We start from the raw sequence: 118,667 nt of genomic DNA on the forward strand, positions 1-118,667 counted from the left end.
GCAAGGCCAAAGCTCTCATTCTTCCTCTTCATAGCGTTGACTTATCGGTCATTTGCGCCACTGATGCAGCTATGTCACTTGTAACGATGTCATGCCACTAAGCATATTTAAAATGTACGTAAGATGCCTTTCAGGAGCAGTCTCGACCCAGCCTGGGACGTCATCTACAGCTTTTGCCAAGCCTGCCTATGTGCAAACTCATATTCCAAGGTGGGTAAGACTAACAAGGGAACTCAAGAACAGCCTCACACGGTGGCATTACTGCATTGCAGATTTTAAGGTGTTAGCTTTTATATTGCTAATTTCCCCTCTGGAAATCTACGAGTCTTTAGTTTTCGTGAACAATCCAATAGAAATGTAATGCATTTGGTTGCCACCCATCTTGGTTTTACCTCGACAAATAATTTTTTAAGTCCTTCCATATTAATAAGATTTACCAGGATATTCAAAGTTACGTTTTTGTTGTCAGTTGTGTAATGATATACCACTCGAGATGATGCATAGACATGCAGTTCTCCCCTCTTCCGCTATTATGAAATATTCCCATGATATATCCCATTTTGTGTACCTTTGAGGTGGCAACCCTAGGCCCAAAGCCTGTTTCCATGAAGATTGCTGATGCACCCATTACCATTATTACGTATTGAATCATGCCACAGCTTCCCACACCTTCGATAAGCGCGGTTGGCTACATACGGTGTGAAAGAAGTTAAACGTACATGCACACTTACATCTGCCAGATCCTGCAAACTGTAGCACAGTGGACACCTAGATGCTTTGGGCTACAGGTCATTCCTCTGGTCGCCGATCTATGGGTGTTTGCTAAACTAATAAATGAGGGGAAGTTTGGTGCAGTCATTGACTATTTGTTAATCTGGCCATGGCTTTAACGAGCAAGGCAGCTTCCTCCTATAGCCACAGATGTTGCTGATGATTAAGACTGCGCTTGTAACTAGGAATGAAATGTGGCAAGGCGGTAACGTTTTCAAGAAGCAGCAGCTAAGGCAATGAAAGGGTGAATACCATGGACATGCTGCTCAAAGCTTTAGACTTTAATCGGTCAGTGCCTTTACAATGCATCACATTCATTCTAGCAGGTAGCAACTAATCCGAGACGGTATAATAGTCTACCTTTTCATCAATCGCAGCTGCCGAGCCAAAGAAATGTGGCAATTTGCCTCTTCTGTTTCATGTTAAGCCTTTAATTTGAGTCCAGATGAAGCCTTTAATTTGACGAACGAGTCGATGGGCTCCTCCTTTGTTCCATGGTATCTTTACCAAAAGTTCATTACAAGTCCACTCAGCTCAGAAATGAATACTGTACATGGTGTGCCTAAAGAGGTACCTGCATTTGCTCAACTAGATTTTTGAGACTCAATGTTGGAATGTCAAATGAGAGGGTTGTTTCTTTTATTCTTTCACATCGCTCTATACAGAGAATTAAACAAATACGTTCCTCCGGCTGCCCAGATTGCATTTAAGGGCAATGCCCAACTATCTGATCGGCGCCACATGATAGAGAAACGTAGCAGCACAATGCAGATTGGGAGACATTGTCAGTGAAGCCTATAGCAAGCGCGTCACGTCGTTTAGGTTTCCATTAAAACCACATGCGCTCCACTCGTGTTGTCTGGTGCCAGAGAATAATGTAAAACACGATTGTATCCTCTCTCAAAAGCCACACGTTCTATGTGCAAATATGTAATAAAGCACCCGTGTAAGGCCTTCTGAAATAAACGCAATGGAGAGATAATATGCTGTGTATATGGAAAGGTGATTTCAACATCAAAAGACCCGTAATCTCACAAGCAGTTTATATAGGGCTGTGCGGCATGTTTTTGTACCTTTATATATACACACACACATGAAATGTTAAATATATGGTCGAACAAGTTTTGACCAGCAGGCTATAAAAAATATAACCTACCATTACTTTATGCACTTACCCATCGTTGTAAGGATTTATCAATTTATTATTACATGTATAGCACGTACAACAGATGGATCCTCAGATTTTAACCCTTTGGGTTTTTGGGCCTTTTTGGTTTATTGTTTTGTTTTTCAAAACATTTTAATCTTAATTTTTTTCTCCTATATGCACATGTGCTCAACGTATATATTGTCTCAATGCGTGCCATTTTTTTCTGCTGCTGCTGCTGGAATAGTCAGGGTGACTTTGCAAAACCACGTTGAACACACGTGTAGCGAGCTGCCTAAAAAGCGGCTCGTTTTTTTCTGGTTGCTAATGCCCGTTTTTCCTCAAAGGGGGAACACAATCTGGTTAGTATTATCTTGAACACATTGCATAATTAGATTTCCCGCAAGGGGTAATGCATATTCCCAAGACAATTTATGTCAGTTTCACCGACGTGGCATGAGTTTACCTTTAAACAAGTTCCATGGGTTTGTAAAATATGAGTGCACGTCATTTTTAAGCTCTCTCACCCACCCCCCTCCCCCATGCCGTTACATGGTATTTGTTGTTGCGAAGGTTTACGGCTGCGATCTAATAAACGCCTGTTACTGAAACGAGAACATTTAACACCGTCATCAAAAACCTGACGCCCGCATCATTTATCTGCACCGCTTTGCGCCCTCGGCTAATTTGTGCATTCGTGGGCCTTGCTTCGTTCTCGGTGAGGTCACTTTGTGATAGCGCCGTGGTAATTTTCTCTGGTTCCTTGGGGTTAAGTGCGATCGTATGTGACTGTGGTCTCTCGTGGCCAGAGCCCAGATGACCAGCCACAGGCAAGGCCAGATGAAGAAAGTCTTTACCAAAGTCGCGGAGAGGTGGGGGAGTTTCACTCAAATGATGGTATTTGGCCTCTTGACAAAAGGCGGAATTCCAGATCGTCGAATGTCTAAAAGGGGAACCGATGGTAGTTCAATGACCACACACACATCAATGACCACACACACACATCAATGACCACACGCACACATCAATGACCACACACACACATCAATGACCACACACATCAATGACCACACACACACATCAATGACCACACACACACATCAATAACCACACACACACATCAATGACCACACACACATCAATGACCACACACACATCAATGACCACACACACACATCAATGACCACACACACACATCAATGACCACACACACATCAATGACCACACACACACATCAATGACCACACACACATCAATGACCACACACACACATCAATGACCACACACACACATCAATGACCACACACACATCAATGACCACACACACACATCAATGACCACACACACACACAATCAATGACCACACACACACACATCAATGACCACACACACACATAAATGACCACACACACATCAATGACCACACACACATCAATGACCACACACACACACACCAATGACCACACACACACATCAATGACCACACACACACATCAATGACCACACACACACACATCAATGACCACACACACACATCAATGACCACACACACACATCAATGACCACACACACACATCAATGACCACACACACACATCAATGACCACACAAACACATCAATGACCACACACACATCAATGACCACACACACACATCAATGACCACACACACACATCAATGACCACACACACATCAATGACCACACACATCAATGACCACACACACACATCAATGACCACACACACACCAATGATCACACACACACATCAATGACCACACACACACACATCAATGACCACACACACACACATCAATGACCACACACACACATCAATGACCACACACACACATCAATGACCACACACACACATCAATGACCACACACACATCAATGACCACACACACACATCAATGACCAAACACACACATCAATGACCACACACACACATCAATGACCACACACACACATCAATGACCACACACACACACATCAATGACCACACACACATCAATGACTACACACACACACATCAATGACCACACACATCTGCCTCTGAACACAGTTACTTCATGCGAACTGCATTATGGGCGTTGTCAAACTGTGTGCCAGTATTTTCCTGTATAACAGCGCCATGGCTCGTGTTGTTACTATAGGTCACCATGACTTTTCATTTTAATGAGTGTGTCCGTTGTTGGCTGAATTTTTTTTTAAGGATTAAATTTTATTCAGGTATCCTTTTGCACCATTATAATATTGTCATTAATTTGTTAAAATATATTTGTCTTTCTGCCTTTATAGCTTGAGAACCAAGAGTGGTACAAGGTGGAGCAGTTGATCAAACATATGCAAACATTTGCCTTTTTCAAAATGCAAGTCTGTTTTTTTTTAAGAGGACATGACCTGACCTGGTCGAATGGACAAAAAACATTTAATGAGGCGATTGGTTGTCTGTGATTGGTTGCAAGAGAAACATTATTCAAATCATCATCATCATCAAATCATCATTGATGATGATTTTCCAATTAGTTAATTACAAAATGATTGTTTCCATCATTATCATTATGACACTTCTATTCATGAAATGAAAATGTTTGTCCTATTCACGAAATTTATAATTGTTTTCACCTCCAATTAGCACGGTTGGCAACGTACCGGTGAAGTTCAACATACAGCACATACGTGTAATCCACACTTACCGTTACAATCAAAATTAATCCGGTACGAGTACCCTGTGTACACGATCGCCTTCCTGTATTGCTCAGATTGCAGCGAAAACTAGTCACATTTATTTTATAAAGTTCATTCATCGACATGTATTTAAGAAGACAATATCTCACTGAGGTACACACACCGCTCTTATACACGTTTAAAAAAATAATATTTTCGTATCATTGTGTAAGCATGTCTTTTTTTATTGTTTGTCAAGAACCCAGAATACAGCTGGAACATTAAATAGATGGAGGGGAAATATGTAACGGACAACAGGCCAGATAATAATGCACCTTCATAATTAGGGAACGAACAAGGGCATTTGGGCTCCCGTCTAATTTTATAAAGGGAGTCGATTTTGTTGCAATAACATGAGCATTAATATAATGGCAAGATTTCATAGTAAACCTTCAACACTGTATTCTTTGGGTCTTTCGGTAAAGTCACGTGACCCAAAGAATATGAATTCCTGCAGTCACGAAAGCTTTAAGTCAAGCTTCAATACTGTACTTGCGAATTGCTAACAAATAATAAGTGTTAATAATTTGAAACTGGCCAGGTTTGCTCCGTGTAGGGTGCTTGTTAAAACAATCTTGTCGTGCAATTGAACACTAATGCCACACTGATTATCCACACGTAAACCTTGGTACAAACGCACATGCAAACTGACGACATTTGTCTTCGGGGAGCAGCACCGCAGTGGTTAGTTGTGTAGCAGGCTTTGAAGCCCGCAGTGGTTAGTTGTGTAGCAGGCTTTGAAGCCCGCAGTGGTTAGTTGTGTAGCAGGCTTTGAAGCAGGCACCTCAATTTCAATTTATGGCTCTCACATCGTGGCAAGTGAGATCTGAACTGGTCAACCTGGCCCCCTCTTCACCAACCCTGCACGGACCAGCGTGGTGAAGTATGGTAAAACGACCGATATGGTATGCGGGAGGCCTTAATCCAGCAGTGGATTAACAATTCTACAAACATAACTAGACTTAGACAAATGCCTAAAGTTGCCCATTTTTTGCTGTAATGACAGCTGTTTAATATCGAGTGTAGCATTCCCAAAAAAACAAAATGTATTGAATTTAACTTTATTGTTATCAAAATGACGTGCTCGATTTAAAGGCAGTAACTTTTAAACCATGCGAATCGTTTTGGAACACGCTTGTAAGGATTTGGATTTTTGTTGTTGTTACTGCATGTCCTCGTGCAGTTTTGTTTTATGTTCCAGGCTGTGTTGAACTACATTCCCATGGAGTGATGGCAGAAGGCAGACTAAAGCGTCCGGCTCTCAATTGCACGAGTGTTTGCATAGTTACTGTCACCTTGAAATCCTCACATGTTCTACATAGTTTTTAAACTTAACATTCGCTCCAGTATAAATACGCCATAATGTTTATGTTCAAATTAAAACGACATCCAAAAAAATTCGTAGCCAAAAACAAACATTGAATTGGTTTTCTTAGCATTCCTAGCACGTCAGACAAATAGAAACAGCTTTCAATGAATACAAAAAAATCCTGAACACATTCATCATAACAATATGGCATGCCTATTGTAGTTTTTTTTACTGCCATTGTATTTCAAAAAGAACACTGTCTTCAACTCGTGACATCATCAGTGCAGTGCAGTTGCCCAAGCTCCCTTCTGGGATTAATTAATAATCTTCAACTTTTTCTTTCTTTGACAACATAAAACTCTCAGTACATGAATGCGAATGATTGCTGCGTGCCAAAAGTATGCGTCGTATTTGTGTGTATATTATTTCTAACTTCCATAATAGAGGTTTTTTTGGGTTAGATCGCGTAAATATATTGGTCGCAAAACCCTACGTGTTAAACTACTTCTAACTTTGTGCACCATTCCTTAACTCTAATGTCTTGAGTTCACTTGGCTGCTACAGCCCATCAAGCGACCTGTGGTGGGAATGAATGGATAACGAATAACATCTAACAGCCAAGTTTGAACATTACACATTTTTCAGCTACTGAATTGCCCGCGATATTTCTCTTAAGCAGAACATCACGCATGCTGTGTTTAAACATTATTCCGTGCCAATTGCTGAAGTGATCAAATGAAGCACAAAATAAAATGTGATAAAGAAAAATACACTTTCAGCCCAATCCTCAAACAAAAATCCCCAGCCACCGACTCTGGCATTTCAACATCGACAGAGATCACTGTGGAGCCAATTTTATGAACTGTTCGGTGAAGGATTCCATGTGGACCACGTGACCCTGTCTATCTCACACTGTGGGGACTTGCGCAAATTACTGTATTTGTCTTTTTTTTTACTTCAAACTTTTACACACGTGAGAATGCACCTCTCACGTTGCACTTCTTTCGTTTTTGAAGAATATTGGTCACGGTGCTCAGAAAAAGGGTTGGAATAAAGAGGAACAAATACGTGGCAAAGGAGTCTCACACACATCTGTACCCATTTTCTATATCATCCCATATTTAAATGGAATATCAACTTGCGACGCGTGGCGGCATATTGCAAAAAAAAAGAATGACAAAAACTGCTGCCAAAAAGCAGAGCACGCAAGCAATAGTCAAATAATTAATCAAGACAGTGTCATTTAATGGATAACACCAACGCAAACCAGACATGCAACTCAGACCAATTACAATAATATGCCTCCCTGTGCAAACTGCATATCCAATAGTCATGAACATTCCTATCATCCCTTCGATGCGTAAACAGCAATAATGTATGGTCATGAACACTTTTAGACGGAGGTCCCTATAGCAGCACTGTGCATGTACAAAGGACTGGTGCTGGGTTATACAGGGCAATTACATGCATACCACGGCACATTTAAGGGCTCTGACCCGGGCTCTGTAATCTTTAAAAAGCAAATTTACTATGGTCTATGTTTAATGCCAATAACATTAAATGTATTATACGATTTAACACCGCACAACCAGTTGCACGTGTAGCAGCAGTACGGTTCACCGTCCGTATTCCCGGGCAGTGTTGCTAAATGCGTGTCTTTATGAGACGGCGGAACACGTGTTCAGGGCTGGAGCAAGCGGTGCCCATAAGTGGACACACACACACACGGGGTTGACAACTTGACAGGGAGGAGGAGACTGCTGCATAATCAGTGGTTGTAACAATCACGTGTCTAGGCAGTTCCACCGCACGGGGACTCTGGGGCCAGAGAGGCCCAGGCGCCGGGCGATGTAGAGAGGGGCGTATTAGCGGAGAGGGAACTCCATTTTCATTCCTTGCAACGGGGCCCATGCCAAACATGCAGTAAAACCACTTAGGAAACTGCTGCATAAATGCCACGCAACGGATAAAGAGGCACAGATCTACAACGTGAACAATTAAAGGTGCCTCTTCAGGGAAGGAAGAGAATGCAGAAGATGCACGCTTAATGGGGGAGGATATGTGGCAGCACTGAAGACTGACAGGACACGGGAGTTGGTGTGGCCTCTGGGAAGATGGCCCTCGTGCCGCGTTCCAGTTGAGGCTTAATGATGTGACCCCGCATGCTGCTTGTGAATATTCTCTGGTGGGAACCCAGCATTTAGACAAAATCAATTCCAGATGGACATTCTACAATGTGTTGAGGGTCATAATTTTTCAGATGGAATTGCTGGCAATGCCTCCGTTGGCCTTGACTTTCAATCATTAAAAACACACTTTTCTGCGGTTTATTTTTTTTGTAAATTCTCCAACAGTCCTGCAATTGCCTCATCTCGAAGTGTACAAAGTCTAGAATATATGTTTGAACAACAAAATAAAAGAACCATCCAAAAGGTACATTATTTAGCAGCACCAACAGCTTGAGGTATGATCACATAATGGCGTGGGGAGGCCCACATCCATCAGTTTAGCAACCACACTGTATTTGTAAGTTGCTTTTCACGAGCTGAAGGAATGTGGTAAATAATCGCTTGACCGTGGGCTAGAACAAAAAAACTATCCGAGTTCTATCGTGTGACGTACGACAACTGAAGAGCAAAGCATTTTTCGTGTGTAACGTGTCTAGTGACTCTCCACTGCCCTCCAGTGTTGAGCTCAAGGTAACAGTACATCCGTCAATACTGACCCTTAAAATGAAAAGAACACAATCGGCGACATCTTCTTTGGTTCTTTCGGTAAAGTCACGTAGAATGAGAATAAAATAATAAAATAAAACAATAAAATTCTCACGACGTTTCGGCCACAACACAAATGTTATGGCCGAAACGGTCTATTATTTTATTCTCATTCTACGTGACTTTACCAAAAGAACCAAAGAAGATGAATCCTTGCAGTCACGAAAGCTTTAAATCGAAAAATACAATCGGCGACGTTTCAGGCAATGACCCTTCTTCATAGCAGTTAATGTAATGCCATGAAAAACGGGCCATTGGGGAGGTAACTGGTTCGTAAGAAATTTTTAAGTGTTAATGTGCAATTATATTGAGGGAATGTGCTCTCTTGGTGCGGTCTGGGACAGTGTTGATGTTAAATCATGACTTAAATTCTTAAAAGCTTTCGTGACTGCAGGAATACATATTCTATGGGTCTTTCGGTAAAGCCACGTAGATAGAATTTTTTAAAAAAATATCACGACGTTTCGATCGCAACACAAGCAATCGTCTCTCTCACCTGAAGACGATTGCTTGTGTTGCGATCGAAACGTGATTTTTAAAAATAAAATTTCTATCTACGTAGCTTTACCGAAAGACCCATAGAAGGTGTTTTTGTTGTTGTTTTGCTACCATGCCCAAGCTTGCATTTAGTGTTTAAAAATCGGCAAGGATGTATGTATACTTAATGCAATTTGAACGTGTATAAGTTATTTATTTTTCGCGGCCTATTTACCTTTCATGTATTTTACACTCCTAAAGTACGTTTTGTATTCATCTTCTTTGGTTCTTTCGGTAAAGTCACGTACAATGAGAATAAAATAATAAAATAACACAATAAAATTCTCACGACGTTTCGGCCACAATGAAGCTCTGTCGTCCCGACAGTTCTGTACCTTTCACCTGAAGACGGCCGCTTGCGTTGTGGCCGAAACGTCGTGAGAATTCTGTGTTATTTTATTTTATCAATTTATTATTTTATTCTCATTCAACGTGACTTTACCGAAAGAACCAAAGAAGATGAATCCTTGCAGTCACGAAAGCTTCAAATCGAAATGTTTTGTATTGTTTGTTGTTGTAACTTACTGACCAGTCTCTACTGGACATCTGTGAAAAAAATAGCTTTATAGCTCATCGGATTCCTCTCGCCTAAATAAACATTATTATTTTTACATATCCCAGTAACCACAAGAGCTTTTTTTGGAGCGCAAAAAATTTCGCCGCTTTGGTTCAACACAGGCAAGATGTTGGATCGGTTTCGACATTCAATGCCTCATCAGCAAGATAAAACAATAGTTTACTTTTATTTGTGTATATTCTTCAGTGATTTGTTTACCTTTCCGATACTTTGCACTCCTATCGTGTTGTTGTACTGTTTGTTGTTGTAACGTTCTGCACCCGCCCCTACTGGACATCTGTAAAAAAAAAACCTTTATAGCTCATCGGATTATTTCTGCAGTATAAATATTCAGGTTGTCTTGTAGGTGGGGGGTAAAGTGGGGGGGGGGGATTTGGGGGGGAGCGCACGTGACCTACGTCTAACCACGCCCATATAACCATCACCGCTCTTGAACTTGAAGTGACGTCCCATCCCACTTGAACGACAAGCCCCGCCCTCTTTAAAGTCCCGCCTGATTTAACGCGAGCTCCGCCTCCCCCCACACGGATCTCCGCCCCACTCCACACAGAGCTCCGCCCCTCTCCACACGGAGCTCCGCCCCTCTTTACACGGAGCTCCGCCCCTTCCACACGGAGCTCCGCCTCTCACCACACGGAGCTCCGCCCCACGGAGCTCCGCCCCTCACCACACGGAGCTCCGCCTCCCACACACGGAGCTCCGCCCCAATACCACACCGTGCTCCGCCCCTCTCCACACCTAGCTCCGCCCCACGCCACACGGAGCTCCGCCCCACTCCACACGGAGCTCCGCCCCACCACACACGGAGCTTCGCGCGCCGCAATCCGCCCTGGGGGCACCGCTCCTTCTAAAAAAATGGCGGCGGCTTGCTGAGGGTCGCGCGGCATTGTGGGTATCGGCGCCCGCCCCGGCTCGGCGCCCTCACGGCGGCAGCAACACTCGCCTCGCTCGCCGAGGGCTCGCCGTCAGGACGTCTCCTCGCCTGCAAAGTTACTCGTCCTGCCTTTAGTTTTGCGATTCGTTTCATGTTCTAACGTTTTTTTTTTGAAATCTAAAGTTACATCGTCAGGCCGTGTTGTTGCTAACGAGTACGAGGCGTGAGGGTGACGGTGTGGTGGTTGGGTTGGGGGGGGGGCGAGGAGGGTTTACACACACACATATTGCGGCGCATTGTTAATTGCGGTCGCTCGCAGAACGTGCGGCCATGGGGAAGGGAGACGAGGTGGTGAGGATAGCGAAGAAGCTGGACAAGATGGTGTCAAAGAAGAGCACGGTGCGTGTGCGAGCGAGCGAGCGGACGCTCTTGATGGCGTGTGCGTCTCTTCCCGCCTCTCACGCGTACGAACAGCGCCCCCTCAACGCTGGCTGTCATTTTCCCGCCTTTCGGTTGCAGCGCGGCGCGCTCTCTCTATCTCTCACCCTTCGTCGTCTTCTTCATCTTCTTCGTACGGCTGATGCAGCTGCAGAGCAACGTACTGCAACGTGATGCCTCTCAGCTGGTCAAGCCGGAGAGATGAGCGCGCCAGGAGCCAGTGGAGTTGTATCGCTGTTGACTTTTAACAACCCCCACCCCACCTCTCTCTCTCTAATCTCTACATCCAGCAGCAGCAGCGGCGGCAGTGGCGGGCACGCGCCAGGCGACAGACCCCAGCGGCGCGCGCCACCGGGGAGCCCCCCACCAAACCCCTCTTACCCCCCACCAGCCCCCCCCCACCAAACCCCTCTTACCCCCCACCAGCCCCCCCCCACCAAACCCCTCTTACCCCCCACCAGCCCCCCCCCACCAAACCCCTCTTACCCCCCACCAGCCCCCTCCACCAAACCCCTCTTACCCCCCACCAGCCCCCCCCCACCAAACCCCTCTTACCCCCCACCAACCCCGATTGCCCCCCACGCTAGCTACCTCACCCCCCCACCACGTATCCCCCCCCTCCCACGTATCCCCCCCCCCACAACCCCCCCCACACCGCACTCCACATTCCCCACTACGGATATGCGGGACTGTTCGGTTGGCTCTCGCGCCTACTGGTCAGAGCCCGCCACGCTCGGCCAATGAGCGCGCGCCGATTTCGTGTGTGTGTGGGGGGGGGGGGACTTCCCCTATGTTGTCTAGAAAATTCGGCAGCGTGCTTTGTCGAGGCCGCCGCTTTAATGTTTACTGTTGCGTCTGCTCCCGGAGTTTATTGCCCGAGTCCTTTTTTTTTGGATTTTTTGTTGTTGTATACACAGTAACGCGTTATTCGTATATGCTGCCATTGCTCGATAGAGCGCGTTACGTTTTGTAAATCGCGACCGCCGTTGAACGTTACGATGGGGAAAGTGGCAGGACGCTCGCGTTGCCAAATTTGGAACCCGTCTTGCGGAACACGCGAATGTGCCAGCGGCGCATGCGCACTGGTGTCCAACGCGTCGTATTTGACGCACCCCCTTCGCCAAACTATTAATAGACCGATGCGCATCGTGAAATACCCGCAACACAGTAAAGTGATTAATATTTTTGGTTCTTTAGGTAAAGTCACGTAGGAGGGAAACAATAAATAAAGAAAATTATAAAGCAATACAATTCTCACGACGTTTCGACTGCAACGCAAGCAATTATCATCAGGTGTGAAAACCACAGCAAATTATTTTCAAATTTTCTTGCTGTGGTTTTCACACCTGATGATGATTGCTTGTGTTGCAGTCGAAACGTCGTGAGAATTTTATTGTTTTATATTTTTATTATTTTATTGTTTCCTTTATACGTGGTGACTTTACCGAAAGAACCAAGAATATGAATCCCAGCAGTCACGAAAGCTTTAAATCAAAAAGTAAAGTGATTATTGTCAAATATCTCTTTCACGCGTTGCACAGCTCAAGCGCTTTGAAATTATACATTGCCCATAGTTTTAATTTGCATCGCTTGATTGTATTTCGTTTTACACTTAATGTAACAATCATTTGTCACGCAAATGTTCAGTTGGCAGAAAATAACTTTAAGTGTGTGTGTGTGTGCCTTGCTCCTTGGGATATTGTTTATTGCAATCTCAGAGTTTGTGTTCCACCATAATGCATTGTTTTAAATTTTTTATGAAGGTCTCTGTGGGAGCTTTGGTTTTCACTAAATCAAGTACATTTCCACAATCTCAAAAAAGTCGAGCGAAATGGATTTTGAAATGTATCTTTTCTCTAATTTATTGACGTATGTGTTCTATCTTAAAACGATCTTAATTCAATTAACATTGCTCACATGGCTGGTTTGTCTCTAAAATGTCCATTTGTTTTCCAGTGATATTGTGTACATTTGCGATAGGAAACAGACAAATGGGTCTTTCAATTTAAAAATCGTTATCGTCTTTTGAAATTGAGGCATGAGCCATCATTTCAGGACTATGTTAAACTTCTTTCGCACCGTACATAGCCAACCGCGCTAATCTGAGGTGCAAAATGAATTCGAGTTTTTTTGCGTCTGTAAACATTTAGTAAAAAGGCAAGCTAATTTAGATTGAACACCTGGTCTCCTCAATGATGTCCACAGTTATTCCATGTTCAGGAGTTTTCCCAGTTGAACATCGTCATCCCTAAATAATTTTTTTTTCCCCCTTCAGTACGTAGGATGTGGGATGTTTTTATTACCGAACAGATCTGTATACATTTCCTTTGCTATTTTTTTCAAAGTTATGTTTCTATCTCATGGTTGCATGATGCTAAAAGTTATGAGTGATTTATAAAGTTACATTGCTCTTTTTGCTGCTTTCCCGCTCCCATGCCCTTGAAATTCAGTCACTTGTGTTTTCTGATTCTCATTTTAATAATTGTCTCGTTTTTCACCATGTTGTGATTTCAGATATATTTTTTACACCGTCCCTAACTTTTATTGCATTGTCCATTATAATGTTTGTATCATGGAATGTGGCTCATACCTAGTATTATTAAGTATTCGGGATGAGATACAGGAGTTGTTTAAAGTCAATTTAATCAGCAAATGTCACTTTTTACTCTTCATAATGTGTTACAATACTTAATTTCCAGTTGTTAGGCCATAATTTGTGTTCAAGGCACTTCTTAATGGGCAATGTATCAATGTTTTATTTAAGGGTCTAAGTGACCCTTAAAACTTGTTTTTGTAATGGGGGGTGATATTTACTTTGTTAGTCCTGAGTCATTGGTGGAAATGTGATGTTCCTGTGATAAGCAACCAATGTTGTCCTGTCTAAAATAACTGCTCTTCGATAAACACTCCGTGGTAGAGTTTACAGATTTACTTCTGAGTTTACCAATCCCAGATGATTGGTATGACTCAACCACGACATGCATTGAATCGTTAGATTTGTCAAAAAGAACCGTTATGCCCCATCATTTGATATATATCCTAGTCCATATGATACAATTTAAATTAAAAGGTTCGCTTGTCAAATTTGATGGGAAGGCATCTGATGTATGCAGCATATTTATTGATGTTGCATTCTTTGAATGCAGGCAGGAGCATTGGATCTTTTAAAGGAATTGAAGTCCATCCCGATGACCCTTGACGTCTTACAGGTAAGCCACAGGTGTACTTATGGTGCATGCACGAACCTTGTTAAATCCCTGTGTCTCGATTCATGAGACACGTATTGAATGTAACAAAAGAATGTGGTCTCGCACGTTTTGTCACGTGTTGTACGTCTCATAATGTCTGCCTCTTGTATTTTTATTACACGCTTTTATTGAACTCGCTCTGCCTGTTGTATCCTCAACTCTGTTGTATCCTCAAATCTTGTAACTCAATCTTAACCCACTTCCCAATGTCGTATCGACTGCAAACTTGGTATACTTATGTCATACTGATGACAATACTATATTATATCATGAAACAATATTTATATTTTTAAGCAATCTTTTTTTATATCTTATGTTTCGGCTTGGGTCTAATTGTCCACGCTCAACTCACGTTGGCTGTAAATCACCACAGTCCCTTACGTTATGGCAAGCTTCGGGGCCACTTCCTGGAGTCGTGGAGTTCTACCATTACTCGTACGGTACATTTTATTAAAGCGTGTTTTTAAACAAGTATTTTTAAATATAACTTATCTCTTGTTTGTACGGGATTTAATTTTGACCGTCTCTTCTGTCTTGTAACGTTAGTCTCTCGTACTTGTTCTGTCTTGGTGGTATTGTCGACCTTGTCTGTATGGTCTCGTTTCTTACGTCGAGTTTGTACTGTGTGTCTAGTTTCTCTTGTTCATTTTGGCTGCTATCCTAATTGCATATAATGTTAATAAATCTAAATATATATGGTTATATGCTGTATTCAATGCATGTATTCTGGGCTAAGGATCATGAATTGATGTTTCAATGGATGGCAGAAAATTGTTCCCTGCACTAAAGATCATAAAGACTTGTGTGCAGTTTAGAATGTGTGTTAACTCTAAAGTGATCTTAAATTAAAATGTTCGTAGTGCTATTTTTATTGTACTGTGTATGGTAAGCAACTTTTCCTGTAGTACGAAAACATTTCTTCCAGGAATTATTCATTGCTATTTCAATCCCAAGAAAAACGGTTGTTGCAGCAACAATAAGCACCTCATTGAGATTGTGAAAGACGTTTAATATCTGCATATTTTGTTGATTTTCTCAGCTGGTGGATATTTTACTTTCCCATACCTTCCCGTTCATGACATGTCTGCTGTTCAGTTTGAAATATTAAAAGGTAACCAATAGAAAACATTATGCAATGGAGCTTTTACAATCTTCTAATGGTTGAACTTTTCTTGTTGACAGTCAACGAGGATCGGGATGTCTGTAAACGCTGTCCGAAAGCAGAGCTCCGATGACGAGGTAACATCTCTGGCCAAGTCACTCATCAAGTCCTGGAAGAAGTTGCTTGGTGAGATTCTGCAACTTTTGGTTGGTATCTCTGTCACCTTGGAAAAAGGCAGCGTCTGTAATGTAATCAAACAATAATGGACTGTTTGTAGTGGTGCATAGTTACAAGCAAGATGATGATATATATCATAACATAAACAGGCTAACATTTTTGGCAGTGTCCCTTATTCAAAGGGAAGGCAGTGTTTGACTCGACATTGTTTGAGATTGAATTTTACATGGCAGTGCCTTACGAACTTTTTCATGAACAATTTTGCATTGGCATTCATAAAAAAGGCTTCCCATATTAACCTCACAGTTATGCAACTGCATAAATGTAACCTTATCCCTGCAGTTGCATAAATTTAGTTTTATCTCTGTAACTGCTCCGCTGAACTGTGGTAGTACAATAATTAGTGGCCCAAACCTAAACTTTTTGTAGTGTCAAGTGAGATCTTCAACTTGTAATATTTGCACTCTGTCTACTCTGAAGGAGGGCCATTGGCCAAGATGTTAGTATTTTTATATTTTGCTGTTTCCAGACAACATGAATAATAAATGTGCTGCTATAGAATTTGTATTTCATTCTAGCCTGATTTTGTAAATACTATAATGTGTTTAAGCCACGCATGAAGTATTTTTTATTGCATATTACTACTTAACCCATATGTTTTGGGAATGATGAATATGATAGTGGTAAATATGTCCGGCATTGTGCCAGTATTGCTGAGACATTCATTATTCCATTGGTGTAGCTTCCTGTTAAATTCTGCCGGGAATTCATCCAGTCTGATAAATATTGTGTTACAGATCTTGTACTATCTTTTCATTGAGTCACTGTGTCTTGAAAAAAAATCAAAATTCTCAACTTTAAAATACCAACAAGTGAACTGCTTTTTGTGTTTAGTTTGTTGACCTTCCCCCACACCTCCGATTACACTGTGTAACAATTTTTCTTTTGTCCCTGGGTAGTAAGTGTTATTTTCGAATTGCTGGTGCCTCAAAGTACAGAAAATAGCTATTATTCCCCACAAACTTTGCTTTTGTGATCAGGACAGTAATATTATAAAAATGACCTATTTTCAATGAGAAACGTGTACATTTGTGTCATTCCTTCACATAAAGTCCTGGTCACAAAAGCAAAGTTTTTGGGGAATTCATATTCTTTGGGTCTTTCGGTAAAGTCACGTAGATAGAAAAAATAATAACAATAAAATAATAAAAATAAATAAAAATAAAGTGACTAAAAATAATAAAAATATGACGTTTCTATCGCAACACAAGCAATCGTCATCAGGAGAAAAAAGAGGGGGAAAGCTGCTGAGGCAAGACTGTTCTAAAGGTTTTAAATGGGTGTAGCCCAAGGGTCATAAACGAAGTGGGCGGGGCTAGTGATGTTAAAGTGAGAAATTTGCATGTCAATGTAAGGTCGGAGAGCTACTCTCCGACCTTCCATCCTACCTTCTGCTAACATCAGAAGGTAGGATGGAAACATCACAGCCAGTGATGACTTAAACTGGTTGATAACGTCCTTCCAATGATTGCTCAGTTTGTACGCATCTTCTTGGTTTAAATTGTGTTTGTGTCTATATATCTGGATGGCTTCATGAACGAATCTTTGTTGATAGCCAGTGGGTTTGCAGAATACCTTCGTCTTGGAGAAATACATTTCGTGTGAGTCCACCGCATTAAAACAATGATCAGCAACGGCTGAGGTATTGGTCCTACCGTGTTTCAAATCTGCCTTGTGTTCACGAACACGGTCCGAGGCATGTCGCTTAGTTTCCCCAATGTAACTACTGCCACAGACACAGCTTAGTTTGTAGATGCCGGGATATTGCATGTCAGGAATCACATCTTTCACAGATGGGATCAGATCACGAATTTTATGTACTGTGTTAAATCGAACCTGGATCTTGTGTTTAATCATGATTATGGAAATATTTTTGGTGACCCATGCTATGTATGGGCAAGGTGATGGTTTTGATTGGGTCCTCAGATGGTTCTTTCCCAACGGTTGGAGTGATAGCTTTACGGGTTGTGTAGTCTGAATATCCATTCATTTTGAGGGCTTTGTGTACGTGTTCCAGTTCACTGGCTAGGTGGTGATGGTCAGAAATACATCGAGCTTTATGGTGTAGAGTTTTGATGAGGGAATTCTTCTGGGATGGATGGTGGTAGGAGTCAGATTTTAGGTAGGCATCCGTATGGGTGGCTTTCCTGTAGACAGTGTCCCATTGAGCCATCTGGTCTCTTTTCAATTAAAACATCCAAGAATGGTAACTTGCCATCCTTTTCCACCTCCAGGGTGAATTTGATGGCTGGGTGTATGGAATTGATGTGGTTGAGAAATTGGTTCAATTGCTGGTAGGCCATGTGGCCAGATGACGAACGTGTCATCTACGTACCTCTTCCACAAGGACGGACGTAGAGTGGATGCCTGGATGGCATCTGTCTCAAATTTTTCTATGAAAATATTGGCTACAACTGGAGATAAGGGAGAACCCATTGGGGTACCTTCAACTTGTTTGTAGAATGTTCCATTCCAGGTGAAGTAAGTGTTGGTGAGGCAGTGTCTAAACATGGCCGGTACATCAGCATTCTGTCCTTGTTGGACCAAATCATCAATGGTTGCAATGGTTTCAGGCACAGGAATTTTTGTAAACAAAGATACTACGTCGAAGCTAACGAGCAAATCACCTGGAGATAGTGAGATGTCCTTAATTAATGATACCAAGTGAGCTGAGTTGAGTACAGCTGAGGTGGTCTTACCAGTGAATGGTTGTAAGGTCTCAGACTGAAATCTGGCCAGTTTGTCGGTGAGTGAGTCAATGGTAGAGACAATAGGACGAAGGGGTGTACCTTCTTTATGGATCTTTGGTAAGCCGTACAATTTGGGTGGTCTAGCAGCAGAGGGTTTTAAGGAAAACCGCTTGGTTGGTTTGATTAATTTTTATTATTGTTATTTTTTTCTATCTACGTGACTTTACCGAAAGACCCAAATAATATGAATTCCTGCAGTCACGAAAGCTTTAAGTCAAGATTTGTGGGGAATAATAACCATTTTCTATACTTTATAGGCATAAGCAATTAAAAAAATAACACTAACTACCCAGGGACAAAAATCGTGTTTATCATGGTTGGCTACATATGGTGCGAAAAAAGTTCAACATTCGTGCATCCAAGTGGTAACAAAAATACTATTTTCATAAGTACAGTTTAATTAGGTGTTGTAAATTATGCATTGCAGTAGTCTTCTCTGGTTAAAGTAAAGGATATACATTTTAAGGAATCCTATTTAGTTGACCATGTGGTAGATGTATCAGTGTTATTATTAACGTTGTAGCAGTTCATTTGGATACCCAGTGCTAGTTCTGCATCAGGTGTCCCTTACTGACAGTGCCATGTAGTTCTGTTTCAATGAAAGCATTTCCATTCATGGTGATAGTTTAATGTACAATATCACCTGCCCAATGCATAACTTGGGAAGATGTAACTATTGCAATAGGGATGCCTATGACTTTGACAGCACATTAGAGAAATTGAATTTTGATGGTAGGGATGTTACAATCGGTTTGGGAAATTGTAGCAGGAATGTGGTGTACTGCGGAATTGTAAAGCTAAAGCGTGTTTTTTTTTCACTTCAGATGGTGCAGATGGAGCCAAGTCAGGTGACAAGGACAAAGGCCTCAGTACAACACCTCCACCGTCATCCCAAGACTCAATGGATGGTGAAGAGGAGAGGTGAGCGAGCAACACGATCGCTCTTAGAATTGCCTCCTAATGAGTTGCACGTCATTGTAAGCATTGGGGATGTAACAATTCACCACCTCACCCGATGATTCGGTGGATTTGCATGACTCGGCCACTTTTAGTTGCAGTCTCATGTTCTGTCACCTTTGCTATATAACGTTGTTGTAGATTTGAAGTTTTCGTGACTGCAAGGATCCATACTCTTTGGTTCTTTCGGTAAAGTCACGTAGATGAAAAAAAAGTAAATTAAATCACGACGTATCGATTGCAACACAAGCAATCATCATCAGGTGTGACAACCACAGCAATATTTTTTTTTACTGAAGTGGGCGAGACTTTTCTTGCTGTGGTGTTCACACACCTGATGATGATTGCTTGTGTTGCAATCGAAACGTCGTGATTTAATTTACTTTTATTTATTTTTCATTTTAATTTTCATCTACGTGACTTTACTGAAAGAACCAAAAAGTATGTAAAGTTAGCCTACGTGTATATTCACATCATATTCGTAATTCTTAAATTATTGATTGTTACTCACATGGTTCAATGGCAAGAGGGTGAGTAATAATAGATTTTAATTGATCATTAGTTTTATCCTGAAGAAAAATACCTACTTAAACGACCTGTCTGAAAGGTAGTAATCATGGGTGTAATGATGCGTCAGTGCATCGATTTAGATTAATATGTGTTGTATACAATTGGCACCTCCAGCCATTAGATGCCACTTCATTTACATCAATGTCAAACAATTGATTATTGTGAGGTGGCAGGGTGGCCCAGAGGTTAGAGGTTAGAGTGCTAAGCAGAATGACTTTATCCCCTTGTGAATAAAAAATATTAACAGAATGAATCGCTACCCTGTTACAAAAACATAGATTTACCAGCGAAGGGGAGGAATAGACTAGTAGGCATATAACAATTTCTCCCCAGCGATTGATTAATTGTCTTGATTGGGGATCGCAATTTTATTCAAGAACATTTCTAAGGTTTTGGTTTGAGAGTGCTTTGCATCAATGTCCACTGAATCATGTGCCTTTTTTAGTCTTCAAAAGATAAGCAAATGGTGTTTGAAGAATCTGATCCATATGATGATTACGGTTGATGGTAGTTCAGTCGTTTCTAAATCCAGCTTTGCTTGTGGTTGGTTTGCCTTGACAATCTTTTTGTTTAACATTCGTTCACAATTTGTATACCTGTGATAATACATTAATGGGTTTCATTTTTTAATTGAGTGGTGTCCCCTTTAAAAAAAAACCAGAGGAACACATGGATCAGGTAAATGCAAATCCGATACATGATAGAAAAGTTAAGTACAATTGGGCAGGATACATGAAGATGATGGCTGACGAGATGGAGTAATGAGATTAGAGATGGATTGTGACTTCGCAGGACTGGAGAGTAACAATGACTTGAGGATGCCTTTGTACTGGAGTGGATCGAACATAACGGAAGATAACTACCAAATAATTAGCATAATAAAACCGATTCTTTAGCACATGATTCGATTGCATGCATCTGAAATTTAATTGATTTTAGTCACTGAATTGATTGTGACACGCAACATCGGTATAAAATAAGCATTCATTGTATACCTACGTCACTTTACCGAAAGAACCAAAGAGTATGGATTCCTGCAGTCACGAAAGCTTCAAATCAAGATTTTAAAAAAATGTATAGAGCAGTTCAGCATATGATGTTTCATATACACTGTTAGGGTCTATCTGTACCAATAATTCAATAAAATTTGACAATTATATTTCTAATGAAAAGTGGTCCTTTGGAAAAAGGTAGTATCCATGATAACATTAGTCATATTACCATATTTGTCAAGACAAATTTATATGGTATGCACTTTAAATATCTCCAGCTGTGAAGTGAATTATTGGATCTGTAGTGAAATGAACACCCTTTGTCGTGGTGATAATTCACCACCGCACAGACTGTTGCGAGTGTTTTTAAATGCAATGTTGAACTGTAAGTAACGTACCATTTCACATTGAGTTCCGGCAGTGGCGTGTGCAAGTCTGAGTCCGGGAAGTCACCCGGCACGCCTGTCGCTACGTGCTTCCCACGTGCACCTATCACGGGCGACTCCGTGCGCATGAAGTGTCGCGAGTTGATCTCGGCTGCTCTCAAGACCAATGGTAAACAGGGGCATGGGAGTGCATGGATTTTCTATGCGAGTGTACTTGCCGATTACTCCAAAGATTATGAGCAAGGGGGGGATCTGTCCACCTGATCGTATGTTAACCCCAACCATCGCACACTATGTCGGCATACTGCCTCGTGTTCTTATTTGTTCAATCAACAACTCCGTTCATATCCCTAGCATGTAAGAATTGTGTTTATCCAGCTGTAAGATGTGTTTGGGTAGTGTTTATAATTGGTATAACTTTTCATCATAATATTTTGGTGCATTTCTCAGTCCATGCCTAGCTTATCACACATTGTAAGTCTGACGAATATTTTGTCACTACTGCGGAAGATGGAATCCCGTTCACTGCCAATCACAAGATTCATGTCAGCTTTTTGTTTTGTTTTTCATAATAAGGCAACGAGTTTCTAATACAGATACTGACTTGTTTTCTTGTCTTTTTTTAGATGACTATAACATATTTGGAACGGATTGTGAAGAAGTGTCAGCACAAATAGAAGAATATATCCTTTGTATTTCATGTTACACACTTAATCACATACTTGATCAACTTTAATTCCATCTGAAGTATTACATTAAGGCCTATTGGATATGTAATTAACTACCATTAATGTTTGCAATATATTGAGATTTTTTTTTATTTTTACATGGGACGTTTGTGATCTGAACAGCCCGGGTAAATTCTTTGACACCACGCACTCATCTTCCAAGAGATGAAGAACACAGACATGAAGTACAAAAATCGTGTGAGGAGCCGAATCAGCAACCTCAAGGATGTGAAAAACCCCGAGCTTCGCAAGAACGTCCTCTGTGGCAACATCACGCCGGAAAAAATTGCCAGGATGACCGCAGAGGTGCAGCTCGCAACCACCAGGAAGCGCTGTGGCTCTTGGTCCTCGTTTTGGCTTGGATGGAAAAAAGTTTGATTTTTTAGATACTGAATGTGAAATACATTTCTGCATTTCTGTTGAAACCCCTGGGTGTGGTTGGTGGAGAGCTTATTACGTGCACTCACTCATTGTTTTTTTTTTCGGTAAAGTCACGCTTGTAGAAATACCACAAAATTATATTAAAACGAATGAATCACGACGTTTTGAAACGTCGTGGTATTTCTACATATGTGACTTTACCGAAAAAACCAATGAGTAATTTATGCAGTCACGAAAGCTTTAATTCTTTATGAACACACACTTCTACGGGGAAGCTACCCTTTACAATTCTGTCCTAAACGTATTGCGCCCCTTGCTTTTTTCTGCCCCTCCCCCCACCTCTGCTGCTTATTTTAAGCCTCTGTTCATCCCTCCGGCCCTTTTTCTTGCTTCTCTGTCTTTTCTCTCCTTGCCTCTTGGTGTCCCTGTATAAGTATTTCTGCTATCTTGTACCTCGTATTTGTTCACTCTGTCTATGCTGGTATGTTCAACCGAGAGGATGAACACAAAATTTAGCACTCTTCTGAAATTCGTGGTCCGCCAGGCAAGTGTCTAACTGTGTCGTTGGCCGACTGGTTTTGCAGCACGTAATTTTTTCTTAGGTTTGTTGAATTCTCGCCTCTCATCTTCTTGTTGTATTTACCTCCGTGCAGTTTAACGCTCTCTATGTGTTGCGTTGATGTCACCCTATATGCTCCCTCGCTATTTGTTTTTTTACACCTGATGAAGTTCGCTTGTGTTGCGGTCGAAACGTCGCGATTGATTTGTATTAATATAATTTTGTGGTATTTCTACATACGTGACTTTACCGAAAAAACCAATGAGTCATTTATGCAGTCACGAAAGCTTTAATTCTTTTTATGAACACACTTCTACGGGGAAGCTACCTTTACAATTCTGTCCTAAACGTATTGCGCCCCTTGCTCTCTTCGGCCCCTCCCCCCACCTCTACTGCTATTACATGCTTTGTTGGGATGAACTGATTTATACCGAGGTTGTATCAGCAGTGTAGTGTATTAGTGCAAAAGACCGATGGAGATGACGGGGAGGAGTTTTTGTGAAAGCACAAACATAGAATGTTATCGAATGACAAGGCCATTCAACCCATTGTTGCTTGCTTTAACCAGAGCTAAAAAAGCCAGATCAGCAAGACTCGTCTTTTCCATCCCCCTCAACTCCACAGTGGGTGCAAAATTGAGGCATAGGCAATGAATGGTGAATATGAGTCGAATGCAGGTGTTTCTAAAATGTAACCAAATGCAGCTCATCAGTATATATGATATGGATTTACCATGTCAATGCATTTCGTTTAGTGTCTAGAATGTTAAAACGACTTTCAGAAATATAATGAAGCATTGCTTAACAATTTAAATGTAAACTATTCCACATGTGTAAGCCAAATCTATTCAACTGGTGGAATAACAGTAATGTGAGATCAGTATTTTGTTATTACAATCACCATTCGCAGTGAAAATGAGTAATTGAAAGCATTGGTGTAAAATAAAATAGTGCCTGTTGTATGTAGTGAAGAAACACGTGAACACCGATCTTTTGAAAAATATTTTTATTTTACCAGATAAGGCTTAAATATATAGCTGTTTTCCAGAAGCGACCTGGCCACAAATGATAGCTCGGCAAAGTGGCTTATGTGGAAAGTTATAGCAGCCACATACTCAAACAGCATAATTCTAAATGTGGAAGGAAAAACCGGAGGGCCTGGAGAAAAATCCACGTGACCACGGGAAGAGAATATGTAAACTCCAGATATTCAGGCGTCACGGTGGGGATCGAACCCACAAGCTCCTGTATACCAGGCATCTCGCCACCGTGGCGGCCCATTCAATACTGCCCGGTCTGCGGTACTCCGCATATCAGTAAATGAGACAATTGTAGGGCAAATGTCAACCGTCGTTTTGACTGGTACCCAACCATGCACTGCGTGGAGACTTGGCGCCGACGTCAAACTGCGTATCCTCCTCCTGCTGTTGCAGGAGATGGCGAGCGACGAGCTCAAGGAGATCAGGAAGGCAATGACAAAGGAGGCCATCCGTGAGCACCAGATGGCCAAGACTGGCGGCACTGTGTCCGACCTGTTCAGCTGTGGCAAATGCAAGAAGAAGAACACCACCTACACGCAGGCGAGTATCCCGGGAGGACTCCCACCGCTCCAGCTCTGTGGAGCATGAACTGCTCGGAATTAACTGCAAGATTAACACACGTAACAGATTAATCGAGATATCAGTTGTTTATGGAGGACGCTCGGTGTGGTAGTGAAGAAGGTGAGGTCCGTGGATTGTGTTTAGGTCGTATGAGACACCCACATGCAGAGCTACCAAGGTGCACTCTAGCAAGTAGGTTGCGGAAGGCTATTTGTGTGGTGTCTGGTATCTCTTGGTATGGCTTCACCATGGGCAAAACCGTTTTGTGCTACAAGTTGACCAAACATCCCAATCAAGGGACCCTCTTGGAAGTATTCTTGTGACTCAGGTTTTCCTGGGTAAAGAACGCATGTATTTTTACCACCCAGCATTCACCTGTTAAACTAATTTGACTGGGATTTAATTTAATCGGTTTTAAATAATGTTTGGACTGTAGGGGGAGTGCTATTATTGCATATCCCGGTTTATACCAAGGATGCATTCCTGAAAACCAGAACGTCAATCGAAAGTACTTTAATCGAAACAAAGAGATGGGATGGCGGATAGTAACGTGGTACAGAACCCTAAACAGGATGCTCAGTAACCCATTGCACATTTATACTGTACCACCATCGTTGTGAAAAGTAGGTATATATTATAGATATATTCAGGTATATCATCTTGTCTATTTTACTCTATATATCACGTGTTGTTTATCACGTAAAAAAATGTTTACGCTTGTATAAACAGTCGCCATAAATACGGTATGTGGGGTAAAAAATATTAATATGTATACGTGAGAGATTACGGTGGTCAGGAACACCAACGCTTGGGCACCATCTAGCGCATGAATGTGGATCTTCGTGGTAAAGTTAATAAATCTTGAGTACGCTATGGCGAGGTACCACAGTGCGTAATACGGGATTGGATATTGATAAGTTTAGTACGTTATAGCGAAAGTACGTGAAACAGGAAGGCGACAATCGGGGGTATTGCTGTATTTGCCAAATGTCATTTCACGTAGCTTAGATTGTACATCTTGTTTCAACCTCGTGTGGGACGCAAGCGGTCATCTTCTGTGCGAGGAGCTGGTACCAGTGGGCTCAAATGTTTTAAGGCACAAATATGGATGCTCATGTTCTTATAAAGGGAATAGATTGGCTGCATCTTGCTATTACAGGACACTTCACATGTTTTCACAAAAAATTGCAAAACCCCTAAACTGATCACTCCAAAAATATACCACCGAGCTTATTGATACCATTACTCCGATAATGTTTTTTTTAATGGACAAGGGTAAAGAAATATATATGTTTTATAAAACGAATAAAGCAGTGTTGCATACTAGCATGCATAACAGCTCAAACTAATATGTACCCCTGTTTACCTGTTGTGTGTTTTTCCATGCACACATTTCGATCTACTGTTGAATCCCCTATGAAAATTCCATTTGGAATTTGTTTACATAATCATTACTATTTTGTCAGCAGCAGTAATCACTTTGAAGTGGCACCATCATCGTAATCTTTGACCGATCATGTCATAAATTTCGATTTAAAGCTTTCGTGACTGCAGGGATTCATCTTGGTTCTTTCGGTAAAGTCACCACGTAGAATGGAAATAAAATAATTATATTCTTAGCTCTTTCGGTAAAGTCACGTTGAAGGGAAACAATAAAATAATAAATATATAAAACAATAAAAATTCCCACGACGTTTCGACCATAACACAAACGGTCGTCATCAGGTGTGTCGGTTTGTTATATATATTATTAGTTTATTGTTTCCCTTCAACGTGACTTTACCGAAAGAGATGAGAATATGAATTACTGCAGTCACGAAAGCTTTAAATTAAAATAATTATGTTCTACTTGTATTATTTCATTTCCATTCTACGTGACTTTACCCAAAAAACCAAGAAGACGGTCATGTCATGTTTAAATGTGTGTCATGTATATCTCACTCGTTTTACCGACGTCTCTCCAGGTTCAAACGCGAAGTGCTGATGAGCCTATGACCACTTTCGTCCTCTGCAATGAGTGTGGAAACCGATGGAAGGTAAGGGGGAGTCGCATTCATATCTGCAATAGATGGCAGGGCTGTCTGCTTCCAGACCAAACCCCTCGCCAATTATAAACACCCATCTCGCAGTCACTGCACAAAGGTGGTGTTACAAGTATTGGTGGAAATGCTTCAGTTTTCACACATATCTGATGGTGCAAACACTGTGCTTTTGTTTTCAGTTCTGCTAATTCCCGATGGCCACGTGGGAGGAGAAAAATCACTGCCAACGGAAATTTGAGCAACAAAATTGGCATTTTCCAACGATCCAACATGTTGATGCACTGGAGAAATCCATCCTGTATCACGTTTAAAAGCCAAGGTTTAGTTATCATTGTTTAATTTTTTATATGTAATGAGCTGTTAAAACACAACTGATATTGGTTTTTAAATACAGTAATGTGACTAGCATTTTTTTTTGTTTAGTACCTGAAATAAAGCTTTTAACTGTTAACAGGTCCTACTGGTTTTGGTTTTTGTCTTGTAAAAATATATTTCAGTCTATACTGTTAGCTTAGTAGTTTTTTTTTATAAACATTTCATTACAATTCAGAATGTCGAAGAGTGCTGTATTTTTTAACATTTTTTGTATGGAAAACTCTTTGACAATTATTACAATACCAACGACCTATTTCAGTGACGCTAGTTGTAAGATGTATAAACATTCCTTTTTTGCCTTGGGAAATTTAAGTAGGTCAGCATATTTTTAAGCAAAGGCTTAAAATGGGTACGTAAATGAGTAGTCTATAGAGGAAAATATATCGTCATGAATGCTTAATAAATGTTCAACATTCTTAAGCAAAGGCATTTGTTCGTGGGATGTCAGATTTTAGTGTTTCTGTGTATCCTTCCTAAACATTTGCCTTTTGGAAGATTGACTTTTTCAGTGTGGTTTCCTTTTATCAGTGCAAACCACCACGTATGGAAGCAATCTCCATTTTTCACGTTAATGTTCTTGCCAAAGCATGGGGGCCCCCCAAAGTGCAGGGCCCGGGGTCGTCGCCCCTATTCTCCGTAGCCTACGGACGGCTCTGCCGATAGGCATATGGCAACTGCACATCTGTCAACAATAATTGGAAGATAAATAGTTAACTCATGCCTCCCTATGGAATTAAAAGTATTTTTTATATAAATCCTGCAAATGGTATACCTATTTACATACAGTGACATTAATTTTTTTATCGCATTTAATCCTGAAGGTTAAAAAGGCATCTTGAGGCATCGCACAAGAAATATACTGCCATAATACTCTTTGGGTCTTTCGATAAAGTCACGTAGATTAGAAAAATAATAAGTAAAAATCACGACGTTTCGATCGCAACACTAGCAATCGTCTTCAGGTGGAAAAAATACAGCATGAGAACTGCTGAAACACACTGAGTGGTAGAAGAAGGTAGGCAATGTCAAACCAACACTCCAGTATTTATGCCCAATTGGCCAAGAGAGTATATTGTTGTGTGCCATTATTTAATTGGTCTTGGTGTAACGTGTCATTTGCCGACCATTTACCCCAGTGCCTAGCACTGGGGCAAAGGGTGGAATTTTTGCCATGTTTGTCATGTATTTGTACTCTTTCTTAAGTACACATTACATGGATTGGTTGTACCTTGTACAACGCCATTAGGTTTGTGTGCACTTAGTGTTAATGCAGCTGTGTACACACGTCACTCGTCACCAACACATAATTAAGCTTTGGAACAGGAGCTTGGCAGGGATTTGTGGTTTCGGTGTGTGATTATATATTTATAAATTACTTGACTGTTTGCACGTATTGATGATGCAACGCTAACAGTACCACCACCACGTATCGACAAGCCACATAAAATACGATGAGGCAATATGATCTATATCCTCAAGTTTATAAATAGCACAGCGTTTTTCACCTTTTCCACATTAGGTCTGGCCACGACAACACCACCTCACTGATATGTGATTGTTCTTGGAACTAAAGTACTTACCACAAGTACACTCAGTCACGTACAGTCAAGGTGTTCGTTAATGTATTGTCGATGTTCTAAGTCGCAGTATTGGGTACAAAGTGCCTAAGCTACTGCTTAAAAATACAAGATGTCGGTCAGGCACGCGCACGTATAAAAGCTTTTTTGACCTCCTTACAGGCATGAGAACAGTGATTATTAACAAAAAAAAATTCCCACCAGAGCTTGTGATGCATTCTCTGAGATGGTGTAGAGCGGTAGCTTATTAAGAGTGGTAGGGGCCACTTCAGGCCAGGTTTTGCCTCTTGGCTTCATGGAAGTGATTGCAGGCTACTTGGAGTTTTTTTTTGACAGTTGGCGCATTGCGTGGACGTGTACAGAGAGACATCGCGTGTGGGGCATGGGGGAGTTAATGGGGTTTGGGTCAAGTATTGGGGGGGGGGGGGGGTCAGAATTAAGAGGCGAGAGGTAGAGTCAGGAGGGAGCGTAGAGTGGCACAGCGGTTTTAAGAGGAGTTATTTAAATATTTACTTTCTACATTTTTCCCATGACCATTTCGTGAGCAACTACTGACCATGAACTTCGACTGAATTGAGATGATCCAATGTGGTCGATTGTTATAAAAATATAATGCTGGATACACAGTGCAGACGGGAGAAATTAAGGAACACCACCCATATGGCATGGATAAGTGTGACCATATTAAATATGAAAAAAGTTTAATTGTGTATTTATACACTATGTCAAAGCAAATACATAATTTACATGTAAAAAAATCATATACTACTGCAGGGAATCATGGGTAACATGGACAGACAAAAGTTGATCTCTCCTCATAAAAATAATTATTAACCTATGGGCCCTGTGGACCAATGTATAACAACAGCAATTATTTAAATCCTGTATGATTTGTTTAAATATCTTGATGCGGAGACATGTATTTTGTCCCTACGCCATCTTTGTGTTTAAAGGTCAACATGCAAGCACATGACTATGTAACGGGAGTAGTAGGGTACGTATATGTATTAATATATTTAGAGGTGACGTATATGACTTGAGCTAATGCACGATTTTTATGGCTTCTCGGTTGCCACTTATTGGTCACGGTCCTCGCTTACTATTACTATTATATACCTGAATATAACTTAACAACCCTTGCAGGCGTGCACCAGTCGTGAAGACCCATTCGGCCACGGCGTGAGCCACCGTATGATTGCTGTCCTTGAGAGTGCACAGTCAAATCCCGGGATGGCGTCGCCTCGGGTTTACGGGGCGCGAGTCCCTGCAGAAAAGGGATTTTAAGAGAGTCTCAGTCACGGCTTGACCACCGTGGGGCTGGCATCCACGCACTGCGAGACGGCTGCCGTGCTCTTGTCGGGGGCGCCCTGGAGCAGCGAGCGGTAGTGCTCGGAGGCGAGGAAGCGCGGATACGAGTCCCTCTGCATGAGCATGTAGATCTGCTGCTGCGCCTCGTCGAACGTGCCCACGCCCGGCTCCTCCATCCCCTCGTTGATGGCTTCGCGGGCGCGCGAGTCGAGGCTTACCTGCGCACACGGTGGCATAAATCATCCGCCTGGTCCCCTGTACCCGGGATTAGAGATTGAGACAAGTGGTGTAAGCTATCGAGTGTGCAGGTGGCGCAAATGTACTAGGAATGTACTAGCGCCCACGGGCTGGAGAGCCCCAGATGCTGGGTTATGAAAATGGGGTTGGTGGAAGGTGGGGGGTGAGTGCTGGCGGTTGGCTGGGAACTCGCAGTGCCGGCTTTAGGCGTAGTAGGCAACGTTGGCAACGTTGGCATTTTCCGAGGGCGGTGGCAGATGTTGGGAGTTGGTAGGGGCGGCAGTGTCAGGTTTTGCCGTCGGGTGGTCGTGATTCGTGGGTGTGTGTACGCATGTGAACTCGCGTGATACAAAGACGCCTCGGTATACATCGTTGAAGACACTCGTGTGAAACTTGCCATCACCGTGTGTGTGTGAATACACACGGTGATGGGGGACCGTGATGGAAGAGTGGGGAGCCCCGTTTCATTCACTGCACAAGGGGCAATGCCAACTATGCTACGCGACCGTACGGAGCACAGAAGAAGGCTGCTGCTGTGTGAGACGCTGAATTACGTTGGGGGAGGGGAAGGGGGGGGGTGTGCCACACCGAGCGACGGACGCTCACCTCCCTGGGCGAAAGGATGGAAATGTACTCCTCATAGATGGTCCTCATGCGCTCGGGTAGGGAGGTATCGTCTGTGCCGGCTCGCAGCTCCTCGCACGCAAGCCAGAAGAGCAGGTTGTCCTCGCTGAATTCGCCGCGCAGGAAGTGGCGGAAGTGCGCGCGGCCCGTGGGACTGCGTACGAGACGCTCGAACGACCGACCCCACGCCAGCACCTCGTCCGCACCGGCCCGCCCGCTGCGCGTGGCGATTGCGTGGAGGGGTGGGGGGGGCGTAGGCTGGGTTAATGGCTGCAAACTCATTCGGCCTCTTCTGTCAGTGAAACCAACAAAATGGGCCACTCGTGCTTTATTTGACATTTTTCCTTCTGAAAGATAGGGTAGCTCCAAACATTCGTGGTGAAGCTACAAGCCTTTCTCAGAATTTTCCCCCCATAGAAATTTCTAAACGTTAACATACATGATAAGTACAAAAATCAGGGCCTTTGTTTTCCATGTGTTTAAAGATTAAAATAGGGAAACGAATATCGTGAAGAAATATAAAACATGTAGCAGAAAAATAAGTACTATTTTAAACATGCTATTTTCACCACAACAGTCATTGGTTTAATCTTCATTTAAAGCTACCTACGCGACTTTGGTTTGATTGGCTGCTTTTCATAATTAAATTCAGCTCCACAAATGCACTGTTCTGTTCGTTGGCTTTCATCATTATGACTCTGGTCCACTTATAATAATTGTCCTCGGTATACAAATTATGTTAGGCTCTCTTAATTGTATTCCTCCAAGTTATTTTGTCCGTATTTATCTGGAGACCAACCTCAGGATAGAGGCTGAAATGTAATCTTACCCAGCTCTTCACATCATTTACGAGTTTAATACATTGGATATTTATTCAAAGTGGGTGGCTCGGTAGCTCAGGAGTTGACTGATCCAGCAAACGCTGAGATCTTTGGTTCTAATTTGGGTTCTGCCACCTTTGATTAAACCAAGTTGACGGTCTTAGCTTGGCGGTTACCAACGACTGCACTCAAGAAAACCTCCCATTTAAACGTAGGGTTTCACTTTTAGTCCGTAAACAAGTATATTTATATATAAAAAGTTTTCTGACCATCATGCGACCAACATCTCTACAGCAGGTCGCGTGCAAGGCTGCAGCACTTCCAATGTGCATTAGGGGGTCATTGGAGGGATTTATCACCATCTACGGACCATTCTCTCGCATCGTGATGCATTGCTCTAGGCAAGGTCTGAATGGACAAATGTTTCTGTCATGACAGTGCCAATGGCACAATTATAATTTGATCGGAATATAACTAGACATTTTAATAAAAAAAAAACCTGATACCAAATAAAAAGCCCATATTGGAGCCATTAATTTTAAACAGACTTTGATACCAGCACTTTAACTTTGTCTGTGACGTACGACGGGATTTGGTGCTGTGGTATGCTTGAAAGAGGAGTTTTGGGTGGGGTGAATGACGCATCCTGCACTCCGACGATGCAGCTGTCAAAAATCGTGGTTTCCGAGTCCATTGAAGAACCAATTCTGTGTTCAACATTGCTCTGAATGGTTGCAGCTCAAGTGGCTGCCGGAGTGACGTCAACCCATCGCGTACAACAATACCGATTCTTACACAAGCGATGTGATGCATGTATATCACAAGCCTAAGAATCGATGCGTTGTGTCCCTCCCCCCCCCCGCCCCCCCGTGTATACTTTGATCCATACTGATGTAATGACAGGGTGCCACCTGTCGGCCTGAAGGGGTAATCGCGGTTATGGGTACATTACGTAATGCCTAATTACGAGGAGGGCGTATCTGGGGTAAAGGTGAAAGGCGGAGTCGGTCGAGAAGCTCCGGGAACCTGCTCGAGGGTTCTAGAAGGGGGCGTGGCCGGAGGCGGGGCTTGGCCACGCTGGGAGGTATATAAGGGGGGACCGACCCAGAGGTTCGGGGCTGTTGCGGGTCCTGGGCCCTGGCTGCGTCGCTGCTCGCCGTCATCTCTCTACGTCGTCCGGTCACGTGGCCGATCTCCTGCAAGGCTCTCGCCGTCGCTGCGCTAGTCGGGCAGCTGCATAGTTGGACGCCAACGATGGGGTTGTGTGTTAGGGTCGGCTATGTGTAGCTGCGTTATATATAAATGTATCGCCCATTGTGCTCTTAATAATTAAGAAGCCTACACGACGTGTCGCAGAAGTCGCTCACTACACTAAGAACAAAAAACAACAACAACAATCTTTACGTCCGGGTAAATATTTCTGCCCATCAGCTTTTTCCCCGCGTGAATTTGAAAACGGCGGCAAAACCACACCTCGCGGCCTCCGAGTCGGTGCAGTCCTCGGTGCGCGTCGTGTGCGAGTTCTTCCGAGAGGACGTCGGCGAGTCTTCGCCCTGGGGCGCGAGACTACATTCGGCGCACGGGAGTTGAAGCGCAAGTCAAGAGCAACGCTCGGCGCCAGGAAGCCACCGTTGAAACGGAGCGCCGTCGCCTCTCCAGCACCGAGCTTCGCGCTCGAGAGTAGCCCCACCGCCCCCCCCCCGCCCCTCCTCTCCCGTATCGATCTCCTGTACGCGCATCGCACTGTAATGCGGTCGCAACGGCCAATAACAATGCGAGCCTCTTATCCGTGACATTCTGTCGCGTCTCCCTGACAACTGTAACAAATGAGTCCCGTGAGAATCGACTCGGGGATATTTTTAGTCGAGTTTTAACGGCTCGGGCCCCATGTCGCACACAATGTGGGGTGCCGCGCGCGTGACCTTTCCTCAAGCGTCCCGCTGCCACTCACTGCCTTGTTGCTCAAAGTGATATAATCGCGGCTCAGTGTTGCAATATATTTTTTTTTAGTCAAAGGCAAAGCTGCGTTGTGAGGTTGCGATTCGACGTTTGACGAGGATGATTGCCGTGTCGTAACGGAGGTCACATTGCAAAGAATTGTAAACGCCAAAGCAAAAAAATTCAGTAGTTAAGGTGAATATTGTGTTTTCTATATTTTCGCAAGTAGATAAACTTTTACCTTGAGTACTTTTCATCCTTGTGTGCCTTACCTGCACACTGTCTAATGCAGACCACAGCTTCCAAAACTTTCTCTGCTGGAATACGATTGTCCAGTATTTGTAACTGTGATGTAGTATTTACTACGTCAGCTTTGTTCGTCTGTCTTCGCAGACCCCTTGCAACTCTTTCCGAATCACCTCTGCACCCCCTTAGACCTTTTTATGGACCCATATTGATGCCTACACTTCCCTTGGGGTCCCCAGAACCCAGGCGAAAAACTGAGCGTAACAATTTATGCTTTAAGGGATGACATTGTTGATAATCAGGGCCGTGATTCAACACTGTATATATTAGTGTTGCTTTTGCTATCTCATTTGTATTGTTTCTCATTCATTCTGTCTTGTTTGGTACATTGTTGTTCACTCCCTGAGCCTTTATGCATTTTAATTTGCACATCATTTGTAACGTCGACATTACATTACTCTTGAGATTTGATGCTTGAATTGTGAGCCTGAAGAATCGATATTAACGTCATAATCGGGTCCAGGAGGCTCAGGTGTCGGCACTGAGATGGCACCACCGAGATCCTTGGTGTGTGACTCGACCAGTGCTTCTTAACCTTTACTGCTGCCTTGCACCCCTTTGGTTGTCAATCGTTAAAAAGGTCGACTGTTAATAAACACAGGTTTCATGAAACAAGAGTAGTTCTCGATTTAAAGCTTTCGTGACTGCAAGGATTCATCTTCTTTGGTTCTTTCGGTAAAGTCATGTAGAATGAGAATAAAATAATAAAATAACACAATAAAATTCTCACGACGTTTCGGCCACAACGCAAGCGGCCGTCTTCAGGTGAAAGGTACAGAACTGTCGGGACCTGAAGACGGCCGCTTGCGTTGTGGCCGAAACGTCGTGAGAATTTTATCGTGTTATTTTATTATTTTATTCTCATTCTACGTGGTGACTTTACCGAAAGAACCAAAGAAGAGGAGTTGTGCTTACGTGGCCGTGCTTCATTTGCCCTTCGATGATTTACCTCCGAAAGAGATCTGGCCATGTCTCGCACCCCCCCCCCCCCCCCCCCCCCAGTGGGTGCGTGCATCCCAGATTCAGAACCACTGCTCGAGATGGATACCGATGATTATACGTGGTTCTGTATGCATGTTTATCTTTCACACCGAATGCAGCCATATGTACTAATCAGAGGTTCTAAAGTTGATGTATCGAGTTGATAATCTCGGTCTTGTTCCCAAGGATTGACTTAAAATTGTTGGTTTGATTGACATGTGATGGACACTTTTTTTGCAGTGCATATAAAATTGTGTGACCTGAGTGTGGATGAAGAGGCCTGCAGTGACCTCAGATGTTGTTCTGTGACGTCATGTTCCGCGACATTCTCTCACACGGGATAATGCACCGCTGGATGCAGAGCCCCGAATTAAAATGTTCCTGTCTCGCGATTGTCGCGCACAATTGCGATATAATGGGCAAACAAAAAATAATAATAACCGCAACCGATATCGATCGATGAATCGGTGCATCACTGCACCTCTACCGGGAAGAGCTGCTGTAGGAATAGCTCCCTTGCCGCGTGTCCCCACTGGCCCTGGTCGGGCTTGGTCCCCCCAAGCGAGCGGAGGGGGTCACGCACCAGGAGCATGAGCAGCAGCAGCACCAGCAGAAGCAGCACGCGTCCCTGTCGGTCCCTGCCCCCTCCGCAGCCCCACTCTCCTCGGCTTCTGCGCTGTCTCCGCCGGGCTGGGAGGGCCCTTTCACAGGGCGAGGCATCTGTGCTGGTGCCCCAGCTTAGCTGCACAGAAACGCACACGGCGCCCATTAATATTCACACTGCTGCGATACTGTAACACCATCGGCCACGGTCAATCCACTGGTGGATGAAGGGTTCCCCGAGCCGGCAGCATCTTTCACAATCCTAAAATGTAATAATTCACCTTGTACCTTGCATACGAGCTGTTTTCACCACTCCCATCTCTTCTTCGGAAGTCCTCTCGGATGCATTTCATTCCTTCGCTGCTTCTCACCCTCATCGGCATTCTTGGCCATTGCCTTTCTTGCGTTGTGTTTCGGCGCAAAGCCCACTTTTCATAATTGTTTGAATGCTATTAACCTGCGTTATGTTCTCTAATCCTCGTGTTCCTCTTTCCGTCTGTCAATATAATGTAACAATTTAGTGCATTTATCCGGGAAAGGCTTGCCGAGTCTCATGGCTCTATGTTAGGAGCATCTCTGAGCCCCACCCCGTCGCCTCCAAGCGTCTGGATCAGGTGTGAGCCAGCACTGTAATCTATCACATGTTCGGGTGACCAGCATCACGTCTGCTTCGTCTCCTCAGTGCTCTGTTGGCTATGGACTGCATCACTTCACCTGCGAATATTCTATACGTGGAGCTTATGCCTCAAATCTCTTCTGGAACTGCTCCACAAGCACTCAAGACTGCTGCTGTTATTGAAATCCTGGGAACCCCCCCCCCTACATTGTATCCCAACATCACTGCAGATTTCAATTCTACATTTTATAGGAAAGGGAGCAAGAAAGTATCTTCTGCCATGGTCTCCACCATGACCCAGTACAATCTGTTTTTTGCAACAACAAAAAAAAGGAAATTCCACCAAGACTGCTCTCTGTGTAGTCAATGCCCTCTTGTACGGACCATGGATCTCACGCTCATTTCTCGTCGACCTCTCTCTTTCCACATCCCAATTTCGCGCAGAGCCTCAAACTTCCATCTGTGTAACGTCTCCCGCATCTGCAGCTTCCCCGCCCCCCTAGCTGCGAATGAGACCCTCCTCCATCCCTCGCCACATCTCGATTTGACCACTGAAATTCCCCTCTGGAGGGGTGCGGGCGGGCAGGCGGGGTAGGCTCTTCTGACAGTTGCCACTACTCGATGCGTAATCATGACCAGGAGTTCAACCGTCATGAATTATTGTTCGTTGGCTCGCGTGCTCAACAAGTAGTTGCCTCCTGCAATGAGCATGCGGCGTTGCTCGCCCTCGTGAAGAGCCCTCAGGCCAGTGGTGGATATATCGCATTCCTGTGACGGAGCGAAGTGTACTCGTCGGACAACCATTGGTGACACTCGAGCACGATGCCACAAGTGCCGGCATGCAACACCAACAGATACGTAAACGGAGCGGGGCCTTTTATAAACACGCACGACTTGCATACACGTGCGCACACATGCATTAAACAAAAAAACTCTGTACGTTTACAGATTTTTGTCAATCCACTTCTGGATGAGGGCCTACGCACGCTTTATGGATCGTCGGATCGTCGTGGGGGGGGGGGGGGGTTATATGTGACCCGACTGACTGCACAACGTTGGTCAGTGCCGGTTGGTGAAGGCGGGGGAGGGAGGGACCCCAGGACCGGTTCGGATATCACTCGCTGCTGGTCTTAGCTGTGGCTGGAAATCATCAAATTCGAAGTCGCCAGCTTGATACTGCAGTGCAATGCATGCGGATGCTGTCGCTGCGTTACACTATAAACAAAGGCGTTTAAACAAAACTACGTTTTCTTCACAACTATAATTCACAAGTCACAATTATAGTGCTGCAATTATACAGGATATGAGGTGTAATTGTCGACTAAAATATAGGTACACATTTCTGAGAATTCTGACTTGACCCCAAGTGGATAATAATACATTAAACATCTTATACAATAAAATGTACATCATTGACAAAAGTAAATTATCACTAAATGTCAGCATTCTAGTACTGCATATCATCAGCGTAGATCGCTCAGAATGCATCCTATCTCGTCACCACAAGCTACAGTGAGGGAAAAAAGTATTTGATCCCCTGGTGATTTTGTACGTTTGCCCACTGACAAAGAAATGATCAGTCTATAATTTTAATGGTAGGTTTATTTGAACAGTGAGAGACAGAATAACAACAAAAAAAATCCAGAAAAACGCATGTCAAAAATGTTATAAATTGATTTGCATTTTAATGAGGGAAATAAGTATTTGACATTCTCTCAATCAGAACGATTTCTGGCTCCCAGGTGTCTTTTATACAGGTAACGAGCTGAGATTAGGAGCACACTCTTAAAGGGAGTGCTCCTAATCTCAGCTTGTTACCTGTATAAAAGACACCTGTCCACAGAAACAATCAGATTCCAAACTCTCCACCAGAGCCAAGACCAAAGAGCTCTCCAAGGATGTCAGGGACAAGATTGTAGACCTACACAAGGCTGGAATGGGCTACAAGACCATTGCCAAGCAGCTTGGTGAGAAGGTGACAACAGTTGGTGCGATTATTCGCAAATGGAAGAAACACAAAATAACTGTCAATCTCCCTCGGCCTGGGGCTCCATGCAAGATCTCACCTCGTGGAGTTGCAATGATCATGAGAACGGTGAGGAATCAGCCCAGAACTAGACGGGAGGATCTTGTCAATGATCTCAAGGCAGCTGGGACCATAATCACCAAGAAAACAATTGGTAACACACTACGCCGTGAAGGACTGAAATCCTGCAGCGCCCGCAAGGTCCCCCTGCTCAAGAAAGCACATACATGCCCGTCTGAAATTTGCCAATGAACATCTGAATGATTCAGAGGACAACTGGGTGAAAGTGTTGTGGTCAGATGAGACCAAAATGGAGCTCTTTGGCATCAACTCAACTCGCCGTGTTTGGACGAGGAGGAATGCTGCCTATGACCCCAAGAACACCATCCCCACCGTCAAACATGGAGGTGGAAACATTATGCTTTGGGAGTGTTTTTCTGCTAAGGGGACAGGACAACTTCACCGCATCAAAGGGACGATGGACGGGGCCATGTACTGTCAAATCTTTGGTGAGAACCTCCTTCCCTCAGCCAGGGCATTGAAAATGGGTCGTGGATGGGTATTCCAGCATGAGAATGACCCAAAACACACGGCCAAGGCAACAAAGGAGTGGCTCAAGAAGAAGCACATTAAGGTCCTGGAGTGGCCTAGCCAGTCTCCAGACCTTAATTCCATAGAAAATCTGTGGAGGGAGCTGAAGGTTCGAGTTGCCAAACGTCAGCCTCGAAACCTTAATGACTTGGAGAAGATCTGCAAAGAGGAGTGTGACAAAATTCCTCCTGAGATGTGTGCAAACCTGGTGGCCAACTACAAGAAACGTCTGACCTCTGTGATTGCCAACAAGGGTTTTGCCACCAAGTACTAATTCATGTTTTGCAGAGGGGTCAAATACTTATTTCCCTCATTAAAATGCAAATCAAATTATGACATTTTTGATATGCGTTTTTCTGGATTTTGTTGTTGTTATTCTGTCTCTCACTGTTCAAATAAACCTACCATTAAAATTATAGACTGATCATTTCTTTGTCAGTGGGCACACGTACGAAATCAGCAGGGGATCAAATATTTTTTTTCCCTCACTGTATGTACTGTATGTATGTTGAACTTCTTTCGCTCCGTACATAGCCAACCATGCTGACTAGAGGTGCAGGGGAAGGACAACAAATTAAACACAAAAAGCAGTTGTAAAGAAATGAGTGATCAATCTAGATTTAAAAGTGCATTGCTCCAGTGGCTTACTAATATTGGATGGAAGAGCGTTCCAGACGGCCGCAGAAGCGCATCTGAACGCGCACGATGCAGTGACCGTCTTTGTTCTATGATTAGCCAAAAGCCACTGCGAGGATGACTGGAGTTTGCGTGATGGGTTTATGATTCAGCAAGGTGTTGCAGGTTCATTTGTGGCAAGCACTTTGTGTGTAATGAGTGCGACCTTATGATGTATTTGTTTGGTAACCGGAAGCCAATGCAGCTCAGCAAGCACTATACGGGGCATGGTTTAGATCTTGCAGTAAACGCTGGATGGTAGTCTGGATGATGCTTGGAAGGGCGACCACCATGCACACAAGGGTGGTATAGACTACTTTGGCACGACGTGGTGGACGCTGCAGAAAATAATCAACTGTTATTGATGTGAATAGCAGCAATCTGAAGATGTGACCACCTCAAGATCCGAAGACCCGCAAACCTCCAGTTTGAACTATCCGTGACCCGATGACCTTTTGGTCTTCACCAACCCTCACTGAACAGCGTTGTGAAATCCAGTCAAATCACTCTCCACGACCGGCACGGCGTGTGGAAGCCCTCATCCAGCAGTGGATTAACTAAAACGGCTGTATATGTACATACATCTGGGCAATCGCTCAAGGATTCTGCTCAATCAATAAAATCTGTAAATGATGAGAGAAACCCCATCCTGACGGAATAATAGTGCGGCTTGAAAATTATACCTTCCCAACGACGATAAAAACGTGGAAACACAATAAAACACGGCCTCTGTGCAAATAAAAAAAAACATCAACATATTCCTGTAGAAGTGCATTTTGGCCCTCTTGTCATAGATCACCATCAACATAGATTCGTGCAAATGTGACTGGACTGGCAGGTTTCAAACTCACTTGGTAGCAGTGAGCAGAGCTGACTGTTCATGAATCCTAATAAAGGACGAAACTAGTCCACAGTTATCTATCTCTGTACCAATGCTGCCTATCAGTCACATTTGCTCAAGTTTATGCGCAAGTGTGGTTAACAAACTAATAACTTTAAACGTTACCAGGTAAGGCCCACTGAGCTATATATAGATTTTTTTTTAGAAGTGAGCTGGTCACAAATGATAGCTCAACGAAGTAGCTTATCACGTGGAAAATTCACAGCAGCCGATTACTCTGAACGTATGTTTCTAAATGTGGAGGGAAAATCTGGAGAACCCAGAGAAAAATCCACGCGACCACGGGGGGGAGGGGAGAGAGAGAGACATGCAAACTTTAAATATACAGCAGGCGTCAAGGGTCGGGATCGAACCCACGACCTCCTGTATACCAGGCTAGGGGAGTTAACATTTCACCACGCCAGGTAAAGCATGCGCGTGGAGTGAATCACAATTACAAGCGGAGGCTTCCCGGTGGTTACGGTAGATTATTACAAATGAGAGCCACGAAGTTTTCCCACCTCCCCTCCCCCCACACATTTCGCCACGGATACGATGAGTTCTACTCCACCACAATTTAATTTATTGTGTGCAACTGCTGGCTACTAACTCGATACTGAATATACAGCTACTGTGGCGATATGTTAACTACCTCGCCTGGTATGCAGGAGGCCGTGAGTTCGATCCCAAACCTGACACCTGTATATTTGGCTTTTTCATGTCTCTCTACCCGTGGTTGTGTGGATTTTTATCCGGGTCTTCCCTCCACATTTAAAAACACCGTGCGTTTCGAATATTTGGCTGCTATAAAATGTCCCACGTGATAAGCCACTTCGTTGCGCTATCATTTGTGACCAGATCGCTTCTTGAAAAGGAGCCTATATAGCTCAGCGAATCTTTCCTGGTAAAATAAAATATATAGTTTAGTTTTTAGTGTATTTAATGTGTCCATTGTCAGCACAATCAGCATTCATGTCACCCTGTTGAATGGAGGAAAACGCGGACTCGGAATACCACGATTGTTTTTGTCTCGCCGAAATGTGGGTGTCTCTCTTGGCTGTGCCCGAGGACTCAGAAATCCAACGAACATCGACATCGCTGCCATCGTCATTAACACCGCTCCGTCGCTCTGTAAATGATGTGTTGTGCGCACACGCATCGAGCTGATGTGCGGGGCAGTCGCCTCCAGTCGGAGCAGACAAGCAGGGCCAACACACGGAATACTAAATCGCAGTTTTTTCCGGCTCGGGCTCACGCCCTGTGAGATTGCATAGCGAGATACAACGAGCGGCATTGCAATCCTGGAGTGGGACAGATATGTCTCTCAAGTCTACTTGCTGTCGAAAGCAATGTACTTCCCGCACGCACGTTCATTAAATCATCATCATCATCGTCGTCGTCGTCGTCGTAACCACATCGATGATGTTAAGGCTCAGCACCACCAAACCACCAAAGCAAAATTGTCCCTCCCTGCGTAAAAAAAAAAATGCTGTGTAACAAACACACATGCGTACAAGGATACAGATTCCTCGTGTTGAGACGAGTGCTGTTAGCGAGAGCCTATCAAGGCCGGTACGACACACGAAGGGATGGATGTTACCAGCACCGCGCGCGGCCGCCTTTGTCTCTCTCAGTCCTCATGTTTACACACCGCATCAAGTACTCTATAGTCAAGCCTGGTCGATATAGTTGAGGCTCGGGAGCGGTTCAGATATCACTCGCCAATGATATTATAGCCGTGACTATAAATGATAGATACTCGAGACGCCGGGTTCGTAGCGCAGTGCGTTAACACTACGCCACCGCTCCCCATAGACGCGTACACAAACACACACACGCGCGTGCGCGCAGTACAGTACAACCTTTTCCAGGATCTCGAAGGCATGCAGCTGCCGTGATGGCTGGAATGATGGTGACGCTGCCGGGGATGAGCCTGCTGCTTGCTCCGAGCGTGCGTGTCATATAACATGCGTGTCCATCACGTGTAGGAGCCGTCCCCCCTCTCTCCCCTCTCTTCCCCGCTCTCTCTCTCTCGATTTCCTTCGCGCTCCACCGCCCGCGCACTTTTACGCATTTTCTCATTCGAATCCGTCAGGCGCGCGCCTCACGCCACTCTCTTGCTTCGACTGCACGGGATTATCGGAGGATCGCGTCGCGCGAGGCGATGCTGGCCCACGGTGTTTTCCTGCTCCATCGTGCACAATCGCACGTGGACTCCCTCCCAGCGCTGATGAATGCACGCAGCCCATCGAGGGTGCTCGCGAACGGCGAAGCGAGTTCAAATCCATCATAGAGGTGATTTTTTTTTCGTGGGTTAGATCGCGTTCGTAAAAATGTCGTTAAACCCGCCACCAGCCGACACGGCCAATCAGTAAGGTCTGCCACGTAAACACAGCATGCCAATTCGTTACTACGCCGTGTTGGAGAGTAAACCCACAACATTGACAGTTCGAGTACGACGTTTCGTATTCAAATTGTGAGCTTCTTTGGTTATTTCGGTAAAGTCACGTAGAATGAGAATAAAATAATAAATTGATAAAATAAAATAACGCAATAATATTCTCACGACGTTTCGGCCACAACACAAGCGGCCTTCATCAGGTGAAGGGACGAGACTGTCTGGAGGACAGCGCTGTCCTCCTTAGCTAATAACCGCCACTCTCTGATGTTTACCCATGAAAGACTCGCCGAGTCTCGAGACCGTTTTACGATTTCATTCACAGGCGCGTCCTGCCACTTTAATAGTTGGCCAATACCATTCGTGCGTTGTTCGTTTGTCGGAAGAAACCGGACAACCCGTGCCAAAGCCGTGCAGAGCCTTCATAATGAGCAACGATCTCGTGTCGTGAACACGCACGTACACAGTGGCTCGGCGGAGAGAACATTACGGGTAAGTGTGGAGCGGTGCGAAGCAAACACACGATGTCTCAATTGCACAATGACTGTCTCGTGTATAGAGAACGCGCACGATGCCTTCAGGCACACACGTGCGCGTGACGCTCACTTTTACGCGTGGTACTATGCTGTGCGGTACACTGAACGTTGCCTATGGCCAAATCGTCCGGAGTGCGTCAGTGCCGCGGGAATCTAAGCGGGTTGGAGCCCTGTGCAATGCGGATCCAGCGATTCCCCCACAGCCATCACAAACCCGCACTGGCCACTGTGGTGAAGTATGCTTTAAATAACCCTCGGTGTCCACAAGGTGCGGGGGAGAACGCTCATCTAGCAGTGGATAAATAACCGGCCCGTACCTGCATATACATAACGAATATACGCATACACGCGGTTATTATTGAACGTTACGTATGTTGCGTAATCATAAACTAATCACTAGTTTAACATTATGTATTATACAGCACGTAACATATAGCCCACGCCGATGTGATGAACCTTGGTCTGCATAATTAACTTAAACACCACGCTTGACATGATGTCCAGCATGTGCGTAACACACACACACGCGCGCGGTGATTTTAATGAGCACGAGTGTTTTGCACAATGCGCACGCAGTGAACACGTGCTTCGCCTATTCTACATCCGCACAAATTATGTCAACACCACTGTGTTTACAATGACGAGATACGCATGGTCGTTGACAAGTCGACGCAGCATAAACGGGATATTGCTGCTCAGCGTCCATGTACCCAAAGCAGTCCGTAACAGACGACGTGCCTGTATACTGTACGTTCAAACTTAAAAGTCGACAGTCTATACCGAACACAGGCCATATATGCACGGCATGCAAACGCAATCTAAAGGGCATTCAGTAATGTTTGGTGAAGAGCAGTGGAAGGCGGATGGGGGGGGGGGTCGACTGGATCAGAACTGATTCCAGACATCACCTGCCGCTGATGTTAGCCGTGGCCGGTGAACGCAATTCGCCGGTTTCATCACAATCGCAGTGGCGCAACCCGCACGACATCACACTCTCACCAGGCTCGCTTACATTGTTACACACACACAGAGAGTTGGTGTAGCGATAGCACACGCCGCACGTGTGTGTGTGTGAAGCATAGGGTGTGCGGCGCTCCTGCTGCTGCTGCTCCTGATGCTGATGCTGCTGATGTTGCCGCTCGTTACCTGTTGCTCGGCTCCACCGCGGAGTCCATGCGCGTCGAGCGCAGCTGCACGCACGGGCGATGTCGTAGCGGCAGCGGCAGCAGCGGCGGTAAGACGGCCCGCGTCTTGTTAATGATGTGGATCGTTAAAAACTAATAAAATAAATAAATGCAACTCGCTCCCACCCCACACCCTAGCCCCCCCCCCCCCGTGTAGCCTTAATAGACTGTTGGGGCAAGTGCTGTTAGCGAGTAGCAGCACCACCGATGAAGGGTCGCGCGGCACGCGAGTGGGTTGTGGGTGGCCAGCAGCACCACGCCAGGGTCCCCGCCTTTGCCTCCCGAGCCGCGGCGTTTACGCATGGCGCCAGGACACTCATCTTTTTGTTAGGCTGAGTCTACCTAGGCGGAGGCCCCAAGGAGCACCCGTTCAGCCGATCGTCGCCGGTCTTGCCCCCCGCTCCACCTCCCACCGAGTGTACATTAGGGGTCTTGCAACCTCACCGGCTCGGCAGGGGTCTCTGTGCCCGTGTCTCACTTTCTCTGTGCACGGGGTGGGGAGCGGTAGTGTAGCGGTGTCTTTTTTAGCGCACGGCGCTGCGAACCCGGCTAGCCGAGATCCATTCTCGCTCGCGATCAACAACCGGTCGTGGCTCTTCCCTAGGTCTACTCGGCCTTAATTTAGCACCTGGTGCGGTGTGACAACAATGGGGATACAATGGCGGCCCCGTTCGTTGACGCTGGCCACCCAGCCCCCTTCACGTGTTGTGGCGGCCTCGCGAGCTGATCGCCTACAGCACTTGCCCCTACGGTCTGTTAAGGCTACATGGGGGAGCTTTGTCTTTATCATTAGAAACGCCACGATTCTCCTTCCCTCCCCCTATAATTGACGCAATGTCTCGATTTGGGGGCGTTACGGGTTCGAGCCAAGAGCGGATTTTGGGTTCGCGTTGTACGTCGACTCCGTCTCCTTTGTTCCGTCTCGCCTGTCCTCTCTCTCTCTCTCTGTCTCTCTCTCGTTTGCGTCGATTCGTTTGCGCTCGTCTGGGTCCGTGTCGTTTCGCGCCGTCTCATTGCTTTCTATTCGGCTCCGCTGTCGCGGCCGCAGCATCCCAGACGCGTTCGTTGCATCGCGGTCCGCGTCCCCAACTCTGCCCGCTTGACCGCTGCGCTCGGCGCGACTCGGCGGCGCTGGTCGCCTCTGGTGGTGGCACGGCACCGCAAGGAACTCCCCCCCACCCCCCCCCCCCCCACGGTGGTTGTTTACCCGTCAGCCGCGTAGGAACATGAACGGGCACACGAAAGTCGATGCACGGTAGTGCGATTGTTGGCCGTGCAGCCCAATGGGATGAGAACAATTATTGGAACTGGAGGAATCCGATGAGCTATGAAGCTCAATTTTTGTTTTCTTCACAGATGTCCGGTCGAGGCAAAGTCAGAACGTGAGAACAAACGCAACGGAAAAAAACACGAAAGGCGTGCAAAGTATAGGAAAGGTAAACACATCGCTTAAAAAAAAAACCATACATATGCAAATTAAACTAAACAATGTCTTCTCATCTTACCAGATAAAGCCCACTAAACTATTAACTTCTAACTCAGAAGCGACCTGGCTACAAATGATAGCTCAACGAAGTGGCTTATCATGTGGACATAGCAAAAAAAATACGGTTATCTAAATAACACTATGAAGCTTTGGTCCGTGTGCAGTGTAGTACATCACTGTAATCTGCGCTCCTTCGACGGAGGAGGAACAACGGCAGAAAGTGCTCTCCTCCTGAAGCCCTCTCGTGATTTCGCGGACCTCCACGCACGCATTGGCATTTCGCTCCTGGGACATGTTCGCCATCACACGCAGATGTCCGATCGAGGCAGGTCAGAATGGAATCGTTGCGAGTGGGAGCCCCTCGTTGCCCGGCTCTCAGGATGAGCCCTGCAGTAAGTAGCCGTGGCCAGCACGCGGCGCCTCACCCATGGAGCCGTGGCGCTGTGATGATACGGATTAAATCGTACACCCGACAAAATCACCGATCAGAGATTTGCCCCCCCCCCCCAAACCTCCTCCCCCCCCCGACATATGTGGAAGCGAGTGAGCGTGGCTCTGGCCGAAGGGGCCGTGTCTTTGCCCACACATCCACACATGGTATTGGGGATCGTAAATCGAGATTGATTGTATGGATTCCGCTCAGTCGATCCAACGAAAACAAATATTCAAAAATGCCGGGTTAATCATCATTTGAGGGTTGATAGCTGTGTCGATTGATTGCCAATCTATCCATGGATCGAGTTTTGTTGTGACACGCCCCCCCCCCTCCTCCCGCCTTCGACCACTGAGAAGCAACTTGGCTATGTCAGATGAGAGCTCAACGAAGTGGGCTGATTTGGAAATTTCAAGCAACCAAGGGGCCGTCCATAAATGACGTCACGCACCTGGGGGGGGGGGTCAGATATTTGTGACGATGTGTGATGAGGGGGGGGGGTGAGAAATGTGACGTCACATCAAAATGCGCAACTTTAAATAAATATAGACAACACATTCTACTTAATTAAATAGACTTTTAAATACATGTTTTCTCCTACAACATCAGAGTGCAGCGCCACATTAAATACGCACTACAATGACAATAGTTTAAAGCGATTTCAAGCATGTTTTATTTTGGGGGGGGGGCAGAGCTTTGTGACGTCATATTTGAGGGGGGGGGTCTGACTTTTTGTGACGCCGTGTGACGAGAGGGGGGGGTCAAAAATCGTCCAAAATCGCGTGACGTCATTTATGGACAGCCCCCAAATAAACTAAACAAACGCACTCCTAGTATCTGAACGTGGAGGGGAACAAAACTGGAGGATTCAGAGATACATCCTCGCGATTGTCTGGAGGTGGAGTTGGTTTATCACAGTGAGATCATGCGCGAAAATAACAAGTTGAGAAAATAACCACGCTCTAAAGTAGGTGTCGATAACTTTGTTTTTCGTATCGAGCGAGGGTCGAGGTTCGGAGAGATGCATGGCGCTGGAAGGACGAGTGGTGGTCGCGAGTTGCTGATGAAATAGAAACTGCTTCAACAAATCACTTTTTAACTCCATCAACAAATAAACGTGCAGCACCACACCTATCACCATCTTTAAGGGAAAGAACGGCAACCCTATCTCCGACCCCCAAAAACAGGTTCGCAGATTTGCTGAGCATTTCTGTGAGGTCTTTGGGGAAGGGAAACCCTTCAGTCCGAAAAACATCATATGGCACGGTGGAATTGACCCTACTGGTGCTGATGTGCCTCAAATATTGGAGGAAGTCGCCACCCCTTGTGAGTGGTTGGCTGATGTGCACAGTGGGGACCACAGCTTGTGCATTTGCCAGTCATCTCCGTCAGCAAACCCATGGCACCTTCTGCCAGCGAGCCTTCGACATTTAACGTGGCCTCAAAGTGCACCTAGCCTGGCACAAGCGCCGCGGCGACGTCACCGCAACATGGTTGTGTCATGTGATATGTGGTGTGGTATGTATGCCAAGGCAGTAATTATAATTTATATTGGGGGGGGGACATCCCCCCCAATATTGAAATATGCTCAAAATGTCCCCCCCCCCAAATATTGCTATAAATAGATTTCTGTTTATATGATTGTGGTTATGGTTGTACTTTATTAATCCCTAATCTCTGCCATTACATATAATGAAACAAGAAAAGGTAAAAAAGAAACAAAACAGAGCAATGTAATACAATACACTATTAGACATTATTGTAAACAATAAATAAAAAGTCCATCCTACAGTGAGGGAAAAAAGTATTTTATCCCCTGTTGATTTTGTACGTTTGCCCACTGACAAAGAAATTATCAGTCTATAGTTTTAATGGTAGGTATATTTGAACAGTAAGAGACAGAATAACAACAAAAAATCCTGAAAAACGAATGTCAAAAATGTTAGAAATTGATTTGCATTTTAATGAGGGAAATAAGTATTTGACCCCTCTGCAAAACATGACTTAGTACTTGGTGGCAAAACCCTTGTTGGCAATCACAGAGGTCAGACGTTTCTTGTAGTTGGTCAACAGGTTTGCACACATCTCAGGAGGGATTTTGTCCCACTCCTCTTTGCAGATCTTCTCCAAGTCATTAAGGTTTCGAGGCTGACGTTTGGCAACTCGAACCTTCAGCTCCCTCCACAGATGTTCTATGGGAATAAGGTCTGGAGACTGGCTAGGCCACTCCAGGACCTTAATGTGCTTCTTCTTGAGCCACTCCTTTGTTGCCTTGACCATAGTGTTTTGGGTCATTGTCATGCTGGAATACCCATCCACGACCCATTTTCAATGCCCTGGCTGAGGGAAGGAGGTTCTCACCCAAGATTTGACGGTACATGGCCCCGTCCATCGTCCCTTTGATGCGGTGAAGTTGTCCTGTCCCCTTAGCAGAAAAACACCCCCAAAGCATAATGTTTCCACCTCCATGTGTGACGGTGGGGATGGTGTTCTTGGGGTCATAGGCAGCATTCCTCCTCCTCCAAACACGGCGAGTTGAGTTGATGCCAAAGAGCTCCATTTTGGTCTCATCTGACCACAACACTTTCACCCAGTTGTCCTCTGAATCATTCAGAAGTTCATTGGCAAACTGCAGACGGGCATGTATATGTGCTTTCTTGAGCAGATTGAACTTGCGGGCGCTGCAGGATTTCAGTCCAATTGATTTCTTGGTGACTATGGTCCCAGCTGCCTTGAGATCATTGACAAGATCCTCCCATGTAGTTCTGGGCTGATTGCTCACCGTTCTCATGATCATTGCAACTCCACGAGGTGAGATCTTGCATGTAGCCCCAGGCCGAGGGAGATTGACAGTTCTTTTGTGTTTCTTCCATTTGCGAATAATCGCACTAACTGTTGTCACCTTCTAACCAAGCTGCTTGGCAATGGTCTTGTAGCCCATTCCAGCCTTGTGTAGGTCTACAATCTTATTCCTGACATCCTTGGAGAGCTCTTTGGTCTTGGCCATGGTGGAGAGTTTGGAATCTGATTGATTGATTGCTTCTGTGGACAGGTGTGTTTTATACAGGTAACAAGCTGAGATTAGGAGCACTCCCTTTAAGAGTGTGCTCCTAATCTCAGCTCGTTACCTGTATAAAAAACACCTGGGAGCCAGAAATCTTTCTGATTGAGAGGGGGTCAAATACTTATTTCCCTCATTAAAATGCAAATCAATTTATAACATTTTTGACATGCGTTTTTCTGGATTTTGTTGTTGTTATTCTGTCTCTCACTGTTCAAATAAACCTACCATTAAAATTATAGACTGATCATTTCTTTGTCAGTGGGCAAACGTACAAAATCAGCAGGGGATCAAATACTTTTTTCCCTCACTGTATGTGTAAGTGAATTTTTTTTTATATCTTAGGCAGGAAATTAGTTTTCAATTTTTTTTTTCTGTGGGGGGGGGGACCCCAGACACCCTGGAAGATTTGGTCCCCCCCAATGTTGACTCCATGGCCTTGATGTATGCAGACTGTTTGGTGTACCTACATGTACAATACATGTAATGCAATGTTTGTATAGAGTGTTGATATCGTGTGTGTACGTTGCTTATACCTTTTACGCAGCGTGTGTTCGTAGCGTAAGGCGTATGTGTTCCACAGTATGGTGTGTGTATGTGTGTGCAGCGTGCTGTGTATGTTGTGGGATGTACGTAACTAACGTGTTTTAAGCAGTGTAGTGATGTGGTTTGGATGGACGAGCTTTGTGAATTGTTATTTATTCACAGGGTGCGGCCACTGACATTCAAACGTGTTCATTGGTGTATTGATTTGCGCACAGTAATCATGTTTATGGTACAAGTCGTTCTTGAGAATAACCTACTTCAAATCAAAGGGAAAGCCTTAGCATTACACTCACGCTTCCACAGCTGTAACTGATGCGATAATAATATTTGAAGCAATCGGCGGGACCCCGGGGTCCCATCACTGCCCCAAAATGGGAAAAACCGCGTAGCGACATGAGTCTTGCCTTACCGACAACAAAACTAGTGTCAATCGATTGGCCTCGTCGAGAGCTACTCGGGGCACTAAGTTTCGTAAAAAGTTGAAAAATTACATAAACACGTTAAATTCACTGTCTGGGGGCGGCGGGCTCGCCTTGGCAAAGAAGCCGAGGATCGACGGCTGACCGGAGGGCGTCGTCGCCGCGCGCGACTGCGGCGGACGCCCCCCGGGGCTCGCGTTTGGCCGGTGGGGTGACGCCCGTCGTGTTGATCGCCGCCTGCTGCTGCTGCTGGCGCGAGTCTGGGCGGGCGGCGCGTTGCTGGCGGGATCACGTAGTGGGGCGGACTGAAAAATAATAATTATTGAGCCGATTTTTGCGGGACCCCGGGGTCCCGCCAAATATTTCAATTAATGGGTAGCGAAAGGGCTCCTTAAAATGTGGGGAACACATTCAACCGTTCCAACGTATTGCTCCAACCCTACTTTCTGTACTGCCTCATAACCCGGCAACTCCACGGACGGGCGTATGACACACGACTCTTAACGCGCTTACAAACCCCATTCACAATCAGGCGCGAGAGTTATCTTATCCAAACACACGCACACACCAGCAGGACAGATCGGGAAGCAAGCAGACGTAAATGGGTTTTTATATATTATAGACATACAGTATAGTTTAACACGTAGGCTTTCGCGACCAATATCATTCATAATAAAGGTTTTTTGGGTTAGATCGCGTTGTTTATAAATGTGTCGTAACCCTCCACCACCCGACACGGCCAATCAGCAAAAAAAGTGTCACGTTGACAAAAGACAAATAATTCACTACTTCAGCCCACCGGTGTGTTGAAGAGTTAATCCACATTTACAGTTTGAGTACGCCGTTTCGCTGGTAAATACATCCAGCATCATCGGGCAATTCGCCAGAATGGTAAAGCCCTCGCTTGCTCCCGGTTTTATATAGAACAGCAGGGTGACGTCATCATTTAACTCATATCAGGTGCAGTGATTAGAGGCGGAGGGGGGGGGTATTGTAATTATATAATCGATTAGTAATCAGTCAATGGTTATGATTAGTAATGAGTTGTAGATTTGTAATTAGTTGTAATGTGTGTTAGTGATTATATGCTATGTTAGTAATCCGTTAATTAGTATGTGTTTCCCCTATAAGGAATTGTAATGTGCATTCATATCTTAGCTCCCTCGGCAAAGCCACGCCGAAGGGTAAAGTCACGTAGAAGGGAAACAATAAAATAATAAAAATATAAAAACAATAAAATTGTGTGAATTTTATATAAAAACAATAAAATTGTCAGAATTTTAATAAAATTGTGAGAATTTTATTGTTTTTATATTTTTATTATTTTATTGTTTCCCTTCTACGTGACTTTACCGAAAGAACCAAGAATATGAATCCCTGCAGTCACGAAAGCTTTAAATAAAAATGTATACAGTATCTTAATAATATAGAGATAATGCTGGTGATGGGTGCGGCAGGACTTGAGTCAGGATGTCTTTGCCCTCCCGGAAAAAAAAAACACAAGAAAACTTTAAAAAAATCATGTTTTAAAATCAAGTTTGAAAATGACCAGCACTGTCCATCAGCGCACACGAACCAGAAGCTAAACTACTGCATTTAATTTTACCAGGCGAAGCCCACTCCGCTGTTCGCTTTTTTCTCACAGGCAACCTGGCCACACGTCACAGCTCACCGAAGTGGCGTATATCAAACGTGGGGATTTATAGTCGTGGCCAAATAATGTAGACGCACGTTTATAATTACGGGGCGCAAAACCGGAGGACCCAGGGGAAAATGCACGCGACCATTAACGGGGAGAGAAAACACGCCGACTCCATATGTACAGGAGTCAGGGTCTGGATCGAACCCATGGCCAACTGCATATCAGTGAAGGCTGGGTTGGTGTCTGGCGTTTCTGCTGGCGGCTCTGCTGCCGTGACCCATTGCCCCAATGTGAGCGGCGTCGTCTGGATATACCACGGGCAGCTGCGCTGTTTCGTGCGTGTAGCAGTGGCGCCAGCTACCGTGTTTGCAGGCGGTTGTAACTGCACCGGGGCTCACGGGCTGAATGCGTCCGTCCACCAGGCTACGAAGACGGTGACGCATCGGATAGCCCACCTACTTTATTCCATATAGCAGGGCCCATTCCAACCACTTTACGTCACTGGGTCATGACGTTTCGCGAGAATGGCCCAATCGCGGGCCACGCAACATCGAAAGCGAAAACATGGCGTGTGCATTTTATTTTATGACCACCACGAAGCCAGCAGCTCTCAGATTTAATCATCGCACATGCAGTCTGCGTTGAGAGAGCGCGTGAGAAAGCGTGAGAGCGCTCGCGCGATGATCGTTGTCTTGCGTTACGTAACATACATCACCTCCCTTTCATACTCTGCATGATGTGGATGATGGACCATTAAATGATTGCAATGTAGACTCTCGTTTCCACTTAATGTAAGGCCTCCATCAGATTTGACTAGAATAGACCAGACCAGCACACTTGCTTCCATGATATACTGAAATATACATAGTGCGATAGGCATACAAATTGGCTTTTCTGTAAGTGTTTTCATCAAGGAGATAATTACGCTCATGTGTGTACGTATTTTTTTTTTTATCTAATCCAGATCATGGTCCGCAGCCAGTGTAATTGTATTAGTGGTTTGAGACAATCACGGCTTTACAAAGAGGTCGTTCAGTCTCAGTGTGCCACCACCGCAGTCAAATCCTTAAACCAACCTGGGGCAGATTTCAACAGGGCTCACTTTCTATCGATTTATTTAAACTCGCGACCAAACAGAATACGCAAATACTATCTAATTGTCATCTAAAACCCGTGAACTATCCATTACATACAAAGTCATTATGCATTGATGTTAATCATTACTGGGAATAACATATAAACAGACGTCCGTTCTATCTCCGCATGCAAATGACATAGCTCTGAGTCATCTGCCTATTGGGTTTTCCCAATACAAAATTATCCAGCGGCAAAGCAAGACAAATCTGGACTATTAAATGCTAGCCAATGGACAGCGCCTAACGTGTGCTGTTTAACAACATCGCATGTAGATTAAGAACCACACAGGACTCGCACAACTCATACGCACAGTAAAGATGCTCCCCCGTCGCGTTCTAAAGCGTCACATGAATGCAGAGGGCATCTCCCCAGTAGAAGCTTCGGCTCCCTCCCTGTTTATGTACCGAGGCAGTCACAAAGACAATGCTTTTATAGAATGATGTAGCTGAGCAAATAGTGGACCGAGTGAGTGATAACGCACAGCACTTGGAGCTTCTCCACTTACAGAATCCACCACCTGCCGCCGCGTGCACCCAGCCAGCTCGTTGGCCCTAGCGTGGAATTACAGCCGGGAAACTGAAACATAATGTTGCGTTTCATTTGATTTATTTCGTGTACTTTTGCGTCGCATTTTTTTTTTGCGCGTGCGAAAGAGATACGAGGTAGGTACGCACCCCAAGAAGGAGTGCGGATGGTTATTGCCCGCCACGGTGATTTGTCGGGCGGATCTTATGCAAGTTAGCGATGGGCCACAACGCTGACTTGTTTGCCGGGATTAATCCTGTTGTGCGGATTCTATTTGTCTGCACAATACCCCGCCTCAACCTTCGTCTTACATAACGCCGCTCGACATTCACCGCCGCTCAAAGAGCTCAAGATTTACAGACGAGCGGTTGCAACCAAGTGTTTGTACGTCATCCGTTTGACCCGAGCAAACGTTATGAATAATGTTTGCGTGCACTGGATGTTGAACATCTTTCGCACTGTACGTCGTCAACCGTGCTAATCGAAGGGCAACAGACTAAACGCAAAAAAGCAGTTCTAAAGAATCAAGTTTTGAGTCTAGGTTTAAAAGCTTTAGATAATGTTTAATCACTTGAAAAATGTATATTTGATCGAGTCGAAATTCTCAGGGGTACCGGCTCTAGGGCTTCAACAAAGCCACGGGGCCGTCTGATGCATTGTCTTATATTAAGTTTTACTTCTTCAAACAACACAAACGATGCCTCCACCCAAACGTGACGGTATAATTGTGTCTCACCCTATGCGGCTCATTCAACGCAATGCAACCCCCTCCCCGTGTAGGACATAGGAGTACATTCCGTCTAAAGTTGGCAATTGAATGACATCGACGCAGCGATTAAACGCAACCGTCAGTGCTTGCACTGACTGATGTAGCACCCTCTGTATCCACCAGATGGAGATGATAGTATCTGCAACACGAGGACAAGTATTCAATCATATTTTTTTGCGGAGATATACATTCCTTGCTCTCCGGGAAAAAAATAGTAAAAAAAAAGATAATGCAGAAATAACTTGTTTGAAGTTTAGCAGGGGGTTATGAATCGTGTTAGTCTCAAACTGGTGTTCGGTGGCGTGTTACATTACATTGATTTAACTATCCGCTTTGGCAATGTTTAACATTTTTCTATTATTTTGTGTGTTGTGTGGAAATGTATTATGTACAGTAAGCGTTAGGTACTGGTGCTCTGATCACATTATACTGACATTTACTGCCGCGTGATGTGTGAAGTGCATATTATTGACGCAAAACGTTGTTACAATTTGGAAAAAAAAACGAAATAACATCCTAATAGCTATGATTCGAAATCGCATTGCAATGGCTATAATGCGTGCATCGTTGCATATCTGTTGACCGGAGTCGTCATAAGGCAATTAATAATTACTGCGACAGTTTTTAAGCTCTTACTGCAAAAAAGAACTATAGACTACAAAGATCCCCCATATAGCCTTAACAGACTGTAGGGGCAAGTGCTGTTAGCGAGCACCTATGAAGGCCGGAACGGTACACGAGGGGGTGGGTGGCCAGCACCACGCCCGACCGCCTTTGTCTCCCTAGTTGCAATGTTTACACACCGCACCAGGTACTCATTTGAGGCTGAGTCGACCTAGGGGAGGCCCGGGACCGGTTCAGATAATCGTCACTGGTGTTGGCCGTGAGCGGGAATCGAACTCGGGTCGCCAGGTTCATAGCGCAGCGCGCTAACCGCTACACTATCGCTCCCCACAAAACAAAAGAACTATAGACTACACGCACTCACACACACACACTGCTTACCTTTAAGTTCTTCAGCGGCTTAGAAAAGCCATACACAATATCACAGGTTTACGCTGACTGTGGCGACAGCAGCCTCATTGGGGTGGTGCTGAACGGGACAGCTCCCTCTTCGCTGGAACCACGCCGTGAGTGCCACGAAACGAGGGGGGATTAACGCGTCTTGATTTCCGTAGCGAAAACAAAACCCCCGCTGTGGCCACACTATGAAGGTCATAATGAGTAATCCTGTCTCCCGAGGGACCGCGACTTTCCATGGATGGAGCGGCAGCATCACACGTTGGGAGATGCCCCGGGTAAGGTTCGGAACTAGGCGTCGTATCATGCACACATGTACAGCCCTTATGCCGATCAACTGCTGGATGAAGACCTCCCCACGCCGTGAATGTCGTGGTGCGGTTATTTTCAAAATGCAGTAATACCCCGATTTACGTCCCCCCCCCCACCCTCCACACCCATTAACGTCGTTTCGCAAATACGTCGTCACTTTATTCTTTAACACCACTACCTGATTTGCGTTGCCTCAACCCACGCTTACGTCGCTAGCAGCATCATCCGTCCTTTCTCGTATCCGTCTGCCATCGCCTCCACCGTACCCTGTGAATCGCTTTGATTCGCGTCGTTTCGATGTTCCACGTCGCCGCTTTCGGGAACGCATCCCCGACGTATACCGGGGTGTGAATGTATTTCACCACGCTGGTTAGGGCGGGTTGATAATGGAGGGGAGCTTAAACGTGGGAGCGTAGAAGCACCGCACAATAATGGAATTGTCTGCATTGTCATCTGCTGCCCACAACGCGAACCCGCAGATTGATCGCATTTCAAAGTATTTTTTTTGTTTTGCCATTGGCGGATACACACCCTGATTATTTAAAAAAAACTATTATTGCACCAAAACAACCTTGGTGTCTCACGACTCTTGTTCAGAGGAGGGTCCTTCTAAGTTTTCGCAGTAGGGGGCGATGATTGCTATGTATACGTTACATGTATTACAACATTTTAAATTTAATTTTCTATCTATGTGACTTTACCGAAAGAACCAAAGAGCATGTATTACAAAATTGAGTCATTTGCGGTGTACACGTACTGCATTCAAATTTGACAATGTTTCGGACCATAACGCCAGAACACGGTGGCCTCCTCTTTGCCAACGACGTCGCGGGATATTTAACGTCCACTCTTTAGAGGTCACACGACGTGCGGTAACTTTCGCGACAGACGCCCGCAGCGGCCGTAGCATTCGAAACTGTGAGCCTCTGCGACGAGGGGGCGAACGGGCGACCGCTAGGCCACGTCACCAAATGCCCGTAGGTGTTCGCGCGTTGACAATGTGAGAGAGGACGCGGCGCCGCTGCGCTTTTGTGGGGCTGATACTTCGGCGGCCGCTGGACAAAACAACTTGTTTACCCTTCAGCGATAGAGGGGTGGCGAGTGTTAATGATGGGGGAGGGGGGGGTAGAAAAAAATCGACACAAATATTCGTCAGGCTTACTGCATAGACAGCTCAGTGCTTTATGTCAGAGGCGTGCTCCCTCTCGTGCAATGTAAATCATAAACGTATACTGCATTTAAGACGTCAAGCAAGGCACAGACGTGCAAACAGACTGGCCTTCTCCGTGTTGACGAGCGTTTTATACTGCTGTCTGCCCGTGAGGGAGGTGTGGCACTGCCAGAGGAAGGCATGGCAGTCGATAGCAGATCATCTCAGTTATTAATCTCCTGGTTAAATGGTCCGCTTCGTGGTCAGTCCCTGTTCGTCTTCCAATATTTGCTCGATCCGAAACCTCTGTGGACAACAAAACAAGTCACATTTAATATAATAGTTCAGAAAAGGATTTGCATTTATTCGTAATAAACAGTGTCACCTTTTGATGCATATACCTTCGCAGGAAATGCTGTAACACTGACTTAAAGCCTTCTTCTTTATATACATTGGTCCGTTCCTCGTTGTTCTGTTCCTATGCTTGTCTATCATAAAACATATTACATAAGGAAGTAAATACACGCAATTTTGGTGAAAAACGGTCATTATTAAGGTCGCAAAATGTAACGAAACATGAAATGTGTGCAAAAATGCACGGATAAATGCATGCTTGAGATTTAGAACGAGAGACAGGAAGAGGAACACGTGAGGTAGAAAACATTATGCAAGCTAGAGACGTAGTTTTGACTCTTAATAAACGTAAGCGGGCATGGGTAGGACACATTGCTAGAAGGGATGATGGAAAGTGATCAAGATTAACGATGGAGTGCCAGCCGAAGGAGCGAACACAGCCGAGAGAACGTCTACCACAGAGGGAGTGCAGTGAAATTAAGCTAAATATAATTTTAATATACAGAGGTAGAAACAAATACAATACAGTATCAAAGAATGTATTTCCACTCAAATTTCCAATTTTAAAAAAATCGAATTCCTTCATACAAGATTGATTCAGACGGGACATGTTACTTTTTAGTTATAAATATATATTTGTACATCTATAATGCTGTACATGCAGTGGGTTTATGACCTATATTCAGATATTTATATAATACTAATAATGTTTTTTACACTTTTAAACCACCTTTCACGCAAAGGTTGCAAAGTTCTGTATAGAGGTAAAACAGAAATATATATCAGGAAATAACTGTTAAACCCTAATAAAAGCATGCAGTCTAGTGATAAGCGCATTCAAAATGTCCTCTATTGACTTACTTATGTAATATTTTTTTTCATGATAGGCAAGCACAGGAACAGAACAACGAGCGATGCTGCTGTCTTTTCACATTAGGCTCGTGAGTAGTGGTCGTCTGGTCAAGTTTTTTTACGTGATGGCCGTTCCACAGCTCGCTCATCAATACCACAACACGCCACTTCTGATCGTGATGAACACGCATTTACGCTCCATCTTCAGCCCCCACCCACCGCCCCCCCCCCCCTCCTCTACACATGGGATATGATTGCGAACGAAAGAGCGACCATTAGCGACGAGGTTCGGTTGTGAAGCATTAGCGAGCACAAACGAAAACAAAAAATGCACGAACAAATATATATAAAATAAACCGTAGCCTAGAGATATAGCGTATCTATGTGTGTGTCTCTCGCTGTGTGTCTCTGTGTGTGTCTCTCTCTCCTTGTGTGTCTACGTGTCTCCGTGTCTGTGTTTTGTCTCTCTCTCTCAAATTTAACAATCTTTGGAAGAACGTTAATCAACCAGGTAGGGTGTTGACTGTTATGTTAGCCGACTCTCTGTGTTGTATTGCATTATATTTCTAAGTTCACTCGGTTTGTTTTCTCATTCATTCTTACCCGATGACGGCTGCTTGTGTTGCAATCGAAACGTTGTATTCTATTATTTAATTGATTTTCTTTCTACGTGACTTTACCGAAAGAACCAAAAAGTGTATCGACATTATCGACTCTTGGGGCAACGGTTATTCACGAGCACCTCTTGACATCGGTTTAAAAAAAAACAATGTGGTGGTGTGGGCAAGACCACTCTCATGCCTCGTTACCTCTCTCCAAATTGCCCGAGTCAGTTTCACACGTATCAGTCGGATTTCGCGACCAATATTCTCCACAATGGAGGTTTTTTTTTGGGTTAGGTTCGCGTAAATATAAACGTGTCATTAGTTAGGGTTGTCGCGTAAACGAAACGTGCCAACTCGTTATTCGTTCAGCACACCGATGCGTCGGAGAGAGTAAACCCACGACATTTGCGATTCGAATATGACGTTTCGCCGGTAATTACAATCGTTGCCGGAGTTAATACACCCGGTGCACTGAGTGCTGCAGAGTACGGTACTTATTTTAGACTGAGGACAACCATGCCAGGTCAAATTGCCCCGCATTCTAACACGTGGTAATGGTTGAGTAATAATGTTTGACTGAGCACACGTTACATTGATGTGCTTACCGACTGTGCGTAAAGACAGGCATTGTTCATTCAGCTAGCAGCTATTATTGCACTGGCTCACAAATACACTTTTGTAGCCCGGGAAGTGCTGTGTAAGGAGTCACAAAAAGCCATTTCTGAATTTAAAATTACTGAAGTAATTTTTTCTGGGTACATCTCGACCCCAAATTTTAAAAGGGGGCAAACCTTCGTCCCCCCCACCCCCTCGCTTTTTTGCTTATTACTTTTAATCGCTAATTATTTTTCTTACGCTATCCGTTGGGCACGGTTGCACTTTATTTTGTGCGCGGTTGCAATTTACTTTGATCCGTCGATGTTTGCCGCTGAGGCGGTGACGGGTTTCTTTTATCATTCCTGTTGCTCCGGGCGATGTTGGCACGTAAAATAAAGATTGAATGATGATTGATCTCAAGGCTTTTGTGTTGAATAGCCTATAAACAAGAAAACTAAACTATTTTTTTAAATTTACCAGGTAAGGGCCCACTCAACTATATAGCTCTTTTTCAGAAGCGATCTGGCCACCAATGATAGCTCAACGAAATTATTTATGTGGAAATGTACAGCAGCCATATACTCAAAATAGAATTGTGGTGTTCCATGAACATTAAAGGGATGGAAGCGGTGGCACAGTCTTTAATGCGTTGCGCTACAAGTCCCATCAGGGGCGAGTGACATTTAAACTGGTCCTGGGGCTTCGTCTTCACGAACCCACCTCTTCCTCCTCCTCCCCCCTCCTCCTCCTGCTTCTTCTTCAGGCACATTGGAATGTTGCTTTTCATTTCTAAATTTAGGCTTGGATGGCCAAATTAAAGCAGCCGAACAATTTGGGGAACGTAACATGTCTTACAGCAAGACAACACACCCACTCAGTTACGAATTAATTGACTCTCAAAGGCGTACGTCTGCTCGTGTGAAACATCGTTTACCTGCAGCTTATCGAGCGGGTCAGGAGGCTCTGGAGAGCTCGGTTTGGTTGGTAGCAGGGCCTCCAGGCGCATCGCCTTCGTGGCCGTCGGCTGGCTGGCGACAAGGTGGTTGATCTCGTTCGCCTGCCGATGAAAACATGGAATTCTGACGGCTGCTGAAAAAATAAAACATTCCCCCCAAGCAACGTTCATTCCGATGATGCCATTCAAAACTGTCACGGTGAGAGTCGTGGTCCTGGAATATGATTTCACAAAACTACTCCTGAAGTCACTTCAACAAACTCTCTTTGTTCCACACGATGGATATACCTTTCATATGTTCCGCAAAGGGGCGTATAACACATGTCAAACTGAAATGTGTAATTTTCAGAACTGGCATGAATTTAATGAAGTAAATGTATTCTTGATAACTCAGCTTTGACTATCACCCTGCTACATTAATGAACTCATTATGATTATACCAAATATTTGGTGATACTGCATTGGCAGTAGTGCACACAATCCCACGTAATACTCAACACATTCAGGCGATGGCCTTTCATCGCACACACGGCGTGCTATTTACATGCAATGAAGAAGGGCCACTGCCACAGAAACGTCACATATTAGATATATATATACAATTAAAGCAGAGTTGTTGACAAATGTACGAAGTTTCAGTTTGATAATTCACGATGTAACACAATTTTTGTTCCTGGGTAGTAAGTGTTCTTTTTTATTGCTTATGCCTAAAAAGTATAGAAAAACGCTATTATTCCCCACGAACTTTGCTTTTGTGACCAGGACTTTATGTGAAGGAATGACACAAATTCGCCCGTTTTCTCATTGAAAATAGGTACATTTCAAAATATCACTGTCCTGGTCACAAAAGCAAAGTTTGTGGGGAATAATAGCCTTTTTCTGTACTTTTGAGGCATAAGCAATTAGGAAATAACACTTACTACCCAGGAACAAAATGTTTGTTTTGTTACACAGTGATATATATAATGAATGGCTAAATTCTGGATTTAAATTCCAGGATCTTAGGGAGTGCTGATGTATCGCTCTTGTGGTTTATTTTGTATGTTGAACTCCGTTTTGCGCTGTACGTAAAAGTCCCTCGATCACTCGTCCACCTCTGGAGGAAATTCCTTGACCTTTACACTTTGTACAGGACAACAACAGCTGCTGTTTGCCAGTAAGTGTTTGAGACGTAACCGTGGTGATTATCTGCTGCTACGCACACAATTTGGGTGGAAGCAAAAGATGCCCTGCCAGAGCATGGAGCTGCCCAAGGTGTTGTGAGTTTACAGACCGGGATGGCATAAGCACTGTAAATTCTATAAATGTATATTTAACAAAAAATACATCTGAACAATTCATGAAGTGCAACGTGATATTTAGAATAGGAACACGCACGCTTTGTTTCTTTTATCGTCTGATTACAATATTCTTGGATACACAATAACACAAATGGAACAAAAGAAAAATGAAACGAATGACTCAAAACGCAGCAAAGTTTAAAAATACATGACTGCATGGTATGTTTAATACACGGTGCCACGGTGGGGAGACGTTAACTACCTCGCCTGGTATACAGGGGGTCATGGGATCGATCCCGTCCCTGACGTCTGCTGTGTATTTGGAGTTTGTGTGTGTGTGTCTCTCTCTCTCTCCCCGTGGTCACGTGGATTTTTCTCCGGGGTCCTCCGGTTTTTCCCCTCCACATTTACAAACATGCGTCTTAGAGTGTTTGGCTGCTGTACATTTCCACATGATAAGCCACTTCGTCAAGCTATCATCTGTGGCCAGGCCACTTCTGATCAAGAGCTGTACAGCTCAGTCGGGCCTTACTTGGTAACATCTCGCCACTGTGCGGGAATTCGGGCCGAGCCAATTTGTCCGGTTTGTGAGACGTGCCGGCTTAGCTTCCCTTCCCCAGGTGTTGTGGGAACGCGGAATGAGCCACCGTTCAGCAGACCTCCCAGTAGCGTAACTAGCACAGGGGCAGGGGGTGCCTTGACCCTCCCACCCCCCCTCCCCCCCCACTCGGTGGCCAAAGGTCCAAGTTGGGCCCCCCTTGACAACCACCATGAGATGCGTGTCAAAGAACAAACACTGATGTCATGATGTGATTGGGTAAGAGGAGCCGTGATACATCGCCTAGGTGTGACCGTGAGAGACAAATGAAATGTTGGGCCCCCCACCCCCACCTGACCGATTTGCCGCACCCTCTGAGCTGACAACGGCGACTGATAATGTCGCCAACGCCACCGAAGACCTCGGCATTGGCGCTCGCTGCCGCACGCGTCAATGGGACGGAATGCGTCGCCTCTCGGCAGGGGGTGAGGTGTGAACAACGCACGCGGATGCGCTGGTAGCGGAGGCGCAGGGCGCGGATGCGAGCTCTGGCCTCGGCCGCCTTGAGCTGCCCGATGAGACGCGCCTGGCGCTCCGCCTCGCTCTGAGTTCCAGGGCGAGACGACGACGCGCGGTGGCGCGTGCCTGTTGCGTTCACAGACACAAAAGACGAAGATCCCACCCCCCCCCCCCCCCCATCATCACCACCAACACCAAAGACAAAGATCCCCTGTATAGCCCTGAACAGATTGTTGTGGCAAGAGCTGCTAGGGTGGCGCACCTATCATCACCACCACCACCACCACCACCACCAAAGACAAAGGTCCCCTGTATAGCCTTAACAGATTGTTGTGGCAAGAGCTGATAGCGTGGCGCACCTATCATCACCACCACCACCACCAAAGACAAAGATCCCCTGTATAGCCTTAACAGACTGTTGGGGCAAGTGCTGTTAGCGAGTAGCAAGCACCTATGAAGGCACATGAGGGGATGGGTCCCGGGGTGGGTCCCCATAGGAACGTACAGCACACAAACACACAGGAATGAGTAGGCCTACATGCACACAGACAAATGTCTCCCATGTAGACGTATTAACCGACTGTTGGGGTAAGCTTTGACTTAAAACTTTCGTGACTGCAGGAATTCATATTCTTTGGTTCTTTCGGTTAAGTCAATAATAGATAGAAAAATAATAATAAAAAAATAAAGTGAATAAAATAACAAAAAGCCTACATTATAGACTGCCAGTATGCTCACCGAGGTTAAGAACCAGGCTACAGTCTACATGAGAGACTGCCAGTACACTCACCAAACTTAATAACCAGGCTACAGTCTACATTATAGATTGCCAGGAAACGTATTCGGATTAAGAACCAGGCTACAGTCTACATTAGTGGGTTTATTATTTGTTATTTTAAAATTATTTTTCTATCTATGTGACTTTACCGAAAGAACCATAGAATATGTTGGGGTAAATGCTTCATTAGTGAGCACCTAGGAAGGCCAGCACGGTACACGAGGGTGGGTGGCCAAGCCAAAACCGCACCCAGCCGCCTTTGTCTTTCCAGAACTGACACACAGCACCAGGCACTCATTTAAGGCTGAGTCGACCTACGAGGAGGCCCAGGACCAGTTCAGATAATCGTCACCGGTGTTGGCCGTGAACGGAAATCGAACTCGGGTCGCCGGGTTCATAGCACAGCGCGCTGACCGCTCCACTAAGCACATACACTCTTGTATACACACTACGCACATGCTTGCACATGTAATGATGACAGCGGCGATGCTCGCTCATCATCATCATTACCTATCTTTTCTTAAAACTTTATTTGGTAGTGCCTTTGACGGCAATCAATGAGTTGAGTCTGTGCAAAAAGCTCACGGAAAACCATTCCTATGCCTTAATTGAGGTGGCCGGGTGGCACAGAGGGATCGAAATGGCCATTCCGGATAAATGAAACGATATACAACCATGGAGATGGAACCGTGGCGGGAGCCTGCGATTAAACCCGGGGTTTCACACGCAGCGGGCATGATGGCCCCGAGCCCAGACACATATACGAACAAGCTTGGAAGTTAAAGTGGTTTCCCGTACACCAATCTCCTGTTTACCGTCAGTGGTGGAAGTTCCGCATTCCTATGGCAGGAGTAAGGTTTTTTTCTTAATCAGAGTACAACCGCTGTGGACTTCACCAAAAAAGAAAGTGGTACTCACTGAACTAACCCACAGAGAGGGATGATGGGTTGGGTCAAGCACTGACTGGGAATTAAACTTTTCCATCATCCGATCGTGAAGCGATCCAACGAGAGCGCCTCGTTTATTCTGAGTCATCCATACTGGAGGGAGATACGTTTTAAATGCACACAGATGTGTGTTGTTGTTGTTGTTTGGCGAAACACTCTTTGCAGAGTACGAAGGCGCGCCATCTAGCGTTGTGTAAGAGAAGCTTATTGAAGTGTGTCCACAATGTCACGTGGAACTTACGTAGCCAACCATGCTAATCGGAGCAGTTCTCTCGTGTATTTATGTTGAACTGTATGTACGTACAGTAAGTAAGGGTGTCACCCTTCTAGGGCTGTGCAAAGATATCACGGAACGCTCTGCGAGCTGAGGGAGTCCCAAAATGACCCCGAGGGTTCTGTTATAATGTAACCCTTCATCCACCCACTATTGCTAGGTGAAAGACATCTCTCACCCTATTGATGATCCGAGTGGGGTTTTGTTTTTTAACCACACATCACCATGCTGGTCAGTGCGAGTTTGCGAAGGAGGTACCCCGGGCCAGTTTAGAGATCAATCGCCAGAGGTGGGAATTAAACTCAGGTGACCAGATTCAGGGTGTGGTGTGCTAACCAATGCGCCACCTCAGTAGTCCTATTATTTTGGTGTTAAGTGGTACGGCTGAGACGATGAGTCGGTTAATCGACTCAAATTATTGTTGGCTACTTTTTTGTGGTCAACTAACAGGGCCCTTTAAAAAAATATAGTGCCCCCCCCTGCCCCCCCCCAATATCCTGCCTCCGAAAAGCAAGAAACCCTCTAGAAGTGTGGCGTGATGTGGCGTATCATCTCCCATCCAAACGTGGGAAAAGATGCGAGACACTTTACAACTGTTTTCATGCTATGAGATTAGACAAGCAGTTGAACCCAAAAAAAATCCAGAGTAGTCGATTGCTTGAATAATGGCATTGTCCGGTTCTACTTATTGGGCGAACCTGACGTCCTTGTGGCTGCACTCTGTCTATCGGGAGTCTGGCTCGAGACAATCTCCTCCCCTTCAGCTCCTTTCTCTACATCATGAGCCTCCTCTTGCGTCTCCATTTCTGATAGGAACACAATGTACAGCAGCAGAATATGTTAATGTAACAGGGAACACAACGCACAGCAGCGGAATATGTTAATGTAACAGGCAACACAACGCACAGCAGCGGAATAATGTTAATGTAACAGGAAACACAACGCACAGCAGCGGAATATGTTAATGTAACAGGCAACACAACGCACAGCAGCGGAATATGTTAATGTAACAGGAAAAACAACATTTTATGCTTTGGCACAACAAAGATCGTTGGGCAAAACAATAGTTGTTTATCATGATATCGCTTCAGCCCAAAGCCTCGTTTATACAGCATGAAACCCAGTCTCCTGGTCCCATAGAAATATATTTCAAGCAACTTATCCTGTGAAGTGGCCCAGTTTGCCACAACTGAACGTGTTGATTTCCACTCGTCTTGTTGGATGGAGCAGTGGCGTCGTGGTTTGTGCAATGTGCTCTGTGTCCATGCACGTATGTTGAACTTCTTTCGCACTGTACGTAGCCAACCGTGCTAATCGGAGGTGTTTGAGTTTGATTTACGTCTACGGCTATCAGTGACAAGCAATACCTGAACCGGTTCTCTGGCCTCCCCTTCACCAACTTGCGTTGACCAGTGTGGCGAGTGGCGGTGAGACAAACCCTACAACTGGCACGGCGTAGGGAGACTATCAGCGACGTCATCTGAACCTGACTCGCCCCCCCCCCCTCCTATGAACTATGAACCCAGCAGCCTGAGTTGAATTCCAGGCCAGGGCTAACATCAGCGGTGTCATCTGAACCTGACTCGCCACCCCCCCCCCCTCCTATGAACCCAGCAGCCTGAGTTGAATTCCAGGCCAGGGCTAACATCAGCGGTGACGGCTTAGGCCCCTCCTCACCAACCTACGATACTCAACGTCATGAAGTATATATAAGGAAAAAAAAACCGCGATCAAACCAACAATGCGTAGGGAGGCCTTTGTCTAGCAGTGGATTGACAAAGGGCTCGAAACAATGTAATGCAGGTGTAATTGTATTTCATCAAAGCAAAAATGTTCGTGTGTATTTAATCATTACCTCAAAAGCCCATAATCAATGGGTCAGACCGTAATGTAAGTTGTTGATTTGGACACGCAAGCAGTAAAATTTTTTCTCAAATATTAATTCATCGTAAATAACCTTTACCCCGTCCTTACGGTCCAATAAAACCACTTGCAACAACGTCGCACGCACTTACCTGCTCAGATATTTAAAACCCAAATACCAAAATTGGCCCTCCCTTACACATTCTTCCCAAAGTTTCTCCGACGACGACGATGATGATTATGATGCAGATGATAACAATAAACACGGATCGTGGTGGCTTGACTTGCATTTTTTTAATTCAAACGAGGCTCTTATTGCGCGTGTGTGTTTTTTTAATGCACTAAAAGGACACGGAGGGTTCCCCGGGTAACGTTCGGTCTGCTGCGACCGTGTGTGCACGAAGGTTGCTCCAACGAAGCACAGAAAATGACTGCATAGAATGAGGCCATACGCACATGGCGCAGATCACAGGTCAAGTTACACACAGCGCGATTTGGCATTCACGTAATTCCCATTGCCTTGAGCAAAATGTCACGTTTTACAAGCAGCAACAACATGAAAATGAGCATAGCTTGTTGAAAGAAATGATTTGGTGATGCTGCTGCTGCGTTGGCAGTGGTAAGCATGCACAATAACCACAACACAAACTCAACACATTCAGGGAATAAGACTGTGGCCTTAAACACAAAAAGTCTTTACAGGAATAGGCGAGATTTTGGGCAATGGACCTTGTTCACAACACATAAGAGGGGCCAGAGAGGTTTTTAATAGCTTGTTTGAAGAGGACTCCATTTTCGATCATAATCAAACTCAGGGGGGGCACAACACAGCAGACACTTAGCAAACTTTCAACAAATCGTAAACTACTTATTTTATATTTTACCAGGTAAGGCCTACTTGAACTATGTAGCTGTTTTTTTACAAGCGATCTGGCCACAAATAATAGCTCGACAAAGGTGGCTTATCAAGTGGGAATGTATAGCAGCCAAATACCCTAAACGCTTGTTGATTATAAATGTGGAGGGAAAAACCGGAGGACCTGGAGAAAAATCCACGCGACCATGGGGAGAACATGCAAACTCCAAATATACAGCAGGCATCAGGGTCGGGATTGATCCCACGACCTCCTGTAAACCAAGCGAGGCGGTTAACATCTCCTAGCCACCGTGGCAAATCTGACACGCCAATGAGATTAATTGTCACGATGCGTTCTGATTCTATCCGCTATGAGTCCTGCCAGGGATCTCACCCAGTGTCAATGAGTAGAGGCTGCTATGCCCTTGGCTTCACGGGACTGACGCGACTCTGACAGATTAGAGTGGGGGGGGGGGGCTGAGTTGTCAGCAGGGGGGATTCACCCCCCCTCCAGCCCCCCCTCCAGCCCCCCCTCCAGCCCCCCCTCCAGCCCCCCCCCTCCAGCCCCCCCCCCTCACTCCCCCCCACCCTCCATCCTGACACTACAGAGCTGTATTGTAGGTTTCCTGCCAAACTATCCGAAACATCGTATCGGAATAATACGAATTGTACGCATGTACAGGAAAATAATAATAAAAGTTTGCGTTTTAAAACATATATCTTCTTGTTGTTTAAGGTATTCACGAATAAACAGTAGCCTATTTTTAAATGTATGTCTACCATATCCACTTCGAGGTTATAGAAAGACGCTTCAGCTTAGAACCTTAAAAGCAAATTAAATGTCATAAAAAGACACGCGTTCTTATAAGCAGCACATATTGTGAAAGACTACTCCTACTATCACACCCCTTCCCGCGTGCACACACACAGCACACACACACCGCACACACACCACACACACACACCACACACACCACACACACAGCACACACACTACACACATCACACACACATCACGCACACCACACACACACACACACCGCACACACACACCACACACCGCACACACACACCACACACCCCGCACACACACACACACCGCACACACACACCACACACCGCACACACACACCACACACCCCGCACACACACACCACACACACCGCACACACACACCGCACACACACACCACACACACCGCACACACACACCACACACACACCACACACACAACGGATTCTACACCACGACACACGGACAATCCGGGAATGTACGTGCACAGATTGATCCATTTACAGACACCCCACCAAGTAATTGACAGACTGCACGCACAAAGCAGCACGTTGTGATCTCAGAGCCTTCTTACAGCTGCTCCCACAAGGATCATTGCAAACACACTCAATGTTACATCGGTTGAAAAAATAAAACAACAATCTGCGGTTCAAGATACGGAAGCCACAGCTTTGACAAGAACACGCGCGCCTACTCAATCGGTGGTTTGTGCAGCGAGCGGAAGCGAAAGGAATTTGTAAGCGTGGGTTATCTGTAAATGGATCACGCGTGGTACAACAGCAACTCGCGACCATTTAATAATAATAACAATGTCGGCGCACTTACTATGAGGTCAGATCTCTGCCGACGAGTGGCACAACAACAACAACGAGAGAGAGAGAGAGGGTCAGTCCGTTCTATTATCGTTCACTCCGCACCTCTGCGGCGAGTGACGGCGTCAGCGTTGTGTCTCCTGCCACGTGTGTTGACACGTGTGTTGCCTGGGGTAACAACGCGCGCACGCTGCATCAGGGTGGCGAAGAGCCGTGTGTGCTGTGGGGTGAGGCGCTCCCTCCTCCTCCTCCTCATCCTCCCCTGTCGGAGGAGGAGGAGGGAGCCCGTGGCAGCAGGGGTCTCACACAGACAGGACGCTTCGAAATGTAATGTTAACAGCGTCAAAAAACAAGTCCAAAGAGTCTCCCCCACGTGTTTTCGCCATCGTTGGTAAACACGTGGCCTGGAATCTTCTCAAAGTGGTCTCAAGAGCCCGGAGGCAGCAGCACGTGTCACGATGGCGTTGTTGCAAATTCTCAGAAGTGTTAAATCGTTTTTTGTTGTTGTTGTTTAAGCACCCTCGGTACAACGGTGTGCGTACGTACGTTGAACTTCTTTCGCACCGTACGTAGCCAACCGTGCTCATCGGAGGCGCGGAGGGAAGGACAGCAATCTGCTGGCTCTCTCGCGATGCCACTACCACCACGATTGTATCGCACTTACGACGTAGTGATAATAACAACAAACGGGTGGTCGGCGCGCTGAGCTGCTGATGCACAAGGTGACCCGAGTTTGATTTCTAAACAGCGGCGAACATCAGCAGCGAGTGAAATCAGAACCGGTTATACCCCCCCCCCAAAACCCCACGTTTACCAACCCACACCGATCAGCGTGGTGAAGTATGGTCACCCCCCCTCCCCTCCCCATGGAACTTAATGATGGCCCACGATAATCGTTTCGACTAGTTTGCATAATATTGTTGTTATATTGCGAATAACGAGGCTCATTTGCTATGTTATGTTATTTCCAGAAAAAAGTGTATGTCTAAAAAAAACCGCAGTTATGACAGATGTATAGAAATTGTTATTACCTATTCAATGAGGGCTTTCCGAAGCGATTTCCGAATCACAACTGCCAGGCAGTTGTGTGTCAGGCAGTTGTGTACCAGGCAGTTGTGTACCAGGCAGTTGTGTGCCAGGCAGTTGTGTGTGTCAGGCAGTTGTGTGTCAGGCAGTTGTGTACCAGGCAGTTGTGTGTCAGGCAGTTGTGTGTGTCAGGCAGTTGTGTACCAGGCAGTTGTGTGTGTCAGGCAGTTGTGTGTGCCAGGCAGTTGTGTACCAGGCAGTTGTGTGTCAGGCAGTTGTGTGTCAGGCAGTTGTGTGTGTCAGGCAGTTGTGTGCTAGGCAGTTGTGTGCTAGGAAGTTGTGTGTGTCAGGCAGTTGTGTGTTAGGCAGTTGTGTGTCAGGCAGTTGTGTGTCAGGCAGTTGTGTGTCAGGCAGTTGTGTGCCAGGCAGTTGTGTGCTAGGCAGTTGTGTGCTAGGAAGTTGTGTGCTAGGCAGTTGTGTGCTAGGAAGTTGTGTGCTAGGCAGTTGTGTGCTAAGTAGTTGTGTGCCAGGCAGTTGTGTGCCAGGCAGTTGTGTGTCAGGCAGTTGTGTGTGTCAGGCAGTTGTGTACCAGGCAGTTGTGTGTGTCAGGCAGTTGTGTGCTAAGCAGTTGTGTGCTAGGCAGTTGTGTGCTAGGCAGTTGTGTGCTAGGAAGTTGTGTGCTAGGCAGTTGTGTGCTAAGCAGTTGTGTGCCAGGCAGTTGTGTGCCAGGCAGTTGTGTGTCAGGCAGTTGTGTGTGTCAGGCAGTTGTGTGTCAGGCAGTTGTGTGTGTCAGGCAGTTGTGTGTCAGGCAGTTGTGTGTGTCAGGCAGTTGTGTGTCAGGCAGTTGTGTGTGTCAGGCAGTTGCGTGTCAGGCAGTTGTGTGTGTCAGGCAGTTGTGTGTGTCAGGCAGTTGTGTGTCAGGCAGTTGTGTGTGTCAGGCAGTTGTGTGCTAGGCAGTTGTGTGTCAGGCAGTTGTGTGTGTCAGGCAGTTGTGTGTCAGGCAGTTGTGATTCGTTGTCCTTTGTAAAATGTAAACAGTCTTGCGTAACTGACATCTCTTGTGCGTCGTTATGAGCGTTACGGATCGTAAAGTCGCAATAAACGGAATCGTTTTGGCAGACCGACTGTATTTGTTGGGTGAACTTCAGTTGAAGAACTTTTAAAGGCACCTCGTGCCAATGCTGGCCTTCAGAGTGTAGCAATGCACACAAATGCTTCGGTCGTGTTCCCAGAATGTACCGGGACTGTGTAAGGGGCCGTCCATAAATTACGTCACGCATCTAGGGGGAGGGGTCAGACATTTGTGACAATGTGTGACGGGGGGGGGTGAGAAATGTGACGTCACATCAAAATGCGCAACTTTAAATAAATATAGACAACACGTTCTACTTTATTAAATATACTTTTTAATAAATATTTTCTCCTACAACATCAGAGTGCAGCGCCACATTAAATACGCACTACAATGACAATAGTTCATATTCTTAGCTCTTTCGGTAAAGTCACGTTGAAGGGAAACAATAAAATAATAAAATATATATAAAACAATACAAATTCTCACGACGTTTCGACCATAACACAAACGGTCATCATCAGGTGTGAAAACCAACGGCAATGATGATGACCGTTTGTGTTATTTTATTGTTTCCCTTCAACGTGACTTAACCGAAAGAGCTACGAATATGAATTACTGCAGTCACGAAAGCTTTAAATCAAAATTTAAAATGGCAATAGTTTAAAGCGATTTGAAGCATATTTTATATTTTTTTGGGGGGGGGGGCAGAGCTTTGTGACGTCATATTTGAGGGGGGGGGGTCTGAGTTTTTGTGACGCCGTGTGACGAAGGGGGGGGGGGTAAAAAATCGTCCAAAATCGCGTGACGTCATTTATGGACGGCCCCTAACCAAAAATTGGCACTAAGATGGAGGAGCTCGCAGCAGTGATCAGCTTCTCTTGGGGCGGGGCTCAACATTTATTGCCAAAGGAAAGGAATAAGTGGAGGGAGCTCATTGCGGCCTTGTGTCCCGTAGGGGATGAAGAGGATTATCTAACCAAGGCACACAAACAATCATACTACAGTGTAGTACTTAAAAACAAGTTTGGCTGGCTGGCTGGAGCGAGGGACGGACGGTCACATACAAAAAAGACGCGTGGGTATCTCGTATATAAAAAAGCGTCATATTTAGACAGTTACGAGGAACTCACATCGTTAACATTAATATCACATCATATCGTACATCTCAAAACCTCCTCATCAGCCATGGTCCAATCTACTGCTGGATGAAGTCCTCTCCAAGCCACCGCTGCCAACTCTCGCAAACCCCCGCGATTCTATCAATCTATCTGCAAAATCAAACAACTGCACACGAGGTCCGCCCTGATTCGGATGTGCGTTCTATTCCTTGGCTGCCACTCGCGTCATCATTATCATTGACCATCGCGGGTCATCGACGTGGCTTCTATTCTTTCAAACCGTTCCAATTATAAACTATAAGTGCATGTCTTCTCTAATGCATTCGTTCACCTGTCTCTCAAAGAAAGACTCTCCCGTGAAATCTGAGCTGAAGCGTTTGTGAATGCGAATCACACAAACCCTATAATAGCGTTCTGCGGGGGCGATGAAAACACACGCGCACGCACGGAAGCCGAAAAATTATCAGGTTTTACTCGGGTCTCGGGGGGAATGCATACGCTTTTGACAACGCATGTTCTGATTCCAGCATTGGTGCGGTGGGCAGTGCCCTTGGCGGACAATGCAGACTCAACTGTTGACGGGAGTTCCAATCCTATTGTCCACGAGAAGAGATCCTGATCTCATCGAAATTATCCACGGCTAGAAGCTGATCTACGTGGTCAACAGCAACATCCATCGTTGGTTTGCCCTGTACACATATGTGCCCCCACCAACCCGCATTGACCAGCGTGGTGAAGTATAGTGAAATAACTACCACGATCCGGACAGCGAGAGAGAGGGACTTCATCCAGCTGCGGATTGACAAAGTCTTGCACATTCGCATGCATATGAGCGGATACTAGCATGAATTTAGCGCCCAATGGCGACCACTTCCAAGAGACTCCTCTTATCCGCAGCTGAAGGCGGATAAGAGAACGCTTTTGTCATTGTTTGAAAACTGCCGATGAGACACTGAACGTCGAAACCGGTCCAATGCTGCGGAAGCTATACACTCACAGAAGGCCGTGCGGCTGATAGGTTGTGGAAGGAATGCGTGTATAGTATTTATTTTTTACGTGGAGAGAAGCATTTGTGAAAGAGACGTCTTCTTTTGTATTGTACTAGCTTAACTACCCGGCTTCGCCCGGGACTTGGATTCACTACGCTCGGCCGCCTTTGTCTCCCCAGTGGCGATGTTCACACACGACACCAGTTACGCGTTTGAGGCTGAGTCGACCTAGGGGAGTCCCAGGACCGGTAAAAATAATCGTCACCGGTGGTGGCCGTGAGCGGGAATCGAACTCGGGTCGCTGGGTTCGTAGCGCAGCGTAGCGCTAACCGCTACACTACAATGCGTTACGCTTCCACATGCGCGGGTCACGTGACAGGTTTGACGTCACAGCTCACTTGCCGTGCAAAAAAAATATCTGCATTCTTGAGCTCCCCCCCAAAAAAAAACAAAAGTGTATTTTAATAATGTTTGCATTGTATACAGTTTGGAAGTACCCACATGGCAAATTTCAAGTTTGTTGCATGTCGGTAAGTACGCTAAACATTTTGAACAGACACACATAATCACAACTTTGCGTTTTATATATAAGGAGATTAATTATAGTTTCCACAACGACGCTCATGATTATTTAAATGTTCAGAAAAGTAAGTGGCCGTGGGTGATACACGTCGCTGGAAAGGATGATGGCCGATGGTCAAACTAATGATGGCGTGGCATTAAAGAAATGGAACGTCTTCTTTGGTTCTTTCGGTAAAGTCACGTAGAATGAGAATAAAATAATAAATTGATAAAATAAAATAACACAATAATATTCTCACGACGTTTCGGCCACAACACAAGCGGCCTTCATCAGGTGAAGGGAGCGAGACTGTCTGGTAGGACAGCGCTGGAGTGAGAGGGCCACGTTCAGATCACGGCTTTTAAGCTGTGTGAGAGGAACAAAGAGCCTTGACGAAGGAATTAGCATAAAATTTAGCATTGAAAAGGCTGAATGATTAGCTTGTGACTGGTCACAGAAATAGCTATGTTAAAAGTTAAAGCATACACCTCCGCAGAGGCACCCATTGTTAAAAGGAATTAGCATAGAATTTAGCATTGAAATAGCTAAATTAAGGCATTCGCTTGTAACTGCTACAGAAATAGTTACGTTGAAGTCAGAGCATACACATTCACCGAGGCACTTAGTACAAATCAAAACAGGAGAATTTAGCATTTAAATAACTAGGCGAATTTAGCATTGAAATAACTGGGTGATTTGCTGGTGACTGGTCACAGAAATGACTACATATCTGAGCTATTCACAGTACTATATAGTGAACCAATAAAAACTAAAATATAAATTACCTTCATGTTATCAATAAACTCTATATTCTCCAATCAGCTAAGCTACCAACCATAAGTCGTTATATATCACAATGCTATATGGCGAAAAAATGGGTGGATTCTTACCCTCAAATTTCCGTACCACGGATAGCTACGGGCCCCGTTCAGACGGACGAGTTCGTCCATGGTCGGAACAGAGGAGGGGGAGAGAGACAGCTGCGAAGCCCTAGTATGCTCCATGTTGTAAACCATACCATTAACCGTGGTGTGAGAGGTATTAAGAGGCAATGCTGGCGAAAGAGCTGCGGTCTGAAGGTCATCGTAAAATTACAATTAATTAAGAACAGAAATGATTTAACACATCTTTCCAGTGGTTACTAAGCCTGAATCCATCTTCTCGGTTGAAATTGTCTCTGTGCTTGTATATGTGAATGGCCTCATGAACAAATCTCTCATGGTAGCCAGTTGGTTTGCAAAGAACCTCCGTCTTGGAGAAGTCAATGTCATGTGAGCCCACTGAATTGTAACAGTGATCTGCCACGGCAGAGGAGTTTGTCTTACCGTGTTTCAAGTCTGCTTTATGTTCGCGGATGCGGTCCGAGATATGTCTTTTGGTTTCTCCAATGTAGCTACTACCACAGAGGCACTTTAGTTTGTAAACGCCCGGGTACTGTATGTCTGGAAGAGCATCTTTTACAGATGGAACTAAATCACGGATTTTGTGTACTGTGTTGAATCGGACCTGGATCTTGTGTTTATTCAGGATTTTGGAGATCTTTTTAGTGACCCCTGCAATGTAGGGTAAGGTGATGGTTTTGAGTGGCCCCACAAGAGGATCCTTCTTCATGACTGGAGTGATGGCTTTGCGGATTGTGTAGTCGGAGTAGCCATTAGCCCTGAGAGCCTGGTGTACGTGCTTGAGTTCACTGGTAATGTGTTCCTGGTCGGAAATGCATTGGGCTCTATGGTATAGAGTCTTGATGAGGCAGTTCTTCTGGGATGGATGGTGGTGGGAATCCGGTTTCAAGTAAGCATCTGTATGGGTAGCTTTCCTGTAGACAGAGTGGCTCATTGAACCATCATGTCTCCTTTTAATTAAGACATCCAGAAAGGGTAGTTTGCCATCTTTTTCGACCTCCATGGTAAATCTGATGGCTGGGTGTATGGAATTGATGTGGTCGCGGAATTGGTCTAGAGCAGGCTGGCCATGTGGCCAGATGACAAAGGTGTCATCAACGTACCTCTTCCATAAGGTCGGGCGTAGAGTGGCAGTCTGGATGGCGTCAGTTTCAAATTTTTCCATGAATATGTTGGCTACAACCGGAGATAGGGGGGAGCCCATTGGGGTGCCCTCAGTTTGTTTGTAGAAAGTTCCATTCCAGGTGAAGTATGTGTTGGTTAAGCAATGTCTCACCAGGGGGGGTACATCAGTATGCAGTCCTTGATGAACCAGGTCTTCAATGATAGCGATGGTGTCAGGTACCGGGACTTTGGTGAACAAGGACACCACATCAAAGCTGACAAGCAGGTCGTTTGGGGACAGGGAAATGTCTTTGATTGTCGATACCAGGTGAGTAGAATTTAGTACCGCAGAGGTGGTTTTTCCAGTGAAAGGTCGCAGTATATCAGCCAGAAAACGTGCCAGTTTGTAGGTGGGGGAGCTGATAGTAGAGACGATGGGACGAAGGGGTGTATCTTCTTTGTGTATCTTTGGAAGGCCATATAATCTTGGTGGTCTGGCAGCAGAGGGTTTCAACAAGAACTGTTTGTTCTCATCAATTAATGCTGTTGAATCAGAGATAATTTTGTTCGTTTTGGTGACCAGGCTGTTGGTGGGATCTCTTTTTATTTTTGTATAGCTGCCATCGTTGAGTAGTTCTTGAATTTTGTTGTTATATTCTGTTTTGTCCATGATGACAGTGGCATTGCCTTTGTCGGCTGAGAGAACGACAATATCATCCCTCTTTTTTAATTGAACGTGTCTGAGAGCACATCCAACGGGGAGATGGAGCGATGACATCAGCACGATCGTAGGCACCTGCTATATTGGTTGCTTCATCGCAGGATCACGAGGTATGAGGGCGACTTGGGTATGCCTTTTGTCGAGCAGTGGATTGACCATCGCTGCTGCAACATAATGAAACGACACACTTTCTTATCTTTCCACACACACAATAAAAGAATGAATACAAAGTTAATCGAAACATGTAGAGCGCGGTTATTTTTTGACACGTGGATATCCGTTCATTATGCACACGTGAGAAAACCCAGATCGATAATTTTCCGATCATTAAAGTGGCGACCCTGTGTTTCGTTTTGGTTAATTTCGCTCCCCTGAGCAGAGCACGCTAACCCAGTAGCTTGTTTACCCGCTCCGTCTTGAAACACCGTCCAGCCACACAGAATTGGTTATTTTGTTTCTCTCGCAAACACGGCAATCGTAATATCTAAATAATGTATAGGAAAGGAAATATCACAACAAGACTATACTTCCTCTTGCCTTGCCTATAATTATTTTAGAGATTATGCCTAAATCCCAACCCGGCATTATAGGGTTTTAACACAATGAACGCAGCCTCGGTAATGAAATTAATTACTGCGCTTCATATCTGAATGTAAATCTTGTGGCCTTTAATCTCCGTGGGCTGTCTGCTAAAGAAAAATTGGAAAAAAAAATCAAACGGCAATAGTCTCTTGTGTGATAATCTCTCATTGGGTAAGAACCATCATAATCCAGCGATCCGGTGAATTGAAAGGCCGTGAGGAGTGAATCAGTCTGAGATTGTGCGCGTGAGGCGCATGCCCGAAGGGTGGCAGACTTGCATGTGACAGGCAGTACAGCAAATAGGTGGATTCATGAAGTGTGCATGAATGTTACGTCCTCATGCAAACGGGGTTTCTGCAGGTGAGATCAAAGCCACGTGGTTGACGTGGGTGTCCCGACACCCCCAACATTTTAAGGTATCGTGGCAGAGAGACACTCACAACTTGTTGGACTAAATGTCAATGTTTTTTTTTCCTCCCTTGAACATGGTGACACGAATGCTTATTCTGCTGACCACGAAACCTTTAAAACGCAGCAACGCCCCTCGCCACTAAGTGGTGGTGATGCCACCACAGCGCTTGTGCCAGGCCAAGTGCACATTGAGGCCACGTGAAGTAACAGGAGGTCATGGGACACATCCAGGCGTTATGGGTTTACTGCCTAACATGACCGGCAGATGCACGACCTGTGCTCCCCATTGTGCCGACTTCCTACATTTTAGTTGTGAACTTCATTCCTCTGCCCTCCGCTCTTGTTGGAGGGCGACTGCCTCTGACTGCCCAGCAGCGTCCTTCACGAACCTCTAAGTATATGCAGTAGCTAACGCACAATGGAAACAGCACTGAGGCAGTAGTCAGCAGTTGCGTAGATGTAATAATGATCGTGCAGTAGGACCGTTCTTATCCGTGATGAAGTTGGAGGAATTGGGGGTGGGGTACTTCGCGGATTATACATGTAAACTACTAATCACTAATCGCTTGTAGGCCACATCCAACATGCACAGTACGGCTACACATCTGTCCACATGTTCTATGCTTTTAAACTAAACCAAACAATGTTTAATTTTACCAGGTAAGGCTCACTGAGCTATGTAGCTCTTTATCCGAAGCGACCTGGCCAACACATGACAGCTCAATGAAGTGGCTTATCATGTGAACATTTATTGCAGCCGAATACTCTCAGCGCATGTTTCTAAATGTGGAGGGGAAAACCGGAGGACCCAGAGACAACATCCAAGCGAACACGGGGAGAACACGCAAACTCCAAAAAAATATAGGCGTCAGAGTGGGGATCATACTCACGACCTCCTGTATACCAGGTACAGGTAAGTGCAATCACTAAACCAACTGTTACCATAGTCCCCCCATTGCCATTCGATCCATTGTAGTAATTCGTGGTCTCAATTAGATTTGTTTTTTTTATGTTGTGGTGAACATCACAGTCACTCGAGCAGTGGTTCTCGACCTCTTTACTACGGAACCCGTCTGATTCAGATCACGCGTCCCATCCAACGAGCTCTCATCAAATTTTGATTTAAAGCTTTCGTGACTGCAGTGATTCATATTCTTGGTTCTTTCGGTAAAGTCACGTTGAAGGGAAACAATTAAATAATAAAAAAATATATAAAACAATTCTTTACCGAAAGAACCAAGAATATGAGCTCTCATCAGTCAACGATTTCGTTGTTCAACGATGCTGAAAATTGGGTGAGTTTACACATATGTTTGTAAGTGTGAGAGTGCGTACATCTCTGCGAGTGTCTATGTATATTTGCAGGTGCGTGTATGCGTGTACACACGATCATAAAAAAATGGTTTTACCCTTTCTGGCAAAATAAAACAGGTGTTAAGATGTTAAAACACCAAACAGAATCCTTTTTCAAGCAATCCTGTCTGCATTAACCACACGTATTTATGGTGAACATGCAAAAAAATGGTCTGATAATATATGCATTGTCTTTGAAACCATGCATATATTATCACAGCATACACACGATCATGTATGAGTGTACACGCACACACGATCTGACGAATGTATAATTAAGGGTAAGGTTACTTTTACTTGATGGTCGGCTCAATAAGGACACGATTAGACACGTACCATGCAGAACTTTTTTGAAAAAAATTATCGAGACTAAAGGGCAAACGAGTACAAATAACTAAACAAAATTCAGTCTTCCGTGGATAAACAAGCACATCATTGTATCATTCACGATGTTTAGAATACGTGTATTTTTGTTCACGTGAGTGCTAATGCGATCCTGCAACCCAAGACTCGAGATCATTAACGTCGTCACGGTCATTATCCCTGCGAGTTGGGCAACGACGTGTGGATAAGGCCCCCTTTCTAACATCGCACACACAAGGTGATTCAGGTGTTCCTTTACATGGCTGTATCGAGCTAATAGGCGGTGCGTGAGACAGCCACGCATCAACCACGGGCTCGTACAAGTGTGCAGAGAGAACTACTTGAATATTAATAGCACCTTCTTTAGGGTCTGGGTTCAAGCCGTGCGGTGTTTGCAAGCCTGTGACGGCCACGCCAATGTGCCTGAACTCATGCGGACTGAATAATTACATGGCGAGTGTGCAGTAATTAGCAGTAGAGGCGTAGATGAGTGTTGATGGGAATGTGCCAGATGTAGGACGTCTGTTGGGTAGATTTGTTTTTATATTCTGGTTGAAAAAAAAACCACTCGGGCAGCAGCGATTTGTGCATCGAGCGAATCAATCTCAGGGTCTAAAAATCGTTGGCAGAAAAAAAAGTAACATTTTAAATGTGACTGAGTCGAATGGATTTCAGGAGCTGAGTTAAATGTTTCGCAGTTAATTAAAATCCAAGGTGGTTATTAGATAGGCGCGCAATCACGGGCTTATTACACCGATGTGTGGAGGTTGTGCGCACGCGAAAGAGTAAACGGATACTTAAATATTGCAGCATTTCAGAAGTTAAAAATAACATGGTGTAAATGAACACTTAACGTGACTTTTGAGATTTCATATTTTGACTTAAAGCCAAGCTGGTCACGTGTCCTGTCCAAAAGCCCACTTACTTTTCTTATCATTCATTATCGTCCACTCTTCTAGATTTTAAAGAAAACACCAACTTTGGAGAGTTGTTGTTAGCCTTTAGCAGGTGGCACCTCTGAGAGTACCAGTTATTGCTTGAACAGAGTTTTTGTGAATCAAAGGGTACTGGGTTCAAATCCAGCGTTTTATGAGTAAGTTTATTAGATGCATGTAGATCAAATGCTCAATGGTAAATGTTGCATAATTATATTTTTAATATGCCTTGTAAAAATTGCAATGATTTAGTAACCCGAACTTTTGTAACTTCCACCAATATCTTCTGGTGCTGTGGATAACATTGCGGCTTTAAAAGTGGTTGACCCAGGTTTGAATCCCATGCTTACATTTTTATTAAGCTATTCATATATTCACCAATATGGGGCGCAGTTTTCATTAAATTACCCGTCAAATTTCCTTGCAATTAAACACATAGCATGTTTTTTTTTCACACATAGAAGATGTAAACCACGGTTTTATGCAAAACCACAGTTAAATATTTCACTACAACAAAAACAATATCTTGAAAATAGTGCATTTATAATTTCAACAAGTGCTTCGCTGAAATTCGGCATTTTACTCGCTGTTTTCCGGGACGATAAACTTTTATTAAATAACCGGTGGTGAAGTATGGTTAAATAACCTCCATGACCGCACAGACTGAGTCCCTCACTCAGCAGTAGATTGTCAAAAGGACCGCAGATGTACGAAACGCTGCCAGTCACTTTAAAAACGGTAACTGGTAGTGTTATACAGAATACGACAAAAAAAACAAGATTAGTCAGCAATAAATCAGCAATAAACTTGTGCCCAAAATGCAATACGTAACTTTAAACGTGAAGTCCCATGATGGAAATCACATCGAGCAAACCGCTTGAGAAAACACAAAGAAAATAACGTGATAACTTTTTTTGCTAGTATCAAAGTATGAAAAAATATAAGAATGGGTTTTAACCTTTAAGATGTTCAAAAACAATGCATATATTAAAGAGAATGCATTTATTACACTGATAATAGGGGGTTTCCCCTTTTTTCTGTCAACAAAACAGGTGTTAAGATGTTAAAACACCAATCTGAAACCTTTTACAAGGAATCATGTCTGCATTAACCACAATGCTTGTGATCAGAATGCAAAAATATATATATACTCTGATAATAAATGCATTGTCTTTGAAACTGACCGTCCACAGTGCAAACACCTTCCCAAGATACTTTCCCTGTTCAAGGCCAGGCGAAAGCCCTTCTCTGTTCCGATGCCTGTGACTCTCTCTGTGAAGAGCCTTATTTCCCTGTCCATCCTGTACCCTCCAACGCCTCTTCTCTTCCTGTGCAAATAACAGAGCAGGCCCTTCTATGTCCCTTGCTACCAGGATAATCCTGCTGCCCTGTGTTTGTGCAGCGTCTTGAGACCCAGTCACACCAAGACGCTGCATAAATCCGCAATTTGCTGTGCCGAATATTTCACTGAGAGCGAATGGTTGGAATCCCTGAACATGGTGTACACCTTGAGAGTTCTGTGTCGCCTGAATGTGGAAATAAACCCTGCCGGTGGTCACCTGAGTCTCTTCACTGCTCTCGCCTGGTTTTAAAGTCAAAAGATTCGCTCGCTACATGGCGCCACTCATCCGCGCGGGGGAATTCATCACCAGAGCTCGAGCCTACGTGGCCGACATGGGGGGACGTTAAAGACCCTGGGACATCGGGACTGAAAAATCAAGAAAGAATCCTAACATAGACATGCACTGTGATGTGAGATGACCAACTAATACTAATTATATATAGGTACAGTAACACCTACAACCAAATTATCCGATCTCAAAACTTAGGCAGGCTTGAGCCTGAATAGTGCTTGGATGGGTGACCTCCATTCCTAACAGGTGTTATAGGCAGACAGTGTAGGAAAATCAATTGTCCATCCATTGCACTGAACGTCTATGCCCACTGCCTTCACAAATCAGCACTGGCTTGCGTGGTGAAGAATGGCCAAACAACACCCACGATTCACACGGAGTGGGCAGGCCCTCATCCAGCCAAGGGTTGACAAAGTGGTGATTATGTCCTCATTGCTATTTAAGTCAGATTTGCGTGTGTTTAACATCACTGCGTAACTGTGTGATTGCAGACTCAGTAACATCTGTAATTGTTGTTCAATGGGTCCGACTATAATCACGTACAATGAGTCTTAGTGAGATTCCACTGGACACATCGAGCACATTGTGATCACTATATTTGGCAAGGTAGCGCCTCCGATGAGCAAGGTTGGCTATGTATGATGCAACAGAAGTTCAACAACATACACACTAAATGTGGCTTCGTAGGCAATCTTAAGGCACCTCGCCACGATTTAGGGGCCGTCCATAAATGACGTCACGCGATTTTGGACGATTTTTGACCCTTCCCCCCCCCTCGTCACACGGCGTCACAAGAAGTCAGACCCCCCCCTCAAATATTACGTCATAAAGCTCTGCCCCCCCATAAAATAAAACATGCTTCAAATCGCTTTAAACTATTGTCATTGTAGTGCGTATTTAATGTGGCGCTGCACTCTGATGTTGTAGGAGACAACATTTATTTAAAAGTCTATTTATTTAAGTGGAACGTGTTGTCTATATTTATTTAAAGTTGCGCATTTTGATGTGACGTCACATTTCTCAACCCCCCCCCCGCCCCCTCTCGTCACACATCGTCACAAATGTCTGATCCCCTCCCCCCCCTAGGTGCGTGACGTCATTTATGGACGGCCCCTTAGCTCTTCTCGGGATGCAGAACACAGCAATCGCAAAACACCACTCCTCAGCCGCAGCTGCTACGATGATCACTCAACACAGCACCAATATCAGAGTGCTCAAGACACGAGAGTCAGGCGGTGAGAGCAAATTGTTGGCTTCCAACGCTCCTCTCCGCCACCGCGTGACACGAGGGGCGGCCCCCTTGCAATCGTCCCACCGCTGCGATGTCCTCGGCTTGGCCTCGCAAGCATCACGCTTGGAGTTGTTGTTGTTGTTGTTAATCTCAGCGAATTACCCCAGTAACCACGAGAGACGTTGGGTCAACGTTGGGTCAATGTTGAGCCAAGCACATGGCTCAAACAATTGCGTGTTTACCGGGACACCCCGTTGATACGTCCGGGCTTAGATATCGTGGATATTTGTGGATATCGTGGATATCGTGGATATCGTCTCCCGTACGTACGCAAACGATGTCGCGGAGCCCGATGGGAGCGCGGCGCGTCGTGCTGGGAATCATTGAGCGCGGGGCCCGACGGGTCACGACCGATTGTCCGAGTGAAAACAGTCCCAGCGGGACGGTGATTCTCGTCGGATAAGCTCTCAGCAGGGGAACGTGCAGCTCGGCTCGACGCGAATTGACATTTTTGTGGGGGGAGGGAGGGGCGGGGGGAGGAGCTTTATAGCTCATCGGATTTCTCCGGCATGAATAAATATGATTGTGATTCTCCTTCATTGTCACAGCAACAAGAACACAAAGAAGAACAACCACGCACATGCCCGGATTCTGCAACACTCCTCCGACCGTTACGTTTGTTCTCGGAAATGTTGATTTCGTGATAATAATTGATTATAATGTTACGTTTCAAGTCGCCCGGCCGAGGTTAAGGTCACTCGCCGCACATCGTTTGACACCGGCGAGATTACGTCACGCACAACAACGTCATCGCCAAGCGTGGCGTGCATGAGGCGCGCCAACGTAAATAGCCTTGGCAGAAGTGGCTGTTTTTTTTACACGCTTTCATTTAACTCACTCTGTTGTTGTTGTATCCTCAAATCTTGTAACTCAATTTTAACCCACTTCCCAATGTGGTATCGACTACAAACTTGGTATACTTATGTCATACTGATGACAATAGTATATTCTATCATAAATAATATATATTTTAAACATTATTTGTTATATGTTATGTTTCGGCACGGGTCTAATTGGCCACGCTCAACTAACGTTGGCTGTAATTGGCCACGGTCCCCTTACGTTGTGGAAAGCTTCGGGGCCACTTCCTGGAGTCGTGGAGTTCTTCGATTACTAGTACATTTCATAAAGGCGTGTTTTTAAAATACATTCCTGCGGAGGGAGCTGGTAGGAACGTTGGGTTGCTCGGTCAATGGCCAGGGTCAACGGTGGCACCACGTGGTGTATTCCGCAAATATGCCCGACTGTGAGGGCAGGCACAAGCCGGCGTGAGTAGGTTGAACCTTGAGTTTTATAAGGGCACCACGGGGTGACCAGCCCCTCCCCACCCAGCCCCACCCTTCCCACCCCCCACCCAGCCCCACCCTCCCCACCCTCCCCTCACCACCCTCCTTACCGTCCCTCCCCACCCTCCCCACCCAGTCCCTCCCCTCCCCACCCTCCCCACCCTCGCCACCCAGCCCCACCCTCCCCTCCCCACCCAGCCCCTCCCCACCCTCCCCTCTCCACCCAGCCCCACCCCTCCCATTTTTGGATGCACGACGGACGGACGGACACAATAATCCCCTGTGGGCTGGTGTAACCAGGAGGTTCCTACCAGTAAATGTTTGTTTAAATATGACTCATATATTTTTTCTATTTACCGTCGTACTGGTTTCTCGCGGGCAGTGGTTGCCGACCTGTGATCCGTGGACCACTGGCGATCCGCATGGCCATGGGAAGTCATCCATGGAATTGTTGCAGATGACAATTTGTTGTTTCACAAAACACCATATTAAAAAAAAAAAATCTATTTGGCGGTCTTGTGAAAGACAATGAGAAGGGTTCAGAGTGATCCAGCTATTGCACCAGGGTTAAGTCCCGAAATACCCAGTAAATGTGGAACGTTGGGTCAACGTCGGTTCAACGGTTCCAACTACGTGCCAAACGTCCTCCAAACGTTGCCATGTGTACTGGGCAGCAATGCAACTTTGAAATAAAATTGTGTTCGTACTGGACCATCTTTGCATTACTCATGTGGCACTTTCATCTCAAGTGATCACTTTGTCATCAAGGCAGTTGTCCAATTTTTTTTCCCCCAAACAAGAGTGCACATTTCCACGCGTTGCTCTCCCAAAACGCGTTCGAATCTTTGTTCGAAGCAACCGTTGTTGACACGAGCGCAGCTTTCCTTCGATTGCTTCCCCAACGTGAACGACACGCACACACGGCGGTAGATCTGCAGATGGCAGCACACGTCAGCAGTGCGAGCCATCCGTGAGCGTTTACTCGCACTTGCAACAACTCTTGTTCCTGGCCATTTCAACAGAAGCGCTGCACACTTCACACTCCACGTACCTGTACATGCACAGGCATTTGTTACAATACTCTGCTGGATGAGGGCCCTCCGCACACGCCGTGCGGATCGTAGGGGTCATTTGTGATCAACATTACTGCAGTGTGTGCTGGTTATTGCGGGACGATGGAGGGAGAACATTGACGCGGGAGCATAGAAGTACAGCACAACAATGGATATTCATGCACTGCCCCCTGCCGGCCCACTGTATAATTCTCGCGGCTGAAAATGCTTTATTTTGCGTGGTGGTCACTCATCCATGCACTATCCACGTTGAATCCCGCTTGGCTTCGGGGATCTGGTGATATTGGGCGCATCCCTGGGCGATTTGGTCATAGGCCCCGCTATTTCAGCCTATTTCATGAACATATCCACGAATTGCTCAAGATGTTTATCCCTTGGGGCACATCGTTCAGTTGGAAGTGCGTGACAACGCAATGTTCGGGTGACGGCGCTTAATTTGTTTAATGCTTCTAGCTCGAACTACAACAAACGTTTTGCAAGCGTGGTACGTGTCACGTGGTACTTATCGATCCGAATAGGACAAATCTGTTCTCGACAACCTTCGACAGACAACTCCAATGCCGTGCCAATCATGGGGTTTGTTTGACCGTACTTGCATCACGTTGGTCAGTGCAGCTTTGCGAAGAGGCAGGGCGCAGGACTGGCTCAGATATTGCTCGCCACTGACGTTATCAGCCGTGGCCAGCACTCAAACTCGGGTGGCGCGTATCAGAGCGCAGTGTGCAAAACCATTGCAAAAACTCCGACCTCCCCAAACCCACCCGCGTGGTATCCGACAACATCACCAGCAATGATAAATCTTCTGCCGGATGAAGGTCTCCCCAAGGCGTTGGCAATCTCTCGCGGTCTTGCGATGTAACCATCCAAATAGGTAGGACCCGAGCTTCTATTTTTAGAAGTGTTCCCTGCCGTGGCTGCCACTCCATCATCGGTCTTAAGCACCGGCCATCATTCTTTTTTGTCCTGCACAAGCCCACTAAAGTTTCTGAACGGTCACGATGATGTCTCCTATCATGCGCGTTTTTCTTTTTTTTTAAATCGACGTGTGCATAATCCTGCCTCGGATTGTAATGCCAAGCGTGCACCATTCACGTTTATTGGCACACTTCTTTTAGGCTTGGTTTAATTTCACGCGTCAATGTTTGTGTTCGTGATCCATTGCAATTTACTATTATAATGGCTACGTCACGAGCAAATACAGTGTGCTTCAAAAAAATGTTAACGCCTACATGGGACTAGCGTTTTTAATGTATTAACACGTAACAAATGTATGTTAATAATAGCTTCAAAGAGTCTCCACTTTCTCGCCATCATTGTCAACACGTGGCCTGGAATCTTCTCTCGGGTGGTCTCCAGAGCCCGGAGGCAGCAGCACATTTCTTGTGGCATTGTTGCAAATTCTCGGATGCGTTAACATTTTTTTGAAGCGTCCTGTATAAGATGGGCGGCCGCAGAGGTGCACGCCTGTAATCCAGCGCTGCTGAGCCGAGGATTGGTGTGGATGGTGGGCATTGAGTTGCCATACCCTGGCTTGCCGAGAGAAAGTGGTACAGCAAATGCGTTCTCCACCTGTTCCCATCTGTTATGTGGTCGAGCGTTGCCTGCGCGCATGCGTGGGGTTTCCTCTGGGTGGTCCGACTCTCTCGCCCGCATGTACACACCCGTGTCACTACCGGCTTACCCGTGTGGCTGCTGCCTTTGTGCGTTCCTCCTCGCGCCTCTGAGTCATTTCAATGCTAAATTATATGCTAATTCCTTTGTCAAGGCGCTTGGTGTTTTTCTTCTTACACAGCTTAAAGGTCGTGATCTGAGCGTGGCTTCTTCCACTCCAGCGCTGTCCTCCTGACAGTCTCGTCCCTTCACCTGATGAAGGCCGCTTGTGTTGTGGCCGAAACGTCGTGATTTTTTGTTAATTTTTTTGTTATTTTATTTTCACCTACGTGACTTTACCCAATAGAACCAAAGAGTATGGATCCTAGCAGTCACGAAAGCTTTAAATCTAGAATTGTATGCTTTTTCTTTCTGCGCTACAAAATGATCGGAACACATCTTCTCACGTCTCTGTGCAATAACTGTAATGTAGTTTTTTTTTTATCGCAGCTCTTTCATTTTTCGAGATGTGCACGGTACTATTTGATTTCGGACGATATTTTTCCAAATGATGTTGCAGAGTGCTGTGTATCTGTGTCTTCTTCGATATCTCCTCTTGTCCGTATCGTTTGTGTTTTCAGATGTTCTCTGCTTTTAAGCCCCCATCTCCCCGATATGAAATATGGTACATTATTTCTGGACGTAATAAAGGCTTTAGATCATATGTTGTTTTGGCTGCTTACACACGTTCTAATCACATTGAATGGGCAGGATTTGTGTGAATTAATATTGATATTAATATATTACACCCAACAACAGCATCTGTATTCGTGAGTAATAGATGATAAAGTGTGTCCCATGGTGATGATCATGATTTAATACCAAATAAGTCAAATAAATCCACTTAATTACAAATGAAGTCCCACTTCTAAAGCAATATAGTCTATAATAACGGTAATATACCATACGAATAAAAATGAAGAAAAAAACACCTCGAATTTTCAACTCTCCGCCCATGCTGTTTTTTGGAACTGTGGACGGAATAATTCCACCTCAATTAGGGTAACCATCTGCCGCTTTCATGGAAAACATTGGCTCTCTCGCAGTATTCACGAGAAAGCAGGACACGCAGAATAAGAAGCCATTATACTGATGTTCTCCATGGAATGACCGTGTCGCTAAAGGTATACTTATCACGGCACGTGAATAGATGATGATGGCCGAGTGGGAAGGCCTATTTGTGAGCAGGTGTCAAGGCCAGTCGGGATCGTGTGGGAAGGTATATTCGGTTGGAAGGTCGGTGCACAATGCCAAGTGTGATGAAGTCAAATTAAAAATGGCTCAATGCTAAAACAATGATAACTTTCTCATTCAAATAACGGCGGATTGCGGGAACCCTACGTCATTTAGGGGATGCTGCTGTTGTGTTGTGCAATGGTTTGCACACTGGACTCGCAACCCAGTGGTCGTGGGTGGTGTTCGGGTTTTTGTCTCTCGCTCCTGCTCCACACTTCTCTAAATCTGTCTGTCTCTCTGAGTGCGTCTCTCTCTCGAGGTTGATCCATGCCTCTCTCTCTCCGTCCCTCTATGCATCTCTGTGTCTGCCTCTCTGTTCGTGTATATGTCTCTCATTGGCCGTGTATTTGTTTCTCCCCATCCACATAATTGTTGAGGCCCCCTCTCATATATTCTCAGTGCCCCTTGCGGGTTTGTGACGTGGGTAGCCGGCCTCTTCACCCACCCAGAGTGCTGGGCCTAAGCTTACTCACACCGACAGGCTCCTTCTCTTGATAGCAGCGTCCTGTCAGTCTTAAGTGTGAGTTTGTTCTATATTTTACGATGACAACAACACATTTTTGATTCACAACCTGTTTTCATTCCACTGCTAGTTGAATCCCTCCACGCACCGAGTCGGTTTACGTGCGTTAACTATAACTTCGCAACATTGGTTAGCGCGGCTTTGGTGAAGGGGGGAGGAGCGGTTGAGACATCGCTCGCCGCTGACGTTAGCCGCGTGACCAGGACTCAGAAAACTCACGTTGTCCGACGCGCAGTGCAGCGCGCTAACCACCGCACCGCGCAGCTCCAACCCACTCCATTTAGGAAAGGGGCCCACACCCCTTGAATTGCATCGTACGGTCCTCTCGGTTTGGTTGAGCACTCCTCGCCAACAGCCGGAGTGGAGCAGGAGAGACTTTGGCCCCACAGCGACTCCTCGTGTCGCCGCCGGTGTCTTCTTCGAACGCGCGCGCAAGAGGGCGGTGGAAGTTTGACACACACACACAACAACAAAAAAAAATACACCAATAAAATCCTTTAATTACCGCTTCGTTCACCCCGTAGCCTCTAATTGCCCCGCAGCCACCACCACCCCCTTCCGCGGAGTCTCATATATCCGAGTAGCACAATGCAACACGAAATAAAAAAAATTACCCACGCTTTGCATTTGTGTGGGGAATTAAAAGCAGCAGGAACCACCGCAGTTTCGGGCACTGACAGTTATTCAATTAACTGTGCCGGTGCATTTCGTTGTCATCGCCAGATCCAGGGCGGTAAATCAGGGCAGCAAACGAAGCGAGCCACGTGACGACGATGATGCTGACAATTGTAGTGCTCTTATTGTGAAATCTACTGCCCGACTCCAATGTGGCTCAGGTTTCTTTTTTTTTTAAGCCAGCCGTTGCGTTTCTATGCTTGAAGCATTTGAGTATCGGTTTTGGTGCGATGCTGCTTTTGGTTTTGAACAGGACCCTACACGGGCAGTGAAAGATGGAATGATATTTACCAACAGCAATTTGGCAACTAAGTAGTGTTTGTGTAACGAGTCTGAATGTAATGATGAGACGAAAAAAGTCAAAACCGGTCCAGAGTTCGTTCAATTGCTATAAACTGCCGGGTAATATTGGTTTGGAACATCTATAGGCTGATGGACTAAGACATATATTTTTACGTGTAGTGATGAATAGAGGTGTGTTTAATAATCTATTGCTCATATTGCTCCACAACAGTACAGTGCACAATGGCTTATTTAAAATAAAATATTTATTTTTGTATTGAACTGTGCCCCACAGTGAGAGGAAGTGCTGGTGCAAAACAACGTCTGGCAATGCATCAGCATCTGTTTAACACGGTTGACTGTTCATTGACTGCACTATGAACCCAGTGACTTGAGTTCAATTCCAGGCCATGGCTAACATCAGTGGTGAGTGATGTATGGTTAAACAACCCCCATGACTAACATGGCCTGGGGGAGGCCTTCATCCAGCAATCGATTGACAATGAGGTGTGCATTATTAGTTACTATTTGTATATATATACACAATGTAGTACCGATTTCTGTGTAGTCATAAAAAAGTAGGTGTATATAATGAAGAATCTTCGCTCTTGACGGGCAACGTGATATCTGAGTTATTTGTGATGGAGAAAGGGGCGTGATTCTGTAGGGAGGGGGCAAATCGATTCCGGAAACAAATTCGATTGCACATGAAATCAGTGTCCTTTATATAATACTAGCTGTACTACCCGGCTTCGCCCGGGACTTGGATTCACCACGCCCGGCCGCCTTTGTCTCCCTAGTGGCGATGTTCACACACCACAGCAGTTACCCGTTTGAGGCTGAGTCGACCTAGGGGTGGCCCAGGACCGGTTCAAATGATCGTCACAGGTGGAATCGAACTCGGGTCGCCGGGTTCGTAGCACGGCGCGCTAACCGCTACACTACAATGCGTTACGCTTCCACATGCGCGGGTCACGTGACAGATTTGACGTCACAGCTCACTTGCTGTGCAAAAAATAAATACATTATTGAGCTCCCCCCCCCCCCAAAAAAAAACCCAAAAGTGTATTTTAATAATGTTTGCATGGTGTACAGTCTGGAAAGTACCCACATGGCAAATTTCAAGTTTATTACTGCATGTCGGAAAGTACACTAAACATTTTGAACAGACACACATCATCACAACTTTGCCTTATATATATGGAGATTGTTCTACATGTGTCTGAAACAAGGAGGGAGAATCAAGCATAATGTCTGGACTCTGTAAGGCTTTACAATCCTGCAACTGCACGCCACTTGGAGTGCCTGAACACTCCCAACTGTGCAATCTCGGGCACCTATAACGCAAATGCTCTTCGTTACCAAACAAATATGTAAATATGTTTCGTCGATACCGTGTTGGCAGTGGTGCATGAGTACAAATAACAAAAAAAACAACTCAACACGTTAATCAATAGCAATGCCTTAAGTAAATATATCGATAACACACGACATTCCGGGAAAGGATTCTTCAAGTATGTCGTTGTATGTACTACAACACGAATTTACTTACGTATCACTTTATCAAGGTATTCATATCTTTGGTTATTTTACACATAGTTTCGTATTTTAACGTTATTTATTTAAATTGCATTATTATTCCCAATTTATTGTGCGGACCATATTTCAAGGCCTAGATCCCCCTGGCTGATCCTTGTGAACTACAGTACTGGTAGGGACCTCCTGGTCACACCAGCCCACAGGGGATTATTGTGTCCGTCCGTCCGTCGTGCATCCAAAAATGGGAGGGGTGGGGCTGGGTGGAGAGGGGAGGGTGGGGGGGGGCTGGGTGGGGTGGGTGGGGCTGGGTGGGGAGGGAGGGTGAGGAGGGGCTGGGTGGAGAGGATGAGGCTGGGTGGGGAGGGGAGGGTGGGGAGGGGCTGGGTGGGGAGGGTGGGGCTGGGTGGGGAGGGGCTGGTCACCCCGTGGTGCCCTTATAAAACTCAACGTTTAACCTACTCACGCCGGCTTGTGCCCTCCTTCAGTCGGGCATATTTGCGGAATACACCACGCCGCCGTTGACCCTGGCCATTGACCGAGCAACCCAACGTTCCTACCAGCTCCCTCCGCAGGAGAATGTGTTTTTGTCTGTTCGGGCGGTCGTTCAAGAGTAGTGGGAGTTGCTATTTCATCAGCATCAGTTCAAACAAGCCTGACTTTCCTGATGAGGCACTGAATGTCAAAACCAGCGCAGCATTAATTTTGTCACGCAAATGGTGCTCCACCTATACACTCCAAGACGGCCGTGCAGCTGATGGGATGTGCTAAAAAAATTACTTTGAATTTTTACACGGATGGACAGATCTCGGTTAGGCCCGTGTATTGTGTGCTCGTTTTATTCATGTCAATTACGGATGGAAGGGCCGCGTCGTTAGAAGGAGCTCAAGAGAGCCCTCTCTGGAAGAAATATGGCTAATTCTTTCACGCTGGTCAAACAACTTAGAAGAGGTGGAAGTCCTGACATTTAACCTCACTCCACCCGATCTACCGATCCACTGTGATGTACCCATTCAAACCGCTGGGTGAACATAGTTGCGGGTGGAATTTAAATAATAAGTAATATTTATAAATAGTTTTTTTTTTAAAACACGCTTTAATGAAATGTACCGTACTCGTAATGGCACAACTCCACGACTCCAGGAAGTAGCCCCGAAGCTTGCCACAACGTAAGGGGACCGTGGGCAATTACAGCCAACGTCAGTTGAGCGTGGACAATTAGACCCAAGCCGAAACATAACAAATAATGTTTTAAAATATTTTTTGTATTTTTTTGATAGAATATAGTATTGTCATCAGTATGACATAAGTATACCAAGTTTGCAGTCGATACCACATTGGGAAGTGGGTTAAAATTGAGTTACAAGATTTGAGGATACGACAACAGACAGAGTGAGTTAAATAAAAGCGTGTAAAAGACTTGCATTTTTGTTTAAACTGCCATGCCAGGAGAACGAATCTGTGACCTCTGGATTGCACGTCCAGTGTGCTAACGATTACACCACGGCAGTATCCATGCTCACATCATATGCGCCTTCAAATAAGTCTGGAGACACATCTGGGGCTTTTATGGACAAATACTTATTCTGATTTAAAGCTTTCGTGACTGCAGGGATTCATATTCTTGGTTCTTTCGGTAAAGTCACGTAGAAGGTGACTTTACCGAAAGAACCAAGAATATAAATAATTATTCATTTCAACAAACAGACGTGTCACTTTTTTTATTCAAACATAATTTGGAGAATATTTAACCAGGCAAAATAATTGAATATTGTTTTAAAATGGCGTAGTCATACATTTTTTAGGATTTCCATAATCTCGAGTGTTAAATGAAAATAAATTATTCATTTACATTAAAATTTAAAGCCACCTGCATGTCAAATACGTTTCAATGTTTCCTGGTGGATGCATTATTTATTAGTAAAGACTTGTGGTCTGTTAAACACATTACGTCGTGAGATAGTCACTTTTCACATTTGATACCAAATTGTGCATCATAGTAATGTTACCCAGCTTAGCACCAATTGCCTAAAGCAATGTTCTTCACTAATTTTCAGAGGGGGGCCATTTTCGCCGATAACACATCATCAGTGTGAGAGCCGCTACACATTTTAAACTACTGGCGTTCACAGCATGACGTGGGGTGTTTTCACATCTATATATTGTCGGGGTCCGCACGTCATGGGCTGAACTAAGGGGCCACCAGTGGCCCACGGGCCTTGAAATGAAGAACAACATGCCTAAAGAATAGGTAAAGGTGCAGCTCTGTAATTACTTGCATGCGACAATGCTGGCGGAAGGCCCTCGACTAAGAGGGGGACCTATAGAAAGCCCCTGTAGAGGGTATTCGGCCTCTTCTTCCATGCTCGCCAGACGTCTTGGAGAAATAGTTTCAAATTTGTATTCTTCTGCCGGCTGAGAAACTCAAGAGACCAGGATGAGTCTCATTTGCACGAGTGAGCTAGGTTATTCAAATGAGAAAAGCAAAACAAAAAACAACGAAGTACACCAGAGAAGCAACTACGGTGAGAACACCCGCACTACATCCCACCACACACGATCTGCAGCTGATCGACTGTGGTCTATCTCTCTGTACTGCTGGGTGGGCGCGGATAGCAGTGTTTAAGAAACTTGCACCACTGTGACAAAACGACGCGCCTGGACGTCAATTTGAAGCGTCGACCTCCCGGGTTGCAACGTCCACTTTGCCGACCATTACACCACGGCCGCATCCCAAAGTGTCCGTGTTACGTGGACATAATCTCTTAATATCGACTGGGCTGAAATTGCAGCCAAAAATTGTATTCGCAATGCAGTCCGCAGGTAAACACGCCGACGTCTCAACGTATGTCTCGCGGTTGAAACCGTTGGAGCAACGTTGGTCCAACGTTTCATGTTCACGAGGCTATCAGCTGCACACCGCTCTCACTCGTATAGTGACTCATCAGCCAGTTTATATACAACTAGTTGTTCACAAAAGCACGAAATTTGCACACGAGTGACGCATTCCAGCAAAGCACCCGATGCTCCGTTGAGAAGTTTTATCTTATATTATATTATTCATCATAGAAAGACAGATAAAGTTGTGCGCTTGATCAACGTAATGGAACGTCTGTCCCTGCGACTTGTTGATTGTGATAGCGTACGCGGGGAGAATGGGAAATATTGTCGTCGTCGTCATCGCAAAACAAATGGCAAAGTCGTGTCGGTGGGGGACACGAAAAACTTCAGACGCGCCTGTATATGGGCTTTATTGAGCAGGGGGACCTTGCGGGCGCTGCAGGATTTCAGTCCTTCACGGCGTAGTGTGTTACCAATTGTTTTCTTGGTGACCATGGTCCCAGCTGCCTTGAGATCATTGACAAGATCCTCCCGTGTAGTTCTTGGCTGATTCCTCACCGTTCTCATGATTATTGCAACTCCACGAGGTGAGATCTTGCATGGAGCCCCAGGCCAAGGGAGATTGACAGTTATTTTGTGTTTCTTCCATTTGCGAATAATCGCACCAACTGTTGTCACATTCTCACCAAGCTGCTTGGCAATGGTCTTGTAGCCCATTCCAGCCTTGTGTAGGTCTACAATCTTGTCCCTGACATCTTTGGAGAGCTCTTTGGTCTTGGCCATGGTGGAGAGTTTGGAATCTGATTGATTGATTGCTTCTGTGGACAGGTGTCTTTTATACAGGTAACAAGCTGAGATTAGGAGCACTCCCTTTAAAAGTGTGCTCCTAATCTCAGCTCATTACCTGTATAAAAGACACATGAGAGCCATACATCCTTCCGATTGATAGGGGGTCAAATACTTATTTCCCTCATTAAAATGCAAATCAATTTATACATTTTTTGACATGCGTTTTTCTGGATTTTGTTGTTATTCTGTCTCTCACTGTTCAAATAAACCTACCATTAAAATGATAGACTGATAATTTATTTGTCAGTGGGCAAACGTACAAAATCAGCAGGGGATCAAATACTTTTTTTCCCTTACTGTATAGCCCTGTGAGCCATGCGGCTCTTAAGTCGGATGCAACCGCAACAAACACAATTTGAACACAGAACATCCTAAAGCGACAACGTGTAACAGAAACATCCTGGAATAAACCAGCAAATATTCCACGCAAAAAAACTTATTAAAACGCTGTGTGCAAAAATCAATGTGGTGCAAGGCAACAACAACAACCATAAGACAATTTAGATTAATCATATATTTTCGAATCACCAAAATAAAGCTATAAAAACAATGTAACAACAGTAATCATAGGAACTGTGATTTTAAATTTAACAATAAACGATATACATAACACGTACGACAAAAACCTGCAGCCATAGCTGGCAGCACGACACTCCCAGTGTATGATGTGTGAGTGAGTCAGCAGCAGCGTGAGTGTATGATGTGCGAGTCAGTGTATGATGTGTTAGTCAGCGCATGATGAGTGAGTCAGTGTATGATGTGTGAGTCAGCAGCAGCGTGAGTGAGTGTATGATGTGTGAGTCAGCGTATGATGTGTTAGTCAGCGCATGATGAGCGAGTCAGTGTATGATGTGCGAGTGAGTCAGTGTATGATGTGTGAGTGAGTTAGCGGCAGCGTGAGTGTATGATGTGTTAGTCAGCGCATGATGAGTGAGTGAGTGTATGATGTGCGAGTGAGTCAGTGTATGATGTGTGAGTGAGTCAGTGCATGGTGTGTGAGTGAGTCAGTGCATGATGTGTGAGTGAGTCAGTGTATGATGTGTGAGTGAGTCAGTGTATGATGTGTGAGTGAGTCAGTGCATGGTGTGTGAGTGAGTCAGTGTATGGTGTGTGAGTGAGTCAGTGTATGATGTGTGAGTGAGTCAGTGTATGGTGTGTGAGTGAGTCAGTGTATGCTGTGTGAGTGAGTCAGTGTATGGTGTGTGAGTTAGTTACATATTTCAGTTTAACACGAAACCACGAGTTAAACTGAAATATGTAACTAATAAGCTTGTGCCGGAGGCCCCGGGGGGCCAGGCGTCTATGACGTCTCCTGGCCAAACCCCAATTGGCGGAGCCAGGAGATTGAATATCTACCCTCGGGGCTCCTCCAGAAACAACGAAAAGCCACTACGGGTGGCCACGTGGAATGTTCGAACGCTCACTGCGGAGGAGAGGCTGCCACTCCTCTGTTGGGAGCTGGACCGGTACCGCCTGGATCTCTGTGGCATTCAGGAGGTCCGGTGGACCGGCTCTGGCTCCTGCCACCATGAGGGGTGGACAGACCTCTACTCGGGGCAGCAGACTGCCAAACAACAGGGTGTGGCTCTTCTTTTGAACAAAAGAATGACGGGGGCGTGGGAGCGTGGCGGTGAGGTGTGGGAAGCTGTAAGCCCCAGGCTACGTTGGGCTCGCCTTCCCATCAACCGGAGGCGAGGAATGGTGGTCGTGGTTACTTATGCCCCCACCGAAGATGAACATCCATGGAGTGATGCAGGCAAAGCCGATGAGTCAGATGCCTTCTATGACCTCCTGTCACAGGTGCTGGCTAAAGTGGCCCCTCGGGATAGAGTCATCATGTTGGGTGACTTCAATGCCCGAGTTGGTCATGATACTGGCACCTGGTCTGGAGTGATTGGAGGGCATGGGCCAGATCAGCTCAATAACAACGGTAGGAGGCTGCTAGATTTTTGTGCAGCCCATGGACTTGTAATTACCAACACGCTGTTCCGGCATCGGCGCATCCACACAACATCATGGATGCATGCCGGGTCCAAGCAAGAGCTTCTGCTGGACTACATAGTGACGGACCAGCGGATGCGAGCCCATGTCCTTGACACCATGACCTACCGTGGAGCTGATCTGCCCTCTGACCATCGACTAGTCATTTGTAAGATGCGCCTGCCATTCTTCCACTCCGGTGGTGGGTGTACACCCAGGACCCCATTCCAACCTAAAGTGGCCTGGTCTCAGTTATCTGATGAAAGTTGCAAGCGAGAATTTCATCATCGCTTGCGGCTGGGATTGGCATCGTCCCCGACTCCTCCTGATGTCGAGGGTAAATGGGCGAGGTTTAGGACTGTGACTCATGCAGCTGCAATGGCTGCTTTGGGTACGCGGTCCAGACCTCCCCAGGGACCCTGGCTGACAGAGGAGGTGTTCAGGATGGTTGAGAAAAAGCGACAGGCCCACTGTCATCGGCTACAGAATCCCACGTCAGAGAATGAGGAGGCTTACCGCAGCCTTTGCTCGGAGGTTCGGAGATCCGTGAGGCGCTGCAAGGATGGGTGGTGGTCGCGGGTTGCTGAGGAGATGGAGTCTGCCTCAGTGGCCCGTGATCACAAATCTCTATTTAACTCCATCAAAAAAGTAACCTGCAGCGCCACACCTATTACCATCATTAGGGGAAAAAAACGGTGATCCAATCTCCGACCCCCAGGAATAGGTTTGCAGATTTGCTGAGCATTTCTGTGAGGTCCTGGGGGAGGGAAAATCCCTCAGCCAGGAAAACATCGTGGCACAAAGTGAGGATGACCCTGCTGTGGCTGCGATGCCTCAAATATTGGAAGAAGTCACCCCCTGTGAGTGGCTGGCTGAGGTGCCATCTGTTGAGGAAGTACTGAAGGCAATCCGGAGTCTGAGACCAGGAAAGGCAGCGGGCAGAGATGATCTCCCAAGCGAAATGCTGAGGGAGGGTGGCGTTTGTGCATAGACTGCCCTATATGACATCATAACAACGGTCTGGACCACTGGACGGGTTCCGCAGGATTGGAAGGATGCCCTGGTGGTCCCCCCTTTTTAAGAAGGGGGACCGCACAGACTGTAACAACTACAGGGGCATCTCACTCCTCAGTGTGCCGGGAAAGGTCCTGGCAAGGATTATTCAGCATCGCCTTGCCAGGCACGCTGAGGAGAGGCTTGCGGAGCCCCAATGCGGTTTCAGGAAAGGGCGGTCCTGCACAGATGCCATATTTTCTGTCCGTCTGCTACAGCAGAGGTGTAGGGAATTTCAACAAGACCTACATCTCTGCTTTATTGACCTGGTCAAGGCCTATGATAACATCAGTAGGCCTGGGCTCTGGGTTGTTCTTCGTGCTTTTGGAGTACCTGACCCTCTGCTCACGATCATTAAGGACCTTCATGATGGTGAGCGGGCCCGGGTATAACTACGTGGCCGGGAGTCAGAGCCATTCCCTGTACACCTTGGGGTGCGACAGGGATGTCCTCTGGCTCCCACATTATTTAACATCTATTTTGACCACGTAGTTCGTGAACCCTTCAATAGCTGTACCGGGGGAATCTCCATATGGTACAGATATAATGGGAGGCTGATCGATGCCCGGGTGCGGTCAAGGGATGGCTCCCTATTACTCAACCACGTTATGTATGCTGATGATTTGGTAATAGCTGCTCAGTCAGAGGAGGAGTTGGAGACGCTGCTGCTGAGACTGGAGCGTGCCACTAAGAGGTGGGGCCTTACCATCAGCCCCACCAAAACTAAGCACCTGCCTGGGTATTTTGTACCATCGGACACTCCACCCCCACAACTCCCAATCGGTGATGGGGCAGTTGTGGAGAGAGTGGAGAGTTTCCCATACCTGGGCAGTGTGCTTATGACTGGCTCCAGTTTAACAGTAGAGGTCTCACTCCGAATCAGTCGAGCGGCAATATCTTTTCATCGGTTGCGTAACGCTGTGTGGAAGCTACCTGGTCTGTCGCTCCGCACTAAGCTTCAGGTCTTCTCGGCCATGGTCATTCCCTCCCTTCTCTATGCTTGCGAAACGTGGACCCCCCTAATGGAACATCTTCGCCGGTTAGAAACATTTAGGCTGGCCTGCCTACGATCCATCCTGGGTTTAACCAGACTGGAATTGTGTGAGGAGCTCACAAATCCTTGAAAGATCTGGGCAAGGTCCCATCGGTGAGCTCCTCCGGTGGGCAAGGCTGCGATGGCTGGGTCATGTAGCCGCCATGCCCAGCCACCGCATGCCGAAACAGCTTTTGTTCGGCCGGATCGAGGGGGCTAAGCGGGCGCGGCACGGGCTAGAGAAGAGATGGAGTGATGTGGTACAGTAGGACGTGGAGCTGAGTGGACTTGCCGATGACTGGTACCAGCGGTGTCAAGATCGGCTTCTGTGGAGGGGGCTCGTGAAGGATGCTACTGGGCAGTTGGAGGTAGTCGCCCTCCAACAACAACGGAGGGCGGAGGAGCGACGCTCAGAACAACGAGCGGAGCGCCGGGTGGCTAAAGCACAGCAGGTTGGCACAGTAGGGGGCACAGGTGGTGCATCAGCCAGTCATCTCAGTCAGTCGACCCGTGGCACCTGGGTCTGCCCCGTGACCTCCTGCCAGCGGGCGTTCGACACTTCACGTGGCCTCAGGGTGCACATAGCCTGGCACAAGCGTCGTGGTGACGTCACCGCCACTTAGTGGCGAATGGCGGTTGTTGTTGTTGTGTGAGTGAGTCAGTGTATGATATGTGAGAAAGTCAGTGTCGGCTCCTTCTGCTCGCGCCATCGCCCCCCCCCCCGACTCCGTCGCCCCCCCAACTCCGTCACCCCCACCCCCCGGCTCCGTCGGCCCCCCCCCTGGCTCTGTCACAGTAATAAAAAAAAAGTAAATTAATCGTCCACTACAGCAAATAACTTCTTGCTGTGACTATCCCACCTGATGACGGAGGCTTGTGTTGCTTCCGAAACGTCGTGATTTGATTAACTTTATATTTTTTTTACCTACGTGACTTTACCGAAAGAATCAAAGAGCATGGATGCGGTTAACGTCCCTGAGTTGACGCGGGCGTCGCCGCTTCGATCAACGTTGAAACACCTCGGCACATCGCGGGCAGCGATGGATTTGTGCGCGCGAGGGCTTTCCGTCGAGTGGTGCCGCAAAACCCATCACAACGACAGCGTTGCGTCCCTCTACAAAGCCCTAAAATGTTCCTGACGAACGAGCCCTGCTCTCTCCCCTTGAGAGTACACGGGGAACACGTTCATTTTGTTTTTAGCGCCACGACAGATTCGTACCCCCCCCCCCCCCCCAAACAAAAATAGAGGTTGCTTTTCGATAAAATGTTCTTCAGGCCACCCTGGGGGGGTTGAGGAAGGATTTGGAGAGATACATTTGCTCATTAGCAGTTTTGCCTTTGGGGCCGCCAGTAAATGACGTCACGCACCTGGGGGGGGGGGGGTGGGGGGGGGGTCAGACATTTGTGACGATGTGTGACGAGGGGGCGGGGGGAGAGTTTGAGAAATGTGACGTCACGTAAAAATGCGCAACTTTAAATAAATATAGACAACACGTTCTGCTTAATTATATAGACTTTTGAATAAATGTTTCTCCTACATCAGAGTGCAGCGCCACATTAAATACACACTACAATAACAATAGCTTAAAGCGATTTGAAGCATGTTTTAAAAAAAAAATTGGGGGGGGCAGGGCTTTGTGACGTCATATTTGAAGGGAGGGGGTCTGACTTTTTGTGACGTCGTGTGACGATGGGGGGGGGGGGGTCAAAAATCGTCTAAAATCGCGTGACGTCATTTATGGACGGCCCCTTTCCCCAAGTGACCGCCAATGTCCTAACGGAGAGACGCGCACGTCGGCTGCAACTGAAAGTAGTCAAGTCGAGGCGGTAACGAGCGACCGGCCAACCCCCCCCCCCCCCCTCGTTCTCTTCTTACGCTGATCGCTGTTGCCACATTGAATATTAGGAGGTCAGATCCACAATACTGATTACAGGGTTTTTTGGGGGGTTAGATCGCGTCAATATGTGTCGTTAAACCCGCCACCACTCGACAGACAATACGTTAGGTTTGTCACATTAACAGAACATGCCAATTCGCTACTAGTACAGCAACACCGGTGTGTTGGAGAGCCAAGCCACGACATTTACAATCCCGAGTTCGACGTTTCGCCGGTGATTACAACTCGGGTCAAATGTTTGCGTCTCCCTCCTAGACGGGCCCCCCACCGAAGGCGGAGTTTTACTTCTATATTTTCGTGGGGGGCGCTGGGGGGGTTATCCCTCACATTAGGAATCGCGGTTGTATATAAAACAAATTTTAAAATCTTAATTGCAAACTACTGACAATAAATTCCTAAATGTGTCCAGTTTGGGGGAGAGGAGGCGGTGTCATTGCCCCCCCCCCCCGTGCCCCCGCCTCAAACTCAACCCGTGGCCCCCACTCTCCCTGGCTTAGGTTCCCGGGTTTTGTGTTCTTACATCCACGGCTGCCACCTTTCTTCACAGGGCCCAATCCCAGAAGACGCGTTTCTGGGTCAGCGCTCGTCCTGTTAGCAAAAGCTGTTGCCGTTTACCGTGCAACAACAAAAGTTCAACGTCGTCATAACGACACCCCCATCTCGCTACAAGGAGATTCCTGTAAGGTTCACCAATGTGATGGGACACATGGCTAGACGGAATGGTGATCGATGGCCCAGAATGATGATGGAGCGGCAGCCAAGCACTTGACCACGCCCAGGAGGATGCTCCACCAAATAGATGGAGTGATGAAATCAGATCGATCATTATGGTGACCAATTGGGGTGACTTCCATTCAGCGGTGGATTGATCAAGGCTGGTGAAGTTGTTGGTGATGATTCAAGAAGCTAACAATACAAATAAAGACGCCCGAAACTGACAAGTTTCTATACCAGCAAACACAAATGAGAGGAAAAATTAAATAATCGGATTCAACAGGCTTAGTGATTAAGCACCCAACCGCTTGACTTTTTTTCAGAGCAAAATTACTCCGCTCAATCATGCGGCTCGAGTCTCAGCCTCGTGCTGCATTTGCACATGCTTTGCTGAAAACACCCCACACACACACACCCCGCCTCCCAAGGGAGGCAGTGCCAGCGCATTATACATCACTTCATAACCGGCGATCTGAATTCAAGGCACGCAGCATCCGCACGTGATCAGCCGCGGGACACAATCTTCTCCGCGTCATTCGCAGAGTCGACGGGACACAACGCGCTGTGTTCGCACGCATCCCGTCGCCTCTCGTTCAGCGATTGCGGCCGAAACCACGCGTAATCCCCCACGCTCAAGGAGGCTCCAAGGGGAGAGGGAGTGGCCTCGTCGAGGTATAACAATGCAATCAACGGTGCTTCGCCTGTAGATGGCAGTGTAGCAGATGTGGGTTCCTAACCGGCCTATGTGGACGTGAGTACGCTGCTGCTGCTGCCGCTCTCACCTTGCATGTTGGGGTTTGTTTTCTTGTTCATGCATTAGTTTCCTTTCATTTACGATTCATTGTCTCGAATCAATTGCATCTTGAATATCGTTGTTTTTTGTTACGTGCCACTTGGCATATTTGGGGACTTTTGAGCCCAGTGTGCTTAGCAACCATTTTTTTTTTAAATAAAGTCAATGCAAAAATGCTTAATGCATCTGGGCGGAGTGGTGGCACTGTGGTTAATGCACTAAACTTTGAACTCTATGACCCGAGTACAATTTCCAGTCACAGCTAAATAGCAGCGGAGAGCGAAAATCTAAACCAATTTTGCACCCCCTCCATCTTCACCAATCCCCGCTGACCAGCGTGCTGAGCTGCCACTGCTGAGATTCAGGGTTGAAATCCGGGTTTAAGTTGGCTGTGGTTAAGACAGATGATCAAGTCTGGCGATTTTATGGTCTCCGGCCAGTCACTGAGTCGGCACACAAAAATCATTTAAAATTTAGTTTTTCACTTAATTTGGCGTTGACTGCCAAGTGAAAACGTATTTGTAGCGGAGAACGCGAGAAAGTGCAGCTCCCCCCCCCCCCCGCATTCTGTGGATAAACATGGTCACTTAGCGAAGGGATCCCCGAGGCAGTTCTGGTAATAGCTCCTTCTGCAGGCCATTCTCTCACGTGGGGTGGAGGATACTCCATTTAATGACACGAAGTTCACTTCGCAGAATTGTGATAAAATGTGTAAATAATGAAAAAAGCAACATAAAACGCCCCGTGATAAGCAAGAACGGATGCCTGAAACCAGGGCAAAATTTCTCACCTGTGTCTCAACGATCATCTCTGCATCGTCCTCGCTGGGTGCAACACTCACGCTGAAGACCGCGGCAAACAAAGGGTTACACTTTAGTGTATGCATCAAGCGTTGCTCGATCCCTTCAGGGATTAAATGTGCTACATGCGGTTCGTGGCTGTGCATACATTGCCGGGAGCAATGTTAACATTCTCAGACGGGGTTGTACACATTCAGAGATTTCTGGCCATGTTATTGGTCTAATCGTGGGCCCGAAACCTATTTATTCCCAACAATAAGAGACAAGGCTGGCTTGAGGGGGAAAAAAATACAATTTGAATAATCGTGTGGAAAAAAACGTTCTTCTCAAATGCTTTTCCTTATACATAAATCTCATGGAAGTTTACCCGCGTCTCTGTGGTACACTACACCACCCTGCCGCGCCATTAAATATTCAAATATATATATTGTTTTCTCCTCCGGATAATGTGAAAACCTTAAAAATATATTCTCCTTGGGGATTTTTTTTTATTATATAGGTTTCGTTATTCAACAGCACATCCACGGTCCCACACACGTGACTCGTTGATTCATGTTGAACTATGTATAAATTATACTCTTTGGTTTTTTCGGAAAAGTCACGTAGGTAAAAAAATAAAATATAAAATAAATGAAAACAACTAAATTAAATCACACACAATTAAGTATTTTTGATTTAAATCTTTCGTGACTGCAGGGATTCATATTCTTGGTTCTTTCGGTAAAGTCACGTAGAAGGGAAACAATATAATAATAAAAAAGATATATAAAGCTTTATATATCTGATTTAATTTAGTTGTTTTCATTTATTTTATATTTAATTTTTTACCTACGTGACTTTACCGAAAAAAACAAAGAGTATGAATCCTTGCAGTCACCTAAGCTTCAAATCTAGAATATTTATAAATTGTTCTTTTTATGGGTTCATTCAGTTATTTAAAACTGTTATTAAGGAGCGAAAATGATTTAATTTGCTTCTCAGTCGACGATGTCTTATTTCGATCCATGTGCTGGCTGGCTGTGACAAGCTGGTTTCCAATGACTGCCCTATTGCCACGTGTGAGCAATGGTCAATTTGTTTTTGTTATTTTATTTTACTTATTGTGTGAAGCGCGCTATTTTGTGGCCTCAAAAGATATCGCCTCTAAAGCTTTGCACAAATCCAAAAACTGTCAAAATATGAACAATGAAACGGTCTCCGTGGTGGTCACTGCATTGTGCGTGATAAACGGTATCACCACTTCACTTTTAACCCAACTCTACCACTTTCCATCAATGATTACTCGTTGGAGAAAAATGTTCCTGCGGGCTCGAAACACAAGGTGATTTACTTTTTGTTCAACAAGAAAATAAGTACGTTATTTTATTTATTTAAGCAAACTTTATATATTTTTTTCCAATGTAGGGTTTGAAATGACCATGTCACAGTAGTGGACGAGCAGTATTGCTGTTATCAATAACATTACTAACCATACTTACTAACAATACCATTTTACATCATGACCATATTTTGATAAACAAATAAAAAACTTAACTATTAATTATATATTTTTCCAGTTCAGTTCCATTGAGCTATGTAGCTTTTTATTTCAGAAGCGACCTTGCCGCAAATGATAGCCCAATGAAGTGGCTTATCGTGTAGCAATGTATAACAGCCAAATACTCTAAACGCATGGTTTCTAAATGTGGAGGAAGAAGACTGGAGGACCTGGAGAAAAATACATGAGACCACGGGGAGAACACGCAGACTCCAAATATACAGGCGTCATGATCGGGACTAAACCCACGATCTCTATTCCAGGCGAGGTAGTTGACATCTTTATAATAAATTATCTTAACCAGCATGTTCCTAGTCCTAAGTTTCCCTCTTCACCTAAAAAAAACCCCATTTTGATTTAAAGTTTTCGTGACTGCAGGGATTCATATTCTTGGTTCTTTCGGTATAGTCACATAGAAGGGAAACAATAAAATAATAAAAATAAAAATGCAAAAGACGTTTTGACTGCAACACAAGCAATCATCATCAGGTGTGAAAACCACAGCAAGAAAATTTGAAAAAAGTGGCGTTTTTTTAACGTTAGCACCATCAGAAAGATTTCTGACTCCCTTTAAGAGTGTGCTCCTAATCTCAGCTCGTTACCTGTATAAAAGACACCTGTCCACAGAAGCAATCAATCAATCAGATTGCAAACTCTCCACAATGGCCAAGACCAAAGAGCTCTCCAAGGATGTCAGGGACAAGATTGTAGACCTACGCAAGTCTGGAATGGGCTACAAGACCATTGCCAAGCAGCTTGGTGAGAAGGTGACAACAGTTGGTGCGATTATTCGCAAATGGAAGAAACACAGCAGAACTGTCAATCTTCCTCGGCCTGGGGCTCCATGCAAGATCTCACCTCGTGGAGTTGCAATGATCATGAGAACGGTGAGGAATCAGCCCAGAACTACACGGGAGGATCTTGTCAATGATCTCAAGGCAGCTGGGGCCATAATCACCAAGAAAACAATTGGTAACACACTACGCCATGAAGGACTGAAATCCTGCAGCGCCCGCAAGGTCCCCCTGCTCAAGAAAGCACGTATACATGCCCGTCTGAATGGAGCTCTTTGGCATCAATGAATGGAGCTCTTTGGCATCAAATCAACTCGCCGTGTTTGGAGGAGGAATGCTGCCTATGACCCCAAGAACACCATCCCCACCGTCAAACATGGAGGTAGAAACATTATGCTTTGGGGGTGTTTGTCTGCTAAGGGGACAGGGCAACTTCACTGCATCAAAGGGACGATGGACGGGGCCATGTACCGTCAAATCTTGGGTGAGAACCTCCTTCCTTCAGCCAGGACATTGAAAATGGGTCGTGGATGGGTATTCCAGCATGACAATGACCCAAAACACGGCCAAGGCAACAAAGGAGTGGCTCAAGAAGAAGCACATTAAGGTCCTGGAGTGGCCTAGCCAGTCTCCAGACCTTGATCCCATAGAAAATCTGTGGAGGGAGCTGAAGGTTCGAGTTGCCAAACGTCAGCCTCGAAACCTGAATGACTTGGAGAAGATTTGCAAAGAGGAGTGGGACAAAATCCCTCCTGAGATGTGTGCAAACCTGGTGGCCAACTACAAGAAACGTCTGACCTCTGTGATTGCCAACAAGGGTTTTGCCACAAGTACTAAGTCATGTTTTGCAGAGGGGTCAAATACTTATTTTCCTCATTAAAATGCAAATCAATTTATAACATTTTGACATGCGTTTTTCTGGATTTTGTTGTTATTCTGTCTCTCACTGTTCAAATAAACCTACCATTAAAATTATGGACTGATCATTTCTTTATCAGTGGGCAAACGTACAAAATCAGCAGGGGATCAAATACTTTTTTCCCTCACTGTATAACGCGAAAGTTGTGTTCCTGAAGAACACCGCATTATGGAAAAGTCGTATTATAATAAATTATATTTGAAGCATCCAGCAGCATCCCGCCTTGTGTGATGCTACGTCGAGGCAGCCGTACGACTGCTTATTCCGACTCGCGCGATGTAGTTCTGTTCACTCAATCGTGTTCTATCCAATTTGTATCCGCACTATAAAAATGCGTTCCTTAATACATTCATTGCGTTACATCCAAATTTGCGTTATGAAACCAACACACGTTATAGAACAGACTGTATGTTGAACTTCTTTTGCACCGTACGTAGCCAACCATGATAATCAGAGGTGCGGGGGGATGACAACAAACTAAACAGAAAAAAAAAACTGTTCTCAAAGGAAATGAGCAATATTTTCACTTTTACTTCTGACCAAGGTGGAGCAGTGGCAGAACAGGTTAGCGCACTGTACTGTGAAACCTGGCGTCTCGAGTGATAATTAAACTGGCCCCGGGTGCATCCACACCTGCCCCCGCTCCCCCGTTATCAACCAACACCAACCAGCAAAGTTATTATGGGTCAAACAACCACTTCCCCCCAGATCCGAAATATCTTGCGGAAGCCTTCATGTGGCAGTGTCGGGCAGCTTCAAAAGAGAACTCAATAATACTGCACTCCTCCGTGACACCTGCAGGCATTGCCAGTCCTAGTATCATGGGTATGGAATATGATATCTGTAGATATCACCCAGCATTGTGGAACTGATGAATGAGGGAGTCCTGGATGAAATAAAATTCGATGACATTCAAAATGTCCTTGTCCAAGCAGTGGCCTTTTGTTGAAGTAGGCGGATTCAGTGGATGAACATTACTAATTATTAAATTAATTGCGTGACCATGGGGGGGGGGGGGGGGGTGGGGAATTAACAATTATATTCATTGTGCGAATAAATTATACAATAAAGTATTGTAAAATGTTTCGCTGAAGCTACCTGAGTTATCATATTCATGAAGGATGCGTTCCTGATTTTTTTTATATAAATTTAGAAAAATAAACTGGGCTTAGATAATTCATTTTTGATGTGCTGAAAAAAATTATGATTTGGTATTGATCCGAAAGCATGATGTCACGCAAGTGATGTCACGGTAAGTGACATCACTTGATGTCACGGTAAGTGACATCACTTGCGTCACGTCCGTGCCTTTCCTTTCAAAAGTTGGTGTCACGTGGCGTTGGGTGATGCCACTTTTGTTAGCACGAAGACACATTAACTTGCCACATAATTGAAACCGTATGGAAATCTCGCCCCCCCCCCCCCCGCCGAAATCGCCCTTAAAATTCAGAAATGTTTAAATCGTAAAGACATTAAATCGGAAAGACATGTAGGGTATCAAGGTTTCCATGACATCCCTCAAGCCTGTGGCAACAACATCCTCCAGCCAGGCCAGATTGTTTAATTTTGGATCTTATCCAGGTTCAAGTAAATGCACTCTAATTTCAGTGGGACGGATGCATAGAGATGCATGGGCCTTAATGACAGGGTTGGCCAGCTAGAGTGGGGCAGGACTTAATGTTTGAGTCGCAACAATAGTTGTGAAAATTGGATCATGTCAATCATCGTGCTGACCTCTTTCAGCAATGAGTATAAATAAATAAAAACAGAGTCTCAAATAAATAATGGACAAGACCATCTCTGTGCTGCGTCATTGCTTCTTGTAGTTTCAATGGGTGCACTTTGCTTGACCAGCCGGTGCACAGATTAGTCACAGACTTTAACGCTTAGTCTTTTGTATAAACATATTTTCAAAAAACACGGTATCGAGTGGTCTTCCATTATTCGGTTTGCGTCATTGACTTGTGCCAAATTTCCAACCCTGGCTGCTTTTAAGAACATGCATGTTGAGCATGCTTTGAATTTATGAATTGGTCTCCTACTCTGAAATAATACAATTCCTTATGTGAAATAGAGGGCTTTTATAACCCGATGCATAGGCGCCCGTTAATCAGGCATGTACAGCTGTCGCGATTTTGTGAAGTGCAAGCGACGAAAACTTGATAAAAACATTTTAACGTCATGTGTGTGAAGAGAGAACACATTGTTCGCCACCGAAGGATACTTCTGATTGGTGTTTAGAGGGTTCATTGTGTGCAATGTTTATGAAACATTTATTTGTTTAAACACACCTACTGTATATGTGATGTAATGCTTTTGTGGTGGCACACTGGTTAGCACACTGCGCTATTAACCTGGCAATCGGAGTTTTAATCTAAGCCACGGCTAACTTGAGTGACGCGCGATGTCTGAACCATTCCTGTGCCCCTCGTGACCGACATGGTGTGGGAGACCGTCATCCAAATCGTGGATTTGCAAAGACCAGCAAATTGATTATTAATATCAAAGTCCTTATTTAGTGTGTGCGTTTGCGCTGAGACAGGCAGCGGCTTCATCACTTGCATTATGCAGTATTCTCAAACCTCCACAAAAGCTTAAGTTCGAGGACGCAGTCTTCAGCAATGTGCGTCATCGTTGTCACGTCAGCGTTACCCTGTGCATGCGTGCTGCACCCAGAAGACCTTGGTCGGTTTCAGAGCTGTCGAGCAGTGCTCAGTCACGGCGCAGAACATAACGAACACATTCGGTGGGCGGTTTCGTAGGTTGTAAAACTGACTGTAAAACTAAATTACTTAAACAAAAAATGTGTTTTACTAGGTAAGGCCCACTGAGCTATGTAGCTCTTTTTCAGAAGTGTCCTGGCCACAAGTCATAGATCCACGAAGTGGCTTATCACGTGCAAATGAATCGCAGCCAATACTCTAATGTTTCTCTAAATTTGGAGGGAAAAAAAAAACCGGAGGACTCGGAGGGAAGAGAGAAAGGAAACTCAAAATATATAGGCGTCAGGATTGGGATCGAACCCACGTGCCTCTGTGGTGCCACAACAGCGAAGACGCTTCGTCGAAACCGGGGCCGACGCTGTGCTGCTGCGACCGAGAAGCCACCCGGCTCCCGTCACAGCGCTCTCCCTGCCACCCCCCACATAAACACACACACACTCACGTAGGGCCTCGTGGGGAGGGGGCACCTGCCCTGAGTTTTCACCTGAGAGACCCCCTTGTGGGGGTGCTCCACGGTTTCTCAGGGTCAGGGAATTGGCAGCCCCCCCCCCCGCCAGGCCAAATGGCACTGCGGCGCCGTGGCTTAACTTAAAAGTGAATGACCACGGCGAACTCACTGAGAACCGCAGTGAGGAAATGCCCAAGACACACATGGACCAGCAGGCAAGTGAGGAGCGGGGCAGTGCGGGTTAAACGTCTCTACCCGTGATGCACCACGGATTAACATCTCTACCCGTGATGCACCGCGGGTTAACGGCGATAATGCGGCACCGGCTCGCTTATTGAGTCGGTGCACTTGGTTAAACAATGGGGGGGGGGGGCGGAGCGTCGGAGAGGGGGGGTGATTGGATTGGATAAGAGGCCAACGGGTCGGCGGCGCGGGGTTTTTTAAGCCGAGCATAAAAAGGGACGATTTGGGAAAGCACAGAGTCGTTTTCGCTGGGGATCAACTGCAGAGAAGGATCGAGGAGCCGTCATCTCACTGTTACTTGCACGTCCGTGAGACGTGTCAGAGAACAGCCAGATTCCGTTTACAGAATCATCTTTCCGCGACCTCCAACACTGCGAGGTCGGACCGTAAGTACAAGGAAGAGAGGTAAGACAAAGGGGCGAAATTCTGAGAGAGAAAGAGAGAATAGAGAGCGGACAGGCCAATTAAGGATCAGGCAGTAGAGAGATAGGTTAGACCTGTCCTGCTGGTCCGCCCTGACTCGCGCAGTTTAATTTGTTTATTCGTGGGGAATAAATCGTCAGTAGAGTATAAACCGTGTCGTGTTGTCTCTGTGAGTGCGAAGGGGAGTGCGTTGTGTGGTAAGCCTGGGCGCCGTGGTTTCTGTGTTTACGCACGGGTGTGTAATTTTACTCACGCGTGTGCGCTCGACGCGTCCGTTGAGTTGGGAGCCTGCGTGCTGTGATTTTTTTGTTTGCGCACAGGTATGTAATTTCACTCACGTGTGCGCGCTTGCCGCGCACGTTAACCCGTGAGCCTGCGCAGCTCACCGTGATTGTAAAGTGGTTAGTGCAGCCAGTTAAATCATGCCCCGAGGAGCAGCAGCGAAGGGGGCAGAGCAGGAGGATGGTGGGTCATGGGAGAACGAGGAGTCGGGGGACAGCGGCCCCGACACCTCCTGCATACTAGGCGAGGGAGTTAACATATCGCCACCGCGACGCCACTCCTCATGCCAAGGCGACTCTGCCGACACATTCCCGGTCATGGCACTTTGGCCAACGGCTGGTGCTGTGGTAATAGACTGGCAGCAAGTGGTCAAAAAAGATCGATGTGCAGCGGCAGACTCGGCGTGGCGCAAATATCCTCCGGCAACTCGCCAGCCGCAGCCTCCTGACGCATGTGTGGAGGGGCGATGTTGCTCAGAACTGGAAGTCCAAGGGAGGGGAGTTGCTCAAAGATTTCCCGAGACGATGCCCATTGTCAAATGTTACCGCATGTCAATGCACTTTGACGTGCGATGCCCGACCCCAGACAGGCTCACGGTGTTCTGCCGTCGAGTACGACACCGCAACAAGCTTAGTTTGACGTTCATAGAGTCGGAGCGCCACCCGCCATGGAATGATCATTGGTAGTAGGTCGGTGTCTGGTCCACGGTCGCCCCGAGGTAGACTGGGTGTATGGGTTGTGTCTCGGCCTCTGTCCAAGGAGGCAAATGTTCAGTTCGTGGGCAGCACTGGCGTTGTGAATGTGGAACGCGCTGTACACCGTCCTGGTAACACTCGGCTAAAGATGCCTCGTCTCGCAGTCGTCCGACTGCCTGGTAACATCATTTTAAAAATAGGTTTTCTCCAGTTAGAGAAACGTCTGGGCAGCCTGAGTTTCACAGCAGATGTCGTCTGCTTACGTGGATGAAAGGTCGTTTGTGTAGAGGTTAAGCAAGTTTAGGTGTGAGCGTGGACACTTGAGGCAGGCCCACTGATTTACCCCCTCCAAGAGCTTTTCTTCTTTCTCAGCTATTCTCTGAACCTCCTGTAGCTCGGTGACACCAACCACCCATCTCAGCCAGACTCCAAAACATCATCACAAGGAGGCCGGTGTGCCATACTGTGTCATAGGCTGCCATCATGTCGAGGAAAACTGCCCCTGTCTTCAGGTTATTTTGAAAGCCGTTGTCGATGAGCACCAGCACTTGGTCACACGTCCTGCAGTCTCGTCGGAAACCAGCCGGGCTAACCCTCAGGATGTCTTCAACTTCTGCTGATATATATCGCAGGACCAGATTTTCCAATATATTTGGCAGGTAGCTTGCAGCCAACGGTCAGGTCTTTGCCCCGGTTTTTGGGAGGGCGGTGACTTTTCATTTGCGTCAGATCTTTGGCAGCTTCTGTTCACGAGAGACAACGTGTGTGGCAAACACAAAGTGGGCACGTCAGCCAATGTGATTCCAGAGTTCTGGTGTTGTTATAGCCCGCGGGCGTGCCGAATTTTATGCTGCTTAGTACTTTGTCGAGGTGGGTGACTGAACAACGCCGGGCGGTTCTGAGAAAGAGTCCTTCGGGTGGAATGGTCTCACTCCTGTTTGAACCTTTCGCTTCACGCGCTTCTCCAATGGCATCTTTGCTGCACCCAGTCAGTTTGCCGGTCACTCGGTTTGGAATGACTGTTGGGGCGACTTGGAACTTAACGGTGGCCGCCCACTTGCTCAGAGTCCGACGCATTCGAGTTCAACATTTCCGACGGGATTTGGGGAACTAAAGCTTCTCAGCTGCCCGCTCCAATCTGGCATCTCTGGCGGCATCGAGCGATTAAAAAACAAGATGGACTGCCACCTCCCGTCGCCGAAGGACTCTCGTACCGCTTCAAGTAACGCAACGCTGGCGCGTTACGCGTCGAGGGCACAGAATGTAGGCCAGGCGGTATACCACGTGGGATGGCAACACAGACTGATTCGTAGACTAGGCTTCATCTGCTGGGATGTATCGTGATGGGATTGCCAAGTTGCTCCCGTTTCCAGGGGCGTCACTGTATTCCTCCCATTTTTGCCTTGCGGAATTTCCATCTAATCTCCTTTAACATTAAATTATTCGTTGGGACATCTGTGCACGACTTGCGTTTCCAAACTTTCGTCTAAAAAGGGGAACGTTTAACCTTCGTCACTCAATGCATACCCACTGCATGATCATGTCGAACATTGTAATTGACGTACAAATGGAGCTTTACGTTGAAATGAAGAGGCAACGATACACATCGGTATGACTAGCTAGTGGTAGCGACATCTGCAATGGGACGAGATAGCACAGCATTTTACATCACTTAAGGTCGCACTCACTACAACACACAATTAGCACAAGACGTGGCCGCCTGGGTACAGGGCTGCCGCGCGTGTCAGCAATGCGGGCCGAAACCGGCGCGATATCAGGTACCCCTGAGACCGTTCCGCGTCTGTCGAACGAACCAGCTGGTTGGGATCGACCTGCAAGGGCCATTCCCGCGATCCCACCAGGGCAACTGATATATCCTCGTAGAGTACTCCACACGCTATCCCGTAGCGGTGGCCATCCCCGATAAGACGGCCCTCGTGGTAGCCCGAGCGTTCGCCACAAAGGAACCACAATGACCTTGCTGATCTCGTGAAGGATCATGAACCATCACAGCAGACTCCGGTCATCCTCGCAGCGGCAGCGGCTTTTGGCTAACTACAGGACAACCACGGTCACCGCAGCGCGCACTTTCCAGATGCACTTTTGTGGCCATCTGGAACGCTCTTCCGATGTTAGGACGCCGCTGGATCTGTGCACTTTTATGTCTCGATTTGAAACTCATTTGTTAAGAACTGCTCTTTGTATTATGAGACCTCCTTTGCCAGTAACAAGATATAGTAATAGGTTTTTACCCTTTTAGCTGCACAAAAACTGACACCTTTATACAAGGGATCATGTTTGCAATAACCACAACACAAGCAGTCAAAAATGCAAACAAAAATAAACAACTCTGATAATGATATGCACTGCCCTTGAATTTGATTGGTCCACACCCGAGACGGCTTTTCTTAGAGCCTAGTCTCCACTGGTGTTGGACCAGATGATGCCATAAGGCATTCAAGAACACGTGGGAGGGTGCAAATGAATTAAACGAGACAAGTGTGACCTACTCTAGCTCGTACTTATCAGTGACAGACTATTGGGTGGCCAGCTGTTGCCTACAAGCCTAACGTAAAGGTTCAGCCCTCAAATTGCTTGTTCATACCACTGCTATTTATTTCACAACAACATTCAAATGAAAGGCAATGCGCCGTGTTGGCAGTGGTCGCAAGCACTAAACACAGCTAACCTCATCGCCATCATCATTAACTCTGCTAATAAGTGGCAAAACAAAACCATATGCAAACCCGCCCGTTATTGGGTACTCTTGATTGGGAAGAATTGTATCACTACATTATTGTGGGATGCAGCGGTGTTTAAGTAGATCGCACACTGCGCTGTGAACTGTTGATCTGAGTTTGATACCTGGTCATGTCTAACACTAGTGGCGAGTTATATCTGAACCCGTCTTGCTACCACCGTCCACTAACCCATGGTTAAGCAACCCCCAATGACCGACAAAGCATCGTTTGGCCTTCTTCCAGCATTGGATTGAAAGAAGAGCCGTATATCCTATGATAAATTCCAGAGTAACAGAGTTATAGCATGATATATAGAGCCTGATCATCATTAAATTTAGTGTAGCCATCATCGGGCTGTTAAGTCTCTAAACGTTCTTCTCAATCCGGTTGTCACGATGTACGGAGGAACCAATTTAAATTGCCACATCTTTAATCTCCGCATTCGTTTTTCAAATTCCTGTTGCAGTGGAATCCGCTTGTAAGCGGGCACACTCTTGTGTGTATTTTGTGTGTGTTTTGTGTGTGTTTTTGCGTGTGTTTTTGTGTGTGTGTGTTTTTTGTGTATTTTGTGTGTGTGTTTTGTGTGTGTTTTTGTGCGTGTTTTTGGTGTGTTTTTGTGTGTGTGTTTTGTGTGTATTTTGTGTGTGTTTTGGTGTGTTCTTGCGTGTTTTATGTGTGATTAATCGGTGTAAATGATGAAGGCGGTGATACATGCTTTTGTCTGCGATTAGTACACTAACAGACTATTTAGTGACAGCTGTCGGGGAGGCTGCCCCCGGCTCCCCGTTCACCTGTGACCCACCGTTCTCGGACTCTCCCCCCTCGCTGCTGCCCCTCGTGGCATGATTTAAATGGCTGTACGAACCACCTTGCGAATACGCTGCTGTGCCCCTCTCGTACACGCTAACCACGAGCTGCGCAGTGGCGAGCGCACCCACGCGGGTAGAATACACGCTCGTGCGAAAACACAGGACACCACAACGCACAGGCTCACCCCACCATGCACCCCCTTCCGTACTCACAGAGAGACAACACGACAAGGTTTAATGTCTACTGGCGATGTATTCTCTGGTTAATTGAAGTTAATCTACCCGTGTCGGTGTGGGTCAGCAGGGCAGGTCTAACCTATCTCCCGACGGTCTAGGACCCAATTTGCCTGGTCTCTCCCTACTCACTCTCCTTAACGGATATTCCCCCTTGGCCTTACCTCTCTCCTCCGTACTTACGATCCGATCTCGAGGTGTTGGAAGTCGCGGAAAGGCGAGGCTGCACGTGGCTTTTGCTGGGAACTGGACCTGGCTGCTCTGTGACCCGTCTCACGGGCGTTCGAGTAGCAGGAGACCGTGACTCCTCGGTCGCTCACTCCAGAAGACCCCGAGCAAAAGAGGGTTTGCTCCCTGATCTCGATCCCTTTTTATCCCCTTACATCAAAGCCCACGCGCCGCTAAACCGCTGGCCTCTCGTCCAATCCGGAGCCTCGGATTTCCCGCTCTTGGCCAATCGGATTAGCCCTTTCTCCGACGCCCGCCCCTCATTGTTTACCAACGTGTGCAAGTTCGAGGTCCCTGCACACATTGTGCGAAGGCGAGGGCCCCCCCCCCTGTCTTCCTGTCGCTGGCTACTCTGCCCCCCCCTACCCACCTGCTCACCAGTGTTGAGTGTGGATGCTGTCTACCTGCGGTGGCTTCAGCAGCCCCACTCGTGACCATGTAATTACTACTCAGGTTACGGCGCAGCGGTGCATGCCAGCCTCGGGGGAGGTCGCTCAATTCAATGGTCGCAGGAAACCGTGAAGCTTCGTCCAATAAGGGGGGGGCTTCTGGATGAAAACCTGCTGGCCAGGTGACCTCCCCTCGGGGCTCTATGTGGGGGGGGGGGGGTGTGTTCCTGTGGGGGGTGGTGGGGGAAGCGCTGTGACGGAAGCCAGGTGGCTTCGTTGCTGCAGCCCACCCCCCCCCCCCCCCGCCACAGGTACGGCTCCCACGGAGCGGCTTCGCTGTTGTGGCACCACATAGCCCCCCGAGGAGCCAGTCCCCGTCCCGGGTTGGCTGGAGCACCTCGCCTGGGTTGCCCCCACGAGGTAGCGTCGCGGGGTCCGCGGGACTCGCCCAGCCCTCGTGGCCGGCCTCGGCGGTGGTGGCTCCGTCTCCTGGAGTTCCGGCGGCGATCTTCTCCTCCACTCCAACGGCTCCCTTCGTCCCTCGGCACCTGCGGGCTGGGGGACGAACTCAGAGGCGGCAGGGTTTAAGGGCCGTCGTCCCCGTCCCCCCCGGCCCCGGGCCGGGACCCCTCGGGGCCCGGGGCCCCATGGGGTCCATATACCATGTGAGGCCCCCGAGTATGGGGGGTGTGGGGACCCCGGGATTTCGGGGTACTTGAACGGTGGGGTTCCCCCCCGCTGGAGCTGCTCTCCATGGTTTTAGTCGGCGGACGTTGACCACCATCTCCCGGCCCTTCTCTCCTCCCTGAATCAGCACCGTCCAGGGGGAGATCTGCCGTCCCACGGTCCAGGGTCCCCGCCAGAAGGTGTCAGTTTCCCTACCTGTCTGGCCCTGACGCGAGGAGTGTGCAGCCACACTTTAGAGCCCGCCGAGTAGAAGGGGGGCTCCATACGGGGTCGGGCGCTCTGCTCTTGCCGCTGGTGCGCGGCCTCTCCTTGCGGGTGGGCCCGGCCCCGGGCTCCTCTCCATCAGGTGCTCCACGGGGCGGCTCCCCTCCTCCCGTTGCGGCGGGGGGACACCGAACAGCAGATCTGCGGGTAGGCGAGACTCACGGCCAAACATCAATAGGAACGGGGTCTGTCCCGTAGATGTGTGTACCGTGGTGGTGTAGTCGAACAGGGCGTAGGGGAGGTGTTCATCGCAGTCCTGCTGATTTGTTGCCGCCATGCGTTTGAGCTTCCCACCATACCGTTCGCCTGGGGGTGGTACGCCGTGGTTCGGTCCTTCTGGATTCCGAGCTCGTGGCACAGCACCTGAAACAGCTCAGCCTCGAACTCACTACCTTGGTCGGTAATGACCCGTTCGGGGATCCCGTGCTTAAGTACGTAGTGCTCCACGAACGCTCGGGCTACCATGAGGGCCGTCTTATCGGGGATGGCCACCGCTACGGGATAGCGTGTGAAGCACTCTACCACTACGAGGATATATCGGTTGCCCCGGTGGGATCGCGGGAATGGCCCTTGCAGATCGATCCCAATCAGCCGGTTCGTTCGACTGACGTGGAACGGTCTCAGGGGTACCTGATATCGCTCCGGTTTTGGCCCGCATTGCTGACACGCGCGGAAGCCCTGTACCCAGGCCGCCACGTCTTGTGCTAATTTGGGCCAGAGATACTGGTGACGCAGGGTCTCCCGAGTGCGCCGTTCCCCGTCATGGCCCCCGAGCGGGTGGTCGTGCAACAGCCTCAGCAGCTGAGGTCGCACCTGGGCGGGAACACAGATGCACCCCGGCTGGCCGTCTTCAGTTAGCTCTCGTACCACCCCGTTCTGCATGCATAACCGGGTATACAAACCACTCCAGGGTCCCGGTAAGGGCGCTCTTCTCTTTTAGGGCCGCTGCCACCGCCGCCAGGTCCGGGTCCCACTGCTGGGTCTGTCTCAGCTGCTCGTCGTCCAGGCCCGGGAAGGCGCAGCCGACGTCCCCTTGGATCCGCCGGTCAGGGTGGGGTGGTTCGTCGGGTCCCCCGCTCCTTCTGCAGGGGTCTCTGCGGTGCATACCGCACTCTCTCTTGGGGGAGGGGGTTTAGTTCCTCCACCAGCGACGTTGCTTCCGTGATTCCCGCCACTAACTCCCGTAGCCAGTCGCCAGGAGTCACCGCGTTTTTAGGCGCTGTTGCCGGAATCTGTGTGGAGGTCACTCGCTCACCATTATTATCATCTTTCTGTATTGGGACCGCGTTGATTGCACCCCTAGTTGGTCCACTCTCTAGGGGGCGTTGGAGTTTAACCCCGATGCATGTCTAGCGCGGGCGACCTGAGGACAGTCCCTCATGAGGTGCCCTCGGTGGTCGCACAGGTAACATGCCCGGGGGGCGCTATGTGGATGGGGGGGGGGGGGTGTGTTCATGTGGGGGGTGGTGGGGGAAGCGCTGTGACGGAAGCCGGGCGGCTTCGTTGCTGCAGCCCCCCCCCCCGCCGCTGGCACGGTCACCACGGAGCGGCTTCGCTGTTGTGGCACCACCCAGCCAAGGTGGCTTTAAGGAGATTCATGAGTCACTGTGAAATGAGAATGCAATACTGCAAGGCGAAATCTCCCTAGATATGATTTCATATCACACACGAGTGGCATGCTAAAAAGCTTTTTTGGCTTAAATTCAACAGACTGTCTAGGGATGTTTTCCTTTTGAGAAAGCACCATACATTTTATTTTTTATATCATTGCTAAACCAGAGAATGATAGGTGGGCATGTATAACCAACAACAAAAACAACAACAACAACATCCTTGGGAACTTCAGCATAATCGGAAGTGCTCCTGGAGGAAAATACAAATGTTTAAGGATGTATTACTTTGATAATATTTCAATAACTTACAGGCCTGTGTAAGCCAACATTTTATAACACGATTTAAAGACTTCCAAAATAAGTGAGCCACTATTGAGCTGTAATACATGAAAATGAAACCAATATACATATGTCTTATTATGTTTGTCTCTATGTATACAAATAAC

At 46.1% G+C, this 118,667-nt stretch overlaps 3 protein-coding genes across 9 annotated transcripts; 1 reads left to right on the forward strand and 2 right to left on the reverse strand.

Annotated features, from left to right (window-relative positions):
* Positions 1-10,650: 10,650 nt before the first annotated feature.
* Positions 10,651-27,157, forward strand: LOC116942684 (transcription elongation factor A protein 1-like). 2 transcript variants are annotated; one of them, XM_032954910.2, is made up of 10 exons: positions 10,651-11,115; positions 14,301-14,363; positions 15,585-15,690; positions 19,316-19,412; positions 21,432-21,565; positions 22,023-22,079; positions 22,276-22,430; positions 24,497-24,643; positions 26,629-26,700; positions 26,886-27,157. In XM_032954910.2, the coding sequence occupies exons 1-10, from the start codon at positions 11,047-11,049 to the stop codon at positions 26,892-26,894; spliced, it is 909 nt and encodes a 302-aa protein (XP_032810801.1). In that variant the 5' UTR covers positions 10,651-11,046; the 3' UTR covers positions 26,895-27,157. The 2 variants fall into 2 exon arrangements, with proteins under 2 accessions (XP_032810801.1, XP_032810799.1); XM_032954908.2 differs by having other exon boundaries at positions 10,654-11,115; positions 21,423-21,565.
* A 2,169-nt stretch (positions 27,158-29,326) lies between these two features.
* LOC116942685 (regulator of G-protein signaling rgs-2-like) lies at positions 29,327-56,756 on the reverse strand. Of its 3 annotated transcripts, none has more exons than XM_032954913.2 (5): positions 55,406-56,756; positions 35,457-35,615; positions 33,122-33,214; positions 30,810-31,044; positions 29,327-30,184 (listed from the first exon to the last, which is right to left on the reverse strand). In XM_032954913.2, the coding sequence occupies exons 2-5, from the start codon at positions 35,591-35,593 to the stop codon at positions 29,954-29,956; spliced, it is 696 nt and encodes a 231-aa protein (XP_032810804.1). In that variant the 5' UTR covers positions 35,594-35,615; positions 55,406-56,756; the 3' UTR covers positions 29,327-29,953. The 3 variants fall into 3 exon arrangements, with proteins under 3 accessions (XP_032810804.1, XP_032810803.1, XP_032810802.1); XM_032954912.2 differs by lacking the exon at positions 55,406-56,756 and adding an exon at positions 44,345-45,519; XM_032954911.2 differs by lacking the exon at positions 55,406-56,756 and adding an exon at positions 42,127-42,288.
* A 134-nt stretch (positions 56,757-56,890) lies between these two features.
* On the reverse strand, positions 56,891-103,272 carry LKAAEAR1 (LKAAEAR motif containing 1). 4 transcript variants are annotated; one of them, XM_032954917.2, is made up of 5 exons: positions 103,183-103,272; positions 65,280-65,387; positions 62,569-62,708; positions 60,225-60,347; positions 56,891-57,188 (listed from the first exon to the last, which is right to left on the reverse strand). In XM_032954917.2, the coding sequence occupies exons 2-5, from the start codon at positions 65,383-65,385 to the stop codon at positions 57,126-57,128; spliced, it is 432 nt and encodes a 143-aa protein (XP_032810808.1). In that variant the 5' UTR covers positions 65,386-65,387; positions 103,183-103,272; the 3' UTR covers positions 56,891-57,125. The 4 variants fall into 4 exon arrangements, with proteins under 4 accessions (XP_032810808.1, XP_075923410.1, XP_032810806.1 ...); XM_076067295.1 differs by lacking the exon at positions 103,183-103,272 and adding an exon at positions 69,936-70,040; XM_032954915.2 differs by lacking the exon at positions 103,183-103,272 and adding an exon at positions 69,010-69,175.
* Positions 103,273-118,667: the final 15,395 nt, after the last annotated feature.

Source organism: Petromyzon marinus, chromosome 15 (assembly GCF_048934315.1).
Source record: "Petromyzon marinus isolate PM22_M1 ecotype Great Lakes invasive population chromosome 15, UKy_Petmar_22M1.pri1.0, whole genome shotgun sequence".
Lineage (NCBI taxonomy): Eukaryota > Metazoa > Chordata > Hyperoartia > Petromyzontiformes > Petromyzontidae > Petromyzon > Petromyzon marinus.

Coding starts and splice junctions, on each gene's coding strand:
- LOC116942684 (XM_032954908.2), top strand. CDS start 11,047: ATGGGGAAGGGAGACGAGGTGGTGAGGATAGCGAAGAAGCTGGACAAG. Junction 14,364..15,584: donor TGACCCTTGACGTCTTACAG/GTAAGCCACAGG, acceptor TCTTGTTGACAG/TCAACGAGGATCGGGATGTC. Junction 24,644..26,628: donor AGAACACCACCTACACGCAG/GCGAGTATCCCG, acceptor ACGTCTCTCCAG/GTTCAAACGCGAAGTGCTGA.
- LKAAEAR1 (XM_032954915.2), bottom strand. CDS start 69,160: ATGAGGAGGAGGAGGAGGGAGCGCCTCACCCCACAGCACACACGGCTC. Junction 65,388..69,009: donor CGCCGTCACTCGCCGCAGAG/GTGCGGAGTGAA, acceptor TGTTCCTATCAG/AAATGGAGACGCAAGAGGAG. Junction 62,709..65,279: donor TGCAGCCACAAGGACGTCAG/GTTCGCCCAATA, acceptor TGAACGCAACAG/GCACGCGCCACCGCGCGTCG.
- LOC116942685 (XM_032954913.2), bottom strand. CDS start 35,593: ATGCCTCGCCCTGTGAAAGGGCCCTCCCAGCCCGGCGGAGACAGCGCA. Junction 31,045..33,121: donor ACCGACTCGGAGGCCGCGAG/GTGTGGTTTTGC, acceptor CGCCACGCGCAG/CGGGCGGGCCGGTGCGGACG. Junction 30,185..30,809: donor CCATCCTTTCGCCCAGGGAG/GTGAGCGTCCGT, acceptor CCGTGTGCGCAG/GTAAGCCTCGACTCGCGCGC.